Source organism: Malaclemys terrapin, chromosome 1 (assembly GCF_027887155.1).
Source record: "Malaclemys terrapin pileata isolate rMalTer1 chromosome 1, rMalTer1.hap1, whole genome shotgun sequence".
In the NCBI taxonomy this organism is placed as follows: Eukaryota; Metazoa; Chordata; order Testudines; family Emydidae; genus Malaclemys; species Malaclemys terrapin.
In genome coordinates, this window is record NC_071505.1 from 137849171 (window position 1) to 137960051 (window position 110881).

The 110881-nt window shown below is 45.2% G+C and overlaps 1 protein-coding gene across 1 annotated transcript; it reads right to left on the bottom strand.

Moving 5' to 3' along the window:
- Nucleotides 1-4452: 4452 nt before the first annotated feature.
- Nucleotides 4453-57804, bottom strand: LOC128843604 (ovostatin-like). Its single transcript, XM_054040560.1, has 36 exons — nucleotides 57425-57804; nucleotides 55316-55496; nucleotides 53219-53375; nucleotides 50163-50215; nucleotides 49521-49541; nucleotides 45607-45775; nucleotides 43869-43953; nucleotides 40428-40542; nucleotides 37204-37318; nucleotides 36820-36929; nucleotides 35891-36049; nucleotides 34483-34707; nucleotides 33794-33851; nucleotides 32634-32779; nucleotides 32023-32172; nucleotides 30405-30575; nucleotides 27780-27897; nucleotides 26432-26522; nucleotides 21529-21757; nucleotides 20648-20774; nucleotides 19228-19331; nucleotides 17957-18008; nucleotides 17230-17313; nucleotides 15767-15943; nucleotides 15402-15483; nucleotides 14388-14544; nucleotides 13834-13908; nucleotides 11201-11366; nucleotides 10540-10760; nucleotides 9711-9926; nucleotides 9454-9578; nucleotides 9076-9166; nucleotides 7340-7408; nucleotides 6112-6214; nucleotides 5005-5080; nucleotides 4453-4550 (listed from the first exon to the last, which is right to left on the bottom strand). The coding sequence occupies exons 1-36, from the start codon at nucleotides 57493-57495 to the stop codon at nucleotides 4499-4501; spliced, it is 4401 nt and encodes a 1466-aa protein (XP_053896535.1). The 5' UTR covers nucleotides 57496-57804; the 3' UTR covers nucleotides 4453-4498.
- Nucleotides 57805-110881: the final 53077 nt, after the last annotated feature.

Genomic DNA, 110881 nt, shown 5'->3' on the forward strand with positions numbered 1-110881 from the left:
GGCAAGGGATTTAACATTCTGATCATTGATATGAACCTTCAGCTCTACCTCCAGCTTAACAACATTTTCTGAATATGGAGGGTGTCCTTAACACGTCCACTCCTCTCTGGTGTGCCTACACAGAGAGGTCACTGGACATCCTTGTGGGGCTGGCTATGGCTGCATCAGCTGTTAGCGGACTCTGCAAAGCTAGCACTGCACCAGTCCCAGACAGACTGGATTTGCTGCTATCTCTCTTCTCCCCATGCCAGGGCAAAGTGAGCATGTGCCAAGTGATGTCTCTGGAGCAGCCCAGTAGGGACGGAGAGAGGCAACAGCAAAATAAATAGTTGGTTTTGGAGGTCAGTGGAAAGACAAAGAGGCAGGAGGGGGTTCTCCACTGAGGAGAAAGTAGGAAGGAACTGGGGGTTGCTTGAGCCCCACCACTTCATAGTGGTGTAGTCTGTGACTCTCCAAGCACTGATGCTATCCGCTAGTTGTCCCCCTAGCCAGGCCGTTCTTGGGGCTTGCTGTGCTCCCGCCGTCATTCCAGTCGGGGGAGCAGAGCTGGGAGTAATTGGCAGGAGCCTTTCTATTGTTGGTTTGTGGATGGGCCATCATTCATTCATCATTCATTCAGCTGGGTGTGTCCATGTCTGTGTAAGTGCTATGCCAATCAGAGGTTTGTACCTTGACAACAGCATCAGTGTGAGAGGGATCAATGTGAGAGACCAGTGGGACAGAGGCCTCAGCAGTCACACAGTTCAGGTAACACCCCGGGGATCTTGTCACAGATAGTCTTCCCTAAAAAGTGGTGGGAGCATCACTTGATACTTTCAAACCTCAACTTGACAAACACTGCAGAATAGAGTGTGAAGCAGAGTCCTGCACTTAGCTGCAGAGGCAGCAAATAGGAGATAGAACTGGACAAACTGTGACACTCAGATACCATAGTGAGGGGCTTATATGTAGGTAGATGAATGAGAGGAGCTAGTGGGACTCTCATATCTCCAGCTACTGTGCTAGAAGGGCTGGAGTCCTGAAGGAGCAGCTCTGAAGGGAGTTATGTGCTCACCTCCTGTAGACTTTCAGTGGGAGTTGGGTACCTACTTCCCAGGCCTAGTCTACTGTAGAAAATTGGGTTGGTTTCACTACATCCATCGGGGGTGTAAAAAATCCACCCCACTGAGCAACACAGTTAAGTCAACAAAACCCCCAGTGTAGCCAGCGCTAGGTCGATGGAACAATTCTTGTGTTGACCTAGCTATCATAGAATCATAGAATCATAGAATATCAGGGTTGGAAGGGACCTCAAGAGGTCATCTAGTCCAATCCCCTGCTCAAAGAAGGACCAATTCCCAACTAAATCATCCCAGCCAGGGGTTTGTCAAGCCGGGCCTTAAAAACCTCCAAGGAAGGAGACTCCACCACTTCTCTAGGTAACGCATTCCAGTGCTTCACCACCCTCCTAGTGAAATAGTGTTTCCTAATATCCAACCTGGACCTCCCCCACTGCAACTTGAGACCTTTGCTCCTTGTTCTGTCATCTGCCACCACCGAGCACAGTCGAGCTCCATCCTCTTTGGAACCCCGTTTCAGGTAGTTGAAGGCTGCTATCAAATCCCTCCTCATTCTTCTCTTCTGGAGACTAAACAATCCCAGTTCCCTCAGCCTCTCCTCATAAGTCACATGCTCCAGACCCCTAATCATTTTTGTTGCCCTCCGCTGGACTCTTTCCAATTTTTCCACATCCTTCTTGTAGTGTGGGGCCCAAAACTGGACACAGTACTCCAATGAGGCCTCACCAATGCCGAATAGAGGGGAAGGATCACGTTCCTCGATCTGCTGGCAATGCCCCTACTTATACAGCCCAAAATGCCGTTAGCCTTCTTGGCAACAAAAGCACACTGTTGACTCATATCCAGCTTCTTGTCCACTGTGACCCCTAGGTCCTTTTCTGCAGAACTGCTACCTAGCCATTCGGTCCCTAGTCTGTAGCAGTGCATGGGATTCTTCTGTCCTAAGTGCAGGACTCTGCACTTGTCCTTGTTGAACCCCATCAGGTTTCTTTTGGCCCAATCCTCTAATTTGTCTAGGTCCTCTCAGGGAGGTGGATTACCTATGTGGCCAGACGAACCCCTCTCGTCAGTGTAGGTAGCATCTACGCAAAAGTGCTACAGTGGCACATTTATGTTGCTAGGTGCTAAAAGGCCATTACCTGCTTAATTAGAAATTCTCCAGCAGGGGACTCGTTTAAACAAGAATTTTTCAACTCACCTGAAGGACAGTTGGCAGCTCGAGTTGCCATGGAACTGCCTGACCCCATGACACTGCAAAGACTTTTCCAGTACAAAGAGACAGTGACCTCCTCATCACCTCTCCTCCCCCATCTCTACTCATGGCAGCAAGATTGCTTGAAACACAATAGGAGCATCACTGAACTGAGGGGAGTGGTCCTGGCCTGGAGGTTTTCCAGGCAGTACAGACTGTAGAAATCTTTTGGGTGAGAGAAACCTTTTTACTTATTAGCCTTGGTAAAGTTTAGGAATTAGTTTGCGTGTTTATCTATTTCTCTCATAAACAACTTTGATTTATATGTCCTATCACTTAAAATCAATCTTGTTCTAGTTAATAAACTTGTTTTACTGTTTTATCTAAGCCAGCATGTTTGATTGAAGTGTTTGTGAAATCTCTACTCAGGTCAATGGGGCTGGTGCATATTCATTACTCTTTGTTGGAATGACTAATTTATAAGCTTGTCTGGTCCAGCAGGCCCCTGAATGGTACAATACACGCATTTGGGGGGGGGGGGGGGGGGCAAGGCTGGCACTGAGGAATATGCAGCTGTAACCCTATATCTAGTCATGGATGGCTGTGAATAGCATCCATGTACTCAGCTGGGAGTGATTTAGCAGGCTGGTGGTTGTGAGTGCTCAGAGTCTGGAGAGGTCTGTTATTCCCTAGCAACGCAGTATAAAAAGCACCCTGGGCTGGAGAGTTCAGGGGACACAGCAGTTCAGGTTGTACCCTGGGGAATGGCACAGTGGCACAATGAGCACAACTTCTTCTGAGTGAGGTTTATACTTCAAATACTGGTGTAGTGATTTTAAGTGATAAATTCAAGGGTGGTGGCTGAAAACAGTAAAGAAAAGGTTAAACGTTTTTTTTTTTATTTTATTTTCTGTTTGCTTATTTGGGGAAAGGGAAATAGAAACAGAAAGGCATAAAATTGAGCAGCAGCAGTGACGCAATTGCAAAGTTAGACATGTTCAGGTTAGAGGCAGAGAAAAAAGAGAGAGTGTCAATTAAAGGACATAGAGATAAAAATGAACTAGAAAGAGCTGGAGTTGAAGGAGAAGGAAATGACTGCTGCCTTAGAAGCAGCAGCACACCAGCGAGCCTTGGAACTAAAGCAACTGGAAGCTAAGACCCAGAAGCAAACCAAAGAGGCTGCAGAGGTGGAGGCTGCCAGAGAGGAAGACACATGCAGAAGGGTCATGGAGCTACAAGCCAAAGAGGCTAAGGAGAAAAGGAAAAGGAACAGAACACCAATTGGAACTGTTAGAGAAACAAAGAGATCCCTGTGTCACCAACAGCTCCCATCACTCTGAGACTCCACAACTGGGACCAGCTGTGCCTTGCATACAAAGAGTCAGACTGCATTGAGGAATAAATACTTCACTACTTTTGAAATGCTGTGTGAAGTCCATGAAATGCCTGAGGACAGGAGAGTCCCCACACTGATTGCAAAATTGTCTGGTAAAGCTCAAAATGTATTTAATGAAATGCCAATTCAGGATGCTTTAGTATAACTCAAAATTTAAAGAAATGGTTTGGAAAAAATGTTCCAAATTACTCCTGAGGTGACAAGGGTAAAATTTAGAACTCTTAAGAGGAGTGTTGGTGTGAATATGAGTTAAGGGGAAAGGTGCTGAAGATTTTGAACAATTGCTTGATGTCATTGCTCAGGAACATTTCTTGAGGATGTGTAAGGACGATGTAAAGCAATATATCTGGGATAAAGCTGTAAAATCTGTGATAGAAATGGCCACTTTGGCAGATGCCTTTGAGGAAACCCATTCATCTATTGAGAGTAAACTGCAGAAAGAGGGGTTTAAACCTGGGGGGAAGAGGGGGATCCTGTTTTACCCCTGGTAAGAAGGAGCATGGTTGGGAGGCTAAAGACTCACCTCCCCAAAGTCACTCCTTTCCTGGTAATTCCTCTTTCAACTCCCCTAAAAGGGGTGAGGAGCCCAAAAAGAGCTATCAATGAAACTCTTCTGGGCACCTAAGAAATCGATGTCCTGAGCTGAAGGCAAACCAGCCAAGAAGCAACTGCCAGCCAAGGGGCCCTGTTGGCTGTGGATGGACAATTATCTGTGTGAACAGAACTCTCCCTTACCTGAATCAACAACATTTGAGAAGGGGTGTCAGTGTCACCTCATTAAAATTAATCAATCCACACACACACTGTGATTAGGAGTGTGATATTTATTGAAATGGCCCTATCCAAACTCAATCACTCAGGGCAGTGAGGATCTAAAATCCCATTTTCACAGCTGTCATTTCTCCTGGTGAAAAAGGAAAAAAAAGGAGAGTGATTAAAATCTATGGATTTTTTTTTTCATGCAGACATTATTTTTCTCTCTAAAAATTATAATTTTGGGAGGAATTTGTTGCCAGAAATGTGATTTCCAGGAATCCAGTCTTCTAAAAGAAACACCTACGTATAGTGTGCACCTGGGTACCTGGGTGGGAGAGGGTTTCCGTGACTAAGCACACAGTCTCAACTTTGCTAGGACAGACCAGCAACTCTGGCAATGCTCTCAAGGGAATGAAGGTAAAATCCAGGATGGATCTTTGGGAGTGTTGGCAGAGATGAGGCTTTCCTGATCCACAACAGTGTGTGTGGATTTATCCCACATCCAGCTCTCTACTTTCCATTTTCCTCTCCACAAAGAACCAACTCTCTTATGCTCTTCTTTCCCCATTCGCACCTATCAAGTGTCTATTGCTCTCAGTTACCTTTTCCTGACTCCTAGCAGGTTTTCACTTGAAGCCTGACTGCAGGGTGTATTGTATTCAGCAAGAGCGTACTCGTCTGGAAAAGAAAAGGAAGAACACATCCATATTCCAATGACAAATCGCTCCAAACCCAGTGCATGCACATCTGTGGTTAACACATATTCCAGATACACCAGCATCCAATGGATCTTGTTGTGGCCTCCCCAGCTGTCTAGGGACATGTTTCCATGGCTGATTTAGAATGCACGGTCAGTGCCCAATGCATTCCATTGGGCCCACTGACAATGTTCAGAAGGGAGGACTATCCGTGACCACAGGAGCCATTTCTGATGCTAATTATGTTGATCAAATGGTACTGTGCACAATCACAGGAAGCAGAATATACCCTCCCATCCTCTGGACATCTCTACTGATCTGGGCAGAGACAGTTCCTGGTGTTTATCCCAAAGCTGGGCAAACAACATGGGACCTTAATGTGTAATGGTAACTATAGCTTTTGGTACTCCATGATGACGGACACAACAGAAGTTGGTTCAATAAAAGCTATTACTTCACCCACATTGTCTCTCTGATACAACCATGATTACTTAGCTGCTAGCTATTATGGCAATGATACGGTTGGTGGGTGAACCAGGCCAGACTAGACAAGAGAGAAATGCTCACCCTGGGTCATTTATTTTTACCATCATGCCAAATCTGTGGCATAAGACTAAACCACACATTGAATCAGGTAAAGGGCAAACGTCCCTGTAGTGGCTTTTAATAAGTAGTTCTTGGGAGTGCCACTGTTCATCCTTCTTTGTATTCAAATTAAACAAGAAGGGGGGAGAGAGAGAACTCCCAATGACCCCTCTTGGGCCCAGTGTGCTGTATCATAACCTCCGAGAATTGGTAGAAACAGTAAATGCTGATTAGATCAGTAAAAACTGAAGCCTCACTTCCCACTCACAGTTGCTCGGAGAGAGAAAAAAGGCAAATGCAGAAATGGAAAGAGAGGCCTGCATCTGAGCAGCTGGGGAAATGCATCAGATTTTACAGTCATTCAGCAGCCTGGGTCATGCTAATTCTTGATTCACTAGCTCTCTTCTCAGGTTCAGGGAGGCCTACCTGTTTCATAATAGTCATAGAAGTGCACTGAAGCAGGTTTGATATCAGACACAGGAAGGTTTTGCTCAACCGAGAAAGAGAAACTGATTTCCTCCCGAGTTACCTGGAAATTGGACAGAAAAAATGCATCAGACTTTGTTTTGTTTAATATCTACTTCACTGAATAGCTCTGAGCAGAGATTTCTAAGCCCTTCTCTCTCTTTCCATGTCCCCGCATAAACAGTTTCTATTTTCTGCCAGCTGCCCTCTCTCTAATTTTTCAAATCCCGCTTTAAAGTGCTGTTTTATTTAGACCATCACCTTTTAGGGACAGGGATGGAGGTTTATATATGTGTGTAAAATGCTGTGGAAATGTGCGGCTCTTCCATAAAGATTAATAATAAATGCACAGAGCTCCCTTTCAATGGCACTATATTGCTGTTGTATTGCGCATTATACTGTACTCATTTGTAGGTCTCAGGGACAACAGAAAAACAGGCATAATTTAATTGCCATTATTCTAAATGGATTTATATAGTGTGACTAAGTCATCTGAACAGCCCACCTTACCAATTAGAATCATAGAATCATAGAGTCATAGAATATTAGGGTTGGAAGAGACCTCAGAAGGTTATCTAGTCCAATCCCCTGCTGAAAGCAGGACCAACACCAACTAAATCATCCCAGCCAGGGCTTTGTCAAGCCGGGCCTTAAAAACCTCTAAGGATGGAGATTCCACCACCCCCTTAGGTAACCCATTCCAGTGCTTCACCACTCTCCTAGTGAAATACTTTTTCCTAATATCCAACCTAAACCTCCCTGACTACAACTTGAGACCATTGTCTCTTGTTCTGTCATCTGCCACCACTGAGAACAGCTGAGCTCCATCCTCTTTGGAACCCCCCTTCAGGTAGTTGAAGGCTGCTATCAAATCCCCCCTCATTCTTCTCTTCTGCAGACTAAACAAGCCCAGTTCCCTCAGCCTCTCCTCGTAAGTCATGTGCCGCAGCCCCCTAATCATTTTTCATAATTTGTCATAATTTTCCACAATTTTCATAAATGTCATAATTTTTCATAATCATTTTTCTCATAATTATATTAGATGGCAACAGACACCTTAAGTTTCTCTGCAAAAAACAATAAACACAGGCTGGCTAATGATGTGTTGTTTCATTTATTTAGGAGTGCATTTTAAGTTCCAAATTTTACAGAAACCAAAAAAATAAGGCACATTCTTCCCCAAACTTACATTTGCCAAGTAGAAGAAGACATGGTTGTGCTTGATATCCACCTGCATCACCTTACGATCATCCTGAAGCTTTAAACAAGACAAATGATACCAACTTTAAACACAAAAAACATCCCCAAACCTACACAAACAGCATGTCTGTGGTGCCACAGTGACATCTAGTGGTCACGATTGGTAATACAAAAAGTGGAATTTATTGCAGAAGTCCTGAGGAGTATTAAATAATCACTATAATGAAACACAGGACTTCTCAACATTCAACTTTTCTTTTTAAAATGTTATTATTAATTCAAAATTGGACCCATTTTAATGGAAATTTTTGCATGTTACCATTTTTTCAACTCAATCTGACCGATTTTCTAGTGAAAAGTGCAATGTTTTTAACACAAGGTAGCTGTTTGAGCAAAATAGTTCCACTATGAAAATAGGCACAAAAAAAAGGCAAAAAAATGCTAAAAAAAATAACAATTTTGTTTTAACTGCTCCCAAATGGAAAATGTGGAGAGTGCAAAAAAATTCCATGCAAAGTACTGCCAAAGACAAGTTCTGGATTTCATACAGCTCCAGACCGAAAGGATAAACCCAATCCCAGGGTGATAAATGTGGTCTAAAGGCACACACATACACAGAGAATAGCAGACAGGGAATGAACAGGCTCTGAGAAGAAATGCTTTCGATCACATCCCACCTCCTCTTTTCACTTCCCTAGCAGTTAAGTTGCATAGTTTGACATTCAAAATATTTCTGTGGTATATGCCAGCCACAGCTGCTGTTGAAAGATGGCCATCTGGAGATGGGCCTGAGATTGAAAGCCCACTCCCAGCCCAGATTGGAGAGTGTTTGATCTGGGGATTTGAGCCTATTACTGGATTCATTCAAGTGTAAATCCCACCCTACTTGATGTCTTTGTGTAAAATGCCTTAGAGCAGTGTTTCTCAAGGACCAGGGTAAGTGATCCCTGAGATTTCCCTGAGACAGTTTAGGAAGGCAGCAACCCACTCCCTGGTATCAGAAAGGTTGAGAAACACTGCCTTAGAGTCCTTGGCTGGAAGCTGAAACTAAATAAATCCAGGCTACCAATAGGGTGCACATTTTTAACGGTGAGGGATATTAACCACTGGGACAATTTACCAAGGCATGTGTTGCATCCTCCATCACGTGAAGTCTTTAGCATGAGATTGGGTATTTTTCTAAGAAATAAGCTTTAGCTTAACCACAAGATATGGCCTTGATACAGGAATACTAGGTGAAATTCTTTGGCCTGTGTTATGCAGGAGGTCAGACTAGATGATCACAGTGGTCCCTCTGATCCTGTAATCTATGAATCATAACCTGGGGGGTTAAATAGTACAAGACAGAGGGGGGAAAGGGAAATATAAATTCTTCCATGTTTGTTAAACTGTGCTACACATATATTGGCAACATAACATGGCAAGGTGTCCAGGTAGACCTGGGGAACCACATACATCACATGGATAATGAGGCACAGTGGCAAAGGCCAAGTACATTTAACCTCTCCAGGAGAAATTACTGTGTAAATCTCACTTCATCAAATGAGCAGCTAAAGCACGGGGGATGTGGCTAGATCCCTGGCCCAAGTGGTTTAACTGAATTCTCCACATGGCTCAGGACACCAGTTTTCTACTCAGCTCTTCTTCTTAACCAGTCCCTGGTGTAATATCCTCTAACCCCCACTACCCTTTGGGTGGCTTACTGACAACATTCCCTTCATGTACCTTCTGCAGGGACGATCTGACAGGGACGAAGCCCGAGAGCATCTTGACATCAATAATGGCCATGTTGGAGGTACTGCGCTTCCCAGCATAACTGAAATGAGAGAGACTGAGTCAGTCTGGATTGTGTTTGGGAAGGAAACACAATGACATGCACAAATTGCCTATGAAATCTCACTGAACTGTAGGGCCCTTCTTGCCATTCACTTATATCAGTGAATGGAAAGGTTAGCAATAGGAGTCAGTGTCATTCAGTAGAAGGTCCTGCATGCCTTACTGCAGCTACACAATGGTATGCTACAGTGTGCTCTTTTTAAATCCCTCCCTCGACACATTACCCTATGTGGCATCCAGGGAGCCAGGGCAGTGAGAAGGGGTTACCTGGCTGAGAGGACAAGGTCAAACTTTGGCAGGAAGCTGCCTACACAGGAGCCATTCACTGTCTCCACGGAGAGAGAGAACCCAGAGGCCTTTTGAGGAAGGTAGATGTTGTATCTCAGGGTTGTCTAGAAGAGATAAAAACTGTCATGTAGCATAGCAGCCCCTGCATCACCTGCTGTAATGCTGCAGTCCTGCTGAAGGGAAAGGAGAGGAGATCTCCTGAGTTATCAGCTGAAAGGACTGGAAGCCTTATTTACCTGCAGATAGACACAGCCATTGCCTTTTACTTCCACGCTGTAATTCCCTGGGAGACTGGGCAGGGACACTTGCTGCAGCAGTAAGCGGTTCCTGTTATCCACCTGGAAAACCTGCTTCAGAAGTTCCTTGGAGCTGATCTCAACGGTGTTTTTACCATCCTTTGAGAAGGTGAGATACCCATATTGGGCTAGTGCTTGGAGAGCGACAACAGTGTCCTGTAAAGTACAACATGACCCCTCATTAGAAAGAGTCTCCCCTGGGTTATCATGCATAAGATTGGTACAGCTCCTATACTCCCCAGAGAGCCTGTCACCTCCTGTTCTGGGATATAATGGAAGGAGTGGAGTGGGAGACAAGGTGGTTTTGTGGCTTGAACTGAATTAGGACACCTGCATTCTATTGCTGATTGCCACTGACTTGTTGTGAGAACTCAGGCAAATCATCATTTCCTTAGATGTAAATAGTGGTTACCAAGACATCTATAGCAGAGCTCTCTATGCCCTGACAATTAATGTTACAGGAGCACAAGACACCCAGCAGCATTAAAGACAATGGAACAAATTAGCTCAGCCAGCTGGTGAATCATTTCCTAAAAAGCATCCCACTCCCCCGCTTCCAGGACCATACTCTCCACCTGCTCCAAAACCCCTGTCAGATAAATGGCTTTTGCACCAGATTTGGGCTATTTTGGAACAATGGGAGAAGGAAGTTTCAGAATCCCTGGGTCCCCTCTAGGAACACCCTCCCAGCAGTGGAGGGGTAAGGGGATCCAGCTTGAGAGCTTGACTATTTTCAGGGTCTATTCCTTTGAACAGAAGCAATATTCACCTGTGTGGAGGAGAAGCCTCCATATGGATTCTGCTGTTTAGCGACCCACTGAACAATCTGAGCTACGTATGATAACTCCTCTTGAGTCAGGGAGGGTCTCTGGAGCAGCGCCAGTATCACATAGCTGGTCATCTCAATCTCAGCAGAGGCAGCACGGGAGTTGAAGGAGGGGAATTGTTCTGCCAAGGGCTTCTCTTTCCGTTCCCAGTGCACTGAGCCACCTGAGAAGAGAAAGGAGATTATGAGGAGCTTTATCAGTAACCTAGTGGTTAATGTGCAATGCTGCCACGTGGAGGATACAGCTGGATTCCCAGTGCTGGTCCCTTGCTCCCATCCCTCTGTCACGCAGAGACCCAGGATCTATTTCCAGAGAGAGGGAGTGGTAGAAGGGGAGGAGTGCAAACAGGGGTCTATACAAAGAAAAGAAAACGAAGCTGCAAAAACATCAGGCCTCAGTTTCCCCTTCTGCATAGGCCACAAAGTAAAGAGATATTCACAGAATTCATATTCCACTTTGGAGATAAGTCCAACCCAGGTTGCTGTGGAATGGGAAGATAGCAGGGACCGGACATCAAAGACTGACGTTTTTCATACCACCAGCTATTCCGCTCTCAAACCACTCTCAATGGCTATCTCATGGGAAAACTCAAATGACACTCACCAACTTTTGTAGCCGATTTGTCCAGTTCCTTCAAGAAGAATCTCCATTTTTCCTTGTTACCAGCTAAGCCATAAGCGTAAGCCAGGAGAGCTTGGTAATAAACATTGTCCACATTCCTGACAGATGCAGAGTCCAAGCAGGACAGACCATTCTGGACCACTGTGTGCTATCAATAAAAATGTGTTATGTTTGTTTGGTATTCAGTTTAGTGCATCAGCTTCTCCTTAAAGATTTCAACTGTTCTTTAATCATCCATCACTGGAATCTCATGCTGAGCATATGGCATGTTCACTTCCAAAGGGGCTGCAGAGTGGAGGAAGATCTCTTAAAGAGGAGGTCTTTTCTGAAAAGTGACCATGAAGAAATGGCACCTTCTTACCAACACACATGCTGGACTAGGCCTAGGGGGACCTGGGTTTTATTCCCAGCTCTGCCTCTTGCCAGCTTGATGACTAAGTCACTTTGTTTTTCTGTGCCGCCGTTTTCACATCTGTAGAAGGAGGAGGATGATAGTGCCCTTTTTGTAAAATAGTTTGAGATCAGCTGATGAAAAGGGTGATACTAGAGATAGGCATTATTATTATTATTAATTTGCTGACTTTAGTGACAAAAATAAATTTTCACTTCTGTCAGACTTGCAGAATTATTCCAACTCTGGATGAATGAACTGGACTCTATTCCGGCTCATACATCAACAAGGGACTTGTTAACTATCTTCCACCTGCACAGTCACAGATACATCTGGTGAGTGTTAATATAGTGATAACGGGATTGCACCGGTGTAACTAAAGAAGCAACTTGAACCTGGAGAATGTTTTATTACTGTCTTTCTTGGGTCCCTATCTGGTCCCTACCACCATTGTATCTGAGTACCTCACAATCTTTAATGTATTTATCCTTACAACATCCCTATGAGAAAAGGAATGCCCTTTCATGGATCAGTAACTGGCTAAAAGATAGGAAACAAAGAGTAGTAATACATAGTTTTTAGAATGGAGAAAGGTAAATAGTGTGTCCCCCAGAGGTCTGTACTGAAACCAGTCCTATTCAACATATTCATAAATTATCTAAAAAAAGGGGTAGATGAGTGAGCAAAAAAATGACAGATGAAATTCAGTGTTTACAAATGCAAAGTACTGCACATTGGAAAACATAATCCCAACTATAAATACAAAATGATGGGGTCTAAATTAGCTATTACCACTCAAGAAAGAGATCTTGGAGTCATCATGGACAGTTCTCTGAAAACATTTGCTCAATGTGAAGTGCCAGTCAAAAAAGCCAACAGAACATTCAGAACCATTAGGAAAGGGATAGTTAATAAGACCGAAAATATCTTAATGCCACTATATAAAGCCATGGTATGCCCACATCTTGAATACTGCCTGCAGTTCTGGTTGCCCCATCACAAAAAATATATATATGAGAAATGGAAAAAAGTACAGACAAAGGCAACAAAAATGATTAGCAGTGTGGAACAGCTTCCATATGAGGATAGATTAAAAGGACTGTTCAGCTTGGAAAAGAGACAACTAAGGGGGAGGGATATGATAGATGTCTATAAAATCATGACTGGTGTGGAGAAAGTGAATAAGGAAGTGTTATTTACACCTTCACATAACACAATAATTAGGGGTCACCCAATAAAATTAATAGGTAGCAGGTTTAAAACAAACAAAAGGAAGTATTTCGTCACACAATACACAGTCAACCTGTGGAACTCATATCCAGGGGATGTTGTGAAGGCCAAAAGTATAACTGGGTTCACAAAAGAATGAGATAAGTGCATGGAGGACAGGTTCAGCATTGGCTATTAGCCAAGATAGTCAGGAATGCAACCCTATGCTCTAAGTGTCCCTAAACCTCTGACTGCCAGAAGATGGGACTGGCTGTCAGGAGATGGATCACTTGAAAATAGCCCTGTTCTGTTCATTCCCTTTGAAGCACCTGGAACTGGCCACTGCTGGGAGACAGGATCCTGCACTAGAGCAACCATTGGTCTGACCCAGTATGGCCATTTTTATGTCATCATCATCATCATCATCCCCATTTTAGAAGAGAGACAGAGAGATGAAGTGATTTGCAGGGAGTCTGTAGCAGAGCAGGGCATTGAACTCAGGCCTCCCATGTCCCAGGCTAGCACCCAGACCACATTTTTCCTCTCCATTGCAATTATGATGTTGAAAAATGAAAACACAGCTTGAGGCTAAGGTCCTAGAATGAGTTTGCAAGGCTAGAAGCTAGAACAGCTGTATAGTGTACACTAAAAAAAATTGAGTTGGATTCTGCCTTTAAGGAACTCTGTTTTCTAACACAACTGTACTGTTGCTGAGAGCTAAGATTTTCTACCTATGTGTGAATACATAACTGCAGTTAAACTAGGGACACAAGACATGACTAACTGATATCATGCATTAAGTATCCAGTGCATTTGTGAGGCCATTTACACCTAATAATTCTGTTACATAATTGGGTACAGACCCCTTGAGATGGCCATATAGAAACTCAGTGTGCAAAAGCCAGTATTTAAGACCTCACTCAAGAGTAGAGATGAGGCACAGATTCTCACTTCCTTGCTGTTTGTGACATATGACTGACCAGTCTAATAAGGCAAGGTAGCACTTAATTCATACCGAGTTGGGGAGTCCGGCCTCAAGCAATGCTGCAGTGACATAGGCTGTGAGTGAAAGTCCATCTTCTGCTCCATCCTGAGCAGAACACAAGGAAAAAGGAGGTCAATATGCCCCAGCTAAACCAAAATGTATACAAGTGAAATACTCAACTACCAGCCAGACTAGACATTGTAAGGAATCTACAAAAAACACAGGGTCAAATTCTACTCTTGCTTACACCAATATAAAGGCAGAAGGACTTCATTAGGTTTACTCAGAGCTTACACTTGTATAATACAGCAGAATATGGCCCCGTGGTCCTTAGTTATAAATGCATATATGCAGAATTGCAGAATAAAACCCAGAACCTTTGGCTTATAAACACACCCGTTTCGATTGCATTGATTATCAGTACTAGTTGGAATTATATTCTGTCTATGGGAGAGTTTCTAGAGGGCATCTTATCCCAATGACAGGGCTGAACATTTGGGGATAAGGATAGCATTTGGCAGTGGTTGGACAGTTCTATCCCTGTGGCAGGACTGGAAGCTTGGGAGAAAGCTAAGATCACTCACCTTCAAGGCATTGTTGAAATGGTTCCCAATATTTTGGAAGCAACCATCTGGCATCTGTTTACTTGCCAGCCAGATCAGGGTTTGAGTTTGGACATTGTCATCAATATAGATGTAGCGTTTGGCTTGAGCAAAAGACTTGTATACGAAAGCAGTGAGCCTGCAAGGGAACCACACAGCAGGAGTGAGAAGCAGTGAATATCTCTTTATTCTGCTACCACCTTCCACAGGGATAGTTGGAGGAGGCAGAATCCAGAGCCCAATCTGGTCTCATTTAAACCTCCACTCCATGATTTTCCCCATGACTAATGCCTGGTGAGCAGTGCTAGCTGCAGAAGTCTGCACACTAGACACACAGGTGGGACTGAGAGAACTTTGAGTAGAGGAGGCACCATGTTTCGAGGCTCATTTTCCTGACCCATAGAACTCTCCCTCAGCAGAGCAATTCCTAGAGAAAGGGCACGAACACTTGTATGTTTCCTGCTGGGGCAGTGTGCCACACCCCACACACAGAAGGGTGGGATGCCCCCAAACACTTAGCAGCGAAAACTGCATGATTGACAGGCAGCCCTGCAAACTAGACTGACAAACCCTAAAGAGTGATGTTCTCTGTCCATGCACAGAATAGGTACAATTCACACTGCGGTGGTGTAAGCTTCACCAAGCTAGTCATTCCCCTCACCTACCCTCCACACCAAAATCTGCATCAAAATCTGGAGGTGAAAGGCTCCCTTTGCCATTGCTCTTTTCCCTTAAGCAATACAGTCCACCTGTACTGGAATAATGCCCTACAGGTGAAAGGCTCTATCTCCCATTCCCTAGTCCTGGGCCATCCATTTCCCCCCATCCTGTGGATGGACTGTAACCAGTGCCATGGAGGTGAAAGGCTCCATACCCCCCTGAGTCAGCAGCCCGCCTGCTGGCACTTCTCTCCCAGATTGTTGAGGTATTCCCGTTCCACACCATAAACAGCTTCCTTTCCTATCCCAGGACCCTAAACAGCTTTCCAGCTCTCACCAGGTGCTCCCTTCCACATCTCTGGTCCCAAACGAACTGTAGGATCCATCCGGGTGTTTGTATGACAGCTGCTTCTGGTACCCTGGAACCATAACAAGGAGAACATATTTTCTAACCCCAGTAATGGACCTGTTTTGTTTTCTGATAAATTGAGGTTGAAGAGATTTGGACTGAAGAATAAAAACAGTTTTAGTGAGTGATTTCACTGGCTATGAATTCTAATGGCTTGTGTCCTGTAATGTACCATCATGCACACCTCTGGGGCTATCTAAGCCATCAATAACTATTGCATGTACACTGGAACTAGAATGGCATTTCAGCAAAATCGGCCACAGGATTAGTTGGAGGAATCTTAAACTTCTCACCGCTCGTTAAGTATCCAATGCCCTTGGATTCGATCTCTTTAGTCAGCTGCCCTGTCTTATTCAGATAGTCCAGGATGTAGATGTTGGGAGCAAACAGGACCATGTTCTGCTCCCCACAGCCATAGGGCATCTGGAGAAGATTCTCCATGTTCCTCATGGCCATGCCCAGAAGGTCCCCTGAGGATTGGGAGACAGAGGGGGTCAGTGGAGTTTGGCGTTGGTATTTAATACATTACAGCATACACTGTTTTATTTTACCAGATTATGAATTTGCAGACAGATACTGACTGTGACTGACAGAGAAATTACAGTGCAGAACCCAAAGCCTGGGGGAGAAAGAGAAATTGCCACATAGAATCATAGAATCATAGAATATCAGGGTTGGAAGGGACCTCAAAAGGTCATCTAGTCCAACCCCCTGCTCAAAGCAGGACCAATTCCCAACTAAATCATCCCAGCCAGGGCTTTGTCAAGCCGGGCCTTAAAAATCTCCACATCTCTCCACATGGGTGGTTTCTTAGGCCATTTTTTTTTTTTTAAATATAGAGCTGCAGACAAATAAGACAAATAGGGAAGCTCTAAGGAAATAGGAATCAAGAGAAAAGAACATCTGAGCATCAGTATTGAGTTGGGAGCTGAGAAATAGCTCCTACCCTTTTAAAAAACAGGCTGTGTTCTAAAAGCCACATTCTGCCCATGCTGCAATTTCAAAGTGACTGACTTTCAGTGAGTTTCATGGGCTTAGCTGAGAGCAGCATTTGGCCCGTGGATATGTCATTGCTAGGATTCACTTCTCCAATGTGGTCACTGGGGCCAGCCGCACTGCACCTCACATTGAGCCAGAAAGATACTTTTTAAAGAACCAGACTCAGTTCAAAATTATGCTCACTAACTTCAGATCAACAGTTCCCAGGGTTCAGTATTTCCACTGCTTTGCATCTTGTGTAGTTATTGGAGCTGCTCAGATCCTGGAATTCCCATTCAATGGGAAATTCTGAAATACCAATTTTCTTTTCATTCCAAATTGGAATGAAAAAATGAAATTTCAAGATTTCCCACAAAATGAAACTCCAAAGTTTTGCTTCAGAAAAATCTAAATGACATTTTATTTCAACCTTATCAAAACATTCCTTTCATTTCGACAAGGCTGATCTTTATTTGAAATGAAATGTTTTGACATTTTTTTCGTCAAAATTATATGGTCCTGCAGAATGTTTTAATTTAGTTGAATCAGCATCTTCCAATGGAAAAAATATTTTGTTGGAAAAATTTGGACCAGCTTTGGTCAAAAATTTGGACTAGTTATGCACAGCTTTGCAAAGCGGATGTGAAATGCTAACAATTCAGAATGACAGTATTGTACACCCACTCTACACTCGTTTTGCACTGGTGTCAGTGACAACACAAGGTTAAGGCCAGGGGAGAATCAAGACCTTTATTCTTAGTATAAACGTTAAATTTACCGAGGACAGAAAAAGAAGCTCTGGCTGATCCCTGCACCAGGTTCACTGGCAGTTTTGGAGACACTATTTCAGAGACAGCTCTGCCTGTTGGTAAGATATAATAATAATAATAATAAATAATAATAATAATAATAATACATCTCTTTTTTTCAACTACTAACTTTCCCTTCTATAGTACCCTCTTTCCAACAATGGTCATACAATTTAAGCCTGGGATCCTGGATATGTACTCGAGTGGTTAGCCAGTGCTGCCATGGCTTCACGACTATTGTTACTTGCTGTAGCTAGATTAAACTAGCTCGGTAAGTCTACATATGCTACACTCATACCTCTGATTGCAATGTAGACACACCTTATGATACACAGTTGAGTGGTTTTAATTCTATTCATTAAAGGGTAGCTGTGCACATACACACTAGCCATTACCTTCCATGAATAGAATTAGAATAGAATAGGGCTGTGCTACTGCCTGAGGGCCTGCAAGTGAAACCAAAACATTATTTTAATGATCCAAAAGGACTGACATGTGAAAAGCAAACAAACAACCACAGAGTGAAACATATTGCTACAACTCTTTCAATTTCAAAGAACTAAGGCGTATTAATCAGGGCAGGGAAGGGCCCTGGTTGAAAAGTGTTTTAATCTGAAAATCTGTCTGATAGCAATCACTTGCTAAATTTGTAGCAATGGCTGCCTTACAGGAGGGAATTTGGAGAGATGCCCTTACCTTTTGTGCAAATGAGAGAGCTCTGGGTCACCTCCTTTTTGATGCCTTCAGGCTGGTTGGCAGCAGGGAAGTGAAAAAGGAAGAAGAGGAGAGGAACAGACAGAACAATGAAACCAGAAACAAAATAATGCTGGAAAGCACATCTTTATAGCATGCAGCATTGTAAACAGGCTGCCCCCAGACTACTGAGTGAAGGTGACTGCTCTTCCATTCCAGCAGCATCACTCCCTCCCTATCTTGGCACCCAGCAGCGTTTGCTCTTTGTGTACCATTCCTCTCCTCCAGGAAGGCAGCTGGGAGATGTGCAGGAGAAATTCACAGCTGAGGAGAGCTGGTCACAGTTCCAGCTTCCTTTGGTGCAGTAGCTGCCCTAGAGATCATAGGACAAATCCTGCCCCGTTATCTGCACCCCTGCTGAATCCCTATAGAAATGGGCCAAAGGCACCGAATGTGTGGAAAAGAACTTCCCCAAAGTCTGAGATCATCTCTTCCCCGCTGACTTCACTGTGCTTCCACAGGTGTAAATGAAGGCAAATTTTGACCCCATGAGTGGCTGGTTCCAGACATGGCTGCAGTAATATGCCACATGTCATAAATTAGTACAAATTCTGTCCTCTGTTACAGCTGGACAAGCCCACTGATGGCCCCTGTGCACCACTCCAGCTATGCGTCTGGAAAAATGTCTCCCTCTAGTGGGAAAGAGGATAAAAGACAGATTGCTCCTTGCACACAGCCAAAAGAGGTGCTCCTTTAGCTCACGTGGAAGAGCTTTTATTTTTGGTGATGAAGGTCCCTGGTTCTGTCTCTGCTGACAATCTGTGGTGGTTTCATTACAGCTGCATGGGTGTAAGGCTTAACTGGCAGCCGAATCCAACCAAGTGAGTCCAGTCACAAGATATGGGAGATGGTGAAATTCCAGTACTGGCCACGTTGGTAGAGTGTTTGGCAACTAGTTTGGAAAAAGTGGGTTGAACTTTGATGCCATAACTGCTCTGTGGGTTGCAGCCTGGCTCACTAGTTCCTCCAAGGATCACATGTATCCCATGGGCTTCCCAGGACAGCATTTTGGTCAGAGTCTCAGGGTCACTGTTCAACAGATCAGCCAGTTGGCCTACCCCAAGACAGGTGGGAAAAAATAGAAGTTGCCTCAAACCCTGAGTTGATTCTCTCACAAGATGTTTTGGAGAGGAAGAGTCAAATCAAATTAAAAGAGACACATACCCAAGAGAGACCATTTCGCTCTCCCAGAGAGTTGGGATTTTTTATCATACCTCAACTAACAGCGGCTGTATGACAGTGTCCACGCGTTCTATCCCCTGGTCCTGAGATGCGTCACTCGACTTTGCCTCAGCAGTAACAGCGAAGCTCACATTACCTGAAAGAAACCCCCCAAGCCCAAGAAAGAAAATTAATCCTGAAAGCCTAGAATTACACTGGTATGAATTCACTCCTCCAAGCGTGGCCTGAAGGAACTCTGGGAAATTCCCTCTCTTCCAAGTCAGCCAGCAGTGTGAATGAATTCTGGTCATTGTTTAATACATCTCATCACAGACAGAATTCACCAATGAAGAGACAACTACTGGTGAATCCTGCCCACCTGACACTTACAGGACAGCTTGGCAGAACTTCACTTAACCACTTGCAAGTACCAGCACCATGGAAATGGGAAGAAGATGCCAATACCTTTTTAATCAGTACAGAATGTAACCTAACAAAAATTCAATTACTCTGGAGACACAGTAGCTTTTCTATTGTTAACTTTGCAGCCAGAAATCTATTATAAACCTGCTCTTTACCATGCTATAATTTTGGACAGAAAAATTATTTTGGCTTATAAGAGTTCACAATTACTCTCTACGTTCAGTAAAATTGTTTACACATCAGGCTTTTTGAATTCCAGTTTGAAGTAAATCAACCTGTTGTTTTTATTTCTGAACTTTAAAAATGACCCTATTATGAAATTTGAACCACAATGGCAAACTCTTTGGGGGAAGTCTTTGTAAGTTAAAAAATAATGTTATACTTCCATCTTTCTACACATCTAAATCTCCAAACCATTTCACACAAAGGCTACTTTTGAAAAGAAAGTACTGAAAACTTAGAGCCAGACCCTCACTGGAACCTTACTGAAGTCAATAGAGCTATGCCAATTTATACCAGGATCTGGTCCAATATTCCTAGTACATTTTGTTATTACTGAATTATTTCTGATCTTGGTTGCTGATGTGTAAATTTTCAGTGTCCAAACCCTGGTGATTAAAGCTTTAGATATTTGTGGGTTTCTGTGAGCTAAGAGCAAGACTCGGGCATTTAAAAATCTCTGTTGACAAGGAGCAAGTTCCCAAGCTTGGGCAGAGGTGGGGATTATGCAGAGAAATATCTTAAGCAAGTGGACTCCTGCAAATGTTTCACATAAAACCAGATGATCTGAATGGTCCTTTCTGAGACATGAGAGGAATGAACTGTCAGGAACAAGAAAAGAGACAGAACACGGGGTCCTACTTCACTGCCATGTGCCTGCAGAGATTTTGCCAGGGGAGTTCAGCAGAGCTGCTTCAGTGAAGTCTGGTACAGATAGCAGCAATTCCTGTCTGTAGGTTAGCAGGCAGGTTATCGTGTGATAGAGAATTTGGAGTGAGATGGGACAAACCAGCAATGTGCCATGAGAATGACAAAGGCAGAGACGCTTACCCAGTTTTTGAGGAATAATAGTCCAGGAGGAGGTTTTCCTCTCGTTGGCACACACCCTTGCAGTGTTGCCCTCTTGGGAAAGGGGCTCTATCTTGTAATCCTTGGACTCTTCCAGTACGGTACTGACCTGAGAGAGGGAGATAAAATAATATTGCACAGGCTGTTCCTAATGCCAGGCTGAGGGACAAAAGGAGGGTTTGTTGATCTCCTCCAGAGACTGATTCTGCTGCGTACCCACTGAAGCACCTTAGAGCTTTCCTGGGGTAGAGAGGTACAACACAGGTAGGAGGCATGGGGCATTCTTCAGAGGAGATAATAAACCCTGACCCTTATGCCCATCTATAGTGGCCATTCAAGTAGAAAGCAAATTGTACTTTGCAAAATGACTTATTCCAATACCCTGGCCAATATCCTCTCTGATGGCTTGTCTACATAGCAAGGTAGTCCATGGCAAGCCATGGTATGAATCTACAATGCACTAGCATGCCATGCACTAATTGTCTGTGTGGACTATGCTACCATGAAAAGTTCTGTATTGCGCTCTGATGTACTCCCGTTTCAAACAGCGATATGTCAAAGAACACCAAATGTCAAAGGATAGACCCCTGAAAGGAAGGTTATATCAGAATGAGTTCTCAGTTATAATAAGTTCCTTCTCCATTAAAGGATAGATCAGCATCCAGTAGACAGACCCAACTTAAAAGAAATCACTCCACTGCTGTGTAAGAAGCCAGTGTAAAGAAGGCCGAGTGGCTGGAATGGGATTGTGAATGCTTCGTTCTGCATTGGTGCTGCATTCTGCTCTAGCTGCAAGAGGTAGAGCCTTGCTGGAAACACTACTAAGAGGGGCTCAGGAAGGAAAGGGAAAGGACATACTGTACCTCGATGCATTTGTCCAAGTAGTTGAAGACATTGGCTATTAAATTAAACTTTTCCCCTCGGACAATGGAGTAGGGCAGGGTCAGATCAACAAAGAAGGGCAGGAAGGCCGTCAAGGAGGTAGATGGGGATATGCCAAACCCAGCCTCCTCTTCCAGGCAGAAGGCGCTGGCTTTCCATTCCGTGATGGTGTCAGGGATGGTGAACAAAACACTGGCCTTTCCATTAGAACTAAAGTTACAAGAGACAAAGTGAGAAAATAACCTGATCGTTCAAAGGGTATTTTCCAGCTAATCAATACGAGAGACTCCCAAACTGAAATAATATTCTCCTTTCCCACTTAGGTTCCACAGGATTTACCCCCCCGTGATGGGGTGTCTGCCCTGCACTGGCCCTGATAGGGTTAAAACCTAGCCTGGAGGGCTGCAAGGAAACAGCCAATTAGGGCAGTGGCTGCAGCCAATTAGGGCAGTGGCTAGATCAGCCAATCAGGGCCCAGCCAGCCCATATAAAAGGAAGCTGCAGGCCAGAACAAGTCAGTCTACTGCAGGAAGCCCAAGGGAGGGGACTGGCTTCCTAGAGGGCTGCAGAACTAGCACCGTGAACAGGACTGCTAGGACTTGCAGGCCCAAGGCCCTGGGAAGAGGGTGAAGGAGCCAGAGGCAGGAGCCAAAGGTGCTGGGGCTGCGTGGAAGTGGCCCAGGGAGTTGAGACAGACTGGTGGCGAAAGAAAGGAGGGCCATTAGGAGCTGTTTGCAGGGACCCTGGGCTGGGACCTAGATGGGCCTGGGTCTCCCCCCCCACACCTCCACTTGCCGCTGAAGAAGCAGCCAGGCTATGGACTGCCAAGCTGCTGCAAGGAGCAGCTAGACTGTTGCAGAAGGAGTCCCCCGGAAGGGGGGAACCAAGATTGTGACATGGCCAGAGGGCTGTGCCACAAAGCAGAGGCAGTGAGACTGGAACTGCTGGGGGTCTGCAGGCGGAGACAAGGACAGGACAGCCACCATCACAATATGGCACACTCACTGACCAGAGATAATTCCCGAAATGGCCAGCAGGAGGTGCCAGTGTGGTGAGTGACCCCGTAACACCCTCCATATTCAGAAAATGTTGTTAAGCTGGAGGTAGAGCTGAAGGTTCATATCAATGATCAGAATGTTAAATTCCTTGCCAGGATGTTGGAATTGCTCTTTTTTTTTTTTTTTTTTTAGTTAGAAAAGAAGGGAATTCAGAAGTTAAAAAAAAAAACACAAAAGAATGCTGTAGTTTTGTAACACAAAATAAAAAAAAAAAATCCAAAACCAGAAATTGGACATGATACATTATGATTGTCAAGTATCAGGGGGTAGCCGTGTTAGTCTGTATCTACAAAAACAACAAAGAGTCTGGTGGCACCTTAAAGACTAACAGATTTATTTGGGCATAAGCTTTCGTGAGTAAAAACCTCACTTCTTCGGATGCATAGAGTGAAAGCTACAGATGCAGGCATTATATACAGACACATGGAGAGCAGGGAGTTACTTCACAAGTGGCGAACCAGTGTTGACAAGGCCAATTCAATCAGGGTGGATGTAGTCAAATGCAAACAGATGGACATCATACCAAAAGGACTGAAGGTAAAAAATCCATTGCAATGAACATACTACACTGAGTATGGTGAGAGACTGTGCCACACACTCTCAAAGAAACTGAGGAACCACCTGATCAGCATCCTTTACAGCAGACAGGAGAAGATCAAGAATGAGCTCTCAGAACTGGAGACTCTCATACAATACCAGCCTTCTACACAAACTTCAACGTGGCTGGACTTTACAAAAATGAGACAAGCCATTTACAATGCACATTTCACTTCTCTACAGAGGAAAAAGGACTGTAAGCTATCTAAACTAATACCTGCCACTGGGGGCTATAACAATGGTACCCTCAACTCATCTAACAACATTGTCAATCTTTCCAACCACACACTTAGCCCAGCAGAAGAGTCTGTCCTACCTCGGGGACTCTCTTTCTGTCCCACCATCCCCACGAACATGATACAGTTCTGCGGTGATTTGGAAGCCTACTTTCGTCGTCTCCGACTCAAGGAATATTTTCAACGCACCACTGAACAGTGCACTGACCCACAGGAACCTTCCTACCAACACTACAAGAAGAGGAACTCTGCGTGGACTCCTCCTGATGGTCGAAATGACAGACTGGACCTCTACATAGAGTGTTTCCGCAGACGTGCACAGGCTGAAATTGTGGACAAACAACATCACTTGTCCCATAACCTCAGCCGTACAGAACGCAATGCCATCCACAGCCTCAGAAACAACTCTGACATTATCATCAAAGGAGCTGACAAAGGAGGTGCTGTAGTCATAATGAACAGGTCAGATTATGAACAGGAGGCTGCCAGGCAACTCTCCAAGACCACATTCTACAGGCCACTATCCTCTGATCCCACTGAGGAATACCAAAAGAAACTACACCATCTGCTCAAGAAATTCCCAGCTACAGTACAGGAACAAATCTACATGGACACACCCCCAGAACCCCGACCAGGGGTATTCTATCTGCTACCCAAGATCCATAAACCCGGAAACCCTGGACGCCCCATCATCTCAGGCATTGGTACTCTGACAGCAGGATTATCTGGCTATTTGGACACTCTCCTCAGACCCTATGCTACCAGCACTCCCAGCTATCTTCGAGACACCACCGACTTCCTGAGGAAACTACAGTGCATTGACGTTCTTCCTGAAAACACCATCCTGGCCACCATGGATGTAGAAGCACTTTATACCAATATTCCACATGAGGATGGACTACAAGCTGTCAGGAACAGTATCCCTGATGAGGCCACAGCAAGCCTGGTGGCTGAGCTTTGTGACTTTGTCCTCACCCACAACCACTTCAGATTTGGGGACAACTTATACCTTCAAGTCAGTGGCACTGCTATGGGTACCCGCATGGCCCCACAGTATGCCAACATTTTTATGGCTGACTTAGAACAACGCTTCCTCAGCTCTCGTCCCCTAGTGCCCCTCCTCTACTTGCGCTACATTGATGACATCTTCATCATATGGACCCACGGAAAGGAGGCCCTTGAAGAATTCCACCTGGACTTCAACAATTTCCACCCCACCATCAACCTCAGCCTGGACCAGTCCACACAAGAGATCCACTTCCTGGACACTACAGTACAAATAAGTGATGGTCACATAAACACCACCCTATACCGGAAACCTACTGACCGCTATACGTACCTACATGCCTCCAGCTTCCATCCAAGACACATCATACGATCCATTGTCTACAGCCAAGCCCTAAGATACAACCGAATTTGCTCCAACCCCTCAGACAGAGACAAACACCTACAAGATCTTTATCAAGCATTCGTAAAACTACAATACCCACCTGGGGAAGTGAGGAAACAGATTGACAGAGCAAGACGGGTACCCAGAAATCACCTACTACAGGACAGGCCCAACAAGGACAATAACAGAACACCACTGGCCATCACATACAGCCCCCAGCTAAAACCTCTCCAGCGCATTATCCACGACCTACAACCTATCCTGGAAAATGATCCCTCACTCTTACAGACCTTGGGAGGCAGGCCAGTCCTTGCTTACAGACAACCCCCCAACCTGAAGCAAATACTCACCAGCAACTACACACCACACCACAGAAACACCAACCCAGGAACCTATCCCTGTAGCAAACCTCGTTGCCTACTCTGTCCCCATATCTACTCTGGCAACAGCATCAGAGGACCCAACCACATCAGCCACACCATCAGGGGCTCATTCACCTGCACATCCACTAATGTCATATATGCCATCATGTGCCAGCAATGCCCCTCTGCCATGTACATTGGCCAAACCGGACAGTCCCTCCGCAAAAGAATAAATGGACACAAATCGGACATCAGGAATGGTAACATACACAAGCCAGTAAGTGAACACTTCAATCTTCCTGGTCATTCTATCACAGATTTAAAAGTCACTGTCATTGAACAAAAAAACTTCAGAAACAGACTTCAAAGAGAAACAGCAGAACTAAAATTCATTTGCAAATTCAACACCATTAATCTGGGCTTGAATAGGGATTGGGAGTGGCTGGCTCACTACAGAAGCAGCTTTTCCTCTCCTGGAATTGACACCTCCTCATCTATTATTGGGAGTGGACTACATCCACCCTGATTGAATTGGCCTTGTCAACACTGGTTCGCCACTTGTGAAGTAACTCCCTGCTCTCCATGTGTCTGTATATAATGCCTGCATCTGTAGCTTTCACTCTATGCATCCGAAGAAGTGAGGTTTTTACTCACGAAAGCTTATGCCCAAATAAATCTGTTAGTCTTTAAGGTGCCACCAGACTCTTTGTTGTTTTTGTACATTATGATTGACATTCCAAAAAGATTAAACCATGGAAATTCATAATTAAGATCAGTATCTTTTTGAGGCGCTTTTCCTTGCCTTCTTGTTGCAGATGCTATTAGCAGCCTTGGGAGAATACTGAAAGCAACCTGGCTGTTGAAAATCAAAAATGGTTTCCTGCCTTGTTTTTTTTTTTTTTTTGTCCTTTAAACAACTTTCGATGTCATAGACTTGAGAGGATTGGGGGAGGGGGGCACCGTTCTGCCAAGCAGGAAGTAGCTTGCATTATACTGAAAACACGGGCTAGGTAACGATCCAACAGGGCAAAATTTAGAACCTGCAGGCTCCAGGGGCTTGGAGATGGGTAACAAATGGGAGCTCATCTGTCACTGAATAGGAAGAAAGACAAAAGGGTAAGAACATAGAGGTCTGGGAAGCAGCTACATGTTCCATCACCTTCCTTGTGACTTCCGGTGAGCACTGGGAAGTGACTCAGAGACCCTTAAAATAGACAAGGACAGAAAAGAAGAACACTCACTCGATGTGAACTAGATCCCAAATCCAGGTCTCAGGGAAGAATTTCCGAACTGTCTTTATCACAGAAGACTCACTCATCATCCTTCTGCCACCTAGAGGTGAAGAAAGGAGTTGTATATATGGTAAAAGTGTCATATTAGGGAGCATAGGGTAGAGACATCTAATGGGATGTGCCTGGAAGTTCCACTGAGCATGGTCTGATCTGAGGGAAACAGAATTTTTTACATGGGATTTCTTGCAGGAAAATTCTAAAAAATAAGGAAATATGGGGTGGGGGAAAGGATCTACTCTACTTTTTGTTTTCCAAATCGAAACGTTAGAAAACACTAACAGCTTAGGTTTACCCAACTCTTTATTACTTGTTTCCAGTTGAAAAACAGTAAGAAGGTGTGAAAAGTATTTTTTCTCCATTGTCTTATACTTTCTGATTATTTTTCACTTTTTTTGCTGTTGGAAACTCAGCTGTGTCCACTGGCTAGTTAGAGTAATTGGAGGGACATGTTTCCTGTGATCTGTCCCAAGCCCCTTTCTATAATTCAAGGTGGGGCAAAGACTGGAAACGTGGAGCAGCATTCCCTGCAAAGATCCTAGGGGTCCTATCCAAGACTCTGTTCCCTATTTAAAGGTGGGGTGGTGAGTCAGAATTCTGTCATTGACCTGTTTGTGATATTAAGCAGTCACAGCATCATAGAACCCGGGGGTTAGAAGGAACTGCAAGGGTCACCTAGTCTAACCCACTCCCAAGATGCAGGATTTGTTGCGTCATTTCACTTGTCTGTGTCTCATCTTTCCCATCTGCAATATGAGGCTCAAGATACTTCTACCTCTCCCTGAGCTACAGAGAAGGATAATTGTAATACCTATCATCCGCTGTAAAATGCTTTGAGATCCAGGGCTATAAAATGCCACATGAGTGCTAAGTACTACAGGATATGGCATCTAAACAATTAGTAGCCCCATTATATTTTCTGATACTTCCTTGTTTAGATTTTAAGTCAGCTTGTGAAAGGCTCTGGAACAATGAACCCTGGAGAATGAAATCATTATCATCCTCTGAAAAGAGGCAGCATTGCAACTTTCCCCTCATTTTCCCCTATACACAAGCTGAGTCAGACTCTAGTCAGTCCTTTGGCCATTCTGCAGAAACCACAAAGGAAGCACTAATTGAAGCAAACTGTGATGTGGAGACTTGTCCCACTAGGAACTGGACACACTGATTGGCCAATCCATTCTACACAGGGGACACTATTGAGGTGCAGCCAGATTGGAACTGGTGACCTGGAAGTGAAAAGACCAAACCCCATTTCCCAAGCCATCCAGTCCACCCCTTTTTTACACATTATCTTTACCAGCATATCCACCACCGAAACCATAGTCGGGCGTGGAATCTTTCGGGCAGGCTTTGTCAGATGGGCACAGGACCGGCTTCCGTATTGTAGAATTAGTAAAAACCTTTAGACCCATATTCTTAAAATAAAATAATAAAACAATTAATTATATTGCTCAATGTATTAATGGAGAACCAAACAATTTCATTTCTCCCACATCCTGTTCATTACTAGCAGTGGATCCCATTTAATGCCACAAGTTTGGTCTGTTCAGGGGATCAGTGCTCAGCTATCCATGGGGGCACTTCAATATTATGGTGAAGCATGGCATAAATGTAGATTTAGGGGGCTATGTGAGTAACAGAGTTGGTTCTATATTAGTTGATGAGCTAAAAGTTTGATGAACTTAGGTCTTTTTTTGGTTCACAAATCATTCCCAAACCACTCCACACTTGTGTCATTTTATTCACTATTAGTAAGCATTTGGGTTAATAAATGATTAATAAATGTTTTCATAAAAAGTTAATCAGTTGCTATAGATTGTTACAGAGTCCAACAAGTCAATAAACTGCTTATAACCATGGCTTATAACCATCTAAAACACCTTCTTCTGATGTGCTCATAACGATCTATAACATACTACTCATGTCCATAACATGCTTACAATATTGATTAATCATTTATTAATCCTTATAAACCATATATACACAGAACCTTAATATCATCTGTGACCAATTTTCTAAAATTGTCTCCATGCCACCCCCTAGACATGGAATGCTCCCGCTTAGCCAATACCAGCAATGAAATCCAGGCCCCACTGAAGTCAATGGCAAAACTCTCACTGACTTGAGTTGGGCTAGGATTTCAGCCCAGGTCATTACTTTTGTCTTTCAGTTACTTCCTCAAGGCCCACAGCTACCATGATGTCAACAATGATTTAACAAGCTAATAATCACTAACTGTTAGAGCTGCTGCAGGTGGTTGATGTGTGCTAAACAGAAGCTAAAAATGGAACCAACAGCTATCTCCCTCTCCATTCCACTTGTGTGCTGCATACCTTTCACCTGCCAGTTTTCATTTTTTTAGTAAGAACATAAGAGTTGCCATACTGGGTCAGACCATGGTCCATCTTGTCCAGTATCCTGTCTCCAATATTGGCCTATACCAGAGCTTATTGGGGAGTGAATAGAATAGGGCAATTATATTGTGATCTTCCCCTGTCTTCTACTCCCAGCTTCTGGTAGTCAGAGTTTTAGGGTGTTCCCCCAGCACTGAGTTGTGTCCCTGACCATCTTGGCTAATAACCATTGATGGACCTATTCTCCATGAACTGATCCAATTCTCTTTTGAATGCAGTTATACTTTTGGCCATCACAACATTCTTTGACAATGAGTTCCACAGGTTAGGTGTGTGCTGTGTGAAAAAATACTTCCTCTTGTTTGTATTAAGCCTGCTGCCTATTAATTTCATCATAGAGAATCATAGAATCATAGAATATCAGTGTTGGAAGGGACCTCAGGAGGTCATCTAGTCCAACCCCCTGCTCAAAGCAGGACCAATTCCCAACTAAATCATCCCAGCCAAGGCTTTGTCAAGCCGGGCCTTAATAACCTCCAAGGAAGGAGATTCCACCACCTCCCTAGGTAATGCATTCCAGTGCTTCACCACCCTCCTAGTGAAATAATGTTTCCTAATATCCAACCTAGACCTCCCCCACTGCAACTTGAGACCATTGCTCCTTGTTCTGTCATCTGCCACCACTGAGAACAGCCGAGCTCCATCCTCTTTGGAACCCCCCCTCAGGTAGTTGAAAGCAGCTATCAAATCCCCCCTCATTCTTCTCTTCTGGAGACTAAACAATCCCAGTTCCCTCAGCCTCTCCTCATAAGTCACATGCTCCAGAACCCTAATCATTTTTGTTGCCCTCCACTGGACTCTTTCCAATTTTTCCACAGAAGGCCCCTGTTTTTTTGTATTGTGTGAAGGGACTAAATAATACTTCTCTATTCACTTTCTCCACACCATTCATGATTTTATAGACTTCTGTCATATCTCTTTTCTATGCTGAGCAGACATAATCTTTTTATTCTCTCCTTGGACAGAAGCCATTCCATACCTTTGATTATCTTTGTTGTCCTTTTCTGGATCTTTTCCAGTTCCATTATATACTTTTTGAGATGGAGTGACCAGAACTGGACACAGTATTCAAGGTGTGGGCGGATCATGGATTTATATAGTTACATCATGGTATTTTCTGTCTTATTTTCTATCCAAAATTTCCTAATATTCTGTTAGCCTTTTTGACAACTCCTAAACACTGACTGGAAGTTATCAGTTGTCTTTGAGACCGTTTCTTCTTTAGAAAATGGCTACCACACTGTGGTCTCAACCACAATAAATATAACTGAGCATAATTCAGGGGACAGTCTAAACAAAAGTCACTGCAGGGGGAGAACGGAGGACCTCCTGAGATATGGCAGACATTTCCAGTGAATCCACCCTCCCCCTAGTAGTGGAGAGCCATTGCCTGAGCAGGGCTTTAAAATATGAGACATAATCCTTCTACAACTTTTCCCTCCTCTGCTGTACCTTTTCTGGAGCCAATACAATGACAGCAACATTGGGGAAACATTCAGAGGACGTACCCTGAAAACATCATAGACGTCCCCGTCATGAGTAACGTTCACAGGCACATAGTATAAGCCATTGAAAAAGGTGTCCGTGACTGGAATGCACGGTTCTTTGTCGTCATCTTCTAGGTTGAGCCCGTTGTAATAATAGCCATAATACTCTTGCACACGGAGCTGATTGTATACCTGGTGGGAGGGGATGAAATCAGGTGAGCACAAGGAAACATCTCAGAGGTGTAAAATCCTGTGTCACCGCTGGCAATTACCAGGTGTGAGCAAACTCCAAGCTGGAACCTTTGCCCTTCAACAGAGGTACAAGAAGTGCTCCAGCTCAGTCCTGGGATACTTCAGGCTGTATTAGACTCACATGCTCAGCCTCTTAATACCGAGTGGACTAACAGCGGCTTTGGAGCACCACAAGAGAGAAAACACAGTGAAGAAGAGACCACCCTTATTATGCAACCACCTGCTTTAAGAGACCACCTCAGAAATCTCTTCCAATGTACCCAGTACAAGTATGCTCCAACTTTATGAGAAAACCGCCTCTACTGTAGTATGGTTCTCTGAAAAGTGACTCTGTAAAAATGATACCAGGGCTCCATGTTTATTGTTTCCCAACAATTCCAGATTCCTCTTCAAATTTCTAGCTCCACAAATTTGCCCTGGGATCTTAGCGTCAAGCTGGGTTGCTCTTTCTTGAACATCCTCATCAATAATATAAACAGTGCAGGCCCTTGGTGATATCTGTGCAATCCCATTGCTTGCAGTAGGTTTGCACAACTGTAACTGGCTGGAACTTAGTAATCAATTCTAGTGATGATGCACAAGAAGGAATAGACTCCATCACCTTCTCTCTGAGCTGTGCTGGCACTGCTGAGTGCATGGGAGCAAAAATCAGCAAACATATTTTTCTCATTAAAGCGTATAGATATGAATCTGAATGTTTCTGCACAAGGAGCCTAATTTAAAGCTTCCTGAAGTTAATTGAAAGATTCAAATGACTTCTACAGTGTTGGATCAGGCCTACTTCAGTAAGAAGATGCCATTTTACATAATCACTTACTTCCCTAGACTATATACCAATGTTAAGTGCTTTAAGTGGCCCTGGCGATGCAGGTTTCTGGTATTCCCATATAATAATAATAATACCTTGCTTTTATACTGCACTTTTCATAAGTAGATCTCAAAGCGCTTTGCAAAGGGAGGTCAGTGTCATTATACAGATGGGAAGACAGAGGCACTGAGACATGCCAAAGGTCACCCAGCTGACCTGTAGCAGAGCCAGGAATAGAACTCAGGTGTCTTGAGTCCCTGTCCAGTTCTGTATCCGTAGACCACCTATGAACTGAGACTAGATAGTCACGTGTTGCAAAGGAGTAACAAGATATTGCAATTAGTAACAGCATAATTGAAGATTTCTCTCTGTGCCCGGAGGTACATACTCCAGCTACATCCTATCATACCTCACTGTGTGGCTATGGGAGAGAGGATCTTTGGAAGCACAATAATGAAGTAGAACTCAGAATTTTTCCTTGGCACACCCCTGCCATGTTAAGCTATAAACCCCCTTGAGAAGCACAATATTCTGCACTTCTCTGAGTAGAGAGCGAAGAGGATTTGTGGCAGGGCTTACAGTGTCAGCAGACAGCTCTTGCTCAGGTCTCAGAAGCAGGACACTCTGATCCACAGCCCGCAGGGCACAGTAGGAGTTGGCAGCAGCCTCAAGCTGGAGGCTGATGTTAGAGGCTGGGAGCCCCTGCTTCTTGGAGAACTGCAGCTGGACCTGGAATTGAGCAGAGAAATCAGAGCCCCTTAGGAGAATCATTTTAATGTATAAATGTCAATCTCATGGAGAGATGATAAATAGGTTCTCACTCTTCTCCACAGCCTCCTTCTATGCTCTGCAGGACAAAGACCTCACTATCAAACAGAATCTCCCAGAGTCCCTGTTTTAGGGTGAGCCATGACCTCAGAGGCCCTGCAAAACATCCCTGTTCCTCTCTCTCCCCAGCTTCACTGGCAGTCCTCACTCTGCTTGAACATCCATCCATGTCCTTCACATAAGCATCTCCTGTCTCCCTGCTATTCTTCACCACTGGCATTCCCTTGTTCAGATGTGTTTGCAATTTCTTTGCTCTCTGCCCTTGAAGGGAAGCCTGAGTGCAGGGCTGGAATCACGTCCTCTTGGTTCCCTGAGCCTGTGGCAACCTGGGGTGGGCCTCAAAAAGAAATCAGAGCTCTCACCTTATTCTTGAAGCACTTCTCAACCTGGAGTCTGGTGCTATCGGCCACCAGCTCGCCACCAGGGTGCACAGTGTAGACCAGTATCTGGGCAGTGGGAGCCAGCTTCTCACTGCCAGTCAGCGAGATGAAGAATGTGCCATAAGGAGCTGCAGGAGGAACATGAAGCCAGTAGTAGGAAAAGCCAAGAGAAGAGACAGGCAGAATCATGACTTTAGTGGATGAGCTAACATTTTAGCCTGTAAGCTAAAAGCTTCTTTAAAATGAGATAGTTGGCTATTGGGAGACCCGGCTCTCACCAGACTTCAAACTGCTCCCCTCAGTGAGATGCCAGATGCCAACATTAAGATGCTGAGCACCAGGCACTTTGCAGAGTGTGAGGTGAGCTGCAGTCAGAGAAGAATTCTATTAGCTTCACTTCTGGGTAGAAAATGTGTGTGTGAGTGCTACAAGCATGGCACACACTGAGAATACTGTCCACAGAGATTGAACTCAGGACCTTCAGCACCAAATAGCCCAGGACTCTACCTCCTGAGCGAAAGGAGAGATCCTTTAGCTGGCTGAGATAGTATAGTATCAGGATGTTATGATCATTAGAGGAAGACAGCCTTATTTGCACTAGACTAGTGTATTACACCAGCACCTGGAGGATGATGGGGTGAGAAACACACAACTTGGGTGTTTCTGTTACACCAGGAGTAAAACATGTACAAACTAATGTTGACAACCAACTACTAAAGACAGGTTAGTCATCCAATCAGGGATAAGAAACAATATCATGTGATTTAGGTGATCATTCACATACTTCAAATTATGAATAATGAGGAGTCATAGTGAACAACTTGCAAATGCCCCTTAAGGAGAAATTAAAGAGAAAGAAATGGACAAATTCACATCAAGTATCATTCCTAGCTAATCATTCAATTGAGGAACAACAGGATTAATCTGGCTGTGATGCCAGGGGATGGACCACATGATGCACTAAAGTCCACTTCCAGTGCTAATAATGCTGTGATTGTGGCTTATGTCGGAGATAGGTCTAGTAACTAACACCACATGGAAAGAGATTCCAGCCAGCTGCTGTACTCAATTTTAGCCCATTTCACTCAAGATACTTATGCTTTGGAGTTCACATCTTTGTTTTCTAACATCTCAGCACTTACCACCTGTGATGCTGACTTGCTGTTGGCCATTCAGAACAATTTTGCCTTTTGCCATCACCTGTGGACAAAAAGACACCATGAGACGGGATCGGAAAAAGTTAAATTTGTTTCAGTGGGCTAGTAAATATCTATTATTTAGTGATGATCAGGATTGTAATGTTTGGTGCTCACGAAAATGAGGGATGGATAGCCTCATGAGAGTTGGACGTAGCTGCAGGCAGATCCTGTGCTAGTTTCCCCCATTGCTCACACACAACTGTATCAATGCCCCTCAGTCCTGCCCTGCAACTCCTCTCCTTCTTCTGCTATTCCAGTGCTGGCCTCCCCACACAGCTCTGCCAATGCCCCTCAGTCCTGCCCTGCAGTATCCCCTGAGACTCTTGTCCTGGCCTCTCCTGCATGGCAGTTGTGCAGCACAAGGGACAGAGGAATAGTCCCCCTAGTGGTAATTTTATGCTCTCCACTTCATGGTGCTCACAGTGCCCTGGGTGACTTTAGAGATAGATGTTTAATTTGCTCCACGTTTAAATGGGCAGAGCCCTGGTGGAACCCATTGACAAGACAATGGCTAGGTTCTGATTTTTTACCACTAAGTCATCTAGGTTACATATTTCTGACTTGATCAATATTCAACTGAGGTTGAAAGCATAGAGGCTTTCAGGGAAGCAGAGCAGCCCCCCAACATTTACCACATAGTAGAAGTTCACACTGGTGGCATCCTTGTATCCCTCTTTGTTCAAAATGTAGTGCACCATGATCCTCCTCTGCTGGCCACAGCTCAGCATCTCTGGGACCTGCTCGAGCTTCACAAAGCTATTAGTGCGGGAGTAGAAGCGCTGGACGTAGTAGGTCGTCTCAGGTTCGTAAGTGTCCATCCAGACAAGGTCTCTACAGTCATCTATTGCATATGTGGCCTGACAAGAGACATAGAGAAAAAAGTAAACAAAGGATTTAATGAAGAGGAAATTCAAGGGTCAAAGGGAAGCTGGGGCACAAATGTTTATTCACAGCAGTTTCTATCATAATCTGTGTAAAGCAGTGGGAAATGGTCTTTAGAGGCTATTTAGTCTAATAGCTCTACCAATATTTTGTGTATGAGCTTGTGTGAACATTCCTGCACAGCAAGTCCAGTCCAGCTAGGCTGCATGCTGTGCTTGCCCCCTGGCGTCCTTAACACATCCACTCCTCTCTGGTGTGCCTAGACTGACAGGTCAGTGGACATCCTTGTGGCTGCATAAGCTGTTAGGTGACTCTGCAGAGCTAGCACTGCACCAGTCCCAGACAGACTGGATTTGCTGCTACCTCTCTTCTCCCCATGCCAGGGCCAATTGAGCATGTGCCAAGGGATGTGTGTGTCTCTGGAGCAGCCCAGTAGGGACAGAGAGAGGCAACAGCAAAACAAATAGTTGGTTTTGGAGGTCAGTGCATCCAGGTTGGATGTGGAAAGACAAAGTGACAAAATCCAGCAAGAACCTCTGCTCCCTGTATGGCAAGTTTGCATTTTATAGTTTCTTTGGTGCAACCTAACCCAGAATCAAATTGGGGACAACACCAAAATCAGAAGAGGCAGCAACCACACAGGAGGGGCCAGTACCAAACTGCAAAGCAAGCTGGAAAGATTGGAGCTGGGAGCGTGGGCTACAGGCATTGAAGGGAGATTTCATCCCAATGAAGGCAGAGCTCTCTGCCCGGGGAGAGGAGACAATTAGAAGATGGATACACGATGGGGAGATAGAGCCAAACAGCTGAAACCATCATATTAAAGCGAGTTGATTATCATCTTCTCTGATGAATATTGTCCTCATGTCATCCTTTTAGATAACCACATCTGAGGTTGCTGCTGGATCAGGACTGGGAGACCAAATGAAAACAAGCTCATTGAGTTGCTCTAAAAACAAAATCTCCCCCTTCCTTCTTCTCTGCTAGCCTCCCCATGGATGCAGGTGTCACTGGAGGGACCAGCTACTTCCCCACACATTGCAACTCATCCAGAACAATATTTCCCATCAGAATACCAGCTTGCTTTTCCCTCCTCCCACAACTGGATGACCATCTGGGGGAATAGTGTCTTTTCCCTTAGTTCTCTCAGTTACTTACTCTCAACTTAAAACGGGGCTCAAAGTATTCGGAGGTGTCAATGGAAAACCGAGCAGTGCCATTCTCATTTGTGATATAGTCAGCCACATGCTTCTCATTGAGCTGTAGCTTGATGGTCTCATTTGCAACAGGGATGCCATCCTCGTTTTCCATCTGAATCTGAATAAATAAAGGTGTCCAAGGTGTTCAGCAAACATACAGGACAGGTAAAGCCCCACTTACTCTCCTTAATATGTTAGTTGGCTTCAAAGCCTTTGGTATTGAAGACAACATGTGCGGAGGCTATAGTGAATAGCAGCAGGTGTTGTCATCAAATAGTCAAGTGTATTTAAAACACATGCACTGGTCAGAATATTTTGTGTGGGTTCTGTGAAGGGCAGGGAGAGGAAATTCCCTGTGAAGCTTCATAGGAGGGACAAAGGAAGACAGGAGGAATATTCCTGCTGTGGAGAGACGGAAGGGTTTATATATGGGATTAGGTATAAACCAGGTTCAAATCCTGACTCTTGCTTGCTGGGCCTGCCAGGATGGAATGGCTGCAAAGGTGGTGTTCTTTGCAGGATACTAGCTTGTGAAACCTGCAGTGCTTAGGGGGCTCGGAACTGATCTTGTGCCTTAACAAAGACCCTTCCCCCCATTATAAATTCTTTCTTCCTTGTCCCCACGGGGCTCATGTCATTTTGACTGTACAGACCCTTGCCCCACACACACACACATGATAACGCAAGGTTCCATGACCCAGACAGGTTTCCTCATCTTCTCTGAAAGCCCCTAATGCAATGGGAGAACTGTGCATTAGGGGCTATTGCCATGTAGTGTTACTAAGGGAACCTGCCACTGGAAGTAGGGGGATGGTCATATACAGCATCACAGAGATCACTTTTGCGACTTCAGAATTTGCCTAGGACATTCTCTCTCTGCCATCCTACCTCTCCATAGTAAGGAATTCCCCTTTTGTAGTACGTGTCCATATTCTTAAACCACATTCTCTCCCTTGCCTGGTAGATGGAAATGTAGTCAGAGCCTATAATCTGCACGCCTGAAGAAGGGTGAAGAAGAAGAGACAAGAATCAGAGCTGGGGGAAGATATGGTTTTAAAGAAAGTTGCACTGAATGATCAAATGCAGGCTCCAGCACCCTGGAGGGGATAATTATGCTTATAAAATGGTACTTGATGGTGAACTGAGTCTCATGCTTGGCCATCAGAGATTCCCATCAAAGATTACCAGCTCTCAAAGTGGCCTCTCAAACTCAGCCTGCAACCCCCGTCCATATCCCAGCCATATTCTAGTCTTCTTTCCCACCAGTGTTACCTGTTCCGTCCTCTGTGAGGATTGCCTCCACTTCAAGGGACCAGGACATCCTGGGATGATAAAGCTTGAATGTTTTGGTGCTGATGACCTTCGTGATGCAGCCATCCTTCCCCAGCTGAAAAGTGAAGGGACCACCCAATGAGCATATAGGGAAAGAGCCCAGTTCTCTGAATGGTCAAACAACTTTTCTTTGACCTTGTTTGTAAAGCTCTTCAGACTTTAGCACCCCTGCTCTCATCTCCCTCACCTACCTCTTTGCTCTTGTCTTATTGCTCCTCTCATGCTCCATAACCAATCCTTCACCACTATTCTGCCTTCTTCTGCCTGAAACCCTCTCCCTCCCTGACCTGCTCCTCTATGTCTTCTGGTCCCCTCTCAAAACATACTTCTTGTGTGATATTTTAGGACTTACCTACACATGATTAACTCCATGCATAGATACTCTTATCCTGGAATATGGCCTTATTTTAATTTAGTTTAATCTAAAATTAATTAAGCTAATTTGGAGTAGGGAACTCTTAGGGCTTGTCTACACTTGAAATACTACAGCAGCACAGCTGCACTGCTGTTTCACTTTGGTGTGGACACTATCTATGGTAATGGGAGGGGTTCTTGCATTAGCGCAGTTAATCTACCTCTCTGAGAGGTCGATGGAAGAATTCTTCTGTCCACACTGGGGGTTAGGTTGACTTAACTATGTGTCTCAGGAGTGTGGATTTTTCACATTCTGAGCAGTGTAGCTGGGTCAACCTAACTTTTAAGTGTAGATCAGGCTTTGGTCCAGAATAAAGGTGTCCACACAGAGTTAATCAGGAATAGCTATTCTGGAATATCTTCCCATGTAGACAAGCCTTTAGTTCGCTCAGCAAAAGTTCAATCCTGCAAGGTGCTGGGTACTCTAGCCCTGATTCAGCAAAGTACTCATGCACATACTTAACATTAAAGCATGTGAGTAAACCCAATTGATTTTAATGTACTACAACAATTCACACCAGTTAAGGATCTGGCCAAAAAGTTTTAATAGTCTGATTGCAAATCCCTTCCACTCTCAGTTTTGTTCTCTCGACTCATGTAATGACAGAATTATGTTAGTTCTCTTTTCCTTGATGGAATCTCCCAGGGCAGATAAAATCTGAATATCTAAAGTTTAAAAAAAAAAAGAGAAAGAGAAAGAGAGAAGATGCAGAAAAAATGTTTTAGGGAAAAGGAACAAAAATTCACACCTTGTTGGCTTTCCTTACACATCATAAAGTTCATAAAACAAAAAACAAAAAGGCACAAGTTCAATGTTTATATCCTTTGCAGGCTGCCTTCAATACATAAACAAGAGCAATACAGATCTGTTTATCAAACAGAAGAGGTGACTATTTTTCTCCTACCCTCTTCCCTGAAGTGGAATTATTTCTCTTTCAATCAACAGGCTAACATTTTTGGTGTTAAATCTGGTAAAACACAACTCAACTACTAGCACTCCTATTCCTGGGATAGGGTGTTGTAGATTCATACTCTGCTGAAGAAAAAAACCCAGTATCCTGGCTAAAGTGCCCCACTCAGAGAAATAGGCTATAGTGTCTGAGGCTGCAAATGTAGAATAGTCATTGCATTTGCCTGTCATAGAATCATAGAATCATAGAATATCAGGGTTGGAAGGGACCTCAAGAGGTCATCTAGTCCAACCCCCTGCTCAAAGCAGGACCAATTCCCAACCTAAATCATCCCAGCCAGGGCTTTGTCAAGCCGGGCCTTAGAAACCTCCAAGGAAGGAGACTCCACCACCTCCCTAGGTAACGCATTCCAGTATTTCACCACCCTCCTAGTGAAATAGTTTTTCCTAATATCCAACCTGGACCTCCCCCACTGCAACTTGAGACCATTGCTCCTTGTTCTGTCATCTGCCACCACTGAGAACAGCCGAGCTCCATCCTCTTTGGAACCCCCCTTCAGGTAGTTGAAGGCTGCTATCAAATCCCCCCTCATTCTTCTCTTCTGGAGACTAAACAATCCCAGTTCCCTCAGCCTCTCCTCATAAGTCATGTGCTCCAGAACCCTAATCATTTTTGTTGCTCTCCGTTGGACTCTTTCCAATTTTTCCACATCCTTCTTGTAGTGTGGGGCCCAAAACTGGACACAGTATTCCAGATGATGCCTCACCAATATCGAATAAAGGGGAACGATCACGTTCCTCGATCTGCTGGCAATGCCCCTACTTATACAGCCCAAAATGCCGTTAGCCTTCTTGGCAACACGAGCACACTGTTAACTCATATCCAGCTTCTCGTCCACTGTGACCTCTAGGTCCTTTTCTGCAGAACTGCTACCTAGCCATTCGGTCCCTAGTCTGTAGCAGTGCATGGGATTCTTCCGTCCTAAGTGCAGGACTCTGCACTTGTCCTTGTTGAACGTCATCAGGTTTTTTTTGGCCCAATCCTCTAATTTGTCTAGGTCCCTCTGTATCCGATCCCTACCCTCTAGTGTATCTACCACGCCTCCTAGTTTAGTGTCATCTGCAAACTTGCTGAGAGTGCAGTCCACACCATCCTCCAGATCATTAATAAAGATATTAAACAAAACCGGCCCCAGGACCGACCCTTGGGACACTCCGCTTGAAACCGGCTGCCAACTAGACACGGAGCCATTGATCACTACCCGTTGAGCCCGACGATCTAGCCAGCTTTCTATCCACCTTACAGTCCATTCATCCAGCCCATACTTCTTTAACTTGGCGGCAAGAATACTGTGGGAGACCGTATCAAAAGCTTTGCTAAAGTCAAGGAATAACACATCCACTGCTTTCCCCTCATCCACAGAGTCAGTTATCTCATCATAGAAGGCAATTAGGTTAGTCAGGCATGACTTCCCCTTGGTGAATCCATGCTGACTGTTCCTGATCACTTTCCTCTCCTCTAAATGTTTCATAATTGATTCCTCGAGGACCTGCTCCATGATTGTCCAGTCACTGCACTCCCAGTCTAACCCACCTCTCTGTGGCTCCCATACATAATGGGCCAAATTCATCCACACTGTATTAAAAAAACCTTCCCATCCAAAGGCCTCCAACCATGCCACTGAGATATTGGGAAAAACATGCCTTCCTCTGACAGCGCCTCTAGTCCCACCCCAAGAAATAGGAAAGGGAGCCAATAAAGCCTCCAGGCACCATGTAATGTCCTGGATGATAACATTTATAAGAAAAGAAGAGCAAGCAGTGCAGGCCCATGTCATACTTGTGCAGTAACAGCTTCACAGAATCCTTTGGGGGTCTCGTTACACTTGTCGTTATAGTGCTTCCTGCACACACTGAGCTGGACTCTCCCCTGCACAGGCTGGCCATAGGTGTAGCTAGAGGAGGAGGAAACACAAAAATGAATCAGCTTACAAGATCACAGTTGCCAGGGCTGTCAGGAAACCAATATAGGCTGTAACACAATGTGGACTAAAAGCTAAAATCCGGATAAGGCTAGTTTTCCTGGACTCACATTTCAGACATCTTTCCCTCCTCATTCCCTGTTTTTCATGGAAATGTCATTACTGCCTTACACAGGACTAGGCTTACCAATTTTCTAATCACATAAAACCAAATACCCCTGCATCACCCCCGCCCCACCACTTCTCTGAGGCCCTGCCCCCACTCACTCCATCCCCCCTCCCTCCGTCACTTGCTCTCCCCCACCGTCACTCACTTCCACTGGGCAAGGACAGGGGGTTGGGGTGTGGGAAGGGGTGAGGGCTCCAGGGTGGGGCTAGAAATGGGTTCAGGCAGGGTGAAGTAGGGGGCGGCCAGGTGGCTCTGTGTGCTGCTTGTGCCTGCAGGTGCTACTCCCACAGCTCCTATTGGCCAGGATTCCCAGACAATGGGAGCTGCAGGGGTGGCACTCAGGGTGGTGCAGCATGCAGAGCTTCCCTAATCGCCCCTGCGCATAGGGGCCGCAAGGACATGCTGACCACTTCAGGGAGCTGCGTGGAGCCAGGACAGTCAGGAAGCATGTCTCAGCCCCACTGCACTGCCAACCAGACTTTGACAGACCAGTCAGTGGGGCTGACTGGAGCCATTAGGGTCCCTTTTCTACCAGGCCCTGCATGTGATGAAATGGGAATTTTCTGTAATATCTTTTTATAAATCTGATGTGTGCCATAGTTTCCCCCTGTACATGGCATTGCTACACAGTGGGGACTAAAGGGTTAAGTCTATTATTGTAGCAGTGCAGGAAACATGAGGTGTGTGTCACCTAGCCATCTGGTATGAACCGTATGGGTCATTAAAGGACTGGCAGAGGCTAACCCATATCAACGGAAAATTGGAGAAGACAATGGAAACCTCCAGAGCATTTCAATCTCCCTGGACACTCAATAACAGATACAAAAGTGGTAATTCTTCAACAACAAAAACTTCAAAAACAGACTTCAGTTAGAAACTGCAGAACTGGAATTAATTGGCAAACTGGACACCATCAAATTAGGCCTGAATAAAGATTGGGAGTGGATGGATTACTACAAAAAGTAATTTTCCCTCTGCTGATACTCACACCTTCTTGTCAACTGTTGGAAATGGGTGATGTCCACCTTGATTGCATTGGCCTCGTTAACACTACAAAAGTAATTTCCCCTCTCTTGATATTCACGCCTTCTTGTCAACTGTTGAGAATAGGCCACTTCCACCTTAACTGAATTGGCCTTGTTAGCACTGACCCCCCACTTGGTAAGGCAACTCCCATCTTTTCATATGCTGTAATATTTATATTACTGCTTACTGTATTTTTCACTCCATGCATCTGATGAAGTGGGTTTAGCCCATGAAAGCTTATGCCCAAATAAATTTGTTAGTCTCTAAGGTGCCACAAGGACTCCTCGTTGTTTTTGCTGATACAGATTAACACAGCTGCTACTCTGAAACCTTCAGAACATTGACAGCTAGCAACCAAAAAACAAGAGGAAAGCGGTCTCCCCCCGCCCCAACCCAACATCTCTCAGCAGGGAAGCTGAGCAGAGGCCAGCTCGCCAGCTTCAGAACAAAGCACTGAGAGGTGACAGGCAGGGGATAAAGAGTTGATTTTTGGGAGAAGCTGGGCTGCTCTCACCTGGGACTTACAAAGGCACAGAAAGCCAAAGCCAGAAATGGATTCCACAGCAACTTGGCTAGCTAATTGCACTGGCTTGGCCAGATGCACTATGTATTAGGCTATGTCTGCACTAGCACTTTTGTTGGTAAAACCTATGTCACTCAGGGGTGTGAAAAACACACCCATAAGTGACATAAGATTCACCAACATAAGTTTCTGGTGTGGACAGCACTACAGTAGTGGAAGACACTCTCCTGCCAACATAGCTATCGCCGCCCGTTGGAGTGGTTGAATTATACCGGCAGAAGAGCTCTCTCCTGTAGGCATAGAGCAGCTACAAGGGAGATCTTACAGCAGTTCAGCTGCATCGGTCAGGGCCGGCTCCCGCATTTCTGCCGCCCCAAGCAAAAAAAAAAAAAAAAAAAGGCCGCGATTGGCGGCAGCAGTTCAGCAACAGGTCCTTCGCTCCTAGAGGGAGTGAGGGACCTGACGCCCCCAAATTGCCGCAGGTGCCGCCCCTCTCCCTTGGCCGCCCAAGCTGGTGCCTGGAGCCGGCCCTGGCATCGGTACAGCTGTGCTGCTGTAAGGTCTTTCGTGTAGATGTAGCCTTAGCCTTCATTTCTCTGTCCCAACATAAAGGATTCCGATACTCTGTCCGGGTACATCTACACTACAGGGGGGAGTCGATTTAAGATACGCAAATTCAGCTACGTGAATAGCGTAGCTGAATTCGACGTATCGCAGCCGACTTACCCCGCTGTGAGGACGGCGGCAAAATCGACTTCTGCGGCTTTCTGTCGGCGGCGCTTACTCCCACCTCCGCTGGTGGAGTAAGAGCGCCGATTTGGGGATCGATTGTCGCATCCCGACGGGACGCGATAAATCGATCCCCGAGAGGTCGATTTCTACCCGCCGATTCAGGCGGGTAGTGTAGACCTAGCCCCAGTTGCCTAATAAAACCTACTCTGTGTTGAAAAGGCTGCCTGGTGTCACTGCAGATACTTGCTGAGGTGCACTGGTCTCTGGAGCGTTCAAATCTCTGACTAGGAGTCTGTCTCAGTTGGACTCACTGGGCAGAGCTCACGGTGTGAAGCAGGAGTGCTGGAGCCCAGAGGCTCAGTCTCAGAGGGCCTCTCCTGAAGGAAGAGTGCACACTGAAGGGGTTCTCTAAGAGACTATTTAAAAATGGGGTGTAGCACAGATCCTGTGGATCTGTGACAGTGATGTACACAGGGACCTTAATGCTAGACATCCTAATTTATTAACCTATGTACCTCTCCTACCCTCTTTCTTTCCTTTCTCTCCCCTTCCTATGTCTCTATAGTGATAAAAAACCAATACCTAGTACGTATATATTGCTTGTGTCTTCAAACTACTGTGCAAACATTATCCTCACAGCCCCAGCTGCATAATGCAGGTGAATCTTATTATCATGTTACAGAGAGTGAAAGTCAGATGCAAGGGTTAAGTGGCTTGCTGTAGGTCACAAAGTGAATTATTAGCAGTGTCAGGATTAGAATTCAAGAGTTCCTGTCTCCCAGTCTTGTGCTCCATCCACAAGACGTTGGTGCTTGTATGAATTTACACTCTTTCCCGCTTGATACTCACACAGCACAAACATTCACTTTGAGTTCTTGATCCAAGAAAGAGATCCTCTTTGGTGCGTTGATCGTCACTTCAAACTTTGGCAACACTAAAAATGCAAGGTAAATATCATTGCTAAGTGACATCTTAGGTGTGAGGGGGGAAGAAGAAACAGGGAAACTTAATTGCACCAGCATTTGAGGGGTATGAACACCAAAGAGAGAGATTGTTTAGAGCAGGGGTTCTCAAACTTGGGCCATGGCTTCTTCAGGGTAAGCCCCTGGCGGGCCGTGGATGCTTTGTTTACCTAAGCGTCCGCAGGTACGGCCACTCGCAGCTCCCACTGGCTGCAGTTTGCTGTTCCCAGCCAATGGGAGCTGTGGGAAGTGGTGCAGGCCGGGCCACTGCTTCCCACAGCTCCCATTGGCCGGGAACGGCAAACCGCAGCCAGTGGGAGCTGCGAGTGGCAGAACCTGCGGACACTCAGGTAAGCAAAGCATCTCGCAGCCCGCCAGGGGCTCACCCTGAAGAAGCCATGGCCCAAGTTTGAGAACCCCTGGTTTAGAGGGATACAGACAGGTATAACTAGGAATAAGGGGATGATGTTTTTAGAAAAGGAAAATTTAGGTTTAATAGTATGAAAATTCTTCTTTACAAGGAGTTGTATTATTACTATTATTATAATACTTATATAGCATATTCATCTGTAGATATGAAAGCACTTAACAAAGGAGGTCAGTGTCACTATCCTCATTTTACAGGTATGGAAACTGGGGCACAGAAAGATTAAAGTGACTTGCCCAAGGTCACCCAGCAGGACAGGGGCAGACCTGAGAACAGAACCAACATTTCCTGGTTTTCAAGGCAGTGCTGATCCACTAGCCCGCACTACTCCATTAGGAAGGTTAGGAATATAGTGTCCCAAGGGAAGTGGACACCCCAGTAGGTTGGAAACAGAGTTTTCTGAAGGAGGGGGTGGGAAAGGAGCTCTCCCTGCTAACACAGGAAGCTTGGGATTGTCAAAGCCCTGCCCAACAAGCTCACAGGAGACAGGTGAAAGTCCCAGTGTCAAGATGAGGGATGGCAAATTCATAAGAAGAAAACAAATCAGTGGAGTTGTTCCATATGTAAAATGACAAATACTAGAGAGATCATCAGGCATTGGTAGCTTTTATTTTTCTATCTGCCCACAGTATCCTTCCACACTGTTTACCCTGCAGTCCACCACAGCTGCCAGATATCATTCTATTAAATAATAATATATTCTAATTTAATATGTTCTATTTAATAATAGCTTTAAACTTCTAGAGCACAGTATATGCCTTACACGCAATACCAACCTCACACAGTCATATGAGGTTTAACTTAATATTATTTCCCATTGTACAGATGGAGAAACTGAGGCACGAGGAGGTGACATGACTTGACACAATAACTTAGTGATAAAGCCAAAAAAAGAACCCAGACTTTTGACTCCCAGCCTTCTGCTCTAATCAGTAGGCCACATTCCTCAGTATCTATCAGGATACCCATCACTTATCCATCTCCTCCATGGCTTCAGTCTCTCCTCCCTGCTTCCATGCCTTGGCTTACATATCTTAACCAGGTTGTTAAATGAGAAAAATCAAGTTATACAGTGTATAAGGTCTGCACTGCCTCATGCCTGTGTTTGACAAACAGCCCCTCACAGACTCAGGCTGTGGGACTTGGCCATATAAGACATAATTAAGTAGTACAGATGAGATCCACTGCAGGTGCTTACCATATTCCTCCACAGTGAACCAATGATACGTTTTGTCACCTGACTTCTTTTCAACAATGATTTCATAACTCCCCAGGATTGGCTCTTGGATTAACGGGAATGAGAGTTGGACAATGGCAGTCTTGGATGTTACATCCAGCCACTGAAAGATCCGATTGCGCTGGGGATCCTAGTAGGTGTGGGAAGATAAATACAGATGCTTTTATCATCTTCTTCAAGGCCCTCCACTTTTTTTTCCCTTCCTTTACATTTCATAGATTCACAGATTCCAAGGTTGGAAGGGATCATTGTGATCATCTAGTCTGACCTCCTGTATAACACAGGTCATAGAACTTACCCAAAATACCCAAAATAGAAAAACATCAAATCCTAATTTTAAAATTGCCAGTGATGGAGAATCTCCCATGATCCTTGGTAAATTGACCAAACAGTTAATTACTCACATGGTTAAAAATGTACACGTTATTTACAGTCTGAATTTATCTAGCTTCAGCTTCCAGCCATTGAATCATGTTAAACCTTTGTCTACTAGACTGAAGAGGCCGTTATTAAATATTTGTTCCCTGTGTTGATGCTTATAGACTGTAATCAACTCACCTCTGAACCTTCTCTTTGTTAAGCTGAATAGGTTGAGCTCCTTGACTCTAACACTAAAAGGCAGGATTTCTAATCCTCTAATCATTTTAGATGCTCTTCTCTGAACTTTCTCCAGTTGCTAACCTCCTTCTTGAATTGCGGGCATCAGAACTGAACAGAGTATTCCAGCAGCAGTCATACAAATGCCAAATACAGAGATAAAATAATCTCTCTACTCCTACTCGAAATTCCTCTATTTATGCATCCTAGGATTGCATTAGCTCTACTGCCACAACATCACACTGGAAACTCATGTTCAGCTGATTATCCACCACGATCCCCAAATCTTTATCAGAGTCACTGCTTCCCAGGACAGATTCCCTGTCCTGCAAGTATGACCTATATTCTTTGATCCTAGACATATATATTTACATTTAGCTGTATTAAAACACATATTGTTTGCTTGCGCCCAGTTTATCAAGTGATCGTGATTGCGCTGATTCAGTGACCTTTCATTATTTACCACTCCCACAATTTTTGTGTCATTTGCAAACTTTATCAGTGATGATATTATGCTGTCTTCCATGTCATTGGAATCATACCTGCTAGATGTTGATTCCATATTAACAATTACATTTTGAGATCTATTAGTTAGCCAGTTTTTAATGTATTTAATGTGTGTCATGTTAATTTTGTTTTGTTCTAGTTTTATAATCAAAATATTATGTGGTACCAAGTCAAACAATTTACAGAAATCTAAGAACAGTATATTACATCAACAGTAATCAAGTTCATTTGACAGAATCTATATCCATAAACCCATATTGATTTGCATTAATTTTACTATCCTCCTTTAATTCTTTATTAATTGAGTCCCGTAACATCTGGGACTCAATTAACCCCTAACATAATTTTGTTTGGGATTGATGTCAGGCTGACAGGCCTATAATAACCCAGGTTGTCCTTTTTACCCTTTGTAAAAATTGGAACATTAGCTTTCTTCCAGTCTTTTGGAACTTCCCAGTGCTCCAAGACATTAACAATCCAACAAGATCCCCAGACAGTTCTTTTAAAGCTCTTCAATACAAGTTATCTGGACTTGCTGATTTAAAAATGTCTAACTTTATAACTTCTGTTTAACATCCTCAAGAAATATTAGTGGAATGGAAAAAGTGGTTTCATACAACGAGACTTATATCATCTATTTTTTCCCCAAATATGGAACAGAAATATTTATTGAACACTTCCACCTTTTCTGCATTATTATTGATAATTCTATCATTTCCATCTAGTAATGGACCAATTTAATTGTTAGGATTGTTTTTGTGCCCAATATATTTTAAAAATTCCTTCTTATTGTCCTTTACTCAGTTGGCCATTTCTCTCTTCTAAATCAGGTCAGTTTTTTAACCAGCGTGGTCTTCTTCTTCAATTGTGGCTTTTGGAGCATCTAGTAAGATGTTGTTAAATTATTCCCACTTATCATTCACATTTTTCTATTAAATACTTTCTCCCAAATTATTATTTGGTTCATAATTGTTTTCAGCTTTCTGCAATTGGCCCTATTAAAGCACTAAGTGTACATATTTCTGGTCTAGACTTTATTCTGCTTGCACATTATAAATTGGATCAAGTCATAATCACTTGTATCTAAACTACCTTTTTGTTGTTGTTGTTGTTGTTTGTTCTATGATCCGTTCCTCATTATCTGTTAGCATGGGGGATTTTTTATTATACTTGGTCCTATCTGGGGAGTGGGGGGTGGTTTAGCATATAGGATGTGACTAAGGACTCAGTCTTATAGATGCTCAGAACCCCTGTTGCTTCCCAGGATTAGACTGTTTGTGTACTAAACTACCCTCAGATTAGGCTACACTGGGTATTGGATACACAAGCTGCCAATCTACCTGAAACAACACAGGACTGGGACTCAGGAGATCTGGATTTTATTCCCAGCCCTGCCACTGGCCTGCTGGTTGGCCTTGTGCAATCACTTCACTGCTCAGTGCCTGTTTCCACATCTGTACAATGGGGATATTAACACTGACCTCCTCTGTAATTTGAAATACACAGTGAAAAGCACTCTATAAGAGCTATGTATTATCTGCATTTGCCCTTTCTAGGACATGATCTTACAGGGAAAGACAACTCCTATACATACATGGTAAGCTTGGGAGTGATGTCATCACATCAGCCAGTCTGATGTAATCTGACTGAGGTAAATTTAAACTGGATTATTCAAGCCCCCTCACAACTACCACTTGTGTTACACTCCTCAGTTCTGTGGACTCCTTTCCTCTGGCTCCCTATAGTGTTTGCAAGTTAGTTTGCATTTACTCAACCCTGCTCTATTCCATTGCCATAAGAATCAACATTACTTAGATTGCTAACATTGCTCTGGGAAATCCCCTTTTGAGGAGCGGTACGCCTGGCTGTGAAAGCACAAAAAATGACACCCGTCCTAATGGTCAGTGAGGAGAGGTGGGGAAGGCTGGTATGTTAACTGGGATAAACAGTGATATAGGTGTTGGATTTAAATGCTGTAGTTTACAATAAGTATCTATGTTTTAACAATAAATAATACATGAGTTTTTGCTACTGTAGTTTACACTCTTCACCAAAACCTTTTGAGAAGGAACTAGCCCCTGTTGTTATTTCCTATATAACATAATAGAGTGTATGGAATATATATTCATTATTATTATTATATTTTGTAGTTATAGATCACCATCCATCTGGGGATCTCAAAATGCCTTACAACACTAATGAAATTTAGCCTCAAAATAACCCCAGGAGACAATTATTATTATTCCCTACTTTACATATGGGAAAACTGAGTCACTGGTGTTCAGTCCACGGTTACACATAGAGTCTGTGGCAAAAGTGGGAAAATAATCTAGATTTTCTGACTCACCGTCATCTGCTAGAACCAGGGCTCCTCTATATAATAGTAAGGAAGCTAATGCACCATGATATAAATGAAAAACCCTGCTCCCTTCTTTGATTCTTATCAGATTTTCTTGTATAAAAGAAAACCATAGAGGGGCCTAGCTTATTCAGGAAGCATCATGTACATGATAGTACTAATGCACCTATTAAGGGGAATTGTTTTTTCTTCCCTTCCTGGGACCCTTTATTGACAGTTTGTTGCAATGCTCAGTGCCTGACACTCATTCTAAACATATTCTGCAGGTGTTCCATCTGCACCGATCTCCCATGGGGATCATGGGAGGAATACGCCTTCAGGGTGACAATTTCTCAAGCAAACACTGATTCAGGAAGCTGAGAGCTCTGTCCTTTTAAGTAAGTCATGCTTTATAGTACCATGAACCTCTTACCTGAAGGATGATCAGGGGATACTGAAAAAGATAAAGGGCAAAAAACAGATTAGAATTCAAGGAAATTAGTTACTGATTTAGAAATAAACCGGACAATAAGGCAAGACTGTGGCTGCTCCTTTTCTGGGTGCACAAGCTTGGAGTAAAGGCACAAGGTTTCTGTTCAGGCCTATCTCAACTTGTGACCCGAAGTTCAGTGGATTAAGGATACAACCCTAATGTCCAGGGGCGGCTCCAGGGTTTTGGCCGCCCCAAGCAGCCAAAAAAAAAAAAAGAAGCTGCGATCGCAATCTGCGGCGGCAATTCGGCGGGAGGTCCTTTGCTCCCAGTGGGAGTGAGGGACCGTCCGCCGAATTGCTGCCGAATACCTGGACGTGCCGCCCCTCTCCGGAGCGGCCGCCCCAAGCACCTGCTTGCCAGGCTGGTGCCTGGAGCTGGCCCTGCTAATGTCACCTGTCTGTGAAGATGACTGTCTAAAATATTTACAGATTTCCACAGTCTCTTGGTGTGGGGACTGGTGAGACACTATAGAGACATCAGGAGATCTACTCAGCCTATTTTCCTATATAAAGGTGAGATAGTGTCTGATTAAGTGAATCTATAACAGGTCCTTGAAAAATATTGACTCCCAATCACACTCACCATCTCCTGAACAGGTTTGAAACTGTTATCCAAAGAGACAACTCGGAACATCACTGAAAAGAAAGGAGGTGGTGGGGAAAGAAAAAAAATGAACAATATTAGCAGCAGAATACCATTTTCTAAGATATGTTTTGAAACTAAGTTTCTTCAGACACATCACTGAAGGAAAGTTTAAAGTGTTAAAGAGAAGTCTTTTGAGTTTTTGGAGAAGCAAAAATTATTTGAATGTTATTTTAACTGGTGAAAAAAAAATCAACTAAATTATTTCCTACATGAATCAGCTGGGGTCAAATATATCTAAAAAGTAAACACACATGGTCATATTCAACTCTCAGCTTCTGCTCCATTATACCAGGGGTAATTTTAGCCCACCTATTATTTATTGTACTTCCTGAACTTAAGTCTTGGGGCAGTGGAAAGATAAATCTAAAGATAAAATTATTTGAAGTTTGGAAGAAGAGAGAATAATTGACTTTTCCACCCTAAATCAATTGTGGACTATTCAAACTGTTTATCATGCATCATTTTATTTGCTATGTATTTTATTGTCATGTACAGCAACAATGAAAACCCCTTCATTGAAATAAAATCACAAACTAACTGTACTTAGTGTGATGGGGTGCACTCCCCACACTGGCTCTGAGAGGGCTGAATTAGGCCAGGCAGACCTAATCAGCCAATCAAGCAGAAACAAGGGAAATTCAGGCTGTGTGGAAGGAGCTAATTAGGAGGAAGTTCACCTGTGAGAAAACAGGCAGGGCTTCTATAAGGCCTGGTAGTTGATGGCAGAAAGGTGCTTCAGTCACACCCTGTGAGAAGGGAGGTATGTCTGGAGGGCTACAGAGGCAGGTAGCCTACAGTTAGATCCTGAAAGGAGAGAGCTTGGGAGGGTGGCAAATCCAGAAGGGGTGGAAGCCAGACCGGTAGGAAAGGCTCAGGGAAAGAGTCAGCAAGGTCCAGGAGGAAACAGACCTGAGCTGCTGATTAGAGGGTCCCTGAGCTGGAACCCGGAGTAGAGCACGGACCTGGGATCCCCTACCAGCCACTGTGGAAGTGGCACTGGCTGGGCAGGGAATGGGAAGACTACCCAAGCCTGTTGATAAAAAGAGACTTTGATACCCTGGAAAGGGAGGGCCAAGACACGAAGAGGCAACAGCTGCTCCTGGAGTGAGAGAGAGGCTGCAGACAGAGAGAGAAGAGATGGAGTGCAACCGCAGGAAGGGGTATCATCTGTGCAGAGCTAATCCCTAGAATGGCCAGGAGGAGCGCCATCCTGCGGTGAGTAGAACACTGTGTGGCAGTTAATCATGCTTGGATATTTCAAATATGGCTGAATGATGTTATTTCGAACTTTCAAAACAAATGATGCTTGTATTAAGAAGCACCACAGGTTTCTGCTCCAAAGGTATTTTTGAGAAAATATGAAGCATCTGAAAAGAGGGAAGCAACTTCATCACCATGAGAACAGCCCAGGTAGAAATGTAGAGGGACTGGCAGGGCCTTCTCTATCTATCTTAGGAACTTATATGGCCCCAATCACCATAGTACTAGAGCACCTTACAATCTTTAATGTATTCATCCTCACAATACCCCTGTGAGATAGGGCAATGCTGTTATCCCCATTGATGGGGAACTGAGGCACAGCTAGACTGAGTGACCTGCCCAAGGTCACACGGGAGGTATGTTGCAGAGCAGGGAGCTGAACCTACATCTTCCAAATCCAGGACTAGCACTCTAACCCGTAGACCATCCTTCCTCTCCAGCACCCACAAAGCTTGGGAAATGTAGTGGGGTGGCTGCCCCACTCCTGCAGAAAAGGAGTTAAAAGCAGCCCTGGAGAGGAAAAGCTAGGCTGATTGGGGGAAGTAGCCACAGCTGAGGTCATGCCCCAATCAGGCCACAGCTAGCCCTATAAGAGGGCTGAGGGCCAGGATCTGTAAAGGAGTCTGTCTCTAGCTGTGGAGAGATGGGCCTGGCTGCCTGGGAGCTGAGCAGGGTACCTAGAGTGGAGCAGGGCTGGGGGAAGGCCTGAGGAGCTGGGGAGCTCCAGCCTGGAAAACCCCCAGGCTGCAGCCCTTGCTAAAGGCCGGGAAGGGTATTGGGGTTGCAGAGGTGCAGCCCAGGGCAGGCGAAGGCAGCAGGTCCAAACCCCCCTTGCCGATGATGAGTGGTTTACAGACTGCCGTCTGCCCCAGTGAGTGGGGGCTAGACGATGACTGGCAGTAGCCACTGAGGCAAGGTGGGGATAGAGGGTTGGGAGTTCCCCTGGGAGGGGAGACCCAAAGTGTGGGGACACTGCCTGGGGGCAGCACCCCAATGCAAAGGGGCACCGGAGTCCGGGAGGGATATGGGGACCAGAGGCAGGCGAGACACCGGCCTGAAGAGGGCGCTCCGGGCTGGAAGAGCTAATTCCCAAAACAACCAACAGGAGGTGCCTCGCCGGTGAGTCATCGCCCCACCACAGGAACCCTTTCCTAAATGAATCAGGAAAAACCCATCCCTCACTGCTTGCTGTCTTGAGGTCATGCTCCAAGACTCACGTCTTCATCAGAGCATTCCCAAAAAGAAAAGAGTAGAAGAAAACCCAGCCATGTGTTCAATGATAGAAACAATAGAGTAGGAAGAAGAATTGATTTTCTCTTCTGGACACATCTCACTGTCTTTATTCTTTATTTTTGTACTGTACACCCTGTAGAAATGATGACTGAATCAGAATCTCAGACTCAGATAAGCATAAACAAAAAAAGAACTGGATATTACTGAAGTGATGGATTTCTGTAAATCCAGAAAGCCACAAGTTTCTCAGAGGAAATTCATTCAGTTAGGAACATATAAATACTATTTATGCATTACAGTTCTATGAATGAGCTACTTTCCCCGCTGTCTTTTGATGATCCCTACCTGGGCTGCAGCCAGAGACCATCCCAGGGACTGATTATGGACATCTTGCTCCAGTTCTTCTCCTTCTTAGCAATGATACTCTATCCTAGCCCCTCTGCCCCCTGACATCCACACTCCCAGTTCAATAATTAACTCATACCCCCACCCCCATTCACCTGTCTGTCCAGGTTTGTAAATGGGTTTGTCTGTCTGGATGAAGACAACGCCGTCCACATTCTCAATTGCCACCGACCTTCTCTCTGACAGGTGGACGGTGTGGCCTTTGGCAGAGAAAGTGATGAAAGCCAAAGGGTCAGAGGTGGCAAGAGGAGCCTGGGAGAGAACAAAAAAAACAAGACAAAGTCTTTTAGGGTCCATCTATGTGATGGATTCCCAAGTGAGGATGATGACCCCTAAGTGAGTCACGATGAGTTTGATGATAGATTGTCTGTCTGCCAATAAAACAAACTCTAAGAGTATGTCTACACTGCAGTTCTAGGTCTAATTTCCATCTCTGGCAAAGGTACACACACTAGCTTTGACTGAGCTACTTTAATAAAAATAATGTAGCCATAGCAATACAAGCAGCAGGTGGTGCTAGACAAGGAGGATGCAAGGATGTTTCGCGCCCTAGGCAAAACTTCCACCTTGCGCCCCCCCCTCCAAGCCCTGTGGCAGCTCTCCGCCCCACCCTCCACCCTAAGGCGCCCCCCCGCGGCAGCTCCCTCCCTCCGCCCTGAGATGTCCCCCCTCTCCCCCCCGCAGCAGCTCCCTCCTTCCGCCCTGAGGCACCCCCTCTCCCCCCGCAGCAGCTCCCCCTGGCCCGGGGAACCGTGCAGCAGCTCCCCGCGCAGCTCACCTCTTCTCTGCCTCCTCCCCGAGCACGCCATCGCCGCTCCACTTCTCCCACCTCCCAGGCTTGCGGCACCAATCAGCTGTTTGGCGCCGCAAGCCTGGGAGGGAGAGAAGCAGAGCGGGGCCGTGTGCTGAGGGGAGGAGGTGGAGCAGAGGTGAGCTGGGGCAGGGAGTTCCCCTGCGTTCCGCTCCCCACCCTTACTTGCTCCAGGCAGCCCTCCCCACGCCCCCCTGCCCCAGCTCCTTCCACCTAAATGCCGACGCCGACCGGGGCAGCCAAAATCTGGCCGCCGCAGTCGCTGCCAAAGGACCCAAAATGCCGCCCCCCAAATGCTAGTGCCCTAGGCGACCGCCTAGGTCGCCTAATGGGTTGCACCGGCCCTGGGACTAGCTGCCCCAATACAGATCTAGAATCTCAGCTGGGATTGTACTCAGGCACCTCGTCCAAGCTGTTGCCTGTGCCATTGCAGCCTCACTGCTATTTTTAGTGTGCTAGCTCAATCAAAGCTAGCTTGTGTGTCTCTACCTACCTCCAGCTCCATGTCCCCTTACAGTCTATGCTATAGATTGGTCCTAGTTTTGTCCCCAGGCTGTAGACAACACACAGAATTCAAATCCACACATATAAGAGCTAGCATAAATGTTTCCTAATCTTGCAGGACTACTATGTATTAACAATATTGATGTGCAGGGCTGTCAAGCTATTAGCAAGTTCTGAAGTGTTTCTCCTGCTGTGTATGGGATCACCTAACCATGGGCTCTTCTATGGCTTTTAGTCACAGCCCTGCACTGTAATGAGAAAGTAGACTAGTGTGTTCCGACTGGGTTATGGGTTAGATCGAGCCAAATCCGCCTACACCCTGGGATGAAAGTGAAATGTCTTTCCCTGACACACTCCCTGATCTCTCTCTCTCTCTCTCAATCTCTCTCTCACTCCCCACTCTAATCGATTTTTCTTCTTCTTCAGACTCTTTTTCTAATCTTTTTTCCTTTCCCTGCAGTCTGTCTTGGGTACATCTACACTGAGACCGGAGATATAATTTCCAGCTCTAGCATGCTAAGAATAGCAGTTTAGCTGCAGCTGCATGAAGAGCAGGAGGGCCTAGCCACCTGAGTATGTACCTGGGAGTTCAGACAAGATTGCGCTCTGGGCTGCTATACCCTCCTGGGACTCATATTGTTGTGGCTACACTTCTATTTTTAGTGTGTTAGATTGATCAGAACTAGCGTATGTCTCCTTGAGCTGAAACATACACCCCAGCTCCAGTGTAGACATAGCTTGTGTCTTATTTTTCATTTCCCATCCCCATTCTCCTTGAGCCTTTCTACTCTTGTTGTTCAAGAGTAGGATCAGTTTGGACCACAGGAGGGATGCGTCCCCCTTTGTCTCTCTTTAATTGAATTAAAATATGAAATACCTCAAACTCTCTGCATTGGAAGAAATTTTCTGTCACAGATTCCTCAAACAGCGTGGTCTTGATGTCATGATATTCCAAGTGAACATTCAGGGATAGTGGCTCACTGAGGTTGTAGAGCTGTACACACAGTCTCTGCGGAGAGATGCTCTGCAGCACCGAAGGGACAACCAGGACATATTGACTACAGATAAACAAAGCCAAACAGCCAGGTCAGTCAGCAGAAAGGAGAGGACCCACAACAACATACATTTGGAGAAAAACTTAGGGCTTGTCTACACTGGCAATTTACAGCACTGCAACTTTCTTGCTCAGGGGTGTGAAAAAACACACCCTTGAGCGCAGGACGTTTCCAGTGCTGGTAGCTACGCCCCTCGTGGAGGTGGGGGTTTTTAGACATGACTACACAAGCCATATTAAAGTGCTGCCGCAGCAGCGCTTTAGCATTGCCAGTGTAGACTAGCCCTAAGTGGCTACTGGGGATCCTGATCAAAAGCTTGTTGAAATCAATGGAAAGACTCCAGTTTAATGGGCTTTGGATCAGGCCCTAAGTGATCACAAATGTGTTGTCCCTCAAGCTATTCCACTATTAGATGATTCTCCACACCCCCTCACCTCAAACCTGAACTGGAGGGACCAGCTTGAGAGGTGGTATGTATCATACTTATCGGGCCCTCATCACCATAGTATCTGAGCGCCTCATGTTGTCTAATGGATTTATACACCTCTGTGAGGGAAGGAAGTGCAGTTATCCCCATTTTACAAATGAGGAACTGAATCACAGGGAAGCTAAATTACTTGCCCAAGGTCACACAGGAAATCTGTGGCAGACTAGGGAAATGAACCCATGTCCCCATCTAGTGCCCTAACCACCAGACCATCCCCTGGTAGAGAGCTCTGTTTCTGTGGCCTAGTCAGCCATGAGCTTATTTTCTGAGACTATCGACAAAAGTACTAGTTAATGCTAAGTGTGGGGTAGATCTGGGCACATTTTCATCAAGAAAGAAACTGAAATGTCACAACTTATTTGCCATAATACACAGAAAATGCACTTCAGTATTGGCATGCAATGCTTGATTATTCCAGGAGAAGAGATTACCCAACTCAACTTTTGTTTCTATCACACTCTAGTCTCTTCTCATTCCTCTCCCTTTGTCTCCTGTCATTATGCTTTTTTTTAAAAAAATGCTGCCTCTTATGGTTAGAACAGGCTCCCTCTCCCAGGGCATCCTCACTCTCGCCCTTCAAGCCCCTCCTCTGTTTGGTTAGGCTTCTGCTGCTAGCCTTCCCCCTTCTCCCCTGGTTCTGTCATTAAAATAAAAGTCAGAACTGAGAAACTGGACATGCAACTTAAAATGAATCACATCATATTTTTGTTGTAATCCTGGCCCCACCCATCCCTCCCACTTCTATTCTTGATTTCATCTTTAACTGAGCTTGCCTGGCTTAGACTGCACAACCCTCAGAGAACACACCAGGAGTAAAATTTTCAAAACTGCTTAAGTGCTTAGGAGCCCAAGTCCCATGAACTTTCACAGGCTGTTATGCTCCTAAGTCAACTTAGGAAAATTAAACAGGCCCCTAAATCACTGAGGTGATTTTGAAAATGTTACCCCAAGTCTTCTATCTCTCTAAAACCCTGAGCACTGTTATGGTGCAGTACAAGCAACAGATAATACCACCAGCCTCCAGCACAGCTCTGAGAGGCCCCTACAATGCCCCTTGCTACTCTAGTCCTACCACTCATCCAGTCCTGCCAATGCACATTACTCCTGACCATCAGTGCTGTCTGCTTATCTAGTCCTAGGCCTCCTCCAAATCTCTGCTGCTGCACCTCAATCCTCATCTGCACCAGTCCCTGTTATTACAGTCCTGGATCTCTACTAAACAAATTAGATTTCATACCAATTTTGTGAAAAGGAGAGAGATTCACTCTACACACTGAAACATCCACCAAATTCATTTCAGCCACACCTTCAACTGGAATTTGAACCCAAATCTCCAGAGACAAAAGTCTTAGTGCACCATACAACAATGCCCCCAGAACAAATTAAATGATGGGAAAATAACACGATATTATATATTAAAAGCAAATAATATGTGATCTCTTACGGCCCATGAAACTTTGCAGAAGTCAAATGAAAGACAAGCACACTCAGAAAAATCTTTGACCACATCATCATACACGGAGATGAAGAGGGAAAGTTGAAGGTGGAACTTCTCCCACGGAGAGAGCATATGTTCTGGCTTTTAAAATGCCCATGGCTGTCTCCTCCTCCTCACTCATATTCCAATGAAAAGACAAAGAAAATATTTGCATAGGTTAATTTCCCTCTGTCCTGCCTTTCTTCACACCCTTTCAGGTGTTGCTTCATAAATGTAGTTTAGGGAAGTTCCAGTGTTGCCAATGAATTCATTTTCACAAGACAAGCCACTTCCTGATTCTCTTGATGTTTCACTTGTGCTTGCCTCTCTGATTTTCTCTGTAATAGGCTGAAGATTCCTTGGTGCTCCAGCTTGTTAAGCACTTCAGCAACAATACATGTTGTGTGCTCCATCAGAACACAAAGCTCCCACAACACTGCTGTGTCGTAGGCCTGGAATGTTGGATGATAATGATAACATGCACAAGGGGTGTGGTTAAATTCAACAAGAAAGGGGAAGAAAATCCCAAACGTTCTTTTTTTTTTTTTTTTTTAAAGGAGGCTCAAACACATAAGGATGGAAGAAAGGCAACTCTTCATTCATTTATTCATGTATTTACTTATTAAGGCCCTACAAACTGAGTTTGTAACTGTGGTGTTTTATAGAGTTTAAGGTCAAAAGGGACCACCAGATCATCTAGTCTGATCTTCTGTACATCACAGGCCACCAGTACAACTCAGCTTCCACACACTGAACCCAACAACTGAAACAACACCAAAGTATTACAGCCGTCAGGGGTCTAAACTATTATGTGCCACAGGCAGAGAATAGACGGGAACAACATGCATTAGTGCCCATGGCCTGTGTTTCTGGGGATCTCTGCTTTGCATCTGGTACACTTCCCTGTAAGAGTCCAAACAGTCCAGAGATGAAGGCTCTTTCCCTGAATCCATACTTCTAGCTTCTTCTCACTGAAAACAAACTGACAGGACCACTACCTACATGGGCTTTTCCTCTGATGGAGAGTGAGGGATGAATTTAGAGTGTTCATCCCACACATTTACCGTCTGATTTGAAATTAGCACTTGGCTGTTCAAGTTCTTCATTTGCATTCCACAAGGCTTCTTTCTCATCCAATCGGTTATTAATTTACAGGAATAAATGTTTGCTATTACATTATAATGGGATACAGAAAAGTGAAAACAATGCAAGTAACATCCTTTTAGTTTTCTTGAAAATTAAACACCAAATACACTCTCATACATTTAATCATAATTTTGATCTAGACTAATACACAAGTGAATTGGCCTGGCTATGCATTTGCAAGCCTTCAGTGAGGCTGGGGCATTGGCATGAGCTGGCTCCTGGTTTGGCAGCGCCACACCCTCCTCCAACCACATCCTCTGGGAAAACCTGGGAGAAGCCTGAGAGCACATTCAATAAAACTCGTTGAAAAAATTTCAACACAACAGTTTTCTGTTGGAAAATGCAGTTTGGATTGAATCATTTTGCAGGAATGCGTCAATGTTGAGGAAACGTTCAGTGCGAAAAAGTCAGAACAAATTGTTGACTTTCTTATTTCAGTTTGATAATACTAGTGTTTAATTTTGATGAGAGAAAATGTTTTGTTTCAACTTTATCACTTCGATTAATTTTGTTTCAATTTTTATAGTATAATTACATGTAAATTTTAAATGTATTATATATAATTTATATTATAATATTTTGACATTATTAAAACAAAAATATTTGACATTATCAATGTTTCCAAACTGAAATTTTTCAGAATTTCCCTTCTTCAAGAAATTACTAAATTTGGCCTTTTCATTTCAACTCAGAACAAAAACAAACTTCAAAATATCAGGATTCCCCACAGAACATTTCCCCCATTTTCTAACCAGCTCTAATGTTCAGCACATCTTGAATCTCTCAGACCAAGGGGAGAGTAAGTTCTAGTGCAAAGGATCCCTGCAGCCAGCCCCCTCTAGTTTATAACTGGGGGGAACGGAGTTCCTAGCTCAAGCTCCCCAGCTGACTGCAACTGCCAGAGTATCGCATGGGGAGAGACAGTTTCTAAGGTAGCCAAGATACAAACTAATGAGGACTTTGTAGATTAAAAGAAACCAACTTATTCAGCTTCACCCAGAAATAAACTGGAAGCCAGCATAGACTGTGGAATAGTGGGAAACAATTATGCACATTTTTTTTACTTCTGGGCTCTGCTTAAGTTCTTTCGTTAAACTTGTTTTTATCTAAATGTTTCCATCACCACAATACCTGGACACCACATGTATTAGTAAAAAGAGCATCATTTGTCTGAAAAAGGAACAAACTCTCCCTCCCCTCCCCCTTCACATTGCACCAGTTTCCCAAGTGGGATCATTCTTGGAGATTGCCTTACTATTACAGTATCTGTTGAGTGCTGATGATGTGCCCTCCAGGGGAGATGGTACTGACCCGTTCTTCAGCTGCCAGCATTGAAGGAAGGTCTGTGAACTTCACACTGTGTCCTAAAGGTGGCAAGACTCAGAACCACTCTGCTCTCTGATGTTTGTTCGGGTAAGAAAGGTTGTCCCAATGCATTGCCAGTGCACATGCATGGGTATGGAAAACATGGGTCTGGCATGCCCGGGGTTAAATGGTGTCATCACTTAGGTGGACGGTCTATCGATACTAGGGAGGAATACAGAGGAACATGTAAGAAACCACAGAGAGGTACTGAAAAGGCTACAAAACTATGAGGGTAAAAAGGAAGTAAGAAAAAGTGTTTTCTTCCAGACCCAGGATGATTTGGGGTGGGGAGAGGGGACATAACACAGATGCAGAGGCAGTTCCATCCCTTAAAAAGAGAAGACAAGACATTCAGAATGTAGTTGTCCCCCCAAATTTTTAAAAGCTTGAGTTCTTTTCTGGTAATATTAAACTACTGTGAAAGACTCTTCCCAAATGTATCAAAATTCATCAGCCCAATGTTAGGGTCATTAAGAAAATATGCAAACTGGGCTCGAAAAAGGGAGCACTAAGGATGAAACCTATTGTCCTGATATTAAAATGCAGAGGTTCAGAAAAGGCCTTGAGATTGAAGATGTTGCAAATATGTTTACTGACATAAAATGACCCTTGTTTTTAATAGCTACTTTAATGGGTGAACCTAAGGGAGGGTGGTATAACTCAGTGGTTTGAGCATTAGTCTGCTAAACCCAGGGTTGTGAGTTTAATCCTTAAGGGGGCCATTTAGGGATCTGGGGCAAAAATCTGTCTGGGGATTGGTCCTGCTTTGAGCAGGGGGTTGTACTAGATAACCTCTTGAGATTGCTTCTAACCCTGATATTCTATGATAAGGGTAGAGTTGAGGAACAAGTGTCAAATGCCCCTCATGACTGATATCTTCAGACAGAATAGAAATGCAACCCCCCAAAGACTAAACATGTATAAGTTAATGAATTGCAGGAAAGGAATTTGGTGCATGAAGCTATGTAACTGAAGGGAGAAGCTCTCACTACATTCTGTGTGCTGCACCTTTTACTATTGAAGAATCACCTTGTTGCTGTGGGGGCAGATGGGAGGCAAGCTGTTTCAGTTCAGATGCAGAATGTTACCAAGTCATTCATAGCTTTTGCTCATTCTTCCAATGGATTTTATATTTGTGCTTTCTCCCCTTGCTGCTTTCATATATCTAAAATACAAAGACCTCATCTGAGAAATTCATGTGTTGCTTTTTTACAATACTTTATTTCAAAAGTAGCAGAATTTGCTCACTCACTGTATCTCATTATAAAAAGAAAAGGGGAGGAAGGAATGAATCATCTAAGGGCTTGTCTACACTGGCAATTTACAGCGCTGCAACTTTCTCGCTCAGGGGTGTGAAAAAACACCCCCCTGAGTGCAGCAAGTTTCAGCGCTGTAAAGCACCAGTGTAGACAGTGCACCAGTGTGTCTTAATTAGAGTTCATTAGCATGCGGTAAAATCCGAGTGAAAACAAGGCAATTTGTAGTTTTCTTATGAGTTAGCAGGTCAAGGTAAACTCTAGGCTACCTAAAAGTTTTTAACTTAAGCAGCTAACACGTATGAAACCTAGAGATTGCCTTGTCTTCACTAAGCTTTTAACCTCATGTTAGCTGATTCAAATTAAGAACGCATTTTTTCCTTGTGAAGATATGCCTTTGAGGGTCACTAATTAAACCTATTCCTTGGTTTAAGGCAAAAATGAAGCACCTCTACTCTTGCCTTGTCCAGACTTCTTTCTTGCAAACACTTTCTACACCTCATGGCAAAACTTGTCTGACTCAGCCAGGAAGATCTGTTGAAAGAGCTGCTACATGGCACCCTTCATATGTCAGAAAATAATTGTCTACACCCTTCTAATGGATTGCTTTTTGTGAATCATGTGTCAATGAGTCCAAAAATTCATCGGTCTGTTCTCTGCCTGTGATGAAATGGCTATGACCTGTGACTCGTACACAATGTACAGCCTCAGTCTGTGTTGAAGCAAAATCCTGTTTTCTTTGCTGGGGTGTGGAAAAGAAATATACTTACCATAACTGGCAGCTCCAGAATTTTTTAGGTTGCATCCCAAATAGCAGGTTGCTTGGAGAACTGCTGGTGCCTACAAGTAGGTTTTCAGAATCAAAGAAATCTGAAGGTGCTCAGCACCTAAATAAAGCAGGACACTTCATTTAGGTGCCAAAATAGATACCCTGGCTGGATAATTTTTGCCTCATTCATTCGAAGGCCAAAATTGTCAAGAGTGGCCAATCGTTCTGGGTGTCCAACTTGAAACTACAAACCTGATTTCAAGAGATGTTGAACACTCAATTCTGCTTTCCTCAACAGAAGTTTCAGGTACTGAGCCTCTCTGAAAAATCACGTTTCTCAAATTGGGCACTCAAAATCACAGGCTGTAATTTTTAAAAATAGGATACTATCCCTTTAAATAGTTTGTGAGCCCTCTAATTGTCTTTAATGCTCCAGAAGGCTTGCATGTTGCATATAGTTAATAAACACAGTGCCCATGTGATCCTTTCATAATACATTTAATAGATTCCAAGGCCAGAAGGGACCATTGTGATCATCCAGTGTGACCTCCTCTTTATCACAGGCCATAGAGATAATCAAACTGAAACATCTGCTTTTATAGTGAGGCTATATTCTGATTTGAGATGGGGTTAAAACACAGGATTAGGATCTGGAGTTTGCTTTCAAACACACAACACAAACACCAGTGTTTGGTGTTCAGATTAAAAGTGTTGGGTTCAATCCGTTATAAAGATAAGTAATGTGTATAATTTGCATCTAGGTTCAGATTTTGCGTATCCTCCAAACTTCAGGTGTGTTTGGATTCAGGAATCTATTGTGAGTCCATCTCTAATTCTGGGCAACATTCTTAAAGAATCCAACCAACAAAAGACCCAGCCCACAAGCTCAGAGCACCCATGGGCCCCCATTCCACATTATGGAGTCTCACCTTTACCTTCCCTGAGGAACATTCAGCCCTGGTGTAACTCCATTTAAAAGTCAAGATATTATTTCTGTAACTACCACAAAATGAACCAGAGATCTCAAAATCCATCTATGCTTCTCCAGCTTCATGACAAACTCTGCAAATAGAGATTCTGCAAGCTGAGCTCAGCTGGCACCTGAGGGTGGTGCATGAGCCAGGGAAGCATCCAGCTTGCTCTTCCACAGCTTGCTTTGTAAGCACCAAGTAGAGTAAAATCAGCCACGTCAGGCATAGACACAATATAGTGAATAAGGTGGTACCATTTGAATATAGTCACTTTCTTCTGCTGTAACCACTGGATACTCGATTATCCCCTGTTATCCGTGCAAATATTATTCATCCGATCAATGCCTGGGGTAATGACCACACCTTCTGCCAGTACGTCAGTTACACAATTTCAAGGTGTGTTAGCACCCATAAAAAAGTTATTTTGATGCAAGAAATTATAATTAGTTTTGAAATAATGAAAGTCTCTCCTTCCTGATGAAGCCAATGAAATGGCTGTACACCTGCTGCTTTGCTATCGACCTTAGCTATGGTACCCAGTGTGGCTCTGGGAAGGCCAGCACTTCAGGAGCTGATCTCAGAGTCTCAATTTATTGGGAGGTTGAGTTAGTTTTGGAAACATCAATGATTTTAGTGCCACTCTTCCAGGGCCGGCTCTAGATTTTTTTCCGCCCCAAGCAAAAAAACCCCCAAAAAACCTCTGAAAGCATGACCACTGAAGCAAAAAAAAAAGGTGTCCAGAATGCCGCCCCTGAAATTGTGCCGCCTGAAGCACGTGCTTGGTTTGCTGGTGCCTAGAGCCAGTCCTGCACTCTTCTGTCAGTGGGGCTGAGAGGATGACTTTATGCCCCCCCTTTCTCTTAGAAAAGCAAGATATTCCTGCAGATGTCAGGGTTATCTGAACTAAACCCATTTAGCTCACATCATTCCATCTGTTCTTTTCCATAACTTGTTTCTGATTAATAGAATGGCATTGCATTCCAGCACTGAGACATGACATTTATTTATCACACTCTGGGCTTTATTGATCACAACTGCATTGCACAGGTACCCTGGCAGTACTGATTAAACTTCTGTCACAGCCTACCCAGAGAATAACCTGGAATGTATTTTCTGGAAGCAGCTTTTTTGGATGTTACAAAGCCCTGGTTAGCAGTCTAAAGGAGAGGATGGACCTAAGCTCCCTCTAAATTGCATGGCCGCACAGCCACAGAGCAGGCTATCAAGGGCCACTCAGGCATACAGCCACAGGGGCCTGGAGATGAGAGAGGTAGGGGTGGGCGGGGAGCAAGTTGGGGCATGCAGGGCTGTGGCGGGGAGAGGCACCTCTCCCCTGATCCCAGCCCCGAGCTGCCACGGCAGGAAAAGGTGCCTCTCCCCCGGACATGGGCTGCTGTGGCGAGAGAGGGCAGGGCAGCCTGCACCCCAAACCCCTCATCACCAGCCCCACCCCAGAGCCTGCGCCCCCAGCCAGAGCCCTCATGCCTCCGGACCCCAACCCTCTGCCCCAGCCCTGAGCCCCCTCCCACACTCCGAATCCCTCAGCCCCACCTCCACCACACATCACCTCCATATTGGTGCACATAACAAAATTAATTCCGCAAATGGATATAAAAAATTTGAGGGAATATTACGGTGGACATCTTCCCAGGATATTACAACCATCTTATCTATCCATCTTTACTCTCTCTCTCTCTACATCACTTACCCTTCCATCCCACCACTTCCTTCCCCTTCTCCAGCTAGCATTTCACCCTCTGTTACCTTTTCCAGCTATCTACTTGTGTCAATAGGAAGCCTGACTACAGGCTGGGCTGTATTCAGAAAGGGCATATTTATCTGGAACAGGGAAGATATCTATATCCCAGTGTGAATACAGTTTTACCACCACTATTTCAACAACATGTGGTCAGTGACTGATAAGTTCCAGTGGAACCACCCCAGGGACTGGAACAATACCCAGCACTGATGCCATCTCTGATGTAACAGCTTGGGTAGAATGCACAGGCACATAGAATATGTCTACCAGAGGTTCTCAAACTTCATTGCACCGTGATCCCCTTCTGACAACAAAAATTACTACATGACCCCAGGAGGGGGGACCAAAGCCTGAGCCCACCCGAGCCCCACCGCCCCGAGTGTGTGTGTGTGGGGGGGGGCAAAGCTGAAGCCCAGGGGCTTCTGCCCTGGGCAGGGGGAGGGAAGGGCCTCAGGCTTTGGCTTCAGCCCCAGGCAGTGGGGCTTGGGCCCTGGACCCCAGTATGTCTAACACCAGGCTTGGCAACCCCATTAAAATGGGGTTGTCACCCACTTTGGGGTCCCGACCCACAGTTTAAGAACCCCTAGTCTACACACTTAAAGTTGGGGGCTGTGATTCCCAACTCAGAGAGACATACCTGCTTTAGGTCCCATCAACCCAGCATGCTGAAGGCAGTTAAGCCACAGGAGTGCAAGTGGCGGAGTGGCTAGCTACCCCAAGTATGTGTCCATCAGAGATGCTAGATATGTACTTGGGGCAGCTAGCTCCTCCCATTGCTCCAGCTGCCGCAGCTACATTCTATTTTTGTGTGCTAGTTTGGTGAGAGGTAGAAGAGCTCCAAAATACTTTGTACCTCTACAATGCCTTTTATCTGAGGCTCTCAAAAATAAGTTAAGGCTCACAACCCTTCCTGGGGGGTAGGGAAATATCCCGTTTTACAGATTGGGAAACCAAGGCCTGGCGAGGGGAAATTACCAGGTCATGGCCACAAAGTGAGTGTGTCACAGCCAGGAACAAAACATAAGCCTGACTCAGTCTCATGCTTTAATCACAGTTGTCCTTCCTGAGCTGCTCTGAAGACAGATCCTGATGACACTCTGGGAAAGTCTATACTACAAAATTAAGTCAACCTAAGTTATGTCAACATACAGCCACCACAGTATTTGAATCAGTTTTACACATCCACACTGTGCTCCTTGTGTTGGTGGTGCACATCCTCACCAAGAGCACTTGCACCAATTTAACTGCCACCGTGGGGCATTGTGGGATAGTTTCTGAAAGGCAGCAACAGCTGATGTAAGCAATGTAGTGTCTACACTGACACTGTATCAACCTAACTACGTCAACTAAAGCACCACGCTTCTTGCAGAGGTGAAGTTATTAAGTTGGTGTAGTGGGAGAGTTGCATCGGTGAGAGCTACATTTTAGTGTTGATGCTTACACAGTTAGGTTGATGTAAATTGCCTTATGTCAACCTAACTCTAGTACAGACCAGACCTCTGAGAAGGACAGAGCTGAATCATCGCTGTGTAGTGGCAGTATTGTAGCACTAGTAGGCCTCTCCGACCCTATCTGTCTAGTGAAAAGTGTGGTGGGGAAAAGCTTTGTTCTCAATAGGCACCTCAGGAGCTGGTAAAGTGTGAAAATTAAGGAGAAATCTTAAAACACTCTTCAGGGCATGGTAGAGAGGTGGCTTTTGGGGAAGAGAATCCAGGAGGGTAGAAAATGGAAATGTGGTAGGACTTTGTGGGGCTAGAGAAGCGGCCATACTGACCCCAAATAGACTTAATTTTACCTGTCTTCAAACTCTCTGGGCTTATTGGGCTACATAGGGGAGCAAAAAGAATGGCCTTGAGACAGGATTGAGCTGCAGAGTCTGCATTCACATCTGAGCTCTTACAACATTTTGGCACATTTGACTCCAGAATTCTGATTCATATGTACCTTCACTAGGATACAGAAGCAGAAACTAGATCAGAAGCCCAGGAAACAGCTGAAGAAATGCAGTAATTTTAAGGAAATCAGCTGCTTCTCTCTTACTAAAGTTGTGATCAGTAGTTGCTATTTTTTTTCTTTTTTTGGCACAGGTGCAACAAGGCTAACTACCTGTTTTGTAGTAGTCACAAATAAGCACTAAAGCTGCTGTGATGTTGAACACAGGACATTCTTGCTCAACTGAGAATGAGAAAATGATTTGTTACTGTGAGACCTGGAAATGGAAGGAAGGAACTGCATCAAAACTGGATGCTTAGAATACAGATTATTTTCCACTGGGATGAGCAGAGGGGATCCCAAGAGGAAGTTAGAGTCCAAACAAATTGATCTCCCCTTAGATAATCCCATCCAGCCAACAAGATCCTTGTTCACCCGCTTTAGTGTACTTGTTTATGCTTCTTTTCTCAAAAGAACTGTAAAAAACAAAAACAATCAAGCAAACCAAACCCAAACAAGAGACACTATAAAAAGGAGAGCGATTTTCCCACAACTTATGCTCTCCAGCTAGAAGAGGTCATGGTTGTTCTTGTTTTCTATACAGATCAATTTATGACCCCCTTAAAGCTATAAATTAAAAAAACAGATTAAGCGATATTAATAACAAGTGTTAAATTCAGATCCCCTAGAAACAGAGTCATCAAACCTTTTGAGTTCACCATGTTTATAGTTAGGCTTTGGGTTTAGTTTATTTGTTTGAATTTTAGAATAGTTCCTCTTTAGCTTGGCTTATGTCCCATTTATGTGCGTTTTCTGCAGATATTCACTTGAGTGCCTTTTAATCTCACAAGTAATCACAAATACTGAGTTTTATACACACATACCTTAGTATTCATGGAAAGACTATTTTAAATTTGCACAGAGTAATTTAGCAGAATTTTTCCTGAGAATTTGGAAACTGGAAGACCAAAGCCTTTGTACTTATTAAAGAGTGGCTGTGTTTTAAATTTTACAATAGTTTGATTCTTTTCCGACTTTCTGAGTACGGGATAGATTTAAGCACTCCAACCTTCACACGCACACCTATATGGGAGGGCTCTGCACACTATCATAGGGGAGCTTTCACAGGTAGGATATTTTAGGATGGCTAGAATGCTAGGACTGGGAATGGATGACAGGGGATGGATCACTTGATAAAGTGCCCTGTTCTGTTCACTCCCTCTGAAGCACCTGGCACTGGCCACTGTCAGAAGAGAGGATACTGGACTAGGTGGACCATTGGTCTGACTCAGTACAGCCCTTCTTATGTTCTAGAAGAGTTTATGAACTTCCGTTGTTATGAACTGGGTCTCCATATAGTGTTTAAGGTTTTAATTGTCCTAGATTACATGCCTGGCCTGTACATGAATGTATGTGTGACCTTACCCTTCTTGCACAGCCTGTGTAAGGACAAATTATAATCATCATCACTTGGGGGAGCACCTTGACCACTCCTGCCATGCACCTCTGAGGTCACAAAGTGCCCCAAGAGAAGTAAGGGGGGGAGGTGAGAAGGGGGTAGGGCCTTCCCTAGTACACAGAAAGAGCAAACTGTACTCCACAAGGGAGCGTAGCCATCCGTATGTTCCCCCTAGGCCTCTTCCAAGGCAATGCAGAGCTTCCCTTCCCCTGAGCTGTGCCCAAATGACACAATTGTGTCAGATAATTTGTGTTTTCATTGTCTGATGATTGCTGTTAAAGTATTAAGCAATTAGTAATTAAAGTTTCCAGTGTGACCTGCTTAACTCTGTTCAGAACTGCCTGAGATAGGGAGTCAAGATGGGAGAGGTAATATCTTTTACTGTACTTCTGTTCGTGAGAGAGACAAGCTTTTAAGCTTGCACAGAGCTCTTCTTGAAATAGGGCGTGGCAGAGCTCACTGGGTCATAAGGAAACCTGTCCTAGTTTAAGGAGCTGCAGGGTCAGCCAAAGAGAGGAGAGATGTCACTTGACAGACTTGCTAAGGGGCAATGGAGCAGTTGCTGAGTATTTCTACACTGCAGCTGGGAGCAAGCCTCCTAGTTTGGGTAGACAGGCCCATGTTAGCAAGGCTTCAGCTAGCACACTACACATATTATGTTGATGTTCTGGCTCAAGAAGGAGCTCAGGCTCTCAAGCACACCTGAACCCGTAGGGCTGAGATGCTGAAATCCATTCTGAAGAAGACTGTCTACATTGCTGTAGCTTTCCTAGCTGTAGCATAGACATGTCTTTAGATGGGGGATATGACAGGGTGAGGTCCCACTCCTTCTTCTTCTCTGTCTACTCAGGCTATTCACTAACATCACTGTGTAGTTTATTTACATATCTTACCTTTACTGACTCACACACCACATCATTTACAGCATTTGTTACTTCTCATCCCTTTACTAAGGAGTAAAGAGGGATGATCTGTCTCCAGCCAGAGACTCTTCCTTCCTATGCCTTCTTCTACTCTACTTCTGCTAATTAGGCACAGTTAGTTCCCTGCGGGGAAGGAGGAATTAACTGGCATTTAATCAGAGTGCTGGTTTTTAGCTGTAGGTTCCCAGCATTGTTCGCCTCTCCAGCTTTCCTTGAGCAGGTCCTGTGAGAGGGTGCTCACTGCCCGCCCCTCGCCCCTGGCCCTCTGGATCTTTTAATTGGGTCTCTGCCCCGTGAGGCCCCCTGGCTATCCCCCCTGAATACCTCCAGCTAGCTGTGCAGCCTGCAGCTGGTTTGCTTCCGAACCCCACCAAGGGCACATCTGAACACACTCGTGCTCAATACTCTCCATTTCCTCACCCTCGTGTTCTGCACCGATACTAAGTGGCGGGACCTAATGCCATCTGCTGAGGGTGAGGAACCCAAGTGGGCCAGTCTCTATTCCAACTTGGTCCCACGGCCCGCCAGCGATATTAGTTGGCAGCTCCTTCATGGAGCCATGAGCACGGATGTGTACGTGGCATGATTCACCCCGTCCCCAATGCCTGTCCCTTTTGAGGCATGAGGGAGATGCTGGCGCACACCTACCTTGAGCGTGTCAGGTTGCAGCCCCTTTTCTGGCTCCTGCTGGGCCTACTTTTGTGGTTCTGGCTGCACTTTTCCCCACACCTTCTAATGTATTGCACACCCCATCTGTGTTCCCACGAAGTCACAGGACCTCCTTATCAATCTCCTCCTAGAGATGGCCAAAGTGGCCATCTATAACACCAGAGAGAGGATGTTGGCTGGGGGGTGCTCTGGGACTGTGGGGCCTACTTCGTTCCTCCCTCATTTCATGCATCCGGGCAGAGTTCTTCTGGGCAGCATCCACTGGCTCCCTAGCCACCTTTGAGGAGCAGTGGGCACTGTCCAGGGTTCTCTACTCAGTGTCCCCCTCCGGATCTCTTATTATGAACCTGTGACCCCCACACCCATCCCTGTTTATTCATTTGTTGTCCCCTATATTCAGTTGAACCTCGAGTTTGGAGGCTACTCTCCCTAGGCTGGGGGAGGGGCCTTCAGCTGTGGGTGGGCTTGTGCCCACCCATCTTTCCAGGATTCAATAGGTGTAGATTCCTAGCACTCTGTCATAGGGGAGAACATGGACAGCCAGAAGACTGCCAAGGAAGACAGGGGGAGGAGTTGGCTGTAAACTGGGAGTAGGAGTGGTACTAGCAGAGCATTTCTGAAATGCAGCCACCAGCAGAGAGAGAGAGAGAGGTGCCACCAGCAGGGATTGGTGCCTTTCATTGTACAGCCTCCTCAGAGGCTCTGGGCAGCACCTCTGGAGACACATGGGGCCTGTGTGAGGTGCTGCAGGCGACTCTTGTCAGTAGAGGCAGCTGCAATGCTTGGTTACCTGGGAACTCCTCTGGGAAGCTCCCCTGCTCCTGCCTGGTTGGGGCAAGGGCAGCAGGAGGCAGGGACAGAGAAACAGGTCAGCGCTCCCCCCCCAGGTTGCACTTAGTTGCTGTTTATATTTACTGTCACTACCAAAGCAGCTGAACGGCTCTGGGCTGCTGCAGGGCTTGGCAGCTTTCCCCAGCAGGATGAGGGGCTCCTGCTCTGTGACATGTGATTAGCACAATAGGAGCAAAGCCAGGTGTGCTGAATGGGGTGCTCTACTTCTTACCACCTTCCTACTTGTGGTGGTGCCTAGTTGTTATACTTTCAATTAAAACCTTGAAAACATGACAACCTGAAAGTAATTAATACAGCAGTGCCTGCCTGAGCTTGCAGAGATTCTGCAAGAATAGCTCTGAGGTATTCAAATGCCAATGATCATAGTTTAAAATGTTGACATTTAAAAATATTTCATGGCTCATAAAAGCAGGGTGGAGTGGAGATGTATCATTATGAAGATCTACACAATTTACTCTGCAAGCTATGCTCATTTTGGGTAGGCCTTTTACAATACAAACTCCTTCAACACAACCATATACTTGTTTCCATTATCCTCAAGAGGAGTACATCTTTCCAAAATTTGGGAAATGCTGCACTAATAAACACCAAATTTCAACACCCCCCAACTGTGAGGAAGGTCCCACACTTAAAAGATGGAGAAGCTGAGGCATAGTGACGTACACACAATCACAATGGGAATCTGTGGCAGAATTTAGATCAGAACCCAGCTGTCTTGACTCTTAAGCCTGTTTCTTAACTACAGAATTATTCTTCCTTCCTTCTGAGGAATGTGGCAGGAGAGTTAGTTGGAGAAGTAGTTAGATGGTCTCTTGAGGGAGTTTTCCTGTAGGCCTTGGGGTGGAGAGCTGAACCCGAACAGTGAGACTGGAGCAGGTACAGGGATTGCTTCAGTAAAGGTGGTTCAACATGCAGATGAGATCAATCAGGGACCCTGAAAGGCTGCAGGCCAGCACACCACGTAATGAAGAATGTCATCTAGTGAGGGGACAAAAAGAAGGAGAAGCAGGCCAGGGAAAGCTGCTGCTGGGATGGGTCAGAAGAAAGCCACTTCTTTGCAGAGAACAGTTTCTTGCCATTCTCCATGCACCCACCATTTTATCCACCTTTCTTGGATTATTTTGCCAAGAATCATAAGGTGATGGTGTTGATCCACTTTGGAATGAAATTTAACAAGAGAAGATTGCGCTGTTAAAAATGGATTCCAAGATTTATTCTGATAATTTAAACTAGAGTTGAACAAAGAGAGGGGAGTGGGGAAGGGAAGAACTAAATGTGTTAGAAAGGGGTATAGATGGGTAATTGAGCAAGACAAGGTCAATCATATCAGACAGTAATACAATAAAATAAAACAAATTACACTCCTATTGAGCATCAGATCAATGCAAGTTACACTGCTACCCTGTTTCCCCGAAAATAAGACAGTGTCTTATATTAATTTTTGCTCCCAAAGATGCGCTAGGTCTTATTTTCAGGGGATGTCTTATTTTTCAGAAATGAAAAATGCCTTATTATCGGTGGATGCCTTATTATCGGGGAGGTCTTATTATCGGGGGGATGCCTTATATTACAACGAGAGGCAAAACTGTAAGTAGGCCTTATTTTCGGAGGATGTCTTATTTTCGGGGAAACAGGGTATGTGGCCTACACATACTAATTTACACCACGGTTATAGCTTACATCACCACTGCACTTAGCCCTGTGTAAATTTACTTGGAATTCTTTAATTACAAACTGCTTAACAAGACAGTAGGGCTACCTTAGCTGTGTCTATACATTTGCAAACAGGATGTGCTGATACATTTCAAAGGTGCAAATTAAGGAGGCATGCTGAAAGCCTGGCCCTTGGCAAGTGGGGTCACATTTATTGTAGATGACGCTCTCTGAAGTTGTTCTGCTCGCTTACCAGTATTACTATTTTTATCCCTCCTGAATCATAGAATATTAGGGTTGGAAGAGAACTCAGGGGGTCATCTAGTTCAATCCCCTGTTCCAAGCAAGACCAACACGAACTAAATCATCCCAGCCAAGGCTTTGTCAAGCTGGGCCTTAAAAACCTCCAACACCTTCCTAGGTAACCCATTGCAGTGCTTCACCACTCTCCTAGTGAAATAGTGTTTCCTAATATCCAACCTAGACCTCCCCCGCTGTAACTTGAGACCATCGCTCCTTGTTCTGTCATCTGCTAACACTGAGAACAGCTGGGCTCCATCCTCTTTGGATTCCCCCCTTCAGGTAGTTGAAGGCTGCTATCAAATCCCCCCTCACTTTTCTCTTCTGCAGACTAAATAACCCCAGTTCCCTCAGCCTCTCCTCGTAAGTCATGTGCACCAGCCCCCTAATCATTTCCACTGCCCTCCACTGGACTCTCTTCAATTTGTCCACATCCCTTCTGTAGTGGGGGGACCAAAACTGGACACAATACTCCAGGTGTGGCCTCACCAGTGCCGAATAGAGGGGAATAATCACTTCCCTCGAGCTGCTGGCAATGCTCCTACTAATACGGCCCAATATGCTGTTGGCCTTCTTGGCAATGAGGGCACACTGTTGACTCATATCCAGGTTCTCATCCACTGTAATCCCCAGGTCCTTTTCTGCAGAACTGCTGCTTAGCCAGTCTGTCCCCAGCCTGTAGCAGTGCATGGGATTCTTCCTTCCTAAGTGCAGGACTTTCCACTTGTCCTTCTTGAACCTCATCAGATTTATTTGTCTAGGTCAATCTGGATCCTATCCCTACCCTCCAGGATCTCCTGTTGCTGAGATCCAGCCTCACCTTGGTTTCTCTTGGTTACTATGTTCCCACAGAGCTTTGCCTCCTTTAAAAGGGCCAATAAACACAGTAACACAGCTCATAGGGGTGTTATAAATCTCTCACCAGGCAGTTTGCCCACGGGACTGGCAGACAGGAGACCTCAGTGCTTAGCAGGGCCAGTGCAAGGAAGTTTCGCCCTAGGCGAAACTTCCCGCCCTGCGGTGCCCCCCCGCGGCAGCTCCCCACCCTGCGGTGCCCCCCCCAGGCGCCCCCCCTGCCCTGAGGCGCCCCCCCGCAGCAGCTCCCCCACTCCCTGAGGAGCTGTGCGACAGCTCCCCACCCCAGCTCACCTCTGCTCCTCCCCAGGCACACCGCCCCCTCTCTAATCCTCCTCCCTTCCCAGGCTTAGGACGCCAAAGAGCTGATTGGCACCGCAAGCCTGGGAGGCGGGAGAAGTGGAGCGGCCGCTGCGCTGGGAGAGGGAGTATGAGCTGCATGTTTCAGCGCACTGGCGGCAGCCCAGCCCAGCAAAGCTGTAAAAAAAAAAAAAAAAAAAATTGGGGGCACCACTTTTTGGGCCCCCAAATCTTGGCACCCTAGGCAACCGCCTAGTTTGCCTTAATGGAAGCACCGGCCCTGGTGCTTAGGCTAGGGTGATGAGCTAGTAAGTGTGAAAAATCAGGACAGGTTGGGGGGGGGAAATCGGTGCCTATATAAGAGAAAGCCCCCAATAGCGGGCCTGTCCCTATAAAATAGGGGCAGCTGGTCACCCTAGCTTGGCCCCAACCACACTAGTCACAAGCTGGCCTGGGACAAGCCTCTCACAGATCAGCCATTCAGCCTGAAGCAGGTCGCTGTTCTGCATCACCATAGACCAGACCCTGCCCCCGCCTCTGGGTATCCAGCGCCCCTCCCCCACCTCTGTCCCCGCTAGGTCTCCTCTCCTGTGCGGGGACGGGGGGCGGCCATGACAGGTACCGAGGCGGAAGTGCGTGCGGTCGCGGCCAGGAAGGAAACAGGATCCGGCCCCGCAGCGCGCGTGACGGCAGCAGCCCGCGTTTGTCAGTCAAGCCGCTCTTGGCTTTTCCCCTTTGGCCCGCGGCGGTGCCGCCCAGAGCCCCGCCCCTTTCCTGGAGTCACAGGATTCGCTCGCTCGCCTCGCCGCTCACATGACCGAACTGGACCAATCGCAGGGAGCACAGAGAGGGCGGGATAAAGACAATGTCGCGGAGGTGCCAGAGGTGACGTCGCCGGTCCGTTGTTACCAGCGCGGGGCGGAGGGCTGCGCTAGAGGCCGGGGTATAACGCGCTCCCTCTGCGCGGGGGGCGGGGCTCCGAGTCCTGGCGCGTTGCCTCCCGCGCTCAGGCGGCCGGGGGCGGGGCTGGTTTGTTGCAGCCTGGGGCGGGGGCGGCCAGACGGGCCCCTCCGCCGCTCCCGGGCGGGTGTGGTGAGTCCAGGCCACGAGCTTCAAACCCAGGGGTGTTAACAGGCCCGTTTGTGGGGGACGGGGCGAGGCACTGGGGGAGGAAGGATCAAAGCGGCTCTGTGCAGACACCGTTGGCCTCACGACCCCCCTTAGCCTGGTAGTGCAGCGACCCCCCCCCCCAGCTGTCTGCGTGTCGGGCTCCTGGAGACCCCGCTGTGCCCCCGTGAGGGGAAAGCACGTGGCGGGCACTTAAACCGGACTCCGCGGTCACCTGTGAGCTATGAACATGTTAAAACTTTCCTGGAGTCAGAGGCGCCCCCCACCCTGTTTCAGCCGGGGTACGACTGACGCAGACCCCGGGGTGAAGTTCATGGCTGTACTACACATCTGTGAAATTTGCTATTTATGCCATGACTAGCCCATGAAATGTGTAAGTTCTCTATGGCGTTTCTCGAATGAGGAGCCAGGACCCCAAAAGGGAGTCACAAGCCTCTGAGGGGGTACAGTATTGCCACCCTTACTTTGCTGCTGGTGGTGGCAGTGCTGCCTGAAGCTGGGTTGCAGGAGAGCAGTGGCTGCTGGCCAGGTGCCCAGCTCTGAAGGTGGTGCCTTTGTCAGCAGCTGCAGAGAAGCAAGCATTGTATGGTGTTGCCCCCTTCTGTGCTGCGGCACCGCCACCTTCAGAGTCGGGCAGCTAGAGACCAGATTTCACAGGGGAGACCTTATTTAATGGAGGAGACCACAGTCCATGAGGCAATTTTCATGGCCATGAATTCAGTAGACCCCTAAATATGGACAATGAAAATAGATAGCAACAGTATAAAAGGCACTGATGTAGCAATAAATGGCCTGCCACTTAAGAACAAATGGAGTAAATAGGCAACATATGTCCTAAACATTCAAAAACAACATGGAGTTCGGTAGCAACTTAATCACTAACAAATGTATTTGGCAACAGATGGTCCTGTGGCACCTTTAAGACTAACAGAAGTATTGGAGCATAAGCTTTCGTGGGTGAATGCCCACTTCATCAGACGCAAGGACTTATGCTCCAATACTTCTGTTAGTCTTAAAGGTGCTATAGGACCCTCTGTTGCTTTTTACAGATTCAGACTAACACGGCTACCCCTCTGATAAATGTATTTGGGCATAAGCTTTTGTGGGTAAAAAAACCCACTTCTTCAGTTGTATGGAGTGAAAATGACAGATGCAGGCATTATTAGAGTGACACATGAAGAGAAGGGAGTTACCTCACAAGTGGAGAACCAGTGTTGACAGGGCCAATTCAATCAGGGTGGATGTGGTCCACTCCCAATAACTGAGGAGGAGGGGTCAATACCAAGAGAGGGAAAGTTGCTTTTGTATGGAGCCAGCCACTCCCAGTCCCTATTCAAGCCCAAATTAATGGTGTTAAATTTGCAAATAAATTTTAGTTCTGCTGTTTCTCTTTGAAGTCTGTTTTTGAAGTTATTTTGTTGAAGTATGGCTACTTTTAAATCTGTTATTGAATGTCCAGGGAGATTGAAGTGTTCTCCTACTGGCTTTTGTATGTTACCATTCCTGATGTCTGATTTGTGTCCATTTATTCTTTTACATAGAGACTGTCTGGTTTGGCCAATGTACATGGCAGAGGGGCATTGCTGGCACATGATGGCATATATAACATTAGTCGATGCGCAGGTGAATGGTTGGGTCCTCTGATGGTGTCACTAGAGTAGAGTAGTAAGTATTGGGGTAGTCATGTTAGACGGAATCCACAAAAAGAACAAGGAGTCCGGTGGAACCTTAAAGGCTAATAGATTTATTTGGGCATAAGCTTTCGTTGGTAAAAAACCACTTCTTCGGGTGCACCTGAAGAAGTGTTTTTTTACCCACGAAAGTTTATGCCCAAATAAATCTGTAGGTCTTTAAGATGCCACCGGACTCCTTGTTGGTAGAGTAGAGTAGAGTACTCTATCCCCATATCTACTCTAGCATCACTGATTGAATTGAATTGACCCTGTCAACACTGGCTCTCCACTTTTAAGGCAACTCCCTTCTCTTCATGTGTCAGTATAATAATGCCTGTATCTGTAATTTTCACTCCATGCATCTGAAGAACTGGGTTTTTTACCCATGAAAGCTTATGCCCAAATAAATCTGTTGGATAAGACTAACATGGCTACCCCTCTGATACTAAACATACAAAGTTTTTATACTTTGCACATTTTGCACAACTCTTGCTGGTGGCTGCTCTGATAACTTTTCCTAAAATATGTTGTTAACTTTAGAAAGAACAAATAAATATGTATATATCATTGTAATTTATTTATGTAGAGTTGTTTTTGAAGACAGTAAAAATAATGTACAGTTGTATTTTGGTGCTCTTGGACTCTGCTGCTTCCCCGGTCCCCCACCCATCACCTCTGACCCCCCACTGCTTCCCTCCCCCCTATTGCCCCAAGCTCCCTTCTGCAGCCTCGCACCCCTGGCTCACCCTGATCCTTTCCTCTTGACCATAGCGCCTGGTAAGGCCAGCCTGTTGAAGCCCCTCCACCCTGGGCTGAAACCCAGAGTCGGAGACCCAGGGCTGGATCCGGGGTGGGGAGGGCTCAAGCTTGGAGCTCTGAAGCGGGGGGGGGAGGGAGGGAAGGAGGGTAAGAACTAAGAACGGAGTCTGAAGCATGGAACTTGCAATAGCCCCACGCAGCTGAAGGAGGGGAGGGGGATTAAGCTGTTGGAGCCTCCAGCTGAAGGTAGGGGGGAGCCCGTGAGGGTGAAGCTCCCTGTTGGAGCCTCTGGCTGAAGCCTGCCCCCAGAGCCCCTGGGTGTTACTTTGCCCCCTCCCCCATCTCTGCCCAGGAGGCTGCTGTGGAAAAACCCCTGATGGCCACATGCTGTCACAGTGCCTGCATTTGAGAAACACCGCCTGTCCTGCTCTGTTCATTTCTTCAGAAGCATCTGCCATTGGCCACTGTTTGTTGGAAGACAGGATACTGGGCTAAAGGGACCATGGGTCTGACCCAGTATGGCTGTTCTTGTGATCTTATGTTCTTATGATAAAGGTACCATAATGATGTAAAGGAGGTAGACTGAAAAAAAAAATTTTTTCCTAGTAATACAAGAACTTAAGTTTGCTGCCTTTCAGTTTCATTTAACTGATAAAGTGCTGCCCCTTTTTAGCGTTAGCAACTAGTCAAAGATTGGGGTTCTGTGGTTGTTTCAGCTGGGAGTAGAAATTGGTGATAGGGATTTATTTGATGCAATTTTGTTTATTTACAAATAAGTCCTGTGTCTCTGAACGCAGAGGAACTGACAGAAGTGGAAGCAGCTTATTTTGCTCACAGCACTAGAGTGCTCTTTTCAGCCTGCACCCCAACTCAAAAAAATCCCTCTCCCCAGGTTTCTTCCAGGGTCAGCCATATGCTTTCAGGTATTCCTTCAGCCTGTTGTCCTGTCCTCTCAGTCAGTTTTTGTTTATTCTTCTCCCCCCCCCCCCCGCCTCCTTCCAATGTGTGGACATGCCTGTTTACAATACTCAGTCAAACCCTCCACCCACCTGGTGCTAGTTCTGGGCAGGCTCTCTTTGTTTTAGGTGTGGCCCCTTAACTCTGTTTTACAATTGACTCAAATGGGTGACTCACATGTGGATTTAAAGAGGTTTTAACTCAACTCATAACAAGGCTTCATCATGCTCATAACAACACCTCTCAACTGAGTTTTGTCCATCTTGCTGATGAGTAAAATGTCGCCACCCAGTAACCCATCCTAAACAAAAGGAAAAGAAATAATTTAAGAAATACAAGTTTAACTATTTACATGTGTATAGTGTCCTTCTGTCAGGATAGTTTCTCATCACCAACAAAAGAATCATAGAATATTAAGAGTTGGAAGAGAACTCCGGAGGTCATCTAGTCCAATCCCCTCCTGAAAGGAGGACCAACACCAACTAAATCATCCCAGCCAAGGCTTTGTCAAGCTGGGCCTTAAAATCCTCTAAGGATGGAGATTCCACCACCTCCCTAGGTAACCCATTCCAGTGCTTCACCGTCCTCTTAGTGAAATAGTGTTTCTTAATATCCAACCTAGACCTCCCCCGCTGTAACTTGAGACCATTGCTCCTTGTTCTGTCATCTGCTACCACTGAGAATAGCTGAGCTCCATCCTCTTTGGATCCCCACTTCAGGTAGTTGAAGGCTGCTATCAAATCCCCCCTCACTCTTCTCTTCTGCAGACTAAATAACCCCAGTTCCCTCAGCCTCTCCTCGTAAGTCATGTGCTCCAGCCCCCTAATCATTTCCACTGCCCTACACTGGACTCTCCAATTTGTCCACATCCCTTCTGTAGTGGGGGGACCAAAACTGGACACAATACTCCAGGTGTGGCCTCACCAGTGCCGAATAGAGGGGAATAATCATTTCCCTCGATCTGCTGGCAATGCTCCTACTAATACGGCCCAATATGCTGTTGGCCTTCTTGGCAACGAGGGTACACTGTTGACTCATATCTAGCTTCTCATCCACTGTAATCCCCAGGTCATTTTCTGCAGAACTGCTGCTTAGACAGTCTGTCCCCATTCTGTAGCAGTGCATGGGATTCTTCCTTCCTAAGTGCAGGACTCTGGACTTGTCCTTCTTGAACCTCATCAGATTTCTTTTGGCCCAATCCTCCAATTTGTCTAGGTCAATCTGGACCCTATCCCTACCCTCCAGCATAGCTACCTCTTCCCCCCAGGTTAGTGTCATCTACAAACTTGCTGAGGATGCAATTCATCCCATCATCCAGATCATTAATAAAGATATTGAAGAAAACCAGCCCCAGGACTGATCTCTGGGGCACTCCACTTGATACCATCTGCCAACTAGACATCGAACCGTTGATCACTACCCATTGAGCCCGACAATCTAGCCAGCTTTCTATCCACCTTATAGTCCAGTCATCCAATCCATACTTTGTTAACTTTCTGGCAAGAATACTGTGGGAGACCGTATCAAAAGCTTTGCTAAAGTCAAGATATATCACATCCACCGCTTTCCCCATATTCACAGAGCCAGTTATCTCATCATATGTTATGCTTATCAGAATGCTATGCTCACCCAAAATTTGGGGCTTTTCTCTCCCTAGATTTCCTTTCATTGCATTCCTGAAGTGTTTTTGTTGTTTCCGTGGAACTTGCTGAGCTGTGAAAGTTTCTTCCTGCCCATTCTGGTTGAGTGGAGCTGCAGGGTTTTCTCTGGGTGCTCTTTTCAACTGTAAACTCTTTGGAGCAAGGATCCTTTTATGTTTGTGGTGATATATGCATTTTTAGGAAAGTGTTGAGAGTTTCAAAAACAATTGAAAAAGAAAATATCTAGGAGGGTGAGGAAAATGGGTATTTCCCTATGAAAACTTTCCCTTAGACTACATGCAAAGGAAAAGAGAGGTTGTGCCTTCTCTCTAGGGTGACCATATTTCCCAAAGAGAAAATGGGACACACCCAGCTACTCGTCCGAGGCCCCTCCCCATCGATGCTGTTGCCGGTGGCTGGAACCCTGCTCGTTGGAACCCTCTGACCCCACCCCGTGAGGCTGTTGCCTGGCCACTGGAACCCTGCTGGCCCCCGCATGCTGGAATGCTGCTTCTCCCCAACTTTGCCTCCCCCCTGTGGGGTCTAGCATCTCCACTTGCCCCCTCCGCACTGAACCCCACTTTTTTTTTCAAAAGTGAGCATCTGTCCTGTTTGCTCTTGCCAAATAATCAAGTCAGCAAGGGAAAATGGGACAAATGCCTCCTTTTGGGGGGGAAAAAAAAAGTGAGGACATCCAGGACAGGGCTTAAAAAAGGGCCTGTTCTGTCCAAAACTGAACATATGGTCACCCTACTTTTCTCTGTTTAAAGGAGACCAAAAGCTATTTTTAAAATGAGCAGGGGTTTTCTTCTGTTTTGTTTTGTTTTTTAATTAGAAATTCAGGTCTAGCCTATTCTGGGTTTTTTCTGTAAGACTTTATATGAATTCTATTCTAGTCATCTAGATAAATACTCAGGTTTCACTTATTTTGCAAGTTAAGCACAATTTAGAACTGATTTTTAATACTCAATTAAATCTAACACCTGACAAGCACTTTACAAGAAAAGGTCTTTGTTAAATGTAATCCACCAATGGGAATGCTAGCATAGATCAGCACAGACTCAACCTGCTCTGGGAAGAATCGGAGAAGCATCAGGAAGAATAACTCATCTAGCGTTATTGCCGTATCTATTGTGTCCCTAGTGAAACAGTTTTTCAGACCCTCTTTTTCATGCACTAAATTTACAATTAGAATGAAACAAACATGGAGGTGAATACTGAGCTATTTTCTGCACTGTACCCTGCTTATTTGTATTAACTACAGATGAGAAACGGAGGGGTCATCAAAGGCCAGCATCCCATCAGAGGTCTTTCTGCTGCCAGTTAAGGCAGGAGCAGCCTAGTAGTGTCAAGGGGGCTGTGGTATCATCTCACTGAGATGTGCTTTCTGAGATGCCAGTTACACTCCAGGAGTGACCTGCATCGTGCTGCATGAACATGGGAATGAGTGAACAGATAGAGACCAAGCCCATAATTCACCATAGCAGCAGCTGAGCTTTCAGCTCCCAGGCAGCGCTCTGCAGACTTGCTGCATGGGGCCATGACCTGCATAGCATGCACAAACTCTAGGGTAGGAGAGTGGATCCTTTCCTCTCCTCTGCTCTCCTTCCCCGTCCTAGCCATCACAGAAGCCCTGGCCATAGGGAGCTAGGAGACTGAAAGATGATGGAGAGATGGGAGGAAGGGGTGAGGGAGGAGATAATCTGCTCCATGGCAATACAAAACAATGACTGATTTCTAAGGGTATGTCTACAAAGCAAAGAAAAACCCGCAGCTTGCCTGTGCCAGCCAACTCGGACTTACAGGCTCAGGCTGCGGGGCTGTTTCATCACTGTTTAGATTTCTGGGCTCACACTGGAGCCAGAGCTCTGGGACACTATCACTCCACAGGGTCCAGAGCCCTGGCCACAGCCAGAGCCAGGAAGTCTACACAACAGTGAAATAGCCTTGCAACCTGAGCCCCATGAAACTGAGTTGGTTGGCAAGGGCCAGCCATGGGTGTCTAGTTGCTGTGTACACATACCCATAAAGACTTGTCCATGGCCAGCCACAGAATAAATAGCACAGCTCAGATAAAACACTAAGGTCTCATATCTTCAAGTCCTAGGCTGTGTGCACTTGAGCAAACTAACAGGTGAGAAATATGTAATACCAGCCCAAGGAAGATGTTCCAGCTGGATTACTATATTTATTAGACAGTTCTATTACACGAGGCAAAGTTCTTTGGGAATATAGTGTGACACTGCATGCCATATTCTTCATAGAGATATTATTATATGATTATGACATAATCATAATATATCTTATACAGGATGTGTCATCTGAGTTATCATGGAAAGGTTATGATTTATTGAATATGATTATCCTATTTATATGCATGTATCATTTTTGTATCTGAAGTTAAGAATATTGTCTATATATTTTTATTACAAATGTGTTTACACCCGGGGAACTCCCACTAGGCACCATGCACTCAGTCTAGATGTCTGGCTGGGATGAGCACATTCAGGTTAAAGGGCTATTAGAGAAAACAATAGGACTTAGAAGTTTAACTCCCACTGGGGGGAGGAAGGGGAGGGCGCTTCCTGGGGATGCTATAAACAGCCTCTGACTCATGACTGCTATGACACTACAAGCACATGTGACAAGGTCACCTGGTGCTGGTCTCCATCTTGGGATACCAGTGTTTTTCCACAGACTGGCATGGGAACCAAGCTTTGAAACAAAGTGTTTCCACCATATGGAAAAGCTATATAAAGTAGGGGAGTGACTCCCCACCCAAAGAGACTCCTGGAATCACCAGAGGAACAAAGACTGACCTGGGGGAAGTGCTGGACTCAGGATAAAGAGATTTTTAGCTTGTGAATGGAACACCTTGGGATTCCAAGCTGTAAGTTAGTGCAGCTTGCCCATTAAGATGCTGCAACCTGCTTGCATCATCATTTAGGGTGAGAATTTGCTATTCATATCCAAACTAAGTAGTATATTAAGCTTAGTTTGCATGTTTTGTTTATTTGCTAGATAATCTGATTTGATCTGTTTGCTAGCCCTTATAGTTACTTAAAATCTATCTTTTGTAGTTAATACATTTGTTTTTGCTTTGTCTAAAACCAGTGTGTGTGGAAGTCATAACTCGGAACAAAAAGCTGTTGTATATTCCTCTCCACATTGAGGGAGGGGGCCAATTTCATGAGCTTACAGTGTACAGGTCCCTGTGCAGCACAAGATGGTATAATTTTGGGGTTACACTCCGGGGTGTGTGTGTGTGCCTTAGGAACTGCAAAGTGCCCTGACTGTGCCTTCTCATTCAGGGGCTGGTTAAAGAACCTGTGTGCATGTAACTGCAGATGGTTGTGTCCCTATCTGTATGTGTGCTGGTAAAAGTGCAGGCTGGAGCCTGGGAGAGGGCTTGACAGGCTGGTCACAGCAGTACGGTGTAAAGGGAGTCCAGGCTGGTGGGTCAGGGGGGCTCAGTGGTACCCCAGTTCCAGGTGGCACCCTGGGGGAACCCGTCACATATAATAACAGAGAGAAACCAAGGTTAGACTGGTCTCAATAACGTGATCAGGACTATTCAGCATGGAGAAACAAGAATACAACCTGTAAATGACCAGAACAACATCAGAGAGTGACATTCACAACAAATATGACCCCACTGCAGAGGGCCACACTTTCAGCATTCCTCTTTTATTTGCACTTGCAAAATGTACCAGCACATTAGGTTAAAAGGATGCATAATTATGTATTTTCCATGGTACTAAGCAGGCTCAGGCATCTGTATACCAAACCCCAAATCTTGTTTAACACTTTAATGTTGGACACTGAAAGTGCCATGTTAACACATTTGTCTCTTTGGTACACTTATGACATTGAAATTAATACAGCAACATACATTGTGTCTGCAAGGCAGAGGGCTGGACAAGGTAAGGGCAAAGGAGCTTTATTTTTTCCTAAAAGCAAGGAAGAGATTTAATCCATGTCCCTCAAAGGCATATCATCACCGAGGGGAAAAAGGTATTTTTAGCTCGAGTTAGCTAACATGAGGTTAAAAGGTAGTGAAGACAAGCAGTTTGTAGTTTCCAATGAGTTAGCAGGTCAAGTTAAAACTGTGGCATAGCCTAGGATTTACCATGACCTGCTAATTCATGTGACAGCTACAAATTGCCTTGTCTTCACTAGGATTTTACTTCATGTTAACCTCCTAGTGATTTGGGGTCTATCTGACCACAGTATGCACAACAATGTAATTAAAAATAGTTGTGTTAAATCTGGGCCTATGCAACATTATTCCCAAAGTAGGATGAGGTCCCTCTTCCCATGTTGGTTTTATCATGCTGCTGGTTTTGGTTTTGGTGTATCAAACAAAGTCAATAAAAAGGTCAGTTAGCACCCTCAATGTTAGTCAGTGGAGAAAATGAAAGTACTACACATCCAAGGGTCTTTGGAGGTCTCTTGGACCCCAAACACGTACAAACATGTAAATAAATCATGACAGGCAAACCACTGTTTCTTCTTTTATGTATTCACAAACTGTGATGAGACCAACCTGTTAGCACTGGTTTTGTCTGCATATCTGTTGTGGTTTTAGTGTAGTGAAAAAAGTTACTCAAATTGTATTGGGGTCAGTTGGGCCACAAATTAATTTTGCATGTATTCCAGCATCAGATTGTTTTTATTTTGAGGCAGCAGTTATGATGGGATTATATGAATCTTTCTCCATTGCTTTTATTATAGTTTCAGTGGGTGAAATCATGATGCAGAAAGGAACATTGCAGCCCTGCCTCAGGCTCCTAGTGTGCTGGGTACTTATTCAGAGCCTAAGAAATGGGGAAGATGCAACATCTGCTCCAGAGAAAATAAATAAATAATAAAAATATGCAAAGTGTAAAAACTTTGTATGTTCAGAACATGTTGCCTATTTGTTCCATTTGTTCAAAGCAATAAGACATTTACTGCCACTTTGTTGTGTTTCTGCCTTTTATACTGTTGCTGTTCCAGTCTGTTTTCATTGTCTATACTTGGGATCAGTTAGACCCCAACACCTGTATTTTAAGTAGTTTAAAAAAAATAGTTTTGATCATGGGGTCAGTCAGACCCCAGCACAAATACTGTATAGTGTGCTTCTGACTCTAGAAAAGTTTTAACTTGTTCATAGTTTTATAGTTCACAGGTTACAGTAAAGTCAGTTTTAAATGAATCCATCCCCCTCCCCCACAATTTTGACATATCAGGGGTCTCCAAGACCCCAGTACAGAAACAGTTGTGTGATTTTTGGTCCAATACCACGGCTAAGAACACACCTGTTTCCTAGTGAGGACACACCAAAAAGAGTTGAAGAACAGTTCTTTCTAGCCTTTCCTTTTGGTGCTAAGGCTGAGGAACATCAGCAGAGCTTTCAGATCCTAGCCCTAGGATAACGGGAGGGGAGAGATTGCAGGGCTTTATGCTTTCTACAACAAAGATTTACTGGCCATATATTATAGATAAGCCATGGAGAGGGCTCCTCAGCTCAGGTAAGGGATTTTTTTGAAAAGTGCTTTCAGCCACGAGTACCATGCAAATGTAAGCGGGGGAATGGTCCCGCTATTGTGGGGAACTTTCCTGGCTTCTGCACTACCCCGGTGAAGAGGGCTAGCGAAAGGATCCGAGTCCTCACTCCCACTTCCTTTACCCAGAGGCCTCCCTGCCCTTGAGGACTCCCCTTTCACTCTTCTGTCTGGCAGAGTCCTCATAAACCCCGACAAGGCTGGGCCCAGGATTCCTGGGGGGCTCGACCCCCAACCCTGCGGTGGTCACCCAGGACAGGGGCTAGGGTGTTCCCACTCCGGGGTACTCTCTCTGCACTGGGCACCTCCCTGACCCACTGATCATTTCATACAATTTAAAGCAAATACAAGTTGTTTAATTAACAATTAATTTTAAAAAAAGAATAAGGAAAAATGGGAAAGGTTAGAGGAAAACACATCACCCTGCTCTGTGGCAGGGAACATTACAACCAGTGTCTCTGGAACGTCAGGGCAGTTTAGTCTGTTCCTTGTAGGTCCCAGGCCTGCTTCTCAGGCCCTGTCTGTGCTGCAGAGATGCTGCGGGTTGGACACTTGCTCCGGTGGTGGCCACACGCTCTCAGGCTCTAGGTGGCAGGACCCTTCTTCCCAGCGTCGCCCCCGCCCGGTCGGGGTTATGGTCCCCCTGCAAGTCTGGCCTGCAAGGCCTCTTGGCTGAGGCGTCTCCCTGTGCTGGGCCCACTGCCCAGGGTCCCCCTCACTCTCCCCAGCTGCTCACCGCACTCGGACTGCACCCGGCTTCCGGACTGCCCCAGCCCCAGCTCTGGACTGCTCCAGCCTCAGCTCCAGCTCCGGACTGCTCCAGCCCCAGCTCCAGCTTCATTCTGCCTCAGCACGGCTGCTGCTGCTGCTCTGCCTTCAGCTCCCTGGGCTGCTTCTCTGGCCTCTCTGGCTCTGGTTGCTGCAGCTCTGCCCCCAGCACAGGTCTGCTCTGCAGGCTGCTTCTGTGACTCTGCTCCCAGCTCTGACCTGCTCCCTGGCTGCTTGTCTGGCCCCTCTGCCTCTGATTGCTACAGCTCTGTTCCCAGGGCAGCGCTGCTCTCTCTGGGCTGTGCTCTGGCTTTGGGGCTGCAGCTCTGCTTCCAGCAGTTTAGCTCGGGCCCCTGCTTTCTCCTTAGCTCGGCCCCACTCTGTCTGACTTAGGCCATTCCAGTTCACACGGAGGACGGGACCCACCCTGGCCTCCTGACTCTCTGATTAGCCTGCCCACCCTGTCAATCAGGCTGATCTGGAGCATTGGCCTTTCCCCATTGCCCCTGGGGACTGTCAGTCTCAGGCTCCTGATTTGCCATCGACCCTCCTCCTTTCAGTGCTGGGAGCTAGCCAACCAAACACCCCACTGAGTGTTAGTAAGGGGGCAACAGTCCCCTTACATTCCCCCTTGCTAAAATACTGCCACATCCACAATATTTACACCGGTACATCCCGGCCCCAGGGTAACAACATATACCCACGTCATTGTATATCAACAACCCATTAGCAATTATCAAAAGAACATTTAACATATTTAACATTCCACATCTACTTCTTAATACCATACATAACAATATTCATTAAAACACTACATAGAACCAATAACATAATTATTTTTAAGTCTAACAGGAAGTATGCCCTTATTAGCCCTCCGGGACCTTCTTAAGACTGGCGGTTCGTTACCCATATTTTCTATTTTCCTATCCTCGGGTAATACTGGGTCAGTTTGAAGGATCTGGCCATTCTTGTTAGGGTTTGGGTTTGCCCCACTCTGTCCCCCTCTGTATTCGGTTTGTGGGACTAGAACCATTTCCCAATTGGTTTCAGCCTCCTCAGGGTGTACTGATCTACGCCTCCTATGGGCCCTGTCTGGACTAAGGGTGCAATGTTTCAACTGGTCCCTATGTACTACTCTCTCAGGACCTCCTCGTTCAGGCCGGATGGTGTAAACTGGTAGCTCGGGATTGTTGTGGGTGACCACAGTGGAGGAATTTGGCTTCCATTTGTCCTGTATTTTATTACACCTCCGGCGTCTACGGCTACGAAGTGGTACACAGTCACCAGATCTGATGAGAGCCCCACTGGACTTGCTATCATAAGTCATTTTCCTACTTTGGGCTCTGTCTTTAGTTGTACTGAGAGCAACTTTCCAGGCTGTCTTCAGCCTGTCATGGTGACCTTTGACCTGGTCATCATAATTGGTCATCTCATTCTTAGAAAAGACTTCTTGATGCTTCTCTGGCAACGCCTTTATGTTAGCCACATGTGCAGGAATCAGCCTTTGACGTGCCTCTTGAACTGGAACTGGCAGTCTCCCATCACATCTTTCTTGAAGAAAGGTAACTCGTCCTCCCTTCTCCCTCGTCACCTGCAGCTCATTTCCTGGTACACAGCTGTGTTCGTCAAGGATCTTCCCTCTCCAAGGAGGAATAATGGTCTTCCGTTCTCTGCCCACTTTAACATTTCCCATACGCCTTGTGGGGCCCAGGGAAAGATTCTGCCTCTCCTCCCGAGCCAGTACTCTACTCAGCACGGCATTCTTCATAGAGTGCTCGTGACAGTTCATCCTCCTGGTCCCTTTTCCTGGTAAGAGTAGCTCCTTCAGCTCACTAATGATGTTCATCCCTAGAATCCCTGGGACTCCTTCTCCTATATGGCTCCCTTTTGAGGCTTTGTCTTTCAGGATGAAGATGCATTTTCCTGGCAGTGTCTGGCCCATATACTCTATGTCTGCTTCAAGGCACCCCACCACTGGGATTGCCAATCCATTAACAGCTGTTAGACGTACAAACCGTGTGCTGTGCATGGTCAGGTCCTTGTCCTTCAGATATTTTTGAAAATGCGACTCAGTAATGGTGGTGACTTCTGAGCCAGTATCTAACAAACATCTGGTCTTCACCCCTGCTATACATACTTCAGCAGTTAGACAGTCTCCAAATGCTCGCTTACAGAAGTCGCTAGATATGCTGGCACTGCCCATGTTCCTCTCAACACTGTATGCAGAGGGATTTTCCACGAAGGACAGGCCTAGGAATCCTTCTGCCACTGCTTGGCCTTCTACTGTAGAGGGACCAGTTGCTCCTGGTGCCCCATTGGTTTCGAGTGCCTGGGACTCTGTTCTCCTTCTCAGTGGACATTCTCGGCTAGTATGTCCAGGCCTTTCACAAGTGTAACAAATGTATCTTCCCAGCTCGTCCTTCAGTGGGGCTCTTCGGGATCCCGGTGCCCTTGGAGACTTTGGCATACTAATGGGATTTTTTTCTTTCATCAACTCAGTCATCACTTTCAGCATCTCCCCCTGTTGGACTGCCAGTTTTTGGACAGCTTCACTTAAGCTTTCCAATGTTGGCTCTGTTTGGGGCAGGACCTTTTCCCCAGCAGCTGCATTCACTAGGCCCCCACTTCGTGTATGGGGATTAGGCTTGGCCGCCTCTGCCACAGGAACTTCCTCTTCTTCTGACCACATAATGGCAGCCTGCATGAGTTCATGGAACTTCTTACTGGGCTCTTCTTTAAACCTCCTTTTCATTTCACGTCGGAGGGAGTCATCACGGAGCCCCAGCACCAACTGCTCTTTCAGAACCGTATCTGGGTCTGGAACTCGCCGAGGGTCTCGCCGCTCCACTTTGCTCATTCTCTCCTGGAGGTCATATGCGTATGCCCGGACAGTTTCACCAGGCTCCTGCTTTCTCTCAAAAAACTCCTTTAGTCGGGTTCCAACAGGTACCTTGTCTCCATACACTTCTAGGAGGAGTTCAAATACCTTTTCCACATCTTTCTTGTCTGCCACTGCCATGAACTTTACTGTGGCCTTGGCCTGGCCCTTGAGGTGCTCCTCTATGAAGTCCACATGATCTTCTTCAGGTACTCTTAGCACACGCAGAGTCGCCTTTACAGACTTGACCCACTCCTCTACTGTAATGTCTCCTGGTCTAGTCGGGAAGCCACCAAACTCCGTGACCTTCCGCTCCCGTGGGACATAAATAGTAGGGGGTTTCTTAGCTTCTGCTGTCTGTTGGTCTATTACTGCCTTGCCCAGCGATAAGGCTTCTCTCTGTTCAGTTCTAGCTTGCCGTAATGCCTCCGCTTGGTCTGATAATCTGCTCTGAAGTTCAGCAAACTGGGTTCGTAGTTCTTCAATTCCAGCCATGGTAGGGTGCTCAACTAGGCCCGGACCATGCTACTAGAACTTAACCAGAAAACCAATGGGATGGACCCTGTGGATAGGATCCTGTTCGTGACGCCAATTATGTAAGCGGGGGAATGGTCCCGCTATTGTGGGGAACTTTCCTGGCTTCTGCACTACCCCGGTGAAGAGGGCTAGCGAAAGGATCCGAGTCCTCGCTCCCACTTCCTTTACCCAGAGGCCTCCCTGCCCTTGAGGACTCCCCTTTCACTCTCCTGTCTGGCAGAGTCCTCATAAACCCCGACAAGGCTGGGCCCAGGATTCCTGGGGGGCTCGACCCCCAACCCTGCGGTGGTCACCCAGGACAGGGGCTAGGGTGTTCCCACTCCGGGGTACTCTCTCTGCACTGGGCACCTCCCTGACCCACTGATCATTTCATACAATTTAAAGCAAATACAAGTTGTTTAATTAACAATTAATTTTAAAAAAAGAATAAGGAAAAATGGGAAAGGTTAGAGGAAAACACATCACCCTGCTCTGTGGCAGGGAACATTACAACCAGTGTCTCTGGAACGTCAGGGCAGTTTAGTCTGTTCCTTGTAGGTCCCAGGCCTGCTTCTCAGGCCCTGTCTGTGCTGCAGAGACGCTGCGGGTTGGACACTTGCTCCGGTGGTGGCCACACGCTCTCAGGCTCTAGGTGGCAGGACCCTTCTTCCCAGCGTCGCCCCCGCCCGGTCGGGGTTATGGTCCCCCTGCAAGTCTGGCCTGCAAGGCCTCTTGGCTGAGGCGTCTCCCTGTGCTGGGCCCACTGCCCAGGGTCCCCCTCACTCTCCCCAGCTGCTCACCGCACTCGGACTGCACCCGGCTTCCGGACTGCCCCAGCCCCAGCTCTGGACTGCTCCAGCCTCAGCTCCAGCTCCGGACTGCTCCAGCCCCAGCTCCAGCTCCACTCTGCCTCAGCACGGCTGCTGCTGCTGCTCTGCCTTCAGCTCCCTGGGCTGCTTCTCTGGCCTCTCTGGCTCTGGTTGCTGCAGCTCTGCCCCCAGCACAGGTCTGCTCTGCAGGCTGCTTCTGTGACTCTGCTTCCAGCTTTGACCTGCTCCCTGGCTGCTTGTCTGGCCCCTCTGCCTCTGATTGCTACAGCTCTGTTCCCAGGGCAGCGCTGCTCTCTCTGGGCTGTGCTCTGGCTTTGGGGCTGCAGCTCTGCTTCCAGCAGTTTAGCTCGGGCCCCTGCTTTCTCCTTAGCTCGGCCCCACTCTGTCTGACTTAGGCCATTCCAGTTCACACGGAGGACGGGACCCACCCTGGCCTCCTGACTCTCTGATTAGCCTGCCCACCCTGTCAATCAGGCTGATCTGGAGCATTGGCCTCTCCCCATTGTTCCTGGGGACTGTCAGTCTCAGGCTCCTGATTTGCCATCGACCCCTCCCCTTTTAGTGCTGGGAGCTAGCCAACCAAACACCCCCACTGAATGTTAGTAAGGGGGCAACAGTCCCCTTACACAAATTCTACATGAAAGGAACAAGATAACCTATTGAATGATTTTTCTCCCCAGGACCCCAGGGTTTCATCACTGAGGCTCTGCTTGTTTTTCATGGAACTAAATACTCCTCCATAGAAATGAAGAACAGCGTGGATGCAACAAAGGTGTTTACCAGTGGGGGAGAATGTCCTGTCTTCAGTATAGAAACCTCGTACATTCTGAAGGTCTAATTATGTGCAGCTGGTTGGACAATTTTTGGCAATTTTTTGTCCCATTTTCTGACAAGCTCTAATAATGAACTCTCAGATAAAGAAAAGGGGAGGAGGAGCATATCTAATGAGATACAATGAATGGGCAAATTCTGCTTCTCTTGAAATAAAGGCAAATGTTGCAAGTGTTGTGTTTCTAAAAAACAAAAAGCAGCACATGAATTTCTCAGTTGAGGTGCTTCTTATTTCAGATATAGGAAAATAGCAAGTGGAGAAACAACAAATATAAATCTCCTTGGAAGAGAGCAAACACAGTGACTTGTCTTGGTGACATGCGGCATCTGAACTGAAACAGAAGAAGGCAGCTTGCCTTCCAGCTGCTCCCACAGCACACAAGATGGCTCTTCAACAGCAAAATGTGCAGTGCACAGACAACATAATGACAGCTTCTCCCTTCAGTTACATAGCTTTGACTCCTCCCCTGCAATTCATTAATTTATACATGTTTAGTCTTCTGGGAGGTTTGCATTTACATTATGTCTAAAGGTATCAGTCATGAAGGGCGTTTAACACTTGTTCCTCATCTCCATCATTAGGTACACCAATTAGACTAATATCTTCTTTAGGTCAATGAAAACAGACCCATTTTCAAGTCAGTAAACATATTTACATCATCTTCAATCTCAGGGGCTTTTCTGGACCTCTGCTGTAACAGCAGGACAATATGATTCATTATTATCACTCTTTTATGTATACCAGTAAATCCTGATCCCAATACCTTTCTGACAACTCTATTCCCCACTGCTCCCATAATTTCAAATCAAAACCCCTTTTTCTCTCTCTTGCTATCAGAAACAATTGGGACAGTAGCAGGGTGTCACCATGTTCCTCTGAAGTATTGTATCTGACATGGTACTCATGTGCAATGGAGGTCGAAGCTCATCTTTGCATCACAGCTGCTGCCTGAAGTACAATGCATGCCTTTGAGCCCCAGATTTTCTAGGGAATGGTGATGAATTCTGAATTTCTAAAGCATTAATTAAATTAATTACTCCAAATTAGTGCTAGTGCCTCTTACTCTCTTTGAAATTCCTCTTTACCTTTCACAATGTAAGCAAATGCTCGGGGTTTTTATTCTCCAGTCTCTGTGGAATAACAGTTTCCATCCCTACTAGGGAGACATTGCATACTAACAGAAAGGGAAGTTTTGGAGTAAATTGCACCAGTATCCTTGAACCACTTTTCCTTCTGCTACTTTAATAGTAATATTTTGCATCACATAATTTCTTAACAACCTTAACATTGGGCTGATAAATCCTGATACATTTGTGAAAAATTGTCCGATAGTTACTAGTTTAATGTTGCCAATAAAGAACTCAAGCTCTGAAACATTATGCAGTCCAGGTACATTCTGACGGGCATGTGTCATCTCTTTTTAAGGGATAGAACCCCTCTGCATATATTCTATGCCCCCTAAAAGCAACCTTTTCCCCAATTTTTGTGGGGTGTGTAAGTGAGGGAATGGCTAGCTTGGTGAAGACTGTGCCACTGCAGTATGGATTGTACCTGTTCTGGGCATGAATAGAGAACTTCATTCTTTAGGGTTTTTCAATCTAGTCTGCCAGGCTGCCTGTCAATCCTGCAGCTTTTACTGCTGAGTGATTGGAGACACCCTGCCTTTTTCATATGAGGAGTGGCAGAACCACCTATACGGCCTCTAACTGCCCCAGTAGGATCTTGGAAACATACAGGTGTCCTTGCCCTTCCTCCAAGAATTGCTCTGCTGGGGAAAATTCTGAGAGTAAGGAAAATGGGTGCTGAAACATGGTGGCTGTAATAATCAGAATTCCTTTTATTCCACCTGTGTGTCTACTGTACAGACTTTTTTTTTAGCAAGCACTGCTTGCTGTGGCATAGTCATGGGGAAAATCATGGAATGGAGATTGACATGAGACCAGATTGGGCTTTAGATTCTGCTTGATGCGTCTCCTCCAGCATCCCATGTGGAAGGTGGTAGCAGAATTGCCAGGCAGCTTAGAGATATTTCCTGCTCCTCACTCCTGCTTGTGTGGTTCCCTTGCAGGCTCGCCACCTTAGTATACAAGTCTTTCACATAAGACAAATGCTACATCTGTACTGCGACCACATTCAATCTCAAACCCTGATCTGGCTGGCAAGTAAACAGAAGCCAGACATCAATTTCCAAAATGTTGGGAATCATTTAAGCAATGCCTTGGAGGCGAGTGATCTCAGTTGTCTCCCAGGCTTCCAGTCCTGCCACTGGGACAGAACTGTCCAAGCACTGCTAAATACTATCCTTATCCCCAAATTTTCAGTCATGTCAATGGGATAAGTTACCATCTAGTGGTTGTCCCACAGGGAATATAATTTCTACAACTACTGACAGATAATGCAGCAGAAATAGGTGGGTTTACGAGCCAAAGGTCCTGGGTTTTATTCTCCATTGCTGCATATATGCATTTATAACTGAGGTGGTTGGTCCATATGATGCTGTATTATACAATAAAATGTGAAACGTTGAATTTTGAGAAGTTTTATATTTTATGATGACGATTACTTCATACTCCTTTTAGGACAGCCACAGTAAATAGTTTTCCTTTTACCTATTCTGGCCACTAGATGGCACTGTGGAATCATAGGCATATAATAACCATAGCAGAGCCCTGGATACAAATGGCTGTTTGTGTAAGATCAGGGATATCTCCTGTGTTAAAAGTTGGTATAATTTTCCTTGTTTAAAGATTCAGGATGATCATAGAGTGATGGAGGTGGAAACTAAGAACAACCATGTCCTCTTCTACCTGGAAAAGATAAACTTGGGGAAGAATGTGCTTTTGTTTTTTGTTATATTTTGAGCGCGGACTCCTAAATAAATGAAAAAAACACATCATCAGCAGGTTAGCGACCAGCCTGTGTTTATTGTTTTCTACAGAGAGACTTAAAGTGTCCCATTGCCATCCCCTATAATTGGTGCGGTGGGCTGTTCAGATGGCTTAGTCATGCTATATAAATCCATTAAGAGTAATAGCAATTAATATTAAAAGAAACAAAGTCTGGTGCATTTTTCTGTCCTATTTCCAGGCATCTAAGGAGGAAATCAGTTTCTCTTTCTCAGTTGAGCAAAACCTTCCAGGGTCTGATATGAAACCTGCTGAAGTGCACACATCTATGACTAATATGAAACAGGTAGGAGGCCTGGCTGAGCCTGGGAAGAGACCACTGAATCAAACTACTGATCCCAGCTTTAGCAGAAGCCAAGAAGCTGAGTAGCTATGACCTCTGATGCATTTCCCCAGCTGTTTGGATGCAGACTTCGCTTTCCATTTCTGCATTTGCCCTTTTTTTCTCTCACAGCGGCAGTGTGTGGAAGGCGAGGCTGTAGTTCTTACTGGTTACTACACAGCTCCTCAGCCAAGGAGAGACATTGGGAATTCTCTCTCCCCCTTCTTGTTTAATTTGAACACAAAGACAGATGGACAGTGGCACTTCAAGAACTCTTTACCTGGTTCAATGTGCGGCGTAACCATTATACTACAGATTTAGCATGATGGTAAAAATAAATGACCTGAGGTGAGTGGTTCTGTCTTGTCTAGTATGGCATGTCTGACCCACCCACCATATCATTGCCATAGTACCTAACGGCTAAGTAACTACGATTGTATCAGTCATCATGGAGTACCAAAGGCTATAGTTACCATTACACTTAAAATACCATGGTGTTTGCCCTGATTTGGGATAAATACCAGAAACTGTCTCTGCCCAGATCAGTATAGATGTCCAGAGGATTGGAAGGTATATTCTGCTTCCTGTGATTGTCCACACTACCATCTGATCAACATAATTAGCATCAGAAATGGCTTCTGTGGTCACGGATAGTCCTCCCTTCTACACATTGTCAGTGGGCTCAGTGGAATGCATTGGGCACTGACTGTGCATTCTAAATCAGCCATGGAAACAAGTCCCTTGACACCTGGAGAGGCTACAACAAGATCCGTTGGCTGCTGGTGTATCTGGAATATGTGTTAACCACAGATGTGCATGCACTGGGGTTGGAGTGATTTGTTGTTGGAATATAGATGTTTTCTTCCTTTTCTTTTTCAGATGAGTATGCTCTTGCTGAATACAATACACCCTGCAGTCAGGCTTCAAGCTGAAACCAGCCAAGTGCCCAGAAAGGGTAACTGAGAGCAATAGATATTTGATAGGTACAAATGGGGAAAGAAGAGAGCGTAAGAGAGTTGGTTGGTTGTGTAGAGGAAAAGGAAAAGTACAGAGCTAGATGTGGGATAAATCCACACATAGTGTGGTGAATCAGGAAAGCCTGCTTTCTGCCAATGCTTTCAAAGAGGTTGGGGACAACCTGGACTTTACCTACATTCCCTGAAGATCAGAGTTGCTGGTATATCATAACAAAGTTGATACTGTGCAATTAGTCCGAAGACCCTCTACCACCCAGGTATCAGGGGCACATTATATGCAGGTGTTTCTTTTAGAATAATGGATTCTTGGAAATCACATTTCTGGCAACAAATTCCTCTCAGAACTATAATTTTTAGGGAGAAAAATAGTTTCTGCTTGAAAAAATAATCTATAGATTTTAATCACTTTATCTTTTTTTCTTTCCTACCAGGAGAAATGAAAGCTGTGAATGTGATTTTGATCCCTACTTCCCTCCTTGATTGAACTTGGATAGGGCCATTTCAATAAATGTCACACTCTAAATTATAATATGTGTGGATTGGTTAATTTTAACAGGATGAGATTGACACCCCTTCTCCAATGTTGTTGGTTCAGATAGGGGAGGGCGGTGTTCACACATTGTCCAACACAGTCAACAGGGCCCCTTGGCAGGCAGTTGTTTCATTAAATATTAATGGTCCAATCCCATTATATCTTCAAGGTACATTGACAGGTTTTGTCAGTCTATTTCTACAAACCCAGACATGTCTACATGACTCACACCCGGTCAATTCATAGCTTAATTCCCCAGTCTCTGGAAAGAGATTAACCCCTCCCTTCATAGCAAGTGAGTAGCAATACAAAAGTGAGGTGGGAAATGTAGGCACACACAATTTTCATAAAAAATAATAGAAATGTCCCACATTCTTCACAAGTACCATCTAAAAGACGGTCAAACAGAGGTTTCTCCAATAAAAAGATTCTGTACATCTAAATGGGGAGAGCATGGGGCAAATTGCTAAAGTGAGAGCTTGACTTAATGCTTTACATTTCAGATGCTTTAACTGTTTTTCCTTCTTGTGTTTTTAATAAAAGGTTAAAACATTTTTGATGGTGACTGTTACAATGGGACTCACCAGTATTAACTTGACATACCCCCCCCCAACCATTTAATGGTGTAACAGTGAACAAGGGTTTTTATGTATACTCCTTTTGGGGCTCCAAATATTCTTGTAGCAACACAATGGTGACAACCTAGACCAGCCACATTATCAATGGGAAGAGTTTGTGCTTGGCCACAAAGAAGGAGATTCTGTTATTAAAGCACGTTACTGCAATAGCCATTTCCAGCACACCTCCAAATAAGTCTGTCAGACAGTCTTTCACCTGTTGTCATGCAGCACTTTTAGTTTGGTGCATGTGATTATTTCTTTTAGGTGGCCAGTAATGCTCTTGACCCTTTGAAGACCTAAATGTGAATATATTGTCTCTGTATTAGTATATCTTCATAATACAGCATGTGTTTAAGTGCTTTTGCTGGATCAGGGCAGAGTGCTTGGTCAGCACATTGCAGGATCAAACGCTATGAAAAGGATTTTCAAAGGTGCACTGCTGTAGTGCTTCAATGTAGACAGGGGTTCTCCAATTGCTGCAGTTAATCCTCTCCCTGAGGCTAGATTGATGGAAGAATTCTTCTGTTGATCTAGCACTGTTTACATGGGGCTTAGGTTGGCTTAGCCACGTTGCTCAGGGGTGTAGATTTTTCACACCTCTCATTGACATATTAAACTGATCTAATTTTCTACTGTAGACCAGGCTTTGAAAGTATGTGCCCAGCTCCCACTGAAAGTCAACAGGAGGTTAGTGCCTAACTCCCTTCAGATCAGCTGCTTCAGGACTGCAGCCCTTCTACCATGGCAACTGGAGAGAGGAGAGTCTCATTAGCTCCTCTCATTCATCTACCTAGCTCTATAGCCCCCTCACTACCGTATGTGAGCATCACAGCTTGTCCATTTCTACCTTCTATTTGCTGCCTCTGCAACTAAGTGCAGGACTCTGCTTCACACTTATTCTGCTGCATTGGTCACATTGTCACAAGACTATACCAAGGTCTACTATACTTCACAGTTAGGAAGTTGGGATTTTTTCTGAAAAATTGCTATGTTTAGCAAAACTACATTTCACTAATGCACCTATAACTGGCCCTTTTGGGCAGGTAAGTGAAGATCCTGGGGCCAGTACCTCTCCCATTCTATGGTTTTCTGGAAGAAGTGACTGTGGGACAGGGTCTGTTGATGCTAAGGGAGAGGAATTGGTATCAGATGGGTAGTTTGGAGTGTGGGAAGAAACCCCAGACTCTTGTCCCTGTTCAGGGCCTAATTCAGAGTTCAAAGAGGCATGTGTTGTCAGTTGCATGTTTGTGTGTGTTCTTTCCATCTGCTGTCTCCAGCTCTGCACAGATAGCTGGTTCAGCTGCAATGTCATTGCCTCAGTAGTGATGTTTAGGCTGTTCTGTGCTTCTGTCCTTGGAGTTTTAATGCTATTAGTAGCAGGGAGTGCAGTCTGCTCATTCAGCAGACCTCAGTGTTACTCATAAAGAAAGACCACAGCCACAGTTTAGTGACAAACAGGGCTGGCTCCAGGCACCAGCTTAACAAGCAGGTGCTTGGGGCGGCCAAGGGAGAAGGGCGGCACCTGCGGCAATTCGGGGGTGGCAGGTCCCACACTCCCTCTAGGAGCGAAGGACCTGCCGCTGAACTGCCGCCGCCAATCGCGGCTTTTTTTTTTTCCAATTGCCGCTGCCAGTCGCAATTGCAATCGTGGCTTTTTTTTTTTGTTTTTTTTTGTTTGGGGCGGCAGAAATGCTGGAGCTGGCCCTGGTGACAAAGGCACTCGGCCATGTTTATTGCCCTCAAGGCACAGTCCTATTCCCTGACTTCATGGTTACAGGTACACTAACACATGAGTGCCCCGTGGCAGGGAACGGCTCAGTCAGCAGTGGGAATCCCTGCTGTCCCGTTAGCTGAACACTGGTCTACAATTTTTGAGAAGTCGTCTGCTTCAGAGATAAAATGTGCTATTTATTATGTATTTTGATGTGCTGAATTCAAATATGACAATTAAAACAACTGATTGGCTACTGTTTCTAAAATATTTAAGTTTTTACATTTTATGTCTATGTATATTGTGTAGATAGTAGAGTTTGAATCATAAATTGTAAACCTAGGTCTTTTCATGTGTTTATGGTTGCTTTACAAGATAATATTTCACCGGTCCTGTTTATGTAACACTTTAAAAATCAGCAAAAGGGTTATATAAATAAAATTTATTATGAAACAAAAGGCAAAAAACTATTATGTACATAGTTTAGTCCTATTCAGTGTCTACTCGGCATTTCTTGGCTTGTCTCTTGTATTCATTAAATGGAGCATCTCTTGTCACTGTCCAGCAATAGTCTGCAAGCATTGATGGGCTCCATTTGCCCTGATAACGTTTCTCCATTGTTGCAATGTCCTGGTGAAATCGCTCGCCGTGCTCGTCGCTCACTGCTCCGCAGTTCGGTGGAAAAAAATCTAGATGAGAGTGCAAAAAATGTATCTTTAGTGACATGTTGCAACCAAGGGTTTTGTATGCCTTGAGGAGGTTTTCCACCAACAACCTGTAGTTGTCTGCCTTGTTGTTTCCGAGAAAATTTATTGCCACTAACTGGAAGGCTTTCCATGCCGTCTTTTCCTTGCCACGCAGTGCATGGTCAAATGCATCATCTCGAAGAAGTTCACGAATCTGAGGACCAACAAAGACACCTTCCTTTATCTTAGCTTCACTTAACCTTGGAAATTTTCCACTGAGGTACTTGAAAGCTGCTTGTGTTTTGTCAATGGCCTTGACAAAGTTCTTCATCAGACCCAGCTTGATGTGTAAGGGTGGTAACAAAATCTTCCTTGATTCAACAAGTGGTGGATGCTGAACACTTTTCCTCCCAGGCTCCAATGACTGTCGGAGTGGCCAGTCTTTCTTGATGTAGTGGGAATCTCTTGCACGACTATCCCATTCGCAGAGAAAACGGCAGTACTTTGTGTATCCAGTCCGCAGACCAAGCAAGAGAGCAACAACCTTCAAATCGCCACAAAGCTGCCACTGATGTTGGTCATAGTTTATGCACCTCAAAAGTTGTTTCATGTTGTCATAGGTTTCCTTCATATGGACTGCATGACCAACTGGAATTGATGGCAAAACATTGCCATTATGCAGTAAAACAGCTTTAAGACTCGTCTTCGATGAATCAATGAACAGTCTCCACTCATCTGGATCGTGAACGATGTTGAGGGCTGCTATCACACCATCGATGTTGTTGCAGGCTACAAGATCACCTTCCATGAAGAAGAATGGGACAAGATCCTTTTGACGGTCACGGAACATGGAAACCCTAACATCACCTGCCAGGAGATTCCACTGCTGTAGTCTGGAGCCCAACAGCTCTGCCTTACTCTTGGGTAGTTCCAAATCCCTGACAAGGTCATTCAGTTCACCTTGTGTTATGAGGTGTGGTTCAGAGGAGGAGGATGGGAGAAAATGTGGGTAACAATTGCTGGTATGATCTGTTGGCTCTCTCCAAATCATTGGCACTGCAAAAGATATAGATTTCCATTTCCTGTTCAACCACTGGCGAAGATTTGTTGCACAAGTGTTGCAGCATATGTGTGGGGCCCACCTCTTGTCCTGATCTCCAATTTTGCAGCCAAAATAAAGGTGATAGGCTTTCTTAACCATAGTGGTTATACTGCGCTTTTGTGATGCAAAAGTCACTTCACCATAAACATAGCAGAAGTATCTGCACTGTTCACACAAGTATGAGGCATCTCTGCTCACTTTGGCTAAACAGAAATGTGTCCCTTTGCAAAATCAAACACTGACAAATAAGAGAGCATGACACTGTATGATTTCTAGAGCAATTTGTTCAGCAGAGTGATGTAAGCTTCGTTATGATTACATCATCCATGACTTCTAAGAATAACATGATGCAATTCATATCATGTATGACGTAATACCAGCTTCAGATTGCATCATTCATTGTTTTGCCTAAAAAGCAAGTACTGTCCAAACCCAGTCATAGATTTATTCATAGATCCAGTCAAAGATGTATTTTAGTCATTTCTGGTTTAAACTGAGATCCCTTCCCTTTATAACTCACTTATCCTCCGCCATTCCCAAGTCAAGGGTCGTATATACTGACCTAATAGCATATCTTGAAAACTAGAGCCAATCAACAATTTTAAGCATCATTTTCGTTCTCAGTGACCCAGAATTAGTAAAAAGAAGAACAGGAGTACTTGTGGCACCTTAGAGACTAACAAATTTATTAGAGCATAAGCTTTCGTGGACTACAGCCCACTTCTTCGGATTTTGACTACATTTATTTCAGAAGCATTTTGGCTGTAGAGCAGTGTAATTAAGGCAAAGTACCCCAACATTTATAGGCTAAAATAAACAACTAAAATACACAACTTACACACCACCTTACGTATTTCATGACATCTGTTTATTACCTCCCCTTGTTCCTGATATCTCAGACAAAACATCCCTATTCATTATTTTATCAACTATGTTTTCCACAGGCCCCCAAGCCTCATTCAGTGCACAGGAGGGAGGGTGCTCCCTGAATAAGCAGCTCTTCAATATTTTGTTTTCTTGTCATTGCTGGATGTGTAGCCTGGGGCCACATTTACTGTGCACTATTCAAACCCTGACCTGCAGAGAGAATTATTAATTTCTACCTGGACTTTTCTTTGGCACTCATCACTACAGTGTCTGAGTGCTTCACAGCTCCTAGTTGATTTCTCTTCATAACATGCCGGTGAGGTGAGGGGGTTGTATTATCCCAATTTTTTCAGATGGGCAATGGAGGCATAAATATTAACATCAAAAATGTCCACTAATTTTGGATGCCCTATTTGGGACATCTAGAACCTAATTTTTCAGATTACTTAGCACTATGTAGCACTTTATATATCTAAACACAGCTTCTACTGACTTCAGTTGCAACTGTGAGTGCTCAGCACTTCTGCAAATCAGACCCAAGGGTCTCAAGTTGGGTACCCAGAAAATGAGGAACACACAATTGGTGACCACTAGTGAAAAATTCAGGTTAAATGACTTGACCAGCATCACTCCGGAACTGTTAACTATCTCTGAAGAGAAAACAAGCAGGTGAGTTTGGCAACCTGCCTGTGATGGGGATAACATGGTGAAGGCAGGGAACTGTGCAGCCTGGGAATACCCTGGTCAGAAGAGAGAAAGGCATCCAGAATGGCAGCAGCTGCGGAGCTGGAAACCTTAGTGTGGGCACCCTTTGTTTGACCACTGAGGGGGAACACAAGTGCAGTTGCCCTAAACAGTGACAGTTATCATGTAATTAAAGACTTTTGCATAATATATATCCACAAGTGGGCCAAATTAAGGTTACACAGGCAACCTTAATTCTGGTGTTTCCTAACTTCGGAGTGCTTGACATTGCAACTTTAACATTCTTTTAATTTTTATGTAATTGTATCTAATTTGTTGGCAACAAAGAGACGACTACATCATTATAATAATTAATCAGATCACTGGTAAACCTCTGGTTTGTTTGAAGCCTACTACCCAGAAGGGGAATGTGCAGCTAAAGCCACAGCATAAAATCACTTCTCATTGCAGTTACAGATTCGCTCTTATCTTCATCTGAAATACAAATATCACTAAGAAAATGAATGGAGAAGAATGATGTGCACATAAAATGTTTGTCCTCTGTTCCAAATAATCCTACGTTGTTTTAACAGATACAGACTTATCAAATGCAGAAATGAGGTCTCATATGTTATCAAAACATATTCCTTATCTTGCAGCCTGAAACATAATCTCTCCCAAGCATCTGCTGCTGCAAAAAGTTCCACTCTTCTATGTTAAGTACATGGTGGTCCGAACTGTGCCTGAGACATGTCTCCTTTATGTAAAATGTATGTCAATCCATCAAATCTCTCTCCTTGAAAATATGCTTAAATGAGTTGCCTCTCCCAATAACTATTGGAACTCTACTGTATCATCTCCACTCACTCACCTGGTGTTAGCCTTTTACACACACATTATGATGTTGTGATTGGCTACAGAAGGTGCAAAGTAACCAAAAATCGAGCTCTGTATATCAAGCACTGTCCAGAAACAAAGATAATTTGTCTAGGGCAGGCCTGATATTTGCAGTTCAAACTTTTCTTAAGGTGTTTGGATGTGGGATTTTCATTTTGGCCCAAGTTCAAATGAAAGTAAACTACAGAAGCAGCCTCCCAATATGTGGCAGCCTGACCTGAGAATCACAAATAGACACATTGCTTAGACTCCCATTTATTACCACTGAGAAAACTTTTCTTGGATACACAGAGACCTGGGTCAAGATTTTCTAAACTGGAGGTATAAATTTAGGCTCTTAAATCCTTATTTAGATGTCTAAGTAGCCTGAATTTCCATTATACCAAGTATGCAGCAGTTTCTGTTGGTGCAGAAGTGTGTATGCAAAGGACTTTGGTGAGGTAATGCTGTACACAAGGCCTCACAGGGACTTAGTACAGCATTTTTATGCACAAATGAACATGCACACAAGAACTTGGGATTGTACTGTAGTTTGTGACAAGTGAGAATGCACAGGAATTTGCTACAACAATGTTATCCTCAGGTGGGTATGCTGGTCTTATCTAGTCAGTCTATAAATAAGACATTGACATCTATCTAGATATTGGGTAATACAGGATTGTTTAACTCAGGGTTGTTTGTCTCTTTCATGCATGTTTCACGGAGTTCATTGATCAAAGGTGCTAATTCATAGTTTCATAGAGTTTAAGGCCAGAAACAACCTTTAGATCATCTAGCCTGGTCTCCTGTATATCACAGGCTATTACGTTTCATCCAGATACCCCTTTCTGAGCCCAATAACTTGAGTTAAACCAAAAGTTTTTAGTCCTCAGGAGACTGAACTGTTGTGTGCCACAAGCAGAGAATGGGAGTGTAGCAGGGTGAGCACACGCTCCGGCCCTGGCGGGGTTAGAAAAGACCTGCAGAGGGCTGGGGCTGGGCAAGGTAAAACCCTGGCTGATTGGGGGAAGTGGCTGCAGTTGGGGCCATGCCCCAAACTAAGGAACTGGGCCTTATAAGAAGGCCTGGGAAGCCAGAAGAGAGTCTCTCTCTGACTGGAGTGGGAGACAGGCCTGGCTGCTGGGGAACTCACCTGGAGACCTAGAGTGAGGCAGGGCTGGGGAAAGGCCTTAGGAGCTGGGAAGCCCTAGGCCAGCAACTCCCCAGGCTGCAGGGCCTAGTCTTAGGCCCACCTAGGTATTGGGCTTGCAGAGGAGCACCCTGAGGGTGGGTAAAGGCAGCCAGTCCAAACCCCTTTGTCTATGATGAGTGGCTGATACTGCAGTCTGCCCCAGTGAACGGGGCTAGATGGAAATTGGGCAGTAGCCAAAACTGAGGCAAAATGGGGATAGTAGGTGGGGAAACCCAGAGAAAGTGGGGTACTGCCAGGGGGACAGCACCCAAGACAAGGGCACTGGGGTCCTGGGAGGGACACGGGGGGCCAACGGCAAGTGGATCGCTGGCCTGCAGAGGGCGCTCCTGGGTTGAAGAGCTAATTCCTGAGGATGACCAGTAGTAGGTGCCACAGGGGTGAGTCTGCACTCTGCTACAGGGAGAGACTCAGGTGTGCCAGCAATGCCAGAGAACCCTGTGGAAGGGAACTGGTGTGATATGGCCAGATGATCCTAATGGGCGAGCCATGCTGTGGAGAAAGGTGAATATCCCCAATGTTCCTGCCAATTTGACGTGAGGGAAAATTTCTTCCTGACCCAAATTTGGTGATCAGGTTGACCTTGAGCATGTGAGCAAAGCATACCACTCAAGCATCTAAGAAAGATGATTTGTCTTAATGCAGAGCATCAGGTATACTGGGCATATTGAGGGCAAAGAAGAACATTCTGTTCTCTCTCATTAGCAGACACTGCAAGACACTGACAACTGATTGGGGAGAATTGATTTAAAAAATCTGGGTTAAACCTGAAGGAACATAACTTTCTAAACTGGACGTATATAGTGTGTGTTGTATGTTTCTGAGAGTCGGGGAAATTTTTTTTCTGACAATTTTGTTCTAAAACTAAAGATGCTACTTACAGAATCGCTATTATCTGCAAAGTTTCCATCTGAAGAACAACGACTGATATGAGCACTTGCACTGAATCTGGTCCCTGGCCTGTGGGAGACAAAGCCCCAGTCCTGCAGCTCTTACTCCCATGGAATAGTTCCAGTGAAACCAGAGGTACTGATCACACGAGGGAGAGCTGCAAGATCAAGTCATGCTTAGACTGTAAACTCTTCAAGGCAGGTGGCATCTTCCTGTAACATATTTGTGCAGTGCCTAGCACAACAGGAATAATAAATCCCTCCAGATCCAGGAGAGCTGATTCCCTTATGGACCCCTGCAATGCAACACATATCAAAGAGAAGCTCCATTTTTTTGGGCCTTGCAAAAATTCTCTTTTAATGCACTGGGCTAATTTTGGACTATGTCATTACCAGAGCAATAATCTCCAGTCATGAGGAAATCCCACTTACTGAACATAAGCCTAACTGGCATCAATCAAAGATCCAGAAATTCAACCGTAAGCGATGGGAGCCTCTCTCAGATGTGCAATATTTACAAATCCCAGCCACACCAATGTGTCAATATGTTCCAGGCTGGGGAGAAGTTATTGGAATGACGCCAGCACAAACCTGGCACAATCTTCTTGTACATCCAGTTCTGAGACCTGTTACTGAGCTCGCATTGTTTAACTTCCCTGACATTTGAACCCAGAAGCTTGCTCAATTCCTATTGCTAGTGAGAAGAGCTGAAATTATGCTCCCAGCCTCGCATTATGTGCTTAGCTATCTTTATTTGTTCAGATCTAATAGTCGGGTGTAAACACAATACTCTAGGGACTGTCCCTTGGAACGATTTCAACATAATATCCAAATGTACATTCCCTACAATAAATCAGAGAGAGGCACAAAGGAAATTCAACAACCTCCCCAATAAAGATTACTTGTTTATTTTATTTCTGAGTCGGGGTGTCCCAAATTCTTAAATGATACAAAAATTCAGAGGCATCACATCAGCTAATTAGAAATAGAATCTCAGCATAGATACACCCCACAGGGTAGTGTAGTAAGAGATATGGGCTGGTCTACACTACAGAATTAGGTCAACATAAGGCAGTGTCCTAATTAAGTCAGTGTCCATACTACACCCTTGCTCCTGTTGATGTAAAAGTGCCCTATTACGCTGACATAATAATTCCACCTCCATGAGAGGCATAGTGTTTGTGTTGGTGTGGTTAGGGCAGCACAGTGTCCCTATGGACAGCGCAGATTACTTACATTGGCTGTCATTCTTGACAATTTCATAGCTCTCTGCTGGAGCTGTGAAATTGACATGAAAGCTGGGCTCTCAGCTCAAAGCTCAGGCTGTCACCCCAGGGTGGGTGGGTGGCTCCAGCTAGAGCCTTGGGGTTGTGGCTCCCAGCTGGGCTGCTGCCCAGACTCCCTATTCCTAGCCAGGTTGCCACCCTGTCTCCCCACTCCCTGCTTTGAGCTGGGCTGTTGCCCAGGCTCCCCGCTGCCTGCAGGGAGCCTGGGTGCCACTTGGGCTCTGGGCTCCTTGTTCCCTACTGGGAGCTTGGCTTTGCTGAGGCTCCTGGCTCCCTGCTGTGAGCCCAGCTATGCCTAGGCACCCAGCTCCCCTCTGGGAGCCCAGCATCTGCCTGGGCTTCAGATGTGGAGCTCCCCAGTGTGAACCCAGGCAGCTGCCAAGCTCCCAGCAAGGAGCAGGGAGCTGAGATCTGAGAAGAGTAGTGGGGGAGCCAAGAGCCTGAGGGGGGCAGCTGGGCTCCCAATGGGGAGCTGGAGGCCCGGGAGTCAGCTGCACATGGAGCTGAGAGGGCAGGATCTCAGCCCCCTCCTCCCTCACACTGCTGACTGCTCCTCTTAAAGTCGATGGAAGTGCTTCTGGTGCGGACCACTGATAGAAGGAGGATAATGTGGACATGGACCACTGTAGTCATTACTGTGGTGGCTGTAAGTTGACATAACATAGGTTGACTAAAGTTTGTAGTGTAACATGCCCTGTGTTGTCATAGCTAACTTTCCATCAGTTAGGCATTAAATGTTTAGCATTTTTGGACATCCACAACAAATTCCACACAGTTTTTTCATGATGTTTTCTGAGTTTGAGCTGGGCGTGGTTGCCTGCTGGAAGTCAAATGGTTTCAAGAGATCATGGTCTTTTTTAAGTTCTCTGATTTGCTCTGCCAACTCCCTGTGCTCAGAAGGGTCAGTGGAAGCCATTTCAACTAGTTTTCTCACATGGAGAGGTGGCAGTTTTTGTGTCCTTTCTGAGTCAGTTAGAAATGACATTATTTTCCCTGGTCCCTGATATTTCCCTAGCAAAGGCTTGTGAGATATTATGGAATGTGTATCTCCTGATTGCTCCTTCCATGCAGTGGGGAATTGCTCGGGCTCAGACATGCCATCGTGGTTGGGCAGTGCGGAGGAACTGCCTGGTAAAACCCCACCATAAAGTGTTGAGTCTGAACTTTTGATGAGCTTAAACTTAACCCAGACTTGATATCTCTGTCTGAACTTTTAATCAAAGCTCTGACCTGCGAACTACTCATGACACCCCCCTCCCCTTAAGTAGCCATCTCCCCTTTTCTCTTTTTGAATTTACATTTTAACCTGTTTTATCCTGTAGAATCTTGATTGATTATGCATGACCATTATGATCTGTTAATCACTTTGTTTACTTCTGTGTATAAATATTGATGCTCACCCCTAATAAACTTGCCACACTTACTCTGAAGCCTTTCAAGCTAAGGATAGTGTGAGCCCGTTGATCAACGAATTGGTGTCTGGTCTCTGACAGATTGTGAGCCCCATACCAACTCCGCACAAACTCGGGTGCTGGAGAGGTGAGTGAGGACTTGCTTTTTTACCTAACATAAAGTAGCTCCAGTGTGATTTATTTTGACACTGAAATCCATTTATTTTTATGCTGTCCCCATATTTTTCAGTTTTCAATATGCTGCTGGATTTAGCGTGAATATATATCCTGTGTTGTAGAAGCTGCCATGGGAGAAACAGGAGATATTGGCAGAGGGGAGAGTTCAGGCTTTTGTCAGCTGGGGAGGCAGTTTGAGATTGCAGGATCAATTCCTGGAGTACATTTTCAAAGCATCTAAGTAAGTTTGGATTGTAAATTCTGCTGTAAAAAATAGACATTTAGGAGTCTAAGCTGTTGTGTGCCACAGGCAGAGAACAGGAGGGATTAAGGGGCCACCAATGCCCAAGGCCTCTGCAATCACAGGGACCTGATTAGGTTAGAGATGCCCAGATAATACTATCAGGTGACCCATGCCCCATGCTGCAGAAGAAGGCGAAAATCTCCAAATCTCCCTGTCAGTCTGAGCTATGGGGAAATTCCTTCCTGATCCCAAATCCGGCAACTAATATGACCCTGAGCATGTGAGCAAGAAAGACCAGCCAGGCATCTAAGAAAGAGGATTTTCTGTATGTAGTAGTAGGATTTTATGTTTGCATTTTATATAGTTAAGAATAAAGAATAATAATGTAGTATGTATTGGTGTATGATTTGACCATATCCTGCCAGCCACCCTTTCTGAAAGCAGAAAGGAATGGCCTAATGGGCCATTGGTAGAGATGCATCAGCCAGAATCTGTGTCTGTGCTGATTTCAAGGCAGTGACAGACCTTTTAGGGTCACCACTTAGTTGTAGGTTTAAAATAAGTAAAAGCATGCAATCGTTGTTTTTTTCTTGCATCGCAATCTAATGTTCCTGTTCAAATGTTCTGTGTAAATCAATTCTGTTTTGTGTGTGAATGAGGAATGTGTGTGTTAAAAAATAAGTGTGAAGGCCATCACCAGACCAGATGTTCTAGGGAGGAACCAAAGACAGACGCAAGGGCGCCAGGAGGTTGCAACACGCCCCTACATGTCAGAGGAGGGCAGATAGATGACTCTAAAGATGAGACAGGCACCTATCAATGGGAATAAAACAGCTGTAATCAAAACAGCAAGGGGTAACTCCCTAAAAAAATTAATAAAAAAACAAAATTAAAAATTAAAAGAATAATTAAAAAAAACAAGCACTCATCAAACAACAATTAATTACAGCATAATGGTGCAAACTCATTGGTCCCAATAAAGGAAAATCACTATATAAACAGGGTGCCTTGTCATGATACTTTGGGATCATCCTGCCAAGACTTCCCCGGAGCATTGTGTCATGACTGACAGAACCCGGTTCCTACCTACCCGTGATCAACCTAGCTAGCCACTAGATTGATCCAGACTGGTAACTATAACATCAATTGGCGGGACAGTGTGTATATGTAATTAATAATGCATATGCTAATTGTTATATCTTCAATAAATGCGGCATATTGCCTTTTCCCCCCCAAAAAATCCTGTGTGCTTCTTATAAGCATAACATGTACAACTTTATAGTGCTGAGTATCAGGGGGTAGCTGTGTTAGTCTGTATCCACAAAAACAACAAGGAGTCCGGTGGCACCTTAAAGACTAACAGATTTATTTGGACATAAGCTTTTGTGGGTAAAAAAAACCCCACTTCTTCAGATTCGTGCATCCTGGACTCCTTGTTGTTTTTATAGTGCTGGTGCACCCTGTCTAGTGTCTCATCTCCCAGTGTGGCCAATCTCTGATGCTTCAGAAGAAGTAACTCCCTACCCCAAACACTCCCAGAATACAGCTGAACAACTGGAAAATCCTTCCTGACCACTGCTGGTGACCACCCAAGCCCTGAAGCATTAAATTTGATGCTGGCTACTGTCTTAATGGAGAACTGCAAGTGTTATGAGCATGTTGAGGGCAATGCTGGCAATCTTGTTTTCCCAATGGCCTATGAAGGAAAGGGATGAACAGAGCGATTCATAGATACAAAGTCATAGTCATAGGCTGAAGCAGTAATTAGTGTAGACACCTAGTTAAAGGGAAAAGGTAAAGTATATGGCATATTTGCTCTTTACACAACAAAAATAATATGAACAAGCAACACAAGCATAGCTGGGTCCTAAATAACCCTGTTTATTACATATGTACAAACATAGAAGGCTGAGCCACATATCTGCTGCTGCTATGGCTGGTATCTGGCAACTTCTAAATCACAGAATGGAAAGAGCATCTCAGGAGGGCTCACAAGCTATGGAAGGGGATACTGTCCTAATGCCATACACTACGAGAAACAAAGTAATTGCCGGCCAAGGAGAGGAAGCAATGCTAAAGACATGTAACAGAAGTGTATCCAAATGAGCCACAAAACTGAACAAGAGACTTAAAGAAAGTCTGTGTTTGCCTGTGAACTATGTGGTTTGAGCCCCACTCTAGATATAACTGAAACATCCACCAAGATTTTTGGCAGAAGAAAATGGCTAACTAGTGAAGAATCTTATGAATCAATGAAACCTACAAGAAGCAACAATGACTGAACAAGGGCAAAGTTTGCAGAAGTTTGCAACCCTGAAAACAGGCAAATGTAGTCAGATAACTTTTTGCAACACCTATTTTGCTTAGCGGTAGTTTCTGCCATTTCACAAGAGGGTGAGGTCTCAACAAATGATGGATGGCCTCATTTTGACAGTGCTTGTTAGAGAGAAAACCCTTTGAGCGTTTTGTCATTTCCTTTCTGGCATGGGAACGGTACAGATCACAGCAAACTCAAGTGAATTAGTTTTGGTAATGGGCACAAGTGTACCTGCCAGGCAGTGGAGAGACTAAATTAATGGCTTTTAAATATACAGTAACTCCTCACTTAAAGTCGTCCCGGTTAATGTTGTTTCATTGTTACATTGTTGATCAATTAGGGAACATGCTCATTTAAAGTTGTGCAATGCTCCACTCTTACTTTGTTTGGCTGCCTGCTTTCTTCACAGCTGGCAGCCTCCCTACGCCCCACCTCCCACCTGCAGACCCCGCGGATCAGCGCCTTCCCCCTCCTCCCCTCACCCACGGCAATCAGCTTGCTTGTGGCATTTAGGAGGCAGGAGGGAGTGGGGAGGAGCAAGGACTTGGCGTGCAGGCTCCCCCTCCCTCCCCTGCCTCCTGAACAATGCAAACCGGTTGATCCCCCCCGGGCAGGAGGAGTGAGGACACAGCGTGCAAAGTAAAGGGGGAGGAGGCGGGGGGGAGGAGAAGAGGTGAGTCAAGGGTGGGGGCTTGGGGGAAGGGATGGAGTGGATTGGCTGAGGGTTGAGCCCCTTGCCTCCGGCAAAGTCAGTGCCTGTGCTTGCAAGAACAGGAAGAGGAGCAGCCGGACAGTCTATCCTCTTCTACTCTCTGACTCCACCACCTCAGCCAAGCTTCATACTCAGCAGTGATGATTGTAGTATTAAATTGTTTCTTAAAAACTGTTTA

Excerpts from the sequence above, each read along its gene's own strand:
- LOC128843604 (XM_054040560.1), bottom strand. The coding sequence starts at position 57,495 with ATGATGATGTGGTCAAAGATTTTTCTGAGTGTGCTTGTCTTTCATTTG. Across the intron at positions 19,332-20,647 it reads TATTATTCCTCAAAAACTGG|GTAATGTGAGCTTCGCTGTT; the intron begins GTAAGCGTCTCT and ends GGTTTCTTTCAG. Across the intron at positions 17,314-17,956 it reads CTCTCTCATTTGCACAAAAG|GCAGAGCTGTCTCTGAAATA; the intron begins GTAAGGGCATCT and ends TCTTACCAACAG.